Raw genomic sequence first — 144,179 nt, 5'->3', positions numbered from 1 at the left:
CACTCCAATCCAGTTTGGTTTGGTTTTTGGCAATATTTTGTGATGTTCAGGGTTACTTCTCACTCTGCACTTAAGAATGACTCTAGGCAGCACTTAGAGGACTGGGATGCTAGGGATCAAACCAGGTTTAGCTGCATGCTAGGCAACACTCCCCCCACCCACCCATTGTACATTCTCTCTGGCCCCAAACTGCTTCTTCCTCCCCCTCCTCCATACCAGCCTCCTTACTTTCCTGGGAAGCTGATCGTCCCTCAACTGAATTGCTGTCTGGTGCAGGTTGCCAAGTTCCTGGAAGAAGTCCCAAGAAAAGAGGACAGGGTAGGTCATGCCTATCACCTCTTTCCCTGATTGAAGTCTTGGCTTCAAGCTTTGCTTGAAGCATTACCTTTTACCTTTGAGGGAACTCAGTTTCCTCTTCCCCATGCATCAGCCCATGACTTATGGCTCCAACCATAGCTTGGCCTGCATCTCTTTTGCTCAGATAACAGGCATCCATCTCTTACTCACCTCTGGGTGCTTAACCCTTCCCCCTCAATTTTCTGGCTATCTCACCTGGAGAGAGAGACTCTCCCACAGTTGGGAGGGGTCTGGTAGGTAATTTAAGGGGTTACCTGGGGGAGGAGTGAAAGAAGAGATTCAGCCACAGAAGTCTCAACAGGAAGATGCAGGAGAAAGAGATGAGAGACAGGATGGTTGCAGAGGCTGCTTAGCTTAGAAGCCATGTAAGATATACACATGGTGGTTAGGACCTTATAATAAAGCTGCATTTCTCCAAAAACTTCATGACTGCTCTGGGTAATTTTCTCGCCGTTATCCAGAACCCTCAGACCCGTCAGGCTAAAGAAGCTGCAGGTGCCAGGTAGGCCGAAAAAGGCTCCCCCATCCTCTCCATGAACACAAAGGACTTTAATATTTCATTCAACCACCTCCCTCCATCTTCCGTTCAACTCCTTCACCTGCCCTGAGCTCCGTGAGATGCTGTCCTGCAAATATCTCCTGAGAAGAATCCCATCTTCTACCAGGGCCCGAAGTGTAAATCCTCCCTCTGCAAACACGTGTTGGTGAAATTATGACTTGCTTTAGGAAGAGTTTAACAGGATAGAGAAATGAGGGACTCACCCAAGTTACAGGCAACATTGGGAAGATAGGAAGGGGAACAAAAGCATGTGTTTGACCCAAAGGGGAAACTGAGAGAGTTGCTCAGCCATATATGCTCTCGGCTTGCTTATCAGCAAGCTGTGTGCACAGACCCTGTCCTCTGGCTGCCTGCAGATAAAGGTGCAGCTATTAAGTTCAGAGTCTTTGAAATACTGACCGGCAGCGACTCTGTGGAGTTGTAGCGTGTAGAGATGGGGGTTTCTGCAGCTTTCTCTGAGATATAATGAAACAAGATTGAAGCAGACAACACTCAAAAGAGAAGAGGGGGCTGGGACTGTTGGCCCCCAGTGTGCCAGGCTACCCTGCAAAAAACCTGGATGCCAGGCACTTGCAAAGGAGCTTTGTGGAAGCACTTGGCTGGCTCTGCACTCTGGTGCTTTGCCCTTAGTGTCTCTGAGCTGCAAGCAAGTGCACGTATCTTCGACTATTGGAAAGCAGCATTTCTATGCAATGAGAAAGAAGAGCATCCTTCTCCCTTCCAGAGCCCCAGGCTCATAAGCAATCATACCAAACCATGCCAATCATGCCAAATAGCACCTCTCACCTATACTAGCACTCCTCAGGTAGTGAAGACAGGAAAACTGTGCTGAAACATAGTCAGCAAGATAAATCTGTTCTAGGAAGAAACCTGCCACAACTTTACTCCTGTTCTACTGGGACAGTATTCCCTGGAGCAGCTGCTACAAAACCAAAGCTGTTGCTACTTCTGTGTTCTGCCTTTTGTCTTAAAAGCAAAAAATCTCTTTGGAGCTGTTGCAGTTATTGAAAGCAGGTACTCGTGTCTTTCTTTCACGGGGGTTAGGGGTTGGGGATTGGGCCATACCCAAATGTGCTCAGGGTTACTACTTGTTTTGCACTTACTCATAACTACTGGTAGTGCTCAGGAGATCCTATGTTGGGGATAGAGCCTGGGCCAGCTGCATGCAAGGTTTAATGTCTTTCTGGAAAGCAAAGGAATTCCAAAATAAAGGAATACCAGTCAGGGCTTCACTCTGCTTCTCTTGTGTCATTTAAGGGCTTTCTTCATGCCTTCATGGTTGTTGAGAGCCCAACAGACCCTGATTCCACAGGCATAGTGGTTTGCACATCACATCCATTTTGGTAGGGCCCCTGTTTTGCCTCATTGCTGTTTTTTTAGACAGATGTTTCTGTGGTTAATGAGTAACTTTTCCTTCCATCTTTCAATTCAAGTTCTCAGAGGGACCCTCTGAAGGGCTACTTACCCCTCCAGGGTCAAAGTATCCCCCATGTCTTTTTATAAAAAAAATTTTTGGGGAGCTATACTCAGCAGTGTCAGGGCTTATTCCTGGTTCTATATTTGGGGATCACTCCTGAAAGGGTTGGGTAGATCACTACCAGTTGCTCTTTGGGTAGATGTTCATGCCCAGTACTTCTGGGGGTGCCAGAGAGTCACATACTGAACATGCAAGCTAGGAGCAGTAGGTAGTCTGGGGTTTGCAGGTCAGTTTCACCTACAAGAGGACAGATAGCAGGCAAGGAAAACATGACAATGAATTTTGTCCCTGACAGTCCCCCATTGGTCATCATCTGTGAATTCAGGTTGCTTGAAGCTCCAGGAGTCCATCCTGTAAAGAATTTAAATGAAGCACTCAGCTTCCTGTGGACAGGATGCTGAGTAGAGGAAACATTGTTGGGGCACACAGCGTGGACATTTGAGCTTGGTGAGGTCACTGAGCCCCATGGTTACAGGAGAGCAAGCAGGAGGCTAGTATGATCTGGACACTGTCTCCAGCCGGGACAGAACAGGACCCTAGTCACCCCATATGGTTTTCCAAGTCTGTCCAGGAGTGTCCCTGGACACTCAGTGCAGAGCCTGAGTAAGTAAGCCCTGATCACCTTTTGGTGTAGCCCCCAAACAAAACAAAGCTAACCAGAGCATACAGAAGGGGAAGCTGTGGGTGGGAACCCTGACCATCTGGATGTACAGAGGAAGGCAAGCACTCTCCTTAGTCTGGACTGTATGTTCCTCTACTGTGTGAGTAGCCAGCAGAGAACATTCCCCAGAGACTATAACAATGGTCAGTGAGGACAAAAATAGATTCTAATTCTGCTACCACAAATGTCCCTGCCCAAGTGACTCCATTATCAAGGCAGCTTCTGCAAATTGGAAACACACATGGTCCTATCTAGCTCTTGGAGCTGAAGCTAGGAAAACAGCTCTCACAACTAAGGTCTCAAAGACAGATGATGATGTTTTAGAATTATTGGGGAACCACTGACCTCCTATTTTTGGGGAGGTCACACGCGGCAGCGCTCAGGCGTTACTCCTGGCTTTTTATGCTCAGAAATCGCTCCTGGCAGGCACGGGGGACCATATGGGATGCCAGGATTTGAACTACCATCCTTCTGCATGCAAGGCAAAAACACTACCTCCACGCTATATCACCAGCCTGTGACCTCCTATCTAATATTTGCTATGGAAAAAGGGATCCCAGTGGCTTGGGAGCAAAGGATTTTTCAGGACAGCACAAGCCTTATAGCTGCTAAGACAAGGTGACCACAGTATCCTGGAGGACAGGGCTAATCTGGGACTACGTGCAGCACAGTGGAATGTCAGTTGAACAATTTCTTGCCCTGACCTAGATTTGAAACTCAAAAGACCAAGTTTTGAAATAGACAGTAGTGGTATTGGAAGAGTTAAGAGTCATCCCCCCAGAGGTCTGGTGGGCTTGCACTTATTTTCTCACATGGAGATGCAGAGCTGCATTGCATGATCTAAAATGCAGGCAGCTGAAAGGGAAAGTGCAGGCAACCTTGACCTCAGATTCCAGCTGCCTTCACTGCCGACAGCCCTCCCTTCCTCACCCTCTCAGAGATCCTTTGTTCAAGTGTGAATATAAGCTATGAATCACTGATTTCCACCTGCAAGGTGGAAGGCGGGTAGCTGGGGGTTGACAGTTCTCCTCTTTGGCTTCCCTGGGGACGAAGATGCTTCCCCTCAGGCCAGCCTGGGGCCACTTCTCTAGCTGGAAGGGAGGGAGTCAGGCAGGCTAGACTGAGCTGCCAGCCACAGGCCAAATTATCTTGCAAGAGCAATTGAAGTGTCCCTTGGCTGAAGTCTTGAGGTTGTCAAATCGCTTTCCTGAGGCACTCCAGCACCCAATTTGGAGATGAGTGGGGATTTACATGATTCCACGGGAATGTTTCTTCCCAGTATCAGGGCTCAGTCAGTCGTGAAGGAGGAATTTGTGAACAGAGCTTAGGTGATGTGCCGTGAGCTTCATTCGTGGGGAGGGTGTATGTGCAAATAGAGATGGGGGGTGTGGAGTGGAGGCAGGAAGGTCACATGCTTGGGGGTGGTTTACTATAAATGATGCTCCAGATGGGGTGCATCTGATTCATTGGTGACACTTTGAAATTTTCTTATTGGGGGTCAGGAGGGAGGAAAGGGAGCAAACTCTAACACTAATCCCTCCCAGTCAGGGATGTCCCATGCGGACATGGATGTGGCTCTGAGCAGAGTCATTTACACCACATGTTCTCCTTTGCTACTCACAGCACCCCAGTGAGATGGCTGCTTCTATTTCCATCTTACAGAAGAGGACCCCGAGGAAGCTCAGGGATGTTAAGGGATGAACTTTAGTTTACAGCTGTAAAGTAGCTTTACTGACTCCAGGCCAGAAAAGGGATGACTCTGGAGAGGCCTGTGAGATTCAAACTAGTGTTTCTTGTTGCCTTTTACATACAGAGTTGGTGCATATGTGCTGCATTTACAATTCACAAAGGATCAGAATAAGTTTCTCAGGGCCTGAAGGTCTGGAGAGAGCTGTCATCTCTGTCTTTCTGCACTGAGATAGTGGACTGGGGTACTTGTCTAGAACGAATCCAAACCCATGTTGGTCTTTCATAGGCCTGGGACCTTCAACCAGTCCTGGGTCCTCTCTGAATCTGAGTCTTCCTCAGTGAGGGTGGACTGGAGAATCTCAGTATCACAGTCTATCAGAACCTTATGGTCTCAAAAAGCATAGAGGTCACCTGTCTTCCAATTATCACTGAGTGTGGACTAGGCACCCCCAGGCACAGACATGGAACATAATAATAATCACTGGTTTTGCTTCTGCATCTGCAGTTGGATAGGACTCTGGGGACACATCTTGTCCTGATGCCTTGCAGCCATGGCTGGTATGTTGTGTCTGTCTGGGGACCTTCTTCCCTGTTAGCCTCATTGGATCCTCTCCATGTGGCCTCTCCATGATGCAGCTGGGGTCTCTTCTCTTTGTTTTGTCTTGTTTTGCTTTTGGCCACATCTGGGTTCAGCACTCAGAAATCACTTCTGGCCAGCTCTAGGGGGCCACATGGCCAAGCATTGCACCCAAGCCAGCCATATGCAAATCTTTACCCATTGTACTATCACTCTGACCCCTGGCGCTTCCTTAGAGTCAGAGGTGAGGATGGAAGAGCAGGTATGTAAGAGATAGGAAGTGAGAGCTGACAGTGTGTTAGCTGGGACCTGGCAACTTCTATATTTATATTTATATTTTATATTATTATTATTATTATTATTATTATTATTATTATTAGATTTGGGGGCATTGAGAGCTTATTCTTGGCTCTGTGCTCAGGGATTAGTCCTGGCATTGCTCGATGGACCATATTTAGTGCCAGAGATCAAATTAGGGTTGGCTACATTGCATACAAGACATGTTACTTAACCCTTGTGCTATCTCTCCAGCACCCCCTTTTTTCGTAATCATTTTGCTCTAGACTATCCAGACTCATATCTCTATGGATCCTGGGTCCCCAGTATTCAGGTAAAGTGGACACAGACCCTACTCTTAAAGCGAAGAACATCAAGAGGACTGAGGCTCATGTTTAAGATGGCCATGCATGAATTGATACTACAGTGAGTAAGATGATCATCTTGCACACAGCCAACTGGACTTTGATCTCCAGCATCCTTTAAGGCTGGTCCTCAAACTACAGCCAGCGGGCCACATATTGTATTTGTTCCCATTTTGTTTCTTCACTTCAAAATAAGATATAGGGGCCGGGCGGTGGCGCTGGAGGTAAGGTGCCTGCCTTACCTGCGCTAGCCTAGGAGACGGACCGCGGTTCGATCCCCCGGCGTCCCATATGGTCCCCCAAGCCAGGAGCGACTTCTGAGCGCATAGCCAGGAGTAACCCCTGCGCGTTACCGGGTGTGGCCCAAAAACCAAAAAAAAAAAAAAAAAAAAAAAAAAAAAAAAAAAAAAAAAAAAAACAAAATAAGATATATGCAGTGTGCATAGGAATTTGTTCATAGTTTTTGTTTTTGCTATAGTTTAGCCCTCCAATGGTCTGAAGAACAGTGAACTGGAACCTTGTTTAAAAAGTTTGAGGATTACTGATTTAAGGTCTCCCAAGCCCACCAGGAGTGATTCCTGAGTGCAGAACCAGGACTTAGTCCTGAGCATTGCTGGGTGAGCCCCCTAAAAACAAATAAACAAATAAAATGGCTATGCAGATGGCTGGGGAGATAGTTCAAAAGACTGGTGTAGATGTTTCCTTAAGGGTTTGTTTCCCAGAACCTCAGGACCCTCCAAACAACAAGAGCGACCCCAAAATGAGGAATTGGAGAATAGCACCAAGCACTGTGAGAAAAGGGTACCTAAACCATAACCAAAATTTCCAGAAAAAAAATAGTAATGTGGGCCCGGAGAGATAGCACAGCGGTGTTTGCCTTGCAAGCAGCCGATCCAGGACCTAAGGTGGTTGGTTTGAATCCCGGTGTCCCATATGGTCCCCCGTGCCTGCCAGGAGCTATTTCTGAGCAGACAGCCAGGAGTAACCCCTGAGCAATGCTGGGTGTGGCCCCCCCAAAAAATAAACAAAAAAAAAAGTAATGCCAGAGTCCCCATGTTTCCAGCTCAAGTGTCCTGTCCTCTAAGCGGTCACAATGAGCAGGAGTTTCTCAGATGAGGCATATGGCTGAGGGAAGGAGCCTGCTGCCTTAACTGTGGAGGGACCACATTCGGCACCAGCCAGGCCATGTATTGGAGCTTGGGAGAACTTTTTTCTTCCATTTTGAACTTTTCATCTTATTTTAAATATCTCCCTTCTTCTGTTTCCTTTGTGAAGCCATTGTGTCCTCTAGGGGTCTCACATAGGCAGTGCTCACAATGACATTAGGGATCATCAAGGGGAAGAGCGAGGGGTCAAACAGGTGATGTGGGGTGAAACCAGGGGTTGAATTCACAGGTGCTTCTCTGCCATGGAGCCACATCCCTGAGCCTCTGGAGGAGATTTCTGGGAAGTAGTAAGTGCCATGGAATGAACATGGGTTTGATGACAGATGAACTGGGTTTAAATCTGACCCTATTGATTAGATGGATGGCAGCTACTATCCACTGCCTGGCTCATGTCCTCAATGCTTGACAGTTGTTTCTGCTTGTAGAGGCTTTGTGAGAGAGTTCCATGAGATGTCATACTGGAAATTGTCCACCAAAGTAGTTGAGAAAGGAGGGTAAAGAAGAGATAAAGGAAAGATGTATTTAAAACGTGAGACTTTCAGAAAAATTGGGCCTTGTACTATTTATTTTACAGAGTTGAGTGAATGCAAGCCTGCACATACATAAGGCATGAAGTCCTGAGAAATCACATGAGACAATCTGCGCGTTTGTTTCTTTCATTAATGTCCCTTGACTGCTCCCCTGTCAAAAGTCCATTCAAGCAGGTGGGGGAAGCTAGGCCCCAGGGATGGAGACAGTTTTCTCCCTGAGGAAGAAGCCAGAAAGGAAGCAGCTCTGTGAACAGCTGCCTTAGACTTTCCTTCGAAGCTTGCTTTTGCCCTGAAGCTTTTTAGCTACAGGATTTTCTCTGCAAATCAGATCACCCAGATTTTAATGCAAGGGGAGATGCTTGCTGCAAATGAACAGATCCAGCTGTACAGATCCAGTCCAGAAGTAACAGGAATAGGACTTGTTGTCTAGAATCACATTCCTTAGAGGCGATCAGAAAGCAAGAGTTCAGAAATGGGCCAAGCAGGGTTGGCATCCAGGCATACACACGTCCTGTCTATATCCTTGGGGCAGTCCCCTCATCCATGAGGCCAAGTGCCTGATACAGAGGTGGTAAACAGCCAAATAGCTGTACCTTGATTTCCACTGGAGGAATAAGCTACAACAGAATCTGTTTAGTCAGCTGGAGTGGGGACTCACTTGCTTGCCTACACAGAATCTCCACAGGTCTGGGCTCATAAAACTTTCCCTCCAAAATAGTGGATCCTGTTTGACTTAATGCAGCCACTAATGACTTAAATGTCAGCAATCTAGTGTGGCATATGTATTTATTCAAATATGTTTCACAAGTCCCCAGGTTTATATGATGCCTATACTCAAAAGTAATTTGGAAAGTCTTTCAGAAGCCAGACCTATAAGCACTATATTGGCAGAGAGTAAGACTATAAGTGGAAATGGTAAATAGAAAGAGATCCATATGGGGACTTATACTCTACTGCTCATAGCTTTGTTGTTATTGTTTGTTTGTTTGTTTTGTTTTGTTTTATTGGGTCACACCCAGCGGCACTCAGGGGTTACTCCTGGCTCTGGGCTCAGCACGGGAACCATATGGGATGCCAGGATTTGAACCACTGTCCGTCCTGAAAAAGCTGCATGCAAGTTACCACCCTACCACTGTGCTAATCTCTCTGCCCACCCCCCTTTTTGGTTACTGCTCATAGTTTCAACTGTGATGGTTGGTGGGGGCATGCACAGTGAAATTCTCTCTTTGAGGACAACAAAAAGTGTTTATTTAGGCAGAGAGAAACTTGGAGCAGAGAACAGGTATTGTGTGTGTTTGTTTTTGTTTTTAAATTGGAGATATAAACAAGATGTTCAAAGAAGGGAAACAACTTCTCCTGGGAGACCTTTTTCTTCCATGGAGGTTTATAGACTTCCTAAGAATGTATCCAGCAAATTATGAAGTAGGACTGGGACCTCTGACCATGTCCACACGATTCTTGGAAAAGAAGAAGGTGCATCAGAAGGGCTTTAGATAAATGCTTTTTGAGTGAATGAATTTTTTTCAGAAATAAGAAATTCTCCTTTGAGTTCCCACATCATTTATAACAACAAACAAAATAGATCTAAAGATTTAAGTCAATAAGCTGAGTACACTGCTTTGTATGCAGGACACACTAGTTTGATCCTCAGTGCCACATGGTCCCCCAAACACTGGTGAGAGTGATCCCTGAGCATAGAGCCAGGAGTACTCTAAGCACCACCAAGTGTGGCCCAACAAGCAGAAACATGAAAAATTATACTTAGGCTTAGAGTAACTACATACAAAAATCATGAATAGGTGACATGATAAAAAAATATCAAGACTTTTTATTGATTTAAGATAAATCAATAAAATATAAATATAAATCTTTATATTTTGCTGCAGATCTATCTTGTTGAATCAAATAATTAACGATGGGGCTGGATGGCGATGGATGGAGGCCTTTGTGCTTAGGCCCCAGCCACGTGGCTTCATTCCCCATCCAGCCAGCCGGGTCCCAAGCCCAGGAAAGCAACAGGTATAGAACTCACTCACAGGCAGGCATCAGGAAGCATTAACTTTATTCATGCCCTAACCTCCACAGGTGTGTGGCCTATCTCATAACCTTTCAAGCATTTGGTCATTCTTAGCCCTGCATCTTATAATTCAGCCATTTTCCTCAGCCCTATTCACCACATGTGTGTGGCCTATCTCATAACCTTTTAAGCATTCAGCTATTCTAGGCTACCCTGCGTCTTAACCCTTTCAGCCATCTTCCTGAGAGCCTCCATCCTGGTCCAAGACCAGAAACAGAGACCCCAAAGCCAGCGAGCTCAGCAGGGCCGAAAGGCCCCGAATTCCCTCGGTCCAAGGCTTATCTAACTTTTCCAAGACCCCTCCCAGGAATGGGCGGGGTCTTGCAGGTAAGGTAACACCTACTATTCAGTTCCCAAGACCCCTCCCAGAAATGGGTGGGTCTCAGGTAGCTACACCCAGATTCAGGGTCTCAGGTACACTACACTATCTATTCAAACTTAATCATATAATTTTGACAATAAAAAGGGTATTATGCTCAAAGTTGGGAGGATACACCCATGGGCTTCTCTAGTGTAGATAGTCTTATTTTGTATTCACCAAAATAAAGCTAGTTGCAGGAAGAACTTAATAATAATCAGAATGACACATAATTCAGTCACATAGCACCTAATATCATCAGCCACAGATACCAATAACAGTGTTCCCTGGGTTTAGTCTGTGTGTGCAATAGAACAGACCATCTAACCATCTAGCTTTGTGCAAGGACCCTTTCAGATATACAATTGGCATTCACATCTCGATGTTTTCTTTCTCTCACTCGGTACTGGGCTAGGTCTATTTATAAGAACTGCCTTTCTTTCTTTTTGGGGGGCTGGGGTCATACCTGGCTGTGCTCAGAGGTTACTCCTGGCTCTGTGTTCAGAAATCACTCCTGGCTGGCTCAGGGGACCATATGGGATGCCGGGAATCAAACACCACCAATAATGAATTGACTGCGTTCAAGGCTAACACCCTACCTGTTCTATCTCTCCAGCCGTGGGAGCTGCTTTTCTGGACAAACTAGCAAGTGTTCTTCCATAGGTAAATTCTCTCTTCATCAGTCAGTGCTCTGCTGGAAAGCAAACTGAGACCATACCACTGCGGATGAGAAGGCATGTGGAAAGAAGCTGAAAGAGGAGAGAGGCATCCTGCCCCTCACAGCCCCTGTTGAGCTGTTGGCTACATGCCACCCACGCTCGGCTGCATGCAGCCCATGAATGACCTTCTACAGAATCTCAAGAAATAAAAAATCAATGTCATTTCCAGCCACTGCGTTTTGGGGTAATTAGTTACACAGCAATAGAAGCAGAAACAATTGGGATAACAAATGCGTATGAATTTCTTGGACAATTTACACAAAGGACTGGCTTTTCTTTCCTTTGCTATTTGTGCTGCCAGAAAAACTAAGGAAATGACATGAGCTATTCAGGGTTCATGCATTCATTCAACAGATGCTAAGGCCTATAAGTAGTATAAATAGTCTGAGTCTACCGGAGTCTTTTCCTGCCTGGAATATTGCAAGGAACTCTTGCCCTCCTCATGCTTGCAGTTTATAGCAGGGATTCACCCTCTGAAAATATTTCTAGGGATACTCCGATATATCATGTGCTTCCTTCTTAGTTTTACTGCACATTCACCCCATCTAAATCTGATTTTAATTCATCTGCAGTTCTTGAGACACAGACGAGTAGGCTCGATGTTAGACAAACTGTGCCCCTAAACCACACCTCTTCTCCCTTTACCTCCTGCTTAGTTCACTCATTTTGGGAAGGTTATCTACCCCACTCCCTCTAAAGCCATCATAGAGACACCATGCAGAGCACACATGCTCACACACGCTGTATTCTTGGACCCTCGGGGGATAGAACGGTTGCTATAAGCGCCTGTCTTACAAGTGTGAAGACAAAAATGTAATCCGTGGCACCACTAGCATGTGCCAAACATAATCCCCTCACCTGCTGTTTGGGGCCTCCCCTCACACATCCACAGCCAGAATGTGTGAGCACCACCATTTGAGCTTGTGAGTACTGCAGCCAGCAGAATTATCCTGGTGACTATGTCTGTGAGCACCACAGCCAGGATGTGTATACCACAGTTCTATGATGGCGCCCACTCCCCCACCAGCCTTAGTGGCAACAGGCACAAAGGGAAGAGAAAGAGGGAAAAAGCTGTGTCCCTGGTTAGCTCCATAGATGAAAAAATTATGTGAGATCAGAGCAAGTTCACGCGGAAGGCTGTCCACAGGAAATCCGGTTCCCATGACTCTTTCTCAGAATTCTGCTGCCCAGGAGAATTTGGAACTAAGATCTCAGGGGAACCCTATATTCTGATCCTTCATATGGAAGAGCAAGAGCCAGTGATCCCCAAGCACTGGTCCTTTTCCCATCAAACTTTTCCAAAGCATACTGGACATCAGCATCTCAGTTACTCTTTACAACAGATTCATCAGGCAAGTGATTTTAGCCTCAATTTACAGTTGAGATACCTGACACTCAGAGTATTAAAGGATGTTTGCAAGGTCAGCAAAAATGAGTGGCTGAACTTTGCCCTGTCTTCTTGGTACCCCATATATCATCCCAGGATCTTCCAAGCTTCTTTGCACCATCTGGTTGCTACACTTCATCCGTGTCCCTGCCCCATGCTGCCTCCTAGAGATTCAGCAGTTTGGGATCGAGGGACTCACAAGGTAGATTTCTTAGCCTATATTCATAGGAGGTCTTAACATTCAACCAGGAGCTACTGGATTCTACTGGACTAGAACAAGTCAGAAAAGAAAGGACCAACCACATTTATTTACAGTAGTCTGATATACTCTGTCCTTCACTCTTTACAGCCTGTTTTTATGAGCAGGGAGATAATCTAATTTCAGACATACAGCCTCTATATATCATGGGAAGACATATCCTGAATAAAAATATATACTTTTTGGGTCACACCTGGCCGCACTCGGGGTTACTCCTGGCTCTATGCTCAGAAATCACTCCTGGCAGGCTCAGGGGACCACATGGGAAGCCAGGATTTGAACCACAGACCTTCTGCATGAAAGGCAAATGCCTTACCTCCATGCTATCTCTCTGGTCCCCTGAATAAAAATATTAAGAGAGACTTGATTGGTTTGAAGAAAGAGCTATGAAGCTATGAAGATAGGTCTCTTTCCCCTGGCAAGGGTCCTCAAACTTTTTAAACAGGGGGCCAGTTGACTGTTCCTCAGACCACTGGAGGGTCTGACTATAGTAAAAACAAAACTTATGAACGAATTCTTATGCACACTGCATATATCTTATTTTGCAATGAAGAAACAAAACAGATACAAATACAATATGTGGCCCGCGGGCCATAGTTTGAGGACCACTGTAAGGGATGTCTTAAATTGGTGTTAGAGAAGTACCAGACTTCGAATCAGCTCCTGTGTCAAGGATCTGAAGGTCTCATCCCTGAGATTTGAGCTCCAAACTGTCACTTCTACTTTTAGTTTTATTCTTCTCCCATCTGCCTCCCAATGTCCCCAAAGTACAGAGAATAGCCTGAATCAGGGATTCCTGCTTCCAGCCCCCAATGGACCATGGTTTAAGCATTTTGAAAGTTTTCCTCTGACTTTTCCTCCATCTAGATTCTAGAATGTAGTTTCTTCCCTTACTTGTCTCAAGAAATGCCAACTCTCTGCTAAACCCAGATTACACATGTAAGCTGCCACAAATGTGACCATGAATGCCCTTCCCTCATCATCAGTTCAAGTTGGTTCTGGGTGGTGGCAGGGACTGTCCTCCCCTCTCAGTGCTCCTTCACAGTCCTCCAGGGATGAGGAAAGGTTGGGCCTGTGCAGCTGCTTCCACTTACCTGGATACAGGTGGGCTGAGCCTGTTCTCCCAGGAGTACAGATTCTCTCTGATCTTTTCAGTCACTTTGACCAAGGCCTAAAAACCTTTGAGAAGCCTCATTCAAACTAAATGTCTGTGGCCGATAACTGTGATGTTGACTACACAGAAAACTGTCCAGGTGTAAATCTGCTGGTTCAGTCATTCTCACTAAGCTCAGACCCCTCAGACAATGGCCTAAGCACTAGATGGGAGTCAACCCCACATACTTTTGGCTGAATATGGCTGCAAGAGTGTTTTTCTGGAGTGGAAAGACAGGACAAAAAGGACAAAAGATGAACGAATGGATAAGAAAGAGCACCCATCATTATTTTGCTGGGAAATGTCCATTATTCAAGTCAATTCAAGAACCATTTATAAGGTGTTCTGTATGCACATGTATATCATCTAGGTGCCAGGGATGTGCAGACATATACCTTCAAACCCATTGTAAAGGCCAAAAATTGTCACATAAGACTCAGTGGTAAGTCTCAGTCAAATGTATGTGATTGGTCTTGGGTACTATTGAGATTTTAATCAGAACATACACACTCAGAAGCTTTAGCAACTTACAGCAACCCTCAAGCTCCCATGACATTGTGCCTACTCTATGCCATCAATTGGTATGTAAAGGTGATTAAAAACATCATCCCAGAATGTGGCTGAGAAGGCATGGGCATGAGAGAGAGTCCACCAATGATATTGTTTCCAATCACCAGAATGTGCGGATCAAATGAAGATGAAGAATTCTAAGAATTTCCTCTGGTTTCATTGTCTGGACACACACTGCAATACCTGATTGGCTCTTCACTAGGACATGTGAAGTTAGTTAGTGGGTGGAAGGCTAGTTCCATTAATTGACTCTCATATCTGCTTCACAAAACCCCTGGACTAGGTAGGATTTATTTCCACTGCTGAGAAGGACTTTGCAAAGGCAACTGTGTCCCGGGTGCAGAGGGCATAGAAAGAAGAAGGCACAGGAAGAAGCATTCTGCCTATATGGAGACAGAAAACAGCTATGAGAAGACATGATTGCCAAGAGAGCCACTACTTGCTCAGGTGTAAAATGGGCTGGTTTTTAGCACGGCCTAATTTTAATTGGAATTTCTCAGAGGACTTGCCCAAAGGTGCCAAGAGCTCCTTATAATGCTCCATACTTTCTTTGAGGAAAGGTCTTTAATTTCTAGACTAATGAGCAACACATTTATTTCCTCTTATTCTACCCTCTATATGCAAATATGGAGTTTCTAATGACGTGTAGAACCTCTGATGAGACCAATTACTTAAACCAGCCCCACTTCATTCCCAGTGAAACCCATTACTGATACCTGCATATTGATTATAAGGAATGAATGTAGCAATAGGGAGAAAAACCAGGTATATTGACCCACAACTTTAAAAACATGCCAGGGGACAGAGTATAGGGAAAGCAAAGTGATGCTCATTGACTGGCTACAGATATTTTGTGATGGATATTCAATCCCAACATACATAAATACACTCTTTTTTTAACTTTTATTTTGATCATAATGGCTTACATATCTTTCACAGTAGTATTTTAGGTACATATTAACATTGAATCAGGGGAATACCCATCACCAAATTTGTCCTCCCCCATCCCTGTTCTCTTTCTGCAACCCATATCCCCCACCATGACCCCCCGGGCTGCTAGAGTAGGTGGTCCCCTCTTTGTCTAGCTTACTATTAGTGATCATATATCTGTTTGGTCCTGGTACCCTCCCTTGTTTCTCCCTCTACTTGAGAGGATGAGCTAGATAAATCCAGTTATGTGGTCTTATTTGAAAGAAAGAACAGCAATAGAATGGGGTAAAAAAAAGAAGAAGAAAATAAATAAAATAAAAAATCAAATATGCTGAAAATGGGCGGAGTCCTTCTAGAGGCTTTCAACCTCAGTTTGAGAGAGGACATGAAAAAGGTAATTGAAACACCACAACAATACAGAAAGAAATATCAAATTAAATATCCAGTAAGCACTACAGCAAGCACCACACAATAGTCTCAGTTCTGAATTCAAATCATGCCAGAGTGCAAAAAGAAAGAGAAAGATAAGATAAAATAAAATAAAATAAAAATGGAGACATTAACTTCAATATCTACACCAAAATAAGGACGTCAAAAATTAATCAATCAATAAATATATGTGGAAAAATGATTATTTTGTGCTTTTATTTTATTTTTTCTTTTTCCCCCTGCATAGGCACAGTAACTATTGGGGATATTATAGAGGGACTTTCCTTGGCCCAGGAGATACAGGATTCTCCACCCCTGAAGGATACTGTCATGTCTACATATGTTCAACAAACAAGATCTCCAATTCTAGAGGTCTGACTGAGACAACCGCTACTGAACTGGTCTTCCAGAAACATAACGAAAGACTCTATCCCAGACTCCATCCTAGGAGCAACATAATGACCAAGACCACCAACTACAGAAGATGGATTAAAACAACACTGAAGAAGCAGAACTGCTAGAACCACAAAGAAAGACTTCATCATAAGCTCCATTCCTTGAGCTGCACAGTCACCAAGATCTCTAGATACAGAGGTCTGATTCTACCATCCATGACGAAGCAGAAGTCTTCCATACACCACAAAAGCACCGAGGGGAGAGTAAATGATCACACAAATACACTCTTACACTCATCACACCCATTGTTTGTTTCAAGGTCACATTCAGCGATGTTCAGTGGTCACTTTTAGCTTAGGACACACGCAAGGCTAGCACCTAACCCACTGTACTACCTTTCTGGTCCTCCCCAACCACATTCTTACACACACAATCACAAATTTATATACACACACTCTATTTTTTTGAGAGGGGTCACACCTTGCAGTGCTCAGGAATTACTACTGACTCTGCACTCAGGAATTACTCCTGGAGGTTTCAGGGGGACCATACGTGGTTCCACAAATTAAATCCACGTCACTCAGGTCAGTCATGTGTAAGTTCCGTACCCACTTTTCTATTGCACCTGCCCTACATATATACATTCCTTTACTCATATACACACTCAATGCACAGTCACACACATTATCACAATATACACATATGCAGACATTACTCTCACTTTTATGTTCATACATGTTCACACACATGTGGTGATTATTTTTGTTAAACTTCTTGTGATGCTCTGGGGTTCCTTGTAGCTTTGCACTTAGTAATCATCCTCAAATCATATGGTTTGAGGACCATATGAGATGCCAGGGATCAAAGCATGGTTGACTTACATACAAGGCAAGTACCTTACTCTCTGTACTATCTCTCTGGCCCCTCAAACACACTCTTAACTCAAATAAATACTCACAGAGGGAGAAGCTTTGTATTTACTCTGACCATTGTGGATTTCCCAAAACCATGCTGAAGTAGATACTTGGAACCAAGAGCTTCTGGTGGAGAAACCTGGGTAGAGTAGAAGCAGCAGGTCTTCTCCCACTGGCTCCTAGTGACAGGTCATTGTAACCTTACTCTCACACACTTAGTTTTCTTTCTGTTCCCTTAGCTCTTTACAGTACCACCTACAGATTGGGGACCAGGCCCCTTTCTGACCTATTTTGTTCCCAAAATCCCTATAGAAGGGAAGAAAAGATGAGGAGAGGGGAAAGGATCCACCTCTTATTGGGTATCTGGGAGTGCTCTGCCAGATACCACTTCTTTGGTTCCCCCCTCTTCTTTGGTTCTTCAGAACATTTCTTCAGGTCAAACCTGAAAAAAGACTACAGGTTTAGTGGAACAGAGAAAATAATTCCATCAGTCCAGAAGGCCGCAATATCAACACTTACCCGAGAACTCCTGCAGTCCATCTCCTCTGCTATTTTCTCCACCCTCCCTGTTGGACAGCAATATTCTTTAACAATTCTTGCATCACTATGGGAAAGATAGTTCAAGGGTTAAGGCACTTGCCCCAACATTAGTCCTGTTCCATTCAGAGACCATATACCTACAGACTAACTTAGATGTTCAAAGTGTTTCTTTGAGACAAGAAATATGTTCCCAAAATGAATTGCCATCTTGCTTTCCATACTAGGTGTCATTTCTTAACTATCTCTGAACACAGAATGCTGTGGTTAAGGTGAAATATGCATAGGCAAAACTAACCATGCTCTGGCATTTCCCACTTATGTCGGAAACTGATGAGTGTGTCTAGTGGCATTCCAATTCCAATTCTCTTTCTCTTAACTTATATAGATTCTTAGTTACATAGATATGGAATGATTCCATTTGACTTGGCTTCTCTCTTGACCCCAATGGAATCATCTCTCCATTCACTTGACTGTACACACTATAGTTGACTTTGAGCCCTATAACAACATTTATCCTCTGAGCTGAGGCATAGTGGATGGAGGGCTGAACTTGTCAGTAGAAGTGTCAGGTCCTATCTGGCAACTTAGGAATTGTACACGGCCCTTCAATTTTGAAGTGGGGGCACCTTTTACTCTCGTAGGCAGCATGACTGCAGGTAGATCATGCCACCACCCAGAAACCCAGTGTTTTCAATGCCTCTTGACTGTTGGCTTCATGAGCTTGTTAATAACATCTCTAAAAAGAATTCATTAGTTAAGGGGCCAGAGAGATAGCATGGAGGTAAGGCATTTGCCTTTCATGCAGAAGGCCGGTGGTTCGAATCCCGGCATCCCATATGGTCCTTGAGTATGCCAGGAGCGATTTCTGACCATAGAGCCAGGAATAAGCCCTGAGCGCTGCTGGGTATGACCCAAAAACACAACAAAACAAAACAAACAAACAAAAAACAATAAAAAGAAGATCTCTAGATCACCTGGAGAACAGTGGTCCAAGGACATGATTCTCCCTATATCTTTTTACTTAAAAAACAATTATTTTCTATTAATATTCCACATTTTAAAAGTTGTATATGAGATAGTTTTCTTTTTCAGGCATACAGTGTTCCAACATCATTACCATTACCTCAAATGTGATCTTTCCTCCACCAGTGTCTCCAGGTTCCCTCCCACCCTCCAGCCTTCCCCCTTAATGGGTACTTAACAAATACATTTTATCTTGCTTGCTCCAACAGAACTTAGAGGAATGATGTCCTCTTTCTACCTTAATCACTCTTTCCCAGATTCTTGTTTTTCCCCACAGGATAATGATATTTATCTCACAGGATGATGTTAAGGATTACACGAGAAAATATACCTGAAAGTATTATAAAATCATGAACTCTTTTTAATAGCTAATTTTCAATTTCCACCAACAAACAATTCTTATTAAAATTACAGTGCAGTGTGATAGAGGTGATTAGTAGAGTCAGACATAGGATTTAACCTAAAAAATGTTCATTTTTTCCAAGGGAGAGGAGACTCTCATATGCTGCTCATGAAGCACGTGGACCCTGTTAGCGATTCACAGACAATCAGGAAGGCCTATCAATGTAATGGCCTAAGGATGTGTTTCTGCTATAACCTGAGCTGCTTGGGATATACTGGTGGTGCTTAGGGGGCTCTCGAAAGTCATTTAGAGATGTTGAGTAGAAGTGAGAGTACAAAGTGGTGGTGGAAATAGCACCCAAATATGGTGCATGCAATGAGTGTGTTCACATTGCTATAATATATTCTGACCCTCTGGCTGCTCATATGACAGAAGGGAACACTTTTAGTAGGGAGGGGACATTGGCCCAGGATCTATGAGCGTACATCTGTTTGAGGAGAATCCAGAGATGATACAGAAAAGTGGTGCAGGATGGGAGTGCACTTAAAAAGAGAAGGAGGTTGTAAAGGGATTCTAGAGGGCCAGAGATATATAGTGATGCAGGGAAAGCACTTGCCTTGAATGCAATCAACCTGTAGTCAATCCTTGGCACTCCTTATGGTTCAGGAGCAAAGAGCCTGGGTATGTCCTGAGTTTGTGGTCTCAAATCAAAAAAGAAAATAAATAGGTAGCCAAATGGAAATGTAAAAATGTACTATGCCTTCAATGTTTAAGGAGTTACATAAGTTTTATGGCTTTAGATTGCTTTGTGTGCTGCTAAGAAATATTATGTATTACAATCTGCGGACTTGAGAGACAAAGTAATTGTATATGGGTTCTGTTTTATTTTTCTTAATGTTCTTTGGCTGAAAGTTCAAAGTTAAGATATCAGCAAGGGGACTTCTGAGGATTCTGTTTATGGGTGATTGTCCTTCCACTGTAACTTTACCTTGTCCTCTTTCTTTGCATCTTTGTTCTCATAATTAAAAATAAAAATTAAAAATAAATAAATAGGAAGCCAAATCAGTGTTTTTTTTTAATGATTTCCACTCATGACTCCTTTTTGCCTGAAAAAAATCTGCAACTCTGGGTTTCTAGGCACTTAAATGAGGTATAGTAATTGGACACTTAATGCTAAGAATGCATCAAAACAAATTTAAAGATGTGGGGCCAAGACCCACAGCTTATGACATGGGGATCTAGCCTTTTATATAAATTTTTTTTTCAAAGAAACAGCTTGCTAAGGCAGCCACGAGAATCTGACACTTATTTGTGGAAAAAGTGGAAATTCTAGTTTTGTAGAAAGAGGGCACTAAAGATATTTTGAGGAGGCTGAGGCTGTTAGTGTCCTGGAAGAAGAATGCAGCCTCAAGTGTGACTTGAATGGGTCCAAAGGGAAAGAAACTTGGAGGGCAAACAGATCAATAGATCTGAGCAAGTTGCCGAATTTAATGCATGCATTGTACAAGCTTCCAAGTTGTGATGACTGTAAATGTTTCTAGATCTTGCCCACTGTTTGTGAGGCTGCAACACTCTTCCTACCTTCATTTGTTGAAGATAGAATGGGAAGGAGAAGGTCTGTTTTCCGTGAGATAAAAAAGAAGTGATGTAGGAAAGTCCATCCTATATAGCAGGGGTCCTCAAACTTTTTAAACAGGGGGCCAGTTCACTGTCCTTCAGACTGTTGGAGGGCCAGATTATAGTAAAAACAAAAATTATGAACAAATTTCTATGCACACTGCATATATCTTATTTAGAAGTGAAGAAACAAAATGGGAATAAATACAATATGTGGCCCGCAGGCCGTAGTTTGAGGACCATTGCTATATAGGGTTGGGTGGGGGGGAGTGAGTCAAGATCTTGAACTATGGTTGGTTAGAGTGAGAAAAAGATGGCATGATGGAAGCATCGATGGAGAGAAAGGGGTTCCCAAGTGGCCTTCCTATGCTGTTCCCAAGCTGTTTGGACAGAATAGCTCATTCACACAATGACGTGCATATCTTTAGTACAAGCATTATGAAGTGCCAGTCCTGACTTGAGGATAAAGGTGAAAGAACAGAGTTTTTCTTAATGAGTCAAAAATAGGGTGGAATTGAAACCAGGTTGACTAAGGAACTGAAGAAGACAGAGAAACACAGAAATTAGGTATGTGAGAGGTGTCCTAGATCCAAGCTTAATGTTCATAACTGATTAACTTCTTATAATTTTGCGCCATACCCAATAGTTTTCAGAGACTACTCCTGGCTCTGTGCTTAGAAGGGATCGCTGGTGGTGTTTGGGGATGGGGATTGAACCAGGATTTATGGTATGTAGGGCCTTATTCCCTGTATTAAACTCACTGGTATGATTTTGCTAATTTAACCTAAATCTTTAAGGAACTAGAGAAATAACCAGCATCTGCCTTATTAAGTTCTTCATGTTAATATCAAAAGCTCACTTCTTAAGAATACAAGTTAGCTGTTCATTGTTTCCTATAGCACATTTTACATTTATAATGATATCCCAGACCCATCTTGCTAGTGAGAAAATAAAAATTTCCTCAAGATGTCAAGATTATTATACCTCTTTGGTAAACATAGTTAACTTCTCCAGACCTCCACTTCTTCAATTACAAAATACAAGCAGCCCTTTCTTTTTTTTTTTTTTTTTTTTTTTTTTTTGGTTTTTGGGTCACACCTGGCAGTGCTCAGGGGTTATTCCTGGCTCCAGGCTCAGAAATTGCTCCTGGCAGGCACAGGGGACCATATGGGGCACCGGGATTCGAACCGATGACCTCCTGCATGAAAGGCAAACGCCTTACCTCCATGCTATCTCTCCGGCCCCACAAGCAGTCCTTTCTATATCATAGATTTGTGAGAATTAAGTAAATTAAAACCTGTGAATTGCCTTAAATATTGGAGTTTTTAAATGATCTATCTCTTGAGAGCCAGAAGGACTGGCTCAAGATATGAAGCTACCCACAAAGAATGGTGAGTGTAGTTAGAAAAATAACTATGCTGAGAACTATCATAACAATGTCAGTGTGTGTGGGATATATGTCTCGAATACAGGTGGGGGGTGGTGGAGGGAGGAGATGGGGCATTGGTGATGGGAAGGTTGCACTGGTGAAGAGGGGTATTCATTTTATGACTAAAACCCAACTATGATCATGTTTGTAATCAAGGTGTTTAAATAAAGATATTAGGTAAATTATCTCAATTAATTTATTGTTACGGCTATGCCTTGAAAAGTAAGCACTCTAATCAATCTAAGTATTCATCTTTTTTGATTTTGGGGATGGGTAGGTTCACACCCAGTGGTGTTCAGGGGTTACTTTTGGCTTTGCTTTAAGGTATATATTCTTTGAGGTGTTCAAGGGATCATATGGAATGCTGAGGACCAAACCAGTTAGCCAGGTGCAAGTCAATTGTCTTACCCATAGTACTATTGCTTCAGACCCAGTGTGTGTCTTAAAAAAAAAAAACCATCATTTTATACAAAGCTTTGGAGGTATCCGTTTAAAATATTTGACCCTTTTAGACACAGATAAGTTGGATGCTAATGACATACAATGTGTGGATACAAAGTGGAAAGTCCATTCAATTGCCCAAATCTCAGACTCCAAATGTTTGGTACCATATTGTAAACATCTCTCCACAAAAGTTAGCATTTCCTACATCTTTCTTAAGGTGATATACTAGTACTAATTTTGTTTCATTCTTAAAAAACAAAAATTTCCACAAGGCACTTAAAAAATCACATATTCTGAAACTTTCCCTCTCCATGTATATTGTTCCCCTCTGAAAATAACATCCCATGACAATGGTGGTATTAATGAAGCATTCTTCCCTCAACCATATAGATATTGTTTCACAGAAGGTCTGAAGGACAGTGGCCTTTGGTGTCTGGCAATGCACAGTGTTTTATTAATCAATGCTTAGTAGCTCATTAACCACATCTGAATGGGAATTGAGTGAGTTCCCTTAGTTTTGAATAGTAGATAGATCTTAAGGGTCCTGGCTGGTGGATACCTTTTACTCCAGACCCTGGTTCATACCTTTTAATTCCTCCTAATATATATATTTATATATATCTATATATACACACATATATAGTGACTTCCTGAGGAGATGCTTGCTGTTACTTCCTTCATTTTGGCTCTGATGACTTGTCAGTTTGGGGTCAGCATACAGGAGAAGGGGAACCGGTGAGTCAGCCATAAGCCTGAAAAATTTGCACATGGTGTCCCTAGATGGGCAACTATAGCCCTTTTGCGTTTGAAATCATTGATTTATGGAAGAAGTATGACCTCTTTTATGTTGTTATTATTCACTGAATTCAGCTCAGTGAAAACTCAAACTTACAATCATGTGGAGCTTGTGTGCTAATCCTAGCTTGATTCTTAGCACTGGGTACTCTGGAATGGTTTCAGTCTCTTTTACCTTGTTTCCCTATCAGTTAAATGAGAATAATAATCCTGCCTAGTTTGATGAGTTAGTAAACATGAAACAAGGTCTTGAATGAAAAATATAAAGAAATTATACAATTTTGGATAATTTGCCCATATCAATCTTCTTGTAAATCAGAAGAAAGTCACCTCATCATGTTTGGGGAAGGATAGAATAGGACAATGTATATAAAATCATCTGGAAAAGGTTAGAGACTTTAGAGATGGGCTCATTTAATTTTAGTATCAAGTTTATCTTTTGTAGAGCTGTAATATTTTCATATATACATTGTAATTTTACCCATTACTTTCCTTGAATTATTCTAACTGTCTTAATGTTATTTTATATTATAATATCAAGTATTTTGTGGTGCTTAGATAGCCCTTTATTTTGTCTTGGGGATAGTTTTAAAGCAGTCTCTGAGACCCCTACTCCCCCAGGTAAAGTTTCAAGTAGAGTTATTTAATTCAAATCCTTGTTGGATGATTCAATTTTGAATCATTATTGCCTTTAAATGTTAGAGTACAAGAGATTTCTTTTTAAGTAACGGTTCATAAGGGGACCAACATTTTTATAAGCAATTAATTTGCAACATGTATTTAAAGCAAATACAATTCTGAAAAATCAGAATATTCATCTCTAATAATTAGAAGATAAAGGCAAGAGCACTGTGCTAGAAGATTCTCTGCTGAGATGCTCTTAATTATAAAAGCTTATCATTGTAATCCTTTTTGAAAATGAACAAAGAGGCTTGATGTTTGATGAACTTATCAAATAAGACAGACCAGTGAAGAGGCAAATTTGAAGCCAAGGCAAAAGAGAACCAATTAAAGACTTTACAAAGTGCTGAAGTAGGAAATCATGAGGTCTTTGTGTTTAAAGCTAGTGTATTTGACCCTGACTTTGAAAATGGCAATTGACATAGTGAAATAACTTTACTGGGTTCAAATTCCGGCATTGGCATTTACTATGTATGTATATGAAATTAGGCTGACCTATATAAAGGAAGGAAAGTAAGAGGAATTAAATGCAAGCAACGTACCTAGAACAAGTGCCTGAATTTAGTGAGAACCCAATATTGCAAGTGTTATTGGTCATTACGATCGCCATTGGAGATGTTATCTATGCTTTCTGAGTATTGAAAAAAAACTGGTAAAGTTAACATGGACTCTAGATCCCTCTAGTGAGGGATTTCAAATTTAAAAATAGATAAGAATTTTTATTTCATTGAAAATATAAAGGTATAGTTACTTTTTAACTGTATATTTTATTTTATGAGTTCTTGCTTATGCTTCTGTTTCTAGAAAGACTTTTTTGAGAAATGAACTTGATAAAGCTATTTAAAAACAATAGCAATGAAATAATCTAGTACTAGCCTCAAGGATCACTGGGCATCTATTATATGTCGTATATGAATAATATTTGAACAGATATTGCTTTAAAATTTAAAACTCAATTTAAGTCAACTTTCAAGTTAATTTTAAATAAAAATTCGTTTCTTGAGAACTGTCTTTTTTTTTTGAGAACTGTCTTATGATATAGAAAATGATTTATCATTGTGAACATTCTATGAGCATTCAATGTGTATCTTTTTTGAGGGGTTACTAATTCCTTCAGTCAAATTGGTTGTCAGGCTGCTCAAATTTTCACATCTCTGTACAGACTGGGATATTGCAATCTCCAACTGTATTTGGATTTGTCGATTTCTTTCAGTTTTATAATCAGTTTGAAGCTCTATTATTAAATAGCTATCTATATATCAATCAGCAAACAATTAGGAATGTTACATATTCTTGATGGTTTTACCTTTTATCTCTATGAAAGCCTCTCATTATCCCTGGCAATCATCTGATTCCTCAGTCTAGTGTGAATAAAACAAGGCTTGCTCTCATTTGATTAGTATTAGCATGGTAAATTTTCCAATCTTTTATTTTACCTAATTTGACTCTTCATTTTTTAAAGTAGGCTTCATGTAGAAAGAACTAAAATGAGTTCTGCAGTATTATCTAGTCTAATAATAATAATGTCTTTTAATCATAGTATTTATAACTTTATATAAAATTTAATGATTGATATGCTTGGGTTTAAACCTACCATTTTTGATCTATGCTTTTTACTCTTTCCATCTATTCTTTTTTATTATTTAATTTAAAATTTTATTAAAGCAACATGATTTACAAAGTTATTCACAGTGGAATTTTAACATACAATAATCTCACCAGCAATATCAACTTTCTTCAACCAGTGCTCCCAGATTCCCTCCCTAATCCTCCTGTCCCCTAGTCTTTCATCTTGACAGGATATTTTTAAGTTTGGTTTGGATCTCATTATATCAGTGTTGTTGAATCTGTGTTTTGGATATTTAGCTCTATCATTCTCTAGCACCACCAATATACCTGAATCATCTTGACCTTGCCCTCTATTGCCCCTAGTTGACTTTTCTTTTCCTTCCCTTCACTCTTTCTTTTCTTCTGCTCCCTATATATGGCCAAGGGAGATCTAGGCATCTCCCTTTAAGCTGTTGCATTCCTTCATGCAGTTATTCTAAATACTATATGCGAGGGATATCTTCACCTTCTGGTATCCCTATAACTGAGAAGCTATTCATCTTGTCTTTAATTATTAAGTGCCTACATTTTCTTCCACTTTTTAGTTTCTCTTTACTTTTTAGAGCTCCTTATCAATACTGGCTTGTATTTTGTTTATCTATACAGTTTGTCTATATTTAATTTAAACTTCAATTCAAAAAGATTGTCTTTATTGTTTGTCTATACAGTTCTCTGCCTGTGAAATTCTGCTAGTGTAGGGGCCGGCGAGGTGGTGCTAGAGGTAAGGTGTCTGCCTTGCAAGCACTAGCCAAGGAAAGATCGCGACTGTGGTTCGATCCCCCCGGGGTCCCATATGGTCCCCCCAAGCCAGGGGCAATTTCTGAGCGCTTAGCCAGGAATAACCCCTGAGCATCAAACGTGTGTGGCCCGAAAAGCCAAAAAAAAAAAAAAATTTTTAAAAAAAGAAGAAATTCTGCTAGTGTAGCTTGCTAGTGTATTCTTTAGTTTATTAAATTTCATTTTGTATGAAATTTCTCATCTTCTGAAAAAGTTCTTCTTTAGTTGTTTGAATTTCTCAACTAGGGATTGCTTAATTTTTCTGGCAAGTGTTTGCTTACTTTCTGCTGTAAAGTGTAAGTGTTGATTTTAGGTTCTTATTAACAGGCTCCAGCATCTTGATGGATTTGGGGACTTGACTAGATTTCTGTCTTTATCTGCAATTGCAGCTAGGTTTCTTAGTTTCCCCCTTGTTCTGCAAATTCTGTGGGTGTTAATAGTAGAGGTTTAGATTCCCATTAACTTGAAAACTGTTCTGTAGAGTTGTTTAAGCCATATGACCACTAAAGCAATGTAAATGCTGTTCAGGTTATTTTCCTTATCATGCCCCAGGAATTGTGTATGCCCAAGGAATTGTCAACTAGGCATTCCATCGAGTTAACTGGGAATTAAGGATGTAGACTGTCTGAGAAATAGGAATGCCACACCCCACATGCCCTAATAAGAAGAGATGTATGTTTTGTGCACATCTGCATGATTTTCTGTTTATAAATGGAGGAACCAATCTGGCATGGAGGCAGGATATGATGGTCAAGACAGAAAAATTATTTTCTTTAGGTTGCAAATATGTGTCTATGTTGGGTTTCAGGACAGAAAGGGGCTTTTCTTGTTTTTTTAACTTTTGGTCATTTTCTAGATCAACTTTTTTTAATTCCAAATTGATTTATTAGCTTTTCTACTGTGTCTATGTTGATTATGGTTATTATTACAAAGTTTATAACTTGAACATGAACTTATCAATCTACTTTTACATAATTTCACTTTAGATATAATTATATTTTGCTTGAATATCTTCTTGGACAACTTTTAAAGGTTAAAATTAACTTTGGTTATAAACTCTCCATTGTTTTGTTGCTATGAAAAAAGTATTTATTTTACCTTGAATTTGAAGGTTATCTTTGTAGACTCGTAAGTTCTAGGTGAATTATTTTTTATCCCTGCTTTTCATTGCTTTAAAGATGGCATCCCAACTATGTAGCTGTAAGGAATGATAAAATAATGCAATTTTCTGCAACTTGATGGAACATAAGGATATGTAAGTGAAATAATTTGGAAGAAGGACAGATACAGGATTATTTCATTTACCTGTGGTATATAAAATAACTGGGTGATGGAATGAAAGGCATTAAAGGGGAGACCATTTGAACAAGGAACTGAGTAGAGGTGTGTAGCATTGCACCATTATAAATATTTTCAGCACACAATTATAGGAGATATCCATACCTCTAATCACCAGGTAATAATGAATCATTAGAAATAATTAAAATTAAAATAAAGAGGATATTTCATTAGGTTTTATTTGCCTAATCTCTAAAGAGAAAACATTGGTATATCTATAATTTGTAATTAAAAAACTGATGGTACTTAATTTTTTTCTATTTTTATAGATTTTCAGCCATTTAATTATGAAAATTTTGGTATATGGCTATGTGGCTTATCACTAATTTGGGAAAAATTGCCCTTATCAACTCAAACATCTTTACGGACCTGTACTCTGTAAACTCTCCTGACAAAATGTCTTGAAAGGTTTAATTAACATATATGGACTCTGGTTTATTTATTTTGGCCTTTTCCAGTTCTTTATTATATTTTTCAAATCAAAGAACTATTTATTACAGTCACTTATCACTGCATAATAAAACAACTTACTTTATTATGTAGTGATAATGTTTCTATCACTATGTCTTTAGTTTACTAATCTTTTCTTTGGTGAAATTTAATGTTTTAAGCTCATCCAATTAATATTTTTGTTTTATATTGTTTTAAGCTTTAAAAGTTTTACGTTGGCCAGAGCAAAATAGTACAGTGGGGAAAGCATTTTCCTTGCATGTATTCAACCAGGTTTAATTTATGGTACCCCGTATTGTCCCTTGAGATCATCAGGAGTAATCCTTGAGTACATGAATAAAGCTCTGGGCACTGTCAAGTGTAGCCCAGAAGCAAAATTTTTTACTATGTATAGTTTGTTTTACTTTGTGGAGGCCATATCCCATAGTAATCAGAGGTTATTCTTGGGATCAGTCTTGGTACTTGGGGGACCAGGCTGGCCAGGGATCAAATCTAGACCTTGTACATGCACACAACAATTGCTTTATCTCCTAATCCCTTATTTGGTAATTTTCATCATCTACTAATAATCAATGTTCATGATTCTCAATTATTTTTATATATAATTTTTATTTTTCACAGTAGTATTTTAGGTACATATTAACATTGAATCAGGGGAATTCCCATCACCAAATTTGCCCTCCCTCCACCCCCATTCCCATCCTGCATCCCATATCCCCCACTCTCACTCCCCGGGCTGCTAGGATAAGTGGTCCCCTCTGTGTCGTATATCTGGTTGGTCCTGGTAGCCTCCCTTATTTCCCCCTCTGTTTGAGAGGCGGAACTAGATAGTTCAAGTTATGTGGTTTTGTTTGAAGAAAAAGCAATAAAGTGGGGTAAAAAATCAAATAAGCCAAAAATGGGTGTAGTTGTAGTCCTTCTGTTCACCATCCCTGCTCTTGAGCCGCATGTGGCTCCCAGGCCAAAATGAATGAGGTTCTTTGCCTCTTATCATTACTTTGTATACTTTGTATACTGTGGCTCTTTGCCAAGTTTGGATTTTGTTCTGCTGCTTCTGAGGAGGGACCTCTGAGGAGAGATCGCTGAGTGCGTAGTCCCTCCCCAGGCTGCGTCATCCCGTCTCCCATCCCTCGGGAACAACTGCATGGGAAAGCGAGCAGGGGGAGGGGGCGGGGGGGGGGGGAAACCAGTGTGTCACATGGTGTGTCATATCTTGCAGTTAGTTCTTAGTGTGGAGAACGCAGCACACTCTCACCATCACTGCAGGATTTTGACCCTCACTCGAAATGGCAAAATGCAATATGTGTTTCATAGATTATTGTTAAAATTAGATGCTTTTGTGTGAGTGCTTGTCTGTTTGGGCAGGTCAGTGCGTGGTGTGGCTCTCTGACTCTCACAGTTTAAAATTTTGGCTCTTTGTATTGAACTTGTTCTAGAGGCTCTCAACCTCAGTTTGAGAAAGGACAGGAAAAAAGGAATTGAAATACCACAGCAATACAAAAAGAATGATTTTTAACATGCTTATAGTAATGCATTTAAAATCTTTGTTTGCTAGTTCTATCATTTTTATTTCATGAACTTTTAGTATTTAAAAGAAATCTTAGATCTTATCTGAACTAATGAATCCATATTACACATAAACGGAGTCATGCAAAGAGAAGTAGAGTATTAAACAAAACCCACACACATAACTAGACTTTTTATTTTTACAATCACTGGTCAACTTAATCCTCATTATATATCTCTTTAAGATTTTTGTTGCTATTATCCTAACTAAGGAAGAAACAAAAGCAATTTGTCATGAAGCTATCTAGTGAGTTCCCAGCTCAGTGTTATTACTACCAGTCTAATTCTTGCTCACCAGAAAACAAAGTCTTTAACCAATAAGCATCAGGGCCAGAGAAAAAGTGCAGAGGGTAAGGTGCTTGCCTTGTATGTGAACAGGTTCAATCCCTAGCATTGTGAATGGTCCCCTGAGCATTGCCCTTAGCACAGAATCAGGAATAATCATTGAACATGGCCAGTTGTAACTAACAGACAAAGTAACGACTAAGAAATATTATTTTGATCATAAAGATTAGTATCTAATTTGCAGTGTTTTCGGGTAACATTCCCATGGGTGAAGAAGGAACAAATTCCATAGGGGAAGAGAAGAAATGTGAATTCACACTGAGTTCACCACAAGCATTTGTTTGTTTAAATAGGACAAACAGTCAATGATCCCCAAAGAAACTTCTATCCTGCTCTGCTTTTGAATTATAGACATCAAAATGTTTACTAAGGCATCATGGGGCTGGGTCATATACATATTTTCAATAGTGTACAGATGACTGGAGATCAATAGCTATCCACGCAGTGTGACTTGTTAACTGATATTGACACTTGAAATAGTGGCTGTGACTCAAAAGTGAGCCAAGTTGATGGAGCGAGCATTTAGTTCAGGGAAACTAATTTTTTTAACTTATTCTTCCAAGGACAGTGGTTATAAACTCAGGGCTGAGATCCATCTGGGGTTAAGTCCTACTTTATCACTAATCTGCAAGCTACTTAAATCTCCAAGTTTTAACTTTCTTCTCTATAACACAGGTAATACTATTTGCTAGAATGCTCATCAGGAGTTAAATGAATATAAAATATTTTGTTCTGAATCTACATGTGGCTAGCTTTGAGAAAAAGATTTTTATAACTCTGTATCTCTCTTGTCTGAAATCCTCTTACATCATGGAACTTTAAAAGAATGCAAGTGTTTTTCAATTAAATAGCCCTGGCTTGAATCCTTGCCTCGCTACTTACAATCGAGATGATGTTAAGTAAGTTATTTCATCTATCTATAAATCTGTTTTACTTGCCTATGAGGTGGGTATAAAAATTTATATCCTACAACTTTCTTGTTAAATTTATGTGAGATTGCATAAAATTAAATGAGATAATATAGATAGGCAGGGGTGGGGCAGGAGGGAATTTGGGAATATGGTGATGGGAAATGAACACTAGCAAAGGGATGGGAGTTGAAATATTGCATGAAACTCAAATATCAACAACATTGCTTTCTATATTGCAACTATTTAATTAAAAAATGAGATGACATATTATCCATACAATATTCATCGCAAGTTCAAGTATTGTGTTCAGCAGAGTGCTGAGCAATATAGTCCTAATCCCTGTGTTCAGAACCTGTACACTAGGGATGGGAATGAAGTGTGAGAAGCTCTACATACATGGACTTATGTGTGCATAAGGCAGGCAGACCAAGAAAAATTTCTTGGAGAGAATGAGACTTAAGTACAATGGGAAAACTCAGTCAGATGAATGAGGTATGAGCATTCCATGGAGAGGAAATAACTATGAAAGTACTGTAGAACTTGACATGGGTTTGAAATTATGTGAAGGCTGTGCAGAATTCTGAATACGCAGTCAACACTTTTTATGCATGTCCTTGTTCACTCCTATGTTCACTCATTCAATAAATGGTCCACATATGCTAGTGCTTAGTGGCAAAATAAACAATTTATATTCTTACCTCATGGAATTTACAGTGAAATGACAGAATCATTTAATTTTTCTGTAGCAATGATGGGGAACTTAGATTTTAGTGTAAGTCTGGTTAAAATAAAACAAAGAAAACATGGAGGGGCTTATAAAGGAGGTATATTATCTGTTTTCTAATGATAAAATGTTTTTATGATAAATAAATATTGTAATGTTAAGAAGGGATTGACAGAAGTGGAATGAATATATTGGTCTTCAGTTTTAACATTGATCTAGGTGAGAGATTGTGGTACCTTATAGCAGGGTAGGGCTAATGGAGACATGCAAAAGGGATGTTATTTGAGATTTGTCTTGAAGAACAATGACATAAATTAAAAAAAATCTGGAGAGGGAGATGAGAAAGAAAAGTTAAGATCACTGTTTGGTAACCTTGATTATACGGATATTTCCACTTATTTCTAAAATCAAGAGAGAGGAAGAAATGAAAAGTGTATATTTAGTTAATATTGCGAATATTGCTATGCCTTCAAGGCACCTATCAGAGAAATTAAATAGGACAGTTGAAGAAACAAAACAGGATTTTTAGAAGCATGGTATAGAAGGCAGAGATAAGTTTAGGAGACATTGACAAAGATGTATGTGAAAGCCAATGTAACAGATCAAAACTGCTTAAGGGTAAGAAAAACAGAGAAAAGCAGAAAGGCAAGACTGCCCCCAGAGGAATACCAGTTTTTTAGTGGAATCAAAGAGAACAGACTATGGAGGAGGGGAAGAGATGTCCAAGAAAAGAAATATTTCAAGAAGGAACTAGTGATTAATCATGGGAAGACCAAGCAGAATATCTACCACTGGATTTAGTAACATGGAGTTACTGGAGACCTAGCACATGCAAAGGCAAAAAAAAAAAAAAAAGTACTTCTGTATCTTGATGTAATTTTCATGTCACTTAATGGACTGGTTCAAGAAAAGATAATTAGTGGCAATCAGCCTTGAATATATGCAGAGCCAATTTATTAGATTTGTCCCCCTGGCAATAAGGAAACTTAGGCCTTCTGACCTCTAGCCTAGGATTGGAAGCTAATTAATTATTTTGTGCTATAAACTGCTGAGGTGCCCACATTCAGGGATCAAACCTCTGACCTGCAGGTTACATGCTCAATTCCAGGTTTTTTGAGCCTTTTCCCAATATGCCACTCTATTTAAAAAGGCAGATGGGAAATAAATAGCTCACTGATGCAAAGCTCTATATAAAGCAGGCATTCAATAATTTTTTTTTGGTCAGAATACAGAGGTTTGATGACATGTCTGAGGTTACAAAGTTTCAAGAGAAGAAACCAAAGCATATGGCAAGCTTAGATTCAGTCTTAACATACATGATCTTTTCTATATTTCAAACAGTATCACAAGTTGTTATTATTCATGTTTTTCAGCTACAAGTTCAGTAAGTATCATAAACTGATCCAAATGCACATTTGGTGGATTTTGAATATAATGCTATGAGTCAGAAATGATTAAAAAAACATAGTTTTTAGTTACCTGATAATAATTAAATGATCTGTGCTCAAAATATTGGGGAAATTCTGGGAAAAGCAAACTAAATTTTGCCTGAAACTTGTGGAAGTTGAGTGTGATTTGCCTAAATAATTTTGGGTATGGAAGTTTGTTGCTCATCTTTCTCTACTTCTGTGCTTGTCTGACATACTCTTACCCTACAGAGTGTACTTTGAAAAACTGCAGTAATATCCTGTTTTACTTGCAGTGACAATTCTCCAACTTAAAGTCAGATCATTAAAGAAACAGCTCAGAGTAACAAACTCAAACAGCTTAGAGATGCAAACTAAACAGTAAGATCAAAGATTCTGACTCTCTATTAAAAGTCTTTATACTAGTGCAGATTTTTCAGAGCTGGGAGATTATTTAAAACTATTTTCCTTGATTTACTAGACTATAGGTTTATCAATGCTTCCTTACGTGATTGATGCAGTTTACTTGGAAAGTCAATTGACTATATTGACATAAGCTTTAGGATCACTTGTATCCTTGTATCAGTAACTCCACTCTATAGCATATATTTTGAGCAAAAATATTAGAATATAAAAATCTGTGCACTCAATAATTTAGTGAGCAAAAGAAAAGAACAAATTTCAGTCACTAGAAATAGTTTTCTGAGAAGGAAGCCTCAGGCTCTAAAACCAGGACACTGTAGAGACACTGGTCTAGAAGTAAACAGTGATACAGGAAATAATCAACACAGTGAAAGGGGGTAAAAACTGTTTCAGGAACTCCAACATGCAAGCCAGGAACTCCTATAAAACAAAGGACTTCCACTCCTAAAAGGCAGGTAGTGGAGGAAGAATGGAGAATGCAAGAGCGAGTTTTCCTGAGACCTGTGTTTTTTATTAGCAAGAACCAGAAGACACCCTAGGGTGGAGAATATATACTGAGTAGAGTGGAACCCAATAATCCAACACCAGATCACACCCTAGGGAGGAGAACATATACAGAGTAGAGTAGGATCCAGTTAATTCAACAATTTACCATTTTGCTCTCTTAGGTAGAACAGACTAAATAAAATAAAATAAAATTAAATTAAATTAAACCTATGGGGCCGGAGAGATAGCATGGAGGTAAAGCATTTGCTTTTCATGCAGAAGGTCATTGGTTTGAATCCCGGTGCCCCATCTGGTCCCCCTCACATACCAGGAGCTATTTCTGAGCATGGAGCCAGGAGTAACCCCTGAGCACTGCTGGGTGTGACCCAAAAACCAAAAAAAAAAAAAAAATCAATCTATCTTCAACTATGCTATAAAAGTATAGAGTTAAAAGAAAACATAAGAAAATATTAAGTGTTAATATGTAGGAAAAACTTAATTCAATGTTCTTTTTAATGATAATGTACTGATTTTTAAATAAAAGCAAGTTATATAAATATGCATTAGTTGATAGAAGAAAAATTTGATCCTATTGATATTGGCTAAAGGTTGGAGCCTTGTAATGCCTGATTAAATGATCCTTGTATACCTGCTTACTCTTGCTTCAGTGATAGAATTACTGTGTATGTTTCTGTCTAGACATCATGTCACAAGGCTTTTAAAACTACAGCCACACAACACTGTTCTGTCTAAGCTTTTGCTTCCAGCCATTAATAGTGTTTTCTTCTATTTGACATCCTAATGTAGCCTCCCTGAGCTTACAATGACATTATCTTGACAACTCTATAGTAAGATGTAGTAATGCTCTATAGTAATACTGCAGTCATTTTCTGTTCCCTAACCTTCACCCTGTATTTGCCCACCTATATTTTGATCACTACAACCCATATTTTCTCTATGTTCCCATGATTCAGCAGATTATTAAGATATCTAAAAAATAAGTACACATTGAACATTTCTTTTTTTTTGGTTTTTGGGCCACACCCTGTGACGCTCAGGGGTTACTCCTGGCTATGCACTCAGAAGTTGCTCCTGGCTTCTTGGGGGACCATATGGGACACCGGGGGATCGAACCGCGGTCTGTCCTAGGCTAGTGCAGGCAAGGCAGGCACCTTACCTCCAGCGCCACCGCCCGGCCCCTGTGAACATTTGTATAAATAGTTATAAAATCATTAATTCTAACTGGAAATTTGGTTCAAATAAATCTCTAAATAATTTACTGTAGTAAAGTAACCATATGTTGATTTCATTGTATTTACTTATTTTCTTTGTTCCTGCCTTTTTAACCTCTTTACATTCTTCTTTGACACTTTCATTCCATCATTTTCTTCTCTTCCTTCTTTTCTTTAATTTCGTAAATATTTACCGAGCAACTTTCTTAAGTCTGATACCATGATAGGTACTGGGACTTCACTAAAATGCATACAAACAACATATTGCCTGTCTTCATAGAGCTACAATCTGAAGAATATAGGAATCATATATGTTATGCCACGGCCATAGTTGTTGAGATAAAAGCTTATAAATTGACCAAATTACATGAAAGGAAGCATCTAAAGACACTGAGGATTAAGAAATATTTTGATAAGACACTGATGTTTAATGATGAAAGAGAAAGACATCAGAGTTAACCAAGTAAAGAGGTCAGTAGTTAGATTCATTCCAGATTTAAGTTTTAGTGATAGGTGTAATCAAGGAAACAGTGAAGTTGAGAAATTTAAAATATAGTTAACATAGTCGTTCATGAAACTTAAACTAATTATCACAAACAGTTAATTTAAGAGGGAGTAGGTCTCAGTATTTGAAAGGAAACTTAGGTGACAGTGAAAAGTTCAGTAAGGTCCAACAGAAATGCAATAGGAATCTTTGAGTGTCTAAAGCAGGGGCCTCAAACTCGCTGCCCGCGGGCCATTTGCAGCCCTCTGTACAACATTATGTGGCCCACGGCCAGCCTTCAAATATCACAGTATTCGCAATTATTCACTTACCGAATAATCGCAATAAAATCGCATTAGTAAGAAAAAAAATCGCATTAAACATTCAAATACCCCGAGCAGTTCTGTTCGGGGTATGCAAATGTTTAATGCGATTTTTTGCGATTTTTTTCTTACTAATGTGAATTTTTATTGCGAATATTCGGTAAGAGAATAATTGTGAATACTTTGTGTCTAGCGCAGATGTCATTTCCGCTGCTCCTGCCGCTGTCCCTTGCACTATCCGAGGCCTAAGGGAGAGAAGAAAGATAAGTTTATTACAGAATTAGATTTTGTCATACCTTCATCATGACTTTATCAAAGCCTGCAGTGAAGACAAAGATTGATGACGAGCACAGACAATTTCAGGAAAAGTGGGAAACACAGTATTTCTTTGTTGAGCACAGGGGCATCCCCACATGTCTTATTTGCTCAGAGAAAGTTGCAGTGCACAAGGAATACAACTTGAAATGCCATGATTCAACTAAACATGCTGAGGAATGTGCAAAATATCAAGGAAATGAGAGTGCCAAGCGGGTTGCCAGTTTTAAAGCATGTCTAATGAGTCAACAAGGTTTCTTCGAGAAAGCAACCAAAGAGAATGTTGCATCAGTCGAAGCTAGTTATATGGTTACTGAGATGATTGCTAAGGCATGGAAACCATTCACAGAAGGAAAGATTGTTAAAAGAAAATGCATTTTACAGGCTGCAAGTATTATCTGTCCAGAAAAGAAAGGTCAGTTTAGCAAAATCAGCCTTTCTGCCAACACCGTGGCAGAGCGCATTTCTGACATGTAAAGTGACATTTATCATCAACTGTGTGAGAAAGCCAAATGTTTTGATGCATACTCAGTTGCTCTTGACGAGGGCACAGATATAACAGACACTGCGCAGCTCACAATTTATGTCCGTGGTGTTGCTTGCAATTTTGAATTGACAGAGGAGCTGCTCACAATAATTCCAATGGCCAGACCACAGCTAATGAGATATTTCGGCATCTGTGTGATGCCATTGAGAATGCAGGTTTGCCATGGAAGAGGTTTGTTGGAATAATAACCAATGAAGCGCCATCAATGACAGTGAGGAAAAATGGACTGGTGGCACTTGTTCAAAAAAAACTTGAAGGGGAGGGTGTAGAGAAGGCCATTGCTCTTCACTGCATTATCCATCAACAGGCCCTTTGCAGTAAATGCCTGCCATGTGACAATGTGATGTCTGTTGTTGTGAAATGCATCAACCAAATCAGATCCAGTGGCTTAAAGCACAGGAGGTTCCATGCTTTTTTAGAGGAAATGGAGTCAAAATATAGAGATGTGCTCTATTTCACTGAGGTACATTGGCTCAGCAGGGAAAATATTCTGTAAAGATTTTTTGAGTTGATAGAAGAAATGAAAGCCTTCATGGAGAAGGATGGGAATGCTGTTTCTGAGTTGAGTGATCACAAATGGTTCATGAACTTAGCTTTTCTTGTTGACATCACACATAAGCAAGATGTTACAAGGCCCGGGACAGCTTATCAGTGCTGCCTATGACAATATGAGAGCATTCTCCACAAAACTTGTGTTATGGAAATCCCAGCTCTCTCAGACAAACCTTTGCCATTTCCCAGCATGCAAGGAACTTGTGGATGCAGGCATACCATTCAGTGGTGAGAAATATGTTAATGCTATTTTTAAGCTAGAGAAGAAATTTGATCACAGATTTGCAGACTTCAAAAAACACAGAGCCACTTTCCAAATTTTTGTGGACCCCTTTTCCTTTGATGTGCAAGATGCCCCTCCTGTGCTTCAAATGGAGCTCATTGACCTGCAATGCAACTCTGATCTCAAAGCCAAGTTCAGGGAGATTAGTGGAAAAGTAGACATGCATGGGCAATTTTTGAGAGAATTGCCCCCCAGCTTCCCTGAGCTTTCCCGAATGTTCAAGTGCACCATGTTCTTTTTTGGGAACACATATTTGTGTGAAAAGTTATTCTCCACATTGAACTTCAATAAGTCAAAGTACAGGTCTAGACTTAATGATGATCATCTTCAAGCCATACTGAGGGTCCCAACTGCTTCCTCTCTAAAGCCAAATGTGGTTCAGATTTGTGAGAAGAAGCGCTGTCAAGTCTCTGGCAGCAAGAAATAGGCAAAAGATGCCATGTTCAGAAGAACTGTTCATGATCTTCACTTAATGTTCTATTCATGTTCAGAAGAAATAATTAAAACTGTTAATAATGATTTTTGAGGACTTTTTTTGTGCAATCCCTTATGCGGCCCTGCCTCACCCCGACTTTGCCTCCTGCGGCCCCCAGGTAAATTGAGTTTGAGACCCCTGGTTTAGAATGTTCATTTCTAATAGATCAATTGTTAGGAAAAGTGGCAAAAGTTAGGAACTTCAGTTCCTTCAGTTCCTGGCTTCAGTTCCAGCCAAAAAGCCCTGGCCTTCCACAGACCCTTGTTTTTATTCCCCAGAATCAGGTACCACCCAATGGTGGGATCAGATACCAACCAATGGTGGAAGCAGAATCAGGTACTACCCTAGGGTGGGGGGCAGAATGCCAGGTCACACCCTAGGGGTAGGGCACAATCACCAATCAGTTTAGGTGAGTAACATAGTAATCCTCTAAAATATTTACATACACACAACACAATATATTGCATAAAATTGAATCTCCACAAAATTGAAAAAGCGTTATATAAATAATGTATGCCTACATAACAGAGTAGTAAAGAATTGAGTTTGAGACCCCTGGTCTAAAGAAAAAAGAGGCTATGAAGTGTCTACAAATACTATTCACCAATGTCTCATCATTCAGCAATTTGGATGAAGAGCTGATTCAGAGACTAAGAAGGTCCAACATGTGATATGGAAAATAGGCTGAAAAAATAGTACATCTGAGTTGAAGAAATGTTGAAATGAAGAGAGCAGAGTGTTGGATGGCTTGGAATTTTCCCATGGAAAGAAAGGGATTGAATAGAAAGATTGATTTGAGTACTGGAATTCCTCAAGGGAGAAAAGTGTTAGTGTTATCTTCTAGCTTAATTTTACAGATTAAAGTTTGCAGGTCCTAAGGGAGTCCCCATGATCCTTTCAGGCAGAAAGATCAATTGATTCAATAACCAATTTCACAATAATACTAGACATTAGTTGCCCTTCCTACTGGGCTTACATTTGTACTGATAGTGCTAAAGTATGGTGGATGAAGCTACTTCTGTAACTGTAGTACAAATCAAGGAAGCAACACCAAACTTAGAGGAAGGAAACAAAATTATACTGAAGGAAGTCCTTCCTGACAGAGTAAACATGGTTAATTTTATTAAAACTCAACCTTTTAATACCTGCTATTTAAATGATCTCTCTGACAGAATGAGAAGGATATGTGAAGAGCTGCTGTCACTCTGAAGAATGGTGGCTGCCTTGAGAAAAAGCAATCACTCTCATTTTAAGTCAAGAAATCACATTTTACTCAACGGAATTACTGCCAGAGAAACTACTATTATTTGGCAGACATTGCCTCAGAAATGAACAGAGGGTGTTTCACTTCAAGGAAAATGAATAGTATTACTTGTTATCAATGACAAAAACATGAGATTTCAAGTAAAAAAAAAACAAACAAAATTTTGGAAAACACATTCACTAGCAGAAGTATGATTAGATCATGGGTGACATTAATAAGTTTGATTTTATAATGTCATGGGATAGAATGTGTTGACATTTTTAAGATGGCTATATTCAATGAATCATTCTATTCCCAATATCTGATGTTAAAAAATTATGTATGGGTACCAGAAGCCTTCAAATTCTCCATAGATCAAGGGTTGAATTTTATTCTTAATCTTCAAGCCAAAGCAACCTAAATCAACAGATTGAAGAGGCTGAAATAGGAACCTAGCCACCTTCTACAGAAGCAAACATAAAAAAGCTTTTTAAAACAAAATACTCTTTCCACTAATTGCTTTCTTAGAAGTATATTTCTAATAAAATTAATATTTTCATTAAGTAATATTTTAGTTTTGCTACTGCAGTTTAAAATACTCATTAGAATTTTGTTTTGAATTTTCTTTCTTTTTCTCTCTTTTTTTTGTATTTTTTTGTTTGTTTTGTTTTTGTTTTTTGGGCCACACCTGGTGATGCTTAGAGGTTACTTCTGGCTATGCTCTCAGAAATCACTCCTGGTTTGGGGGACCATATGGGATGTTGGGGGATTGAACCACACTGTCCTTGGCTAGCATGGGCAAGGCAGACAGACAGACGCCTTACCACTTGTGCCACTGCTCCAGCCCCTTGTTTTGATTTTTAAGTATGTGAATATAGACAGAGTTATCCCACTTCCTTAAGGGGTCATGGAAATTTCAATAACACATCCTCTTCTAGGACGATTCTGGAGCAAATGATTTGAAGTCAATTAAACATGATCACTCTTTTCTTTACTATCCCATAACTCCCAAGTTTCAGTCTAGATGTCATTATCCATCACAAGGAACAGCTCATTGCAGAATTAGCATGAGGTTGGAGGCTCTTTTAGGGAGATAATTGTGCTATTTATCACAGCAAAGACTGTCTGGCTTTCAGTGGTTGTAGTAATTGTGTGGCAATAGACATTCAATCTATCTCCAAAAGGATGTCCAGATTTTGGCATGGCAGCATGCTATGAGGGAGAGGTTCAGGCTCTAGCCAGGTAAGTAGTTGTCCACCTCATTCCAAGACCCCAGTCAAGCTCCTGAGCCTCTGAAGAGGCTGCATAGAGATCAGCCAGTTACTACTTTCCACTTACTTTGGCCAGGTTCCCACTCTTGGGTCTGTGAGATGATCTGTAAGGTGAGGACTGCAGCCAATGATAAGGGACTGGACATAGACTTTGCCATCTATCTGATGAGTTCAAATTCTGCCTCTGTCATTCTTGGAGTGAGACATTAGGGGTTACTTAGATTTTACAAAGCTCAGCTGTCTTTCTTTTGGTTTTTTGTTTGTTTGATTGATTGATTGTTTTGGTCACACCGGCAGCGCTCAGGGATTACTCCTGGCTCTACACTCAGAAATTGCTCCTGGTAGGCTCAGGGGACCATATGGGATGCCGGGGTTCAAACCACTGTCCTGCATGCAAGGCAAACGCCCTACCTCCATGCTATCTATCCAGCCCCTAGCTTTCTTATATATTAAATAGGACTAATACTATTTATCTCTTACTATAATTATAGAGATTATATAAGATAATCCATGTCATGTTCCAGCATGTAATCATCAAAGTCAGGCTTCAATGAGTACTTCACAAGAATCTTAATAGGTTTCCAATAATACCACTAGGTAATTTATTTTTAATGTATATTTATTGATGGGAAGACTGTAGCTTACACATAATAAGAACTTGATTAAGCTTTTAAAGAAAGAAGTGTCTAAGATTCAGACTCCATCATCTCACCCCAAACATGTGTTTTTAAACACAAAAGTTTTCTATTTCCCTCAAACTTTGAACATGTTAGACTTCCATATATATATATATGTATATGAATATATATACATGTATAAGTATATATAAGTATACATGTCTGTCACGTTAGAATAATTTAATTCATAAGGGTATTTACAAGATTAAAAGCAAGATATTCTATAAAAAATTCTCTATTATCACACTGGCATACAGTAGGAACATAATAAATGTGGTTCCATTTCTGAAGGCTGATTTATTACAAGGAAAATGTGCAACCTATCCATTTGCTTACATTTTGGCTTTTAAATAGGCACAGGGAGAGGAAAAGATAGAATGGAGGTATGGCCTAATGTTATGAGTGTGCTTGAATAAACTAATACAAATCTATAAAATTCTACACTTAAGCTGGGTGATAAAGCATATTTTGAGTATATGTATGTCATCACAATGAAAATTTCAAAATGAAATACAGGGCACTGGGCCTTCTATCTTTGCTTATAAAACATCACATACAGTTCTTAAAAAGGAAGACAAAAGCATTCAATCATTGAAATGACTCAGATTCCACTCTCTGAGTAAGATTAACTCCTTAGTAGTCTTCTCCTTCCTGATCAACCTCACTCATAGATAACTTGAAGGTGAAGGAACTATATTAGTATACTCTCTTATATTCTGCAGAAACAATACAAAGATGCCCAAATAGTAAGCAGACTTGACAAAGGGAAAAAAAAAGTCAGCATCTGTTGAAGCAGAAAAAAGTAGAAATTGTGCCATTTTTTAACAATGTGGATAAAGCTGGAGGACATTCTGCTAACTGCACAAAACCAGATAGACCTGTCTGAGCTCTTGTACATGTAGAATCTATAAAAGTCCAAACATTAAATAAGAGGTATTATATACATACAATGAATGTTTCATTACTTTGAGAAGAGGAACTCTTACTATTAAAAGAAAAGTAGAAGGAGCTTGAGGGGATGATGAGAAGTGAAATGTCAGGGAGAAAAAGACAAATTTTGGATAATTTTACCTCTATGTGCTTCATAGCACTATAAAATGTATTTTAAAAATAAGCCTGTAGACAGTGATAAGAGAATCAAGGTTACCTGCAGGGTAAAAGTCAAGGTTGAGGGTCTTAAAAAAGTGGTAGACTTTTTTTTGTAATCACGTTTAAAATTTAAAAACAAATGAGAAGTAAAGGACCCAAAAAAGTAGAATTATTGTTACCAGGGATAAGATGTAGGGAGACCAGGAAGGAGCAAGATAGAGGGTAACAACTTTAGTTTCTAGAAACTAGAGGCTTGTACTCTGGGGGTCCTGTGTACCATAATAATCTTAATTAAGAACACTACATAATATTCCTAGAATTATCTCAGGTATTGGATACTAAATGTTCTTACCACACCATAAAAATTAATGTTAACTATGAGGATGACATATGTTCAATACATGCATAAAAACAAGCCATCATACTCTATATGAAACTTACAACATTTTTGTCAGTGATGCATCAATACAATGCAGGAAAGTTAGCTTCTATTCTACAATGATAACACCTCCCCTTTGAAAGACCATTTTGAAGTTATCATTGTGAAGTGAAAATGAGCACATAAAATGGCTCACCATTGTTTTTCTTTCTTTTAGGAGAGTGAGTCGAGATGCACAGAGCTACACCTTCAGTCCAGTCACCTGCCAACTGGGCAGCTGGGCAGAGTGGACAGACTGCTTCCCATGCCAGGACCAAAAGGTAAGCTATTTGCATTGGGAAGCATTTCCTATTTAAAGTGTGTGAAAGGCATTCTTTACATAGACACAAGGAGGAGGTTGTATAAATGTTGTGGGTAGGGAAGATAAAGAATTTGGAAGCCTTGGCCCCAGGGACAGGGAAACTGTTTTTGTCTCTCCTGATTTTGTCTGTGAGGCATCATTGGGTGAAGCTGTATATTACAGCTCATCTGCAGACCAGAGGCCATCTGGATATAGGCTGCTAAGCCCCAATGGGCTCTCTGGGTCCTAGCCAATCTACTGTCCCCTAATGAGGACCATCTGGAAGGACTAATGGCTTAGGAACCAAGTGCCAGTCTGCCTGTGACCTCCTTCGAGTGGAGATGACCCAGAACATGTCACAGATGTGTTTCCTAAGAACCTAATATTCCTTGTATGCACAAGCTGACTTGCTCAGGAAGAGATAGGTGATGCCTTGTCCGTGTGAGTAGTTTTGGTGCAAAATGGTCATCAAACTCAGTGGCTTACGAACTGAAGGTGGTGCTAGGAGCATGTCTCAACTCCCTCTGACCAAGAAGAACTCTACAATTTCTGCTGGTCAGAATCACCAACTCTGGGGCTAAATAGAAGCAGACTGATTTTGGTTCTGTTAAATCACTATTTTAGAACTCTACATCAGCATATGCCTTTACTGGAAGCACCCAGGAATGGGTTGTAACTAGCATCTCAGCTCCTTCTTTGGTATGTCCCTGCCCAAATTTTATCTATCCTTACATTATTGTTGAGTTTAAACTGTAATTCTGCAGTTTAGATTCAGGCACTGTAACTTTTTTACTTTGGACATTTGGGAGTTCTTGTTTATTTTTTCCGGGGGGGGGGGGGTGACATTCTCAGTAATGGTCAGGGCTTATTCCTGGCTCTATACTCAGAGATCACTCCTATTGGGCTCTGGGAGTGTTGGGGGATTGAACTCAGGTTGAACCCAGGTTGGTAGCTTGTAAGGCAAGTGCTGTACCAGTTATACTATTGCTCCAGCCTCTTTTTTGGATGTTTTTAAATCCCTCTGTAACTCTGAATTCTTATATACAAGTGAGAGAAGTAACTGCATTTATATCATCAGCAGCATCATCATCACAATTAGTATTATTTTTCTTGTGGACCTCTGTTGGCCATACTCATGACTTCCTTCTGGCTTTATGATAAGCATTCACTGTGATGATACTCAAAGGACCATTTGTGATACCAGAGATTGAATTTAGGCAGCTGCATGCAAGGCTAGTATCTTTCCAACCCTATTGTTACAATGCTTTATAATAAAAGCATTTATTTTCTACTCTCATTTTTATTAATGTTTTGCTTTTACTTGAAGAATCATTAACGACAGTTGTGTTGCAACACTCAAGACCACATGCACCACCAAATGTCAGCATCCTTCCATCAATGTCTTAGGGACATCATCACTGCTATAAGCACGACATGAGAAAAGCATGCAAAGTATTCTTTATGGCATCTGGCACATACTAAGTGATCAATAAAAGTAAGAGTCTACTTCTGTCCCTCTTCAATCCCAGGACCTAGCATCATAGATGTTCTTTTACTTTTAAATTCCAACTTTCCCAAGTTTTTTTTTTTGAGTTAGATTACCTACTTGGTAAAGGCTAATGAATTATTTAAACCAAATATGGGTGTGCCATTCAGAGCAGTAAGTAAAGCACTACTCAACATCAAAAAAAAAAAAAAAGCTTGTTCTGCCTTTATACCTCTGCAATATGACCAAAGTGACTAGACTCATTCTTATTTAAAAGGACCTGGCTCCAAAGTTATTTTTCTTTGCTATTCTTTATTAGATATGAGTCTGCTATAACTAATGGGCATGAATTAGATGTCTTTCAAACAATAGAAATGTATTACCTCAAAGTTCTGGTCATTTGAAATGAAGTGGCCAGCAGATTCTCTTCATGTCTCTAAGACTTTTTATTCTTTGCCTATTCCAGACATGGTGTTAGCTGGCAATTCTTTACCTATCTTCTCATTGAAATTAAATATTATCTAATTATACCTGGCAGTGCTCAGCAGCAATGTACTTTTGGGATTAGAATTTAGGGTTTAGGGGCCAGAATGGTGGCGCAAGTAGTAAGGTGTCTGCCTTGCCGCACTAGCCTAGGACTGACCTTGGTTCAATCCTCTGGGGTCTCATATGATCCCCCAAACCAGGTGCAATTTCTGAGCACATAACCAGGAGTAAACCCTGAGCATCACTGGGTATGGCCCAAAAATTAAAAAAAAAAAATTAGGGTTTAGGTGATATGCCTGTGAGCCACGTTCTGGCTTTGGCAATTCTTGTCTTGGTGCCTCAATGTTGCAGCCCCTGTTGTCACATTCTCTCCTTATTCATGCATATTTACTCTGTGTATCTATGTGACAAACTCTTCTGTCCTCTTGTAAGGTTCCTTAGATGATACTGAGGGCCCATGGGAATATTTAAGAGCAATTTTCTGATCTCAGAAACATTAACATCTGTCAAAAATCATTCTCCCAAATAAGATCACCTTTTAATTGTTCTAGGATTATGATTTGACTTCATTGCCTCGCTGTTATTCAATCTACTAGTCAGCCCTCACCTATGTCTGTTCTCCTGGGTTGCAGTTGTGATAGCAGATAGCACAAGTGAATGATTTACTGTTGAAAACAACAGTTAAATCACTTACTCCCTTAGCACTTAGAAAGATGTATCTGTCTTTAACACAATCTTTAAAATAATTAGATACTGTTAATTGTGTTAATGAAAGATACCCCCATCCTCCCCCAACTTGCCTCTTTTAATTGGTATGTTTCTTTCTCTCAAAACTCACACCAAGATGTGTTTCTGGATAGAAATGTTATCTACTAGCTAGAAAAGAAAATTATGTCTTGATGATTCCAAGCACAGGCAATGGCACGGAAACATCCCTATGGGAGAGGCTGCACCAACCTTTCTGCCGAGCAATGTCTTCATTATTTGATAACAACGGAGAAATTAGGGAGCCAGTGGGAATGAACCTCTTTTCTGTGGCATCATGCCAGATATGGGCACCACAGGAAGGATGATACCGGCATTAATAGTTACCACTCATTAACTACTCTCTATATACCATGTGCTGTGCAATGCTTTAAGTAAATTGTCACATTCTACTTTCACAGCCAACTAACTGTACATGAAAGATTCTGCTATCGTCTTTGCTGAAGGTACCCATTAAGAAAGTGGCAGAGCCACACTGAAAGCTTAGTCTATTCCAAAATGCCCATGTACACTTCACTCAGCTACCTCCTTTTGAACTTTATAGAAAATGTTAAGTAACATGGATGGATGGTCACCAATCCAATCTAAGTAAAACAACTGAGGTTGTACTTCTGGCTGGAGGAGTTCAGCCACTGGATGCAGGATGGTAAGGATGCCAGGAGCTATCATGCCTAAAGCGTGCCAAGTAGCAGATGACAAAGTGATTCCTCTATGTATAATTTTCTTTTTGTTGTTGTTGTTTTTGTTTTTTCTTGTTTGGGGTTTGGATGGCAAGGAAGGGAGGGAGGAGGGGAGGTAGAGAAGGAAGGGAGGGAAGGAAGGAAGGAAGGAAGGAAGGAAGGAAGGAAGGAAGGAAGGAAGGAAGGAAGGAAGGAAGGAAGGGAGGGAGGGAAGAAAAGGGAGGGAGGGAGGGAAAGAAGAAAGGGAGAGAGAGAAGGGATGGATGGAGGGAGCAAAGGAAGGAGGGAAGGGCAGAGGAAGGGAAGGAATGGAGGATAGGAGGAGAAAGAGGGAGGGAGGGAGAGTGAAGGCAGGAAGGAGGGAGCCCTCTATGTATAATTTTCATAGCTCTTAGAGAGCTTCTCTTTTACAAATGAGAAAACCAATGTTTAAAAATAACAAGCACCGGGGGGCCAGAGGGATAGCATGGAGGTAAGGTATTTGCTTTTCATACAGAAGGTCGGTGGTTTGAATCTCGGCATCCCATATGATCCCCTGAAATCAGGGGATCAGGAGTGATTTCTGAGCATAGAGCCAGGAGTAACCTCTGATCACTGCCGGGTGTGACCCAAAAACAAAAACAAAAAAAAAAAGGAAAGAAAGGAAGGAAGGAAGGAAGGAAGGAAGGAAGGAAGGAAGGAAGGAAGGAAGGAAGGAAGGAAGGAAGGAAGGAAGGAAGGAAGGAAGGAAGGAAGGAAGGAAGGAAGGAAGGAAGGAAGGAAGGAAGGATGGAAGGAAGGAAGAAAGAAAGAAAGAAAGAAAGAAAGAAAGAAAGAAAGAAAGAAAGAAAGAAAGAAAGAAAGAAAGAAAGAAAGAAAGAAAGAAAAAAGAAAAAGAAAGAAAGAAAGAAAGAAAGAAAGAAAGAAAGAAAGAAAGAAAGAAAGAAAGAAAGAAAGAAAGAAAGAAAGAAAGAAAGAAAGAAAAGAAAAGAAATGGCAAGCGCCGGCACAGTGGCACTAGAGATAAGGCATCTGCCTTGCAAGTGCTAGCCTGGCACAGACCACAGATCCCCCGGCGTCCCATATGGTCTCCTCCAAGTCAGGAGCGATTTCTGAGCTCATAGCCAGGAGTAACCCCTGAGCGTCAAATGGGTGTGGCCCAAAAAACAAAAACAAACAAACAAAAAAGAAATAGCAAGCAATTCACCCAGTGACACAGGGGAAGTAGCAGAACTGGAATTCCAGTCCAGCTTAAAAAATGAGATTTGTTGTAAGGATGAGGTGCATTCTCATCCAGATAGACCAGGCCATCAGCCCAAGTCCCAGTTTCTGTTGGGCTTCATGGCTCAAAGAGGTGAAGGAGCAGGCATCCACAAAAAAATAAAAATAAATTTAAAAAATGAGCTTTGTAAACTTCATAACTCATCATCTTTCCAAGAAGAAGGATTCCATTATTACAAACAATCCTGAGAAGGAAAAGTCACAGGCCTAAAAGTGCTTATTTACTTGACCACAGATCAATGCTATGGCGATGTGTGTGGAAACAAATAAGACAGGGTCTTTCCCCCACTACTGCAGCCTCTTAGAAAAAGTGTTCCTACAGTAGTGATAAAAGTTGATAAATAAAAAGAATGGATCACCATCTGAGAAGTGCAAGGAGAGAGCACATTGCAGAATTATAGCTTAGGGACAACTTCTTGGAGTGCTAAACCCTGAGTCTTGAAAGATGACTAGGCAAAAAGTGATGAGAGAAGTTGTCAGCAAGTATAGCCTTGCCCGGCAAGTAGGAAGACCCTAGGTATATATTATCATATTAGCAAAGTTCTTCCTTTGTTGCTGGGAGATTTTACTTAAACATTGCAGCTGGTAACTGTGCCATCTCTAGTTGTGAATACTCATCCCTCAAATGACAGATTTTTAGGCAGTTCTTAATCAGAAGACTCTTCTTCCTTATGCTGAACTGTGATCTGTCTGTAGAAATCTTGGGTGATTGATAGACAATGAACATATCTGATTCAAACCCCCCAATGTAGTACCGATACCGGAGCCTCCTGCAGCCAAACAAGTTTGGGGGCACCATCTGCAGCGGCAGTGTCTGGGATCAAGCCAGCTGTCACAGTCCCACAGCTTGTTTGAAGCCAGCTCAGTGTGGCCAGGAATTCCAGTGCAAGGAAACAGGTGAGTGGGTTTCTGGGAATGAACAGCTGGGCTTCTGCATTAACATGTACAATGCCTCTTTGGGGAACTTGTTAAAATACAACCCTGTGAGCCCTTCCACTGTCACTTCAGGTGGGGCCCCAAAATAGAAAAATTTACGTCAAGTCAGCAGCTTCGGTGATTTTGATGCAAGTTGGTTGGAACATCTGTTGATTCATTTAGAGAAGATGCAATTCACTCATTCATCTTTACATTTAATAACTAGTGTCTGAGAACTGATTCAGTATAACGAACCACTCCCTGGGAGAGATCTGGAGAAGAAAACCAATGGACCTCACCTCAAGGCTATCATAGTCTTAGAGAGAGTGAGATTTGCAAGGAGCCAGTGATAGTTTCCTGAGATGAGTTGGTGCAATTGGCATAAGTATGTGGTTCCAGGAGAACTTCTATCAGAAAGTTCCCATAACTGCCCTCAGGATCCAAGTAGCCTTTAATTGGCTCTGGAGTGAAAACTTAGAAAATAAAAAATGTTTTCCAGGAAAGAGGCTATGCACAAACACAAGGCTGGGGAATCAAAGGCAGTGAGGGAATTGTAGCCAGATGGCAGTGGTAGGAGGTGGGGCAGGGAAGATGTTGGCATTTAAAGGAAGAAGAAGGAGTTTTCTGGAAAATTGAGTAGGGGTTGGCCTGGCCAAACTGTCATTTCAGAAGGCTGTCGTGTGGCTGTGGGTTAAAGAAAGGATCTGGGGACAGCTTGAGCAGGAAGCTCAAAGGAAGTGTGGAATAAAACAAGTAGTGAGAATAGAGAAAGGAAGAAAAAGAAAGAAAAGTCTGAAGGCTATTTCAAAGGAAGAACAGTTATAGTGGCTACCTTAGCAAACAGGAGAGAGAGGGAGGAGTTCAGAAGGTTCAACAAGCATTTACAGCTTTTCATCTCATAGGACGATGCCTGAAACGCCACCTGGTGTGTAATGGAGACATAGATTGCCTTGATGGCTCCGACGAGAATGACTGTGATGATGTCAGGGTCCCCGAGGATGACTGCAGTTGGTATGAGCCCATTCCAGGCTCAGAGAAGGCGGCTTGGGGGTAAGTCCTGCCACTGTGTGCGCAGAGGCTGGGTATGGGTTCTCTTTCTTCTCCTAGGACATCAAGGCAGGTAGGACTCAGCATGGAGTGTCTTTGGAGAATTCCTGTGCCTCTGCGCATCTTTGGAGGAGGAAATTTTCCCCAACTTCAAGGTGGTGTACACAGTCCTCTTGACTTTTTTTTTTGTAAAACATCCACTCTAGGGGTTTGGAAGGGCAGGTATTTCTCTCTTTTAGCTCTGGGGTGACACCTATGTCAGGGTTCAAACCTATTGTATTCCCAGAGGAGGGGAAAGAACTGGGCCCGTATATGAGTACTCATTCATTTCTGAAAGATCTCCCTTTGTTCATTTTAAGATCGTCATTCTGGGAGGCTAGAATTAAACTTATAAGTTTAGAGAGGGGCACAGATATTCAGTCCATAGCTGGTAGTGTGCCTCATCATGCCCACATGACAGAGCTCATCTGGATGCTGGCTAGTGGTTCCCATTATCTCTTAACCCTGCCCTATTTCTCTGATCAGCCTCATCATCCCAATGCCATTTCCAAGGACTTTTAGAGAGGCCACCATTTCCACATATCCTTCCACCAAGTCCCAAGAAGATAACTCTTCTTGACTATGCACATGTTCCAGTGTATAAAAGTCCCATTTATTTTCTTCTTTGCACCCCAGTTACTGGATTGGCCAAAGTTAACAGTATGAGACAATGAAAACAAAACATGCTTCTTGGTAAGGAGTCATAGAGGAGATGAAGTAGACCCTTAAGTTTCTCTTACTTCTCATCCTCAGTTTCTTCCTCTGTGGAGGTACCATCAACCTTGATCCTCATTTGTTCTCACTGTGCAGATTATGTTCAGTTTCTGGAAGGCATCACACTTCTTTCTTATACGCCTCAGTAGAGAAACCTGCTTCTATCTGAAATGATCTTCCCTGTATTCCTAACCCAAATCATTTCTTCCTCAGTGGAAAGATTTCTTGTGATAATGGCGTCCTTCTACTTGGGAAGAAGATGAGTCATGAAGAGTTATGAAGCTCATTTTTAAAGCTGAATTGGAATTCCAGTTTCTCATAATCACATCTGAATAAAATTCCCAAGTACAGGTTCCAACCCATTCTATTATCATATTTGGAGATGGAGCTCTTTGGAGACAATTAGGTGCACATAGTCATAAACTAGGGGACCCTAATATGAGAGGAATAGTTTGCCTATGGAAAGTGGAAGGGATAAAGAGAGTACCTTTGCACCGTGTGCAAATAAGAGGTTATGTGTAAACAAGTTAAAAAGGCATTGTCTGCAACTCATGAAGAGTTGTCTCTCCAGAAACCAAAAGGCAGCACTTTGACTTTGAACTCATGAGAACTAGGAGGAGGTACATATCTGCTCTTTGAAATTCCCCAGAATAAAGCCTTCCAGAAACAGCTCACCCTCAGAGGCTGTTCCTGATGATTTGGGTTGTTGGTTTTTAATTTAACTGTTCCCAGTTTAATATTTTTATTTAGTGCAGCAAAAGCAATACATTCTTAAGGTAAAATTGAAAACTCACTCTCTCCTTCCTATACTCCATATATCACCCTTCTTCACATTCCTTCCTAGAGCTGATTCTTGTTAACAGCTTGTTGTTGGTTCTTCAAGACTGTAAATATGCATCTGTGATGTGCATTTTATATAAATCTGACTCTGTATTGCATACTATAAACATAAGTATGTTTTAGATAATGTAATTATACCATACATATACACATATTTTTTACTTAATAGCAGTTGTGAGGATTTCATCCCATAGCCTCTACTACTGCCTTTTCCCCAGAAGCATAGTATGCTCAAGGGCCAACAAACTATGGCCTAACGGTCAAATTCAGTTTTCTATAAATAAAATTTCATTGAAAATCAATTTTCACTCTAAAATGAGCAGTTGCAACAGATATCTGTGACCTGCAAAACTTAAATTATTTACTGTTAGGATCTTTACATATTTTTTCTAACTCCTCTCAGGTATTATTATACATGATAATTTATTTGACTGTTTCTATTTTAAATATGATCGGAGTGTTTTCTGATGCTTCCCTCTTATAAACAATTCTGCAGTGGACATCCCTGAATATATTTTTAAGTACATTTGTGAATATTTTTGCATAAATTTCTAAAGAGAGAAATTTTTCTGTCTTTTCAGATTCTCTAGGGTACTATAACCAGTTATTCCAAATATCTATAAGCTTAGTAGTCTTTTATGTTTAAAGGTGATCATGTAATCTGAGGCTTATTATTACATTGAATGTTTGACCCATCAGAGAACCTGTATTTAAAAGTGACAGATAGAAACATGCTCAATGAGAGGAAAGACAGAAACTGTAGGATATAGTGGGGGGAAATCCAGATTTCAGTGTCAAAAACATCTAGGATATAAATCCAGCTGTGCCTATAAGCAAGCTACTTAATTTTTCTGAGCTTCAATTTCTGCATTTGCAGAATTGTCATGAGGTTGAAAGCTAATGCATGCTAAATGTCTTGTAGAGTGTGCGCTCAATTCATCAAAGCTATTATTACATCACTTTCACTAATGAGAAGAAAGAGATGGAGAAAGGAAGAGAAGAAGGAAGTTAACTTACATTGAATTTCTGCTATCTGCCAGGTGCTCTGTAATTATCCATTTATCCCTTTGAAGTAGGATGGATTCAGGATTTTCTCTGCTCATCTTCTGCTTTTGTGCCTTTTCTGCAGAGGGCATAAATAAACATGACTGATATTATGCAATATACATAATCCAAATGCCTAAAGGGACACAGGAGGAGGAAGGACTGTCCAAGGTATCAACAATTGTATAGAGGCAAAGTTTCACTTGAATCTCAAGGATCAAATAGTCGTTTGAGAAAAGACAATCATTATTTTATTGCTTGTAACGTAACATATGTCACTTTGATTGTCAGGTCCTTGGACTCAACCAATTCTAAAGGTTTTTATTCAGCTATCTGGTTTTAGGAAACTAAATTTGTATGTTATCTATTTAATATATTTTCTTTACCTAAATATAGTTAAAATAATAGTACATGTGGCCTAAATATGGCATTTGGGAAGAAAGTTAAAAAATATGAGAAATGTATGAGAAAATGTGTCTCTCTGTGTAGATATAGTCATATATATGTATCAGTGTTAGGGACATCACACATAAAAATTAAGTGCCCTTGGAACCCAAGCGGTAGTGCAGCGGTAGGGTGTTTGCCTTGCACACAACTAACACAAGAATGGACCTCAGTTCTATCCCATATAGTCCCCCAAGCCAGGAGCAATTTCTGAGCTCATAGCCAGGAGTGGACTCTGAGTGTCACCTGGTCTGGCCCAGAAACAAAAACAAAACAAACAAAGGAAGTGCCCTACCACTGTGCTACATCCCTCTTTCACTGGGTCTATAGGAAAAACATTTCTAGAAGATTCTTAGATTAGGGGACAGGAAGAAACATGTATTCAGTATCTAGCAAATTTACTTCTAGTTTACTTTTACTAAGTTTATTTCAAGTTTACTTCTGTTTTCCTTTAATTCCAAAATTCAGACCACAAAAAATGTAGAAACCTACTAATCAAATGAGGAAAACAAAGGTCAGGATGCATCTAGAATGGTTAAAAATCATCCTATTAGTAAACATCTGAGGTGGAAACTAAAAAGCAGTCTTCGTGACTTAAGGAGTTAATGCTCAGATATTCTGTGATGCAAGAGAAACATTCTGAGGAATAGACTCTCAATAGAGTACCACAGGTTACTCTATTACAAAGCAACTGATTTTTATTTTAGCGAAAGTCCTTTTCTGAAGCAATGCAAATAAAAATAACAACAATTTATTCAGTACTTAATATGAAGGTTTCCTCTCCAAGTTTTGGATTCATATTCAGCTTGGACAAGACCAAGGGAATACTGTTCACAAATGACTGAAACTCAAGAGGAATTACATGGTTTGTCTCAAGTCACACAGCTTGAGGAGTCATAACAGGAAAATAAAGTCAGGACTCTAGATAAGTATACGTAACTTAGTCCAAACACACTTAGAGCTATCTCCTATGTAGGAGCTTCTTTTGAGATGCTGCATGGAGCTATCTGGCTACTCTGGTTAAAAATAGCCCAAAGGTTCGGGTTCAGCCCACTTTGCCTCCCATTGTTCCACTAAGTGAGGTACTTTTTGAGCTACTTCTACTTCAAAACACTCTAAAGAACACAATTCTAGAAACCACAGCTTAATCTACTAGAGATCCCATTTTCTAAAGGTTATTTTATGTCGCTTTGCCAGTCCAGTGAATGCTACCAGAAGTTGCCTGCCCTTTCCATGTAGGTACAATATCCTGACACAGGAAGAAGTGCAAAGTGTGTATGATCCCACATACTACGGGGGCCAGTGCGAGACAGTGTACAATGGCGAGTGGAGGGAGCTGCGCTATGACCCTGCCTGTGAGCGCCTCTACTATGGGGAGGATGAGAAGTACTTCCGGAAACCCTACAACTTTCTGAAGTACCACTTTGAGGTAGGCCTGCACATGAAGATGCTCACAGATAGTGAGAGAGAGTGAGAGAGAGAGAGAGAGAGAGAGAGAGAGAGAGGGAGAGAGAGAGAGAGAGAGAGAGAGAGAGAGAGAGAGAGGGAGGGAGAGAGAGAGAGAGAGAGAGAGAGAGAGAGAGAGAGAGAGAGGGAGAGAGAGAGAGAGAGAGAGAGAGAGAGAGAGAGAGAGAGAGAGAGAGAGAGAGAGAGATATGCCTGGTTCTGGGAGTTATTCCTACTTGTTATGTAATGATCCGTTGCAAAACTAACAGGACATATGTGGGTTTGATTATCTGAAATACGAGTCAGAAGACTGGTTTCCAGGCCGAGGGTTTGGGAGAAAATAAGTAAGATGGGATCTTCGGCAGTGTATTGCCACCTGATTTTAGGAAATGAAACCAGTCTTCTGACTCTTAATTCAGATAATCAAACTCACATATGTCCTGTTAGTTTTAAAACCAAAGACAAAATGGCTGGCTGGGAATCTGAGATCCAAGCTTCAGTCTCACCAACAGCAGTAGCCCTCGACTCATCACCTGTGTGCCTTGGTTTCCAGAGTGGGACTATAGAAAGGATTCTGAGATTGAAAGTGCTGGTGAATTGCTGAACATCCCAGAGATTATCTCCATCTCTCAAACTGGCTTCTGGCCACTCAAGTACCACATAACTCATGATCAACTTTAAGCCATTGATTTCTTCAGCCTTCACCCTCTGGGTGAAATTTATATCCTGCCAAGTTATAGTAGATGTTTCCTCTGTGTCCAGTACTTTTACTTCCATATAACCCCCTCCATTTAACCTTCATAACAACACAAAGACAGAGAATTATCATTTTAAAATCAGTATTTTGGGGATTAAACCCAATAGTGTTCAGGGGTCCATTTGTGGTGTCTGGGATCAAATTGGGGCTGGACTCATGCAAGGCACATTCCTTGACTTCAGTAATTTGGTGTCTACTTTAGTGTTTTAATTTTGAAGGCTTAGAAAATAAATAATATATAAGTATATTTAAATATAGAAACTTAGGGGGACTCAAGTTTCAAACTGAAAGCTGCACTGTACAAAGACACAGACACAAGTTTTATGCTAACGTCTTTCTGCACTAAACCCAGCAAACATGTCATTTAGAAGGCACTGGGGAGTTTATACACATCAAATCTATGTACTCACGCACATTCCAACTATACAGAGTGCATAGAGAAAGATGGTAGAACTCCAGGATTACTAACAATGATCCTGACTTCAAATATCTAAAGAGAAAATATGGACAAAGGATAAGACCTGTATTGTGAAACCTTATGAAACATTTATGAAGCTGGCATCCCTAATCACTTTGACATCTACTGCCATCATGCTTACAGCAAACTAATCTGGAAAATATACACAGAATCATTCCCTAAGTTCAAGGATTTCCAAAGTGGTATATTTTTACTTGGGAAGGTTATTGAGATGATTGGGAGAGGGTAACAATAGCATAAGATATAATTAGGATTTGGGAATTTGGAAACAAATCGAGGAACAGAATCACGGTGTGTTCACTTAAGAAAGGTACATTTCCATGGGGATATTGAGTTGTTTTTTTTTTTTTTTTTTTGGTTTTTGGGCCACACCCGGCGGTGCTCAGGGGTTACTCCTGGCTATCTGCTCAGAAATAGCTCCTGGCAGGCATGGGGGACCATATGGGACACCGGGATTCGAACCAACCACCTTAGGTTCTGGATCGGCTGCTTGCAAGGCAAACACCGCTGTGCTATTTCTCCGGGCCCGAGTTGTTTGTTTTTTAAGGGTGGTATGTTTAATAAGTTTCAGAACCTTTGTTTAATGTCTAAATAGTTGTCAAAATTGACTAGTCTATGTGGCATCAACAGTGATTCCAAAATCTCAGTATTTAAAGCTGACATGCCCCAATTATATGACATGTCCAGCTCCAAGTAGAAAGAAATATCTAATTATATCAGATGCTCAGGACCCCCCCAAATGGAGGCATCATATACACAACATATTTTCTTGACAGCAGAGCCAGCCCCTCATGGACTCTGAACCCTTCTTTCCTTGGTTTAAGAAAAGCCAAGACCGTGCTCATTTTTAATTGGCAAAGAAATGCATCCTCACCATGTGCTGAAATAAAATAATCAGACATTTGCAAGCAGCATGATAGACCACTACCTAAAATATCTGCACATTTCATAAACTCCTTTCCTCCAAGGTCTATGGAGATGATATGGGTTTATGTAACTTACCACTGCAGAGCCAAGCAATGTTTTCCTCCATCATGGAAAAGCTATTTGGAAAGAAAGTCTGGATCAGACCAATATAGTACTTTATCTGAATCATTTGTATGTGTGTGTCTACCTGCATATTGACTAAAATAAGCATTTTAGGAGTAACACTACTAAATTAACACTGTCTCCTATATTTTATTAAATATCAATTTGATGCCTGGGTCCTTTTTTGTTTATTTGTTTGTTTTTTGGGTCACACTCAGCAACGCTCAGGGGTTACTCCTGGCTCTACACTCAGATATTGCTCATTGCATGCTCGGGGGACTATATCAGATGCTGGGACTCAAACCACAGTCCTTCTGCATGCAAGATAGGATGTTTACCCTATCTCCATGCTATCTCTCAGCCTGGGCCCCTTTTTTTTTCTTTGGTTTTTGGTTTTTGGGCCACACCCGGTGGTGCTCAGGTGCTCCTGGCTATCTGGTCAGGAATAGCTCCTGGCAGGCACGGGGGACCATATGGGATGCAAGGATTTGAACCAGCCACCTTTGGTCCTGGGACGGCTGCTTGCAAGGCAAACGCCACTGTGCTATCTCTCTGGCCCCCGGGTCCTTTTATTTAAATAAAGAATTATTTGTGAAGAGGGAGTGGGCATGTCCCACCAAGAGCTCCTGAGTGCTCCCCCATCAATAAAGGTGTCAGTGATCAAAAAAAATAATTATTTGTAATGATCAAAACCAGATGTTGCAAACCAAGCATACTAATATGAAATTGGAAAGAATGCCGTGTAGGGGCCGGGCGGTGGCACTGGAGGTAAGGTGCCTGCCTTGCCTGCACTAGCCTAGGACGGACCGCGGTTCGATCCCCCGGCGTCCCACATGGTCCCCCAAGAAGCCAGGAGCAACTTCTGAGCGCATAGCCAGGAGTAACCCCTGAGCGTCACAGGGTGTGGCCCAAAAACCAAAAAAAAAAAAAAAAAAAGAATGCCGTGTACATGAAGCTCACACCTATTTGGTTGTTTTTTTTTTTTTGTTTGTTTGTTTGTTTTTTTGCAGGCACGGGCAGATACAACCATCTCTTCAGAGGTGTATTATAATGCCAATGATCTTCTTTCTAATATAAGAAATTCCAAATCTGTATCAGCTGGAGTAACCGTTGGGATTGGCCTTGCGAAAACTCCTTTGATAGGAGAAGTGGGTTTATCTGGGTCACGAGACTCTTCCCTCTTGAATAAATTAAGCGAGTACCAAAATAAGGTATTAAAACATAATGCAATGTCACACAGTATTCCATAATCTACGCTGAACACGTCTTACCTTAATTGCATTAAAAAGTACAGTAGTAATTGAACCTTAATTTGCTTGTGTAATTGGAAATGTCTGATCAGTGGTAATCATGTTTGTTTTTCTTATTACGCTTTGGCACACAGAATCATCACAAAGGGAATAAATTGAAAGACAGGACTAGAACTTTATCACTTCACCCCATCCTTTCTCATGGTTACCTGAAGCCTTCAGGGAAATATTTAGAGTGGTAATCTTAAAGAGAAACAACCAGGCCCACTACACTAGCCTAGAGGAATTCTAAACTATGCTTTGCTTTCCTACATTGATCAGACAGCACTATGTATAATATTTCACTAGTTCATCAGACATTTACCATTTATTCCTGTCCCCTGATTTCTGAAAGCTCAAGCACTGCTTCCTGAAGGAAAGTAGGAATATCAGGCACCATGTTGTCCAGGTAAATGGAAGTCAAACTTAACAGAAAGGTTTTCTAGGTATGTGAAACAACAGGTTTAAAGGCCCTAAGATGAGAAAATAGCTTGTACTCTTAGGAACTGAAAGAATGCTGTTCTCTACAGCCCCTTTTCTTCCACCTCCCTTTAATGTGGACTGTTGCTCACTATCAGTTTTGGCTCTTGAGAGACCCTCAGCTCGAGGACATTACTTGATCCCTGACTTTTGTGAACTGTTTTCCAGACTCCATAAAGACCATGTCACAGGTTGAAACTATGCTTTGGATTTTATCTCCCCTGTTCCCAATTATTTAAAAAGACTTAAAAGGATATGTATATTTTCTTTGTATATTTCTTTAGATGTATTTACTTAATAGGTATAATTCTTAGTGTGTATTTCCTTATGTAGAGAAAGCTTTTCCCATTCCTTTTTTGGATTTGCCTAGTAGAAAATTCTAGTAGATAAGTTTCTCTTAGGGTCTTAATTCAGTCAGAACCAGGTTATGGGGATTGTTTAGCTTATTATTTTTATCCCCATGTGTATCAGTAATATCACGTGGCATTGTTCCTTTTTGCATAGGCACATTAAAATGGGAAACTCTTACATATAGAAAGAAGTTCTTAATTAAAATGAATAGGAATTCATACATTTTATAGTGCAGGGGCAACTTTCACCCTGAACAATTGTCATAATGACTTGACTTAGGCCTCACTCAATCAAACATCGAGCATCCACCCCCAACCTTGGATTTCATCTTTGGAACCGGCACCATTCTCTGCAACAGCACCAGGAATCAAACTTCCACTAGGGGAGGCTCTAATGATGCCCTGGCACCGACTTTCTCCACAGTGGGTTCATATGACAACCTGATGATTAGGAAACAGCAACAACTTACTTTCAGGGCAGGTTTTCCTGCCTTGCCACCTAATGGTGAGATGACACTCTGTGGCACCTGGCTTCAGCATAGAATATGTGCAAAAATCAAGATCTCTAATTATAGAAGCCTGGCTGTGGCTGAGATCTTTTCCTGGGAACATGAAGAAAGACCTTTGGTTTAGACAATTAGTATGTCCAGAGCCTGTAGTTGGTCTTATGACAGTATGGTTCATGGGTAGGGGCACCCTGTATTTTAGTCCAATGGTTTTCCTTTTTAATCTCCCCAAACATTTGCTGTGCCTATGCAGAAGAAAATAAAACAAAACCTAAAAAAACTGCCATCCCCTTTTTGAATTTTAATTTTTTAGATAGGGGCTTCTGTCTTTTTCATAAAACCTTGGGACATGAATTATTTTGTTTTACCTCATATTTTTGCATTTTCTATAAAATGAAAATCAGAAGAAAAAAGAGGATAGGGACCAAGTGGTCTCAGGTACATTGGTGGAGATTAAAAAAGGATAGAACTAAATATCCAACCCAAAGTCAACAACAATAGAATCAGGAGACCCAAATTATAACAATCTAAACTTAAAATGTGCCTATTACATTGGACACGCCAGGGAGGTAAGAATGGTGGTTATAGGATGCATGCTGGGAACATTGGTTGAGGTAGGTCAACACTGGTGGTGGGAAAGGCCCTATCTCACTGTCACTGTATGCCTGAAATCCAACTAAGAAGGACTTTATAAACCATAATGGTTTCAATAAAAGTAATTTTAAAAAAGAATGCTCTATCACAGAGTGAACAGAAAAGGAGAAAGAGAGAAGAATGTGGAATGTACTAGGAGCCAGAAAAATACTTTTTAATTAATTGGCCAATTAATCCCAGTACTATAAATTTTGTTGGGGTTCCAACAATAATTTTGCATGATAACAATACAGTCCTCAAAAGGAACTTGTTTAACAAATATGAATTACTTTCTAGAACTTTACCACAAATTAGCTATTGATCTGAAGGGGCATTTATCTGGGATACGACTCTTGTATTATAATATATGTGCACTTCTCAAAACATAGGTGTACTTTTCACACTTTCAACAACACTTTGGATTAAGTTTTCAAAACCTAGAAAAAATATGAACTGTACATACCTCTCTTCCTTGTACAGCAATCTAACACCATTCTGGTTCTACTTCTTTTCATTGTATCAGCAGTTTACTGTTCTTCATAACTCAACAGTACAAGCTTTCCTTTATAATGCAAGCTGATTCCCTGAGGATAAGTTCTAATTTCCTTTGCATTTTATCTTCAGCATCATGAGTTATAGTATCAAGAAATTATAAACTCTTATTGGTATTTGTTCAAATATTAACTCAAATAATATTGGCAATTCAGCATACCATAAAAAATACTACTGAGCATGATTTTTAACAGAAACTACTTGTGAGGGGGTTATGATGCAGTGGTTCAACTTCTTAGAGGAAAATGTGGAGGTGAGAATGAACTGGGGGTAGAAGACAGGATGGGAGTAGAATGACAGTCCACTCTAGTAATTAAAACAAGTGACAGTTAAAACAGAGATGAAGACTAAAAGATGTAAGTCAGGCAAACTCTCATCTGATATATATATGTGTTTGAAAAATATAATAATATCTCTTGCCTGAGTATTTATATGTAAACATCTATACCTACTCCAGGTACCAATTTTGCCATTTTGTACAATGTTGACATATCATCTAGTACAATGTAAGCATCTTTTTTTCCCTCATTGAAAAGTGGTTGTTTGTTGTTGTTGTTGTTGTCAGAAATATACCTTCATGAGAATTTTCACCAAGGTGCAAACTGCTAGTTTTAAGATGAGGAGGAACAATATTATGCTGGATGAAGGAATGCTGCTGTCATTAATGGAGCTTCCAGATCAGTATAATTATGGCATGTACAGCAAGTTCATCAATGACTATGGCACCCATTATATAACATCTGGATCAATGGGTGGAATTTATGAGTACATCCTGGTATTTGATGAAGAAAAAATGGAATCAGAAGGTAAGTACAATGTATGTTTTCTGCGTGGTGGTGAGTACATGCAGCAGGATATAGCTTGATATGAGCACTTTGACTTCATGCCAGACCTATAAGGTAGCTTTGGTTTATTATTTCCAGGAAACAGCTCCCAACAGAGAAATGACTTGCTAATAAGCACCCCAAACAGAATTTTAGCTCCCAAATACCCCATAACATCATCAAGTGCAGCCTCCAAGCAAAAACAATTCTACAAGTATATTTTCCTTATTTAGATTGTAAGATCTTTGACAGTAAAGGTAAGTCATATAAATATAAATATATGTATAAATGTATACATATATAACATATAAATATATGTATATACACAATAAATATATGAATATGTATGAAATTATATACCAAGCTAAAGAGTTTGGCTTCATATAAAAAATTTAGAAACCTTATTCCAAGGTGTCATTTGTAAATGATGAAAATATAGAAGGAAGGAAAAGGAGCTGACATTTATTGAAGACCCACAAGTTCTAGGTGCTTTTCTATTGCCACTTAGCATTCTCAACAGAACCTGGAGGTTAGATCCCAGCTCTTTCTTCAGAAACACAAATGCTGGCTTCTTGGGAGGTGAGTTGCTTTGTCCAGGCTGCAGGGAGCTGTCATCAGAAGCCTGGACTGTGGTTGTTCCACCATGTGATCCTGTAAGGTCTTTCATTTGGGCTCCCCTCTTCCATGTTGGATTACTAATTAATTGCCCGGGGTGTCTCGTGGCCCCTCCTCTTTAAAATCTGTGAGGCAGAAATGGGCTTCCAATGTGGTTAATATTCAAAAAGAGCCCACCAACAAATTGTCCCAGGGATAATTACCTCAGCTCTGTTTATAGAAAACCATATGTCGATAATAGCACAATTTGCTATTTGTGAAGAGCTGATTTTCTATAAATCTGGAAAGTTAGTGTTGCTTTTCTATAAATATGGAAATGTGCTAATCATCACCTCATCTGCTGGAGACCGCTAATAAATCAGAAAGTCATTTACATATTAACCTACAAAGAACAAAAACATCTACCTTATTTCCTTTTGACAAACAGAATCATGAACATCCTCTCTCCATGTTTGATGTTTGCTGAATTTCCTTTGTCTCTTTGATGCCTCCTTTTTCTAGGTCAGTCTCTCTTTTGTCTCTCTCTTCAGTGATTTTTACCTGCTCTCTTCTTATAACTCTATTTCACTCTCTACTACTCTCTTTTTCTCTCTCTGTTTGATTAATTATGACTTTAAAAATATTTAAATTCTATTAAGTGATTTTTTTTCTAATAAATACCCCCATGTAGTAGATATTTATGTCCTCAAAGAGCTGAGAGTGGTGTGAAGTGATTTAAGTGAGCCCACACTGGCTTGTTTGCTCTGGGGGATTTTTTGTCCTTGGGTTTGCTTCAGATCCTTTCTGGGGTCATTCCAGAGGATGCACAAGCCTGTGTCCTTTAGTTGAAACTCTTCTCTTCTATCGAATGCTAAGGGCATGTAACAGACTCAAGGGAGGTCTTGGATGTTGGTAGGGTGATGTCAGACCAGTAGGAACCTTGGATTTTCTCATAGGCTTTGCTCAACAGCTTTCTACCTTCAGTAGAAATCAGGAATGCATTCTGATTTGAATCTATGAATCTGAACTTTTTTCTCCATCAGTCCTTTGAAGCTCTTATTTGTTCTTGTATCAAGGTCTGACAAAGCATGTATTCACTGCTCTGATTTATTTGGCGTCTGGCCCCATTACAGAGCTGACAATTAAATTGGCTGGTCAAGAACTTCAGTAACATGGTTCTATCATGAGTGTTTCCTTTGACACACTGAGCTATAGGCCTCTCATATGCTTCCTTGTATTGCCAACTCCATTTCATTTGTGTGAAACCAGTACCAACATGGTCACCTCTGTAAGGCTGGTCTGCCCATCTTCTGAGGCTCTGCATAATGTGTATAACCTTTAGCACCTCTTCCAATTCTTCCTACCTTTTAAGCCTTAGAAATCACTTTCCAATTCTCTGTCTCTATGGATTTTTCTCATGCAGGAATAGCACGTACTCAACCATTGAGCTATATCCCCCTCCCTACACACATACTATTTGTTCTGACTTATTTTACTTGGCATATTGCCTCTCTAATTCATGTTGCTGTTAAAAAACAGGATTTCATTTTTTTTGAGTGGAATAATATTTCATTGTAAGCAATATACCACAAGGTTTTTTTTTATTCATTAATCCACTGATGGACGTATGTCATCATGAGCTTGGCTACTGTGAACACTGTTGTCAAGAACATAGGTCTATAGATATCTCTTTGAGATTTATTTTCCTTTGGGTAAGTATGAGGAAGTGTATTTTTGAATTAGATGGTAATTCTATATTTAATTTCTTAGGAAACCTTCATAATGTTTTTTTTTCCATAGTGGCTTCCCCATTTTATATGCCCATCAACGGTGCATTAAAATTTTCCTTTTCACATTCCTCATAGTAACTGTGTTATCTCTCTTTTTGGGGGGTAGGGCACACCTGACAGTGCTCAGAGCTTACTCTCATCTGCATTTTTTTTTTGTGTTTTTGGGTAACTCCCAGCTGTGCTCAAGGGTTACTCCTGGCTTTGTGCTCAGAAATCGTTCCTGGCAGGCACAGAGAACTTATATGGGATGCTGGGATTCAAACCACTGTCTGTCCTGGGTCAGCTGCAAGCAAGGCAAACGTCTTACCACTGTGCTATCTCTTCAGCCCCCTTAGAGCTTACTGCATTAAGGATTCACTCCTGGCAAGGCTTGGAAATCTATCTAAGCTGGGTATTGAACATGGGTTGGCCACATGCATGCCCCTTACATTATGTACTATCCTTTCGGCCTGCAACTATTATCTACTTTTTATAGTAGATATTTTCACAGGTGTCAGGTGAAACCAGTGTGGTTTTGATTTTCATTTCCTTGATCATTTGTGTTGTTAAAACCATTTCATATATCTATTGACCCCTTTTATAACTTTATACTGATTGAGAATCTTTGGGGGGGCAGGTTTAAAATCAATGATAGAACTGGTGTTGCAAAGATTTTTCATTATTTAGTGGGAAGTACATAAGGCAATTTTTAGTGAAAACCCAGCCTTTTGTTTGTTTGTTTGTTTTTGTTTTGATTTTTTGGTTTTGGGGGGCCCACACATAGCAGTGATCAGGGCTTATTCCTAACTGTTCTTAGGATTCAATCCTGGTGGTTCTTAGAGGATCATATGCAGTCCCAAGGATCAAACCTAGGTCAACTACCTATAAGAAAAGCATACCCCATAGTCTGTCTCCCCAATCCCTAAAATTCTAGAGATTTTTTTCTTTTCATTCCCATTGCTTTTGTTGGGTTGTATAACCTGTGGAAGTTTTGACTTTTCTTCCTCTTTTCCCATATCTTGTTAGTCATCTCTGTGCCACTCCCAAGATGTCCCTTCCCCTCTATTCCCATGACTACAACTCACTAGACTGAGACTGAGAGAATGAGAAATGCATCTGAGGTTGGGTGGACATCCCATCCATGAATTTGGGACAAAGGTGCCAACAGTCTGCTTCTTTTCTGTGACTGACATAGGTAGCATACTGTGGTTGGCATGCTTGTTTCAGCCTCTGAGCCTTTGGTCTTTCAAATGCTAATTGAAATAGTTTCCTACCAGCTAAATAATTTAAGTTAGTTGATAAGGCACCTGATTTAGGGATGCTATGAAAAATTATGCAAAGAACAGAAAGTAATTTTCAAGACACCACATGTTCAAGATTTTTTGACTTTTTGTTCTAGCGAGAGAGCTCTGAAAAGACTATAGGAAATCACTTCTATTTATATTTGGTCTGTGAATGAAGTAAGTTCAATTCTGTGACTTTCTAAAATCCAGCAGAGAGTGGCAGTAGAAACAATAACTTCAGTAAGATATCTTAGCTTTTTTTTTTAATCTGTCACTTTATTTATTTATTTGGTCTTTTGGCCACATTTAGTTACAATTGGGGCTTATTTCTGGCTCTAAGGGTTCACTCCTGGAGGTACTTGAGGGACCATATCTAGTAGTGGATTACAAAACTTAGATTGGCTGCTTGAGAGGCAAGTAGTGCTCATATCCACTATACTCTTTAAGGACACATTTTTTTGCCATTTAAAATCAAATATTTCACATTTATGAGCCTCAGTTTTACCTTAATTGTGTGTGGATAACAGAGTTATTCAAGCATACTGTGAAATTTAACTGAGATTTTATATGTGTGTGTGTTTGGTTTTATGTCACACCTGATGGCACTCAGGGGTTACTCCTGGTTCTGATCTCAGAAATTACTCCTGATAGGTTTAGGGGACCATATGGGATATGGGGGGATTGAACACAGGTCAGCTGCATGCAAGGCAAATGCCCTACCTCCTGTGCTATTGTTATGAAATCAAGAGAATATATTTTAAGAAGCAGTGTGAAAAGTAAAATACTGTTTAGTCAGTAGCTAGTTACTAACATGAGTTACAGCTTTAGGTTGGTTAGTAGGTAGTAGGGTCATTTGATCAAGGGGAGGGCAAGAAATATGCTAATGATGTGGTTGTGAGGAGCCCAGACTTTTGAGTCAAATTCAGCTGGAAAGTAGGGGTGGGTAGTGGTGGGTTCTTGGCTTTACCATTGAGTAGCTGCTTCCCTTGAACAAGAATGCTAGTTTTCTAAGTCTCAGATTTTTCAAGACCCATGCAGGAGTGACAACAGAGCTTGTTGGTGGAAAAATACATTCATGTTGATCGTTCCCATTTTAATGTTGACGATGACACAGAAAAGCATCAATACAGCCACTTACGAGTTCTGTTGAACATGGGCAGACTAATTCACCATTTTAAGTGTCAATTTTCTCATCTGTTAAGCTGATATATATTCATGGTACTGACCTCATAGTGTTTGTTAAGAATAAATTTACACAAAATTATTTAGTACATTTCTAAGTCTAATAAGTGTTCACAAAATACCAACTCCTGAAAAAGATTTTGAATCAAATTGTCTGACTTCAAACTTAATTTCCATCGATTTTGACTAATTACCAAATTATTTAATCTCTCCATGACTCAATTTTTTTGTCTTCTCTACATGACAATGATAATACATACTTCCTATGACTGCTGGGGAAATGAAATGTAACCACCTATCTGGTTCTCCCTCATGCTTGACATATATTAAGTGTTATAAAAAGTTACCTATTATTTTTGTACTGTGCTGGTATTATGTTTACCAAATATTTATTATTCCTGGAACTCGAGTTATTAACAAGCTTTAGTTATTAACTTTGTAATAAAAATGTTCTCTCACATGAAAACTGGGATAATAAGAAAACCTATATCACAGGGGCTCTGCTACTGGTCAACCCTGAAATGGTGTTGCAGTGAAGGGAAATCATTATCATGATGTCCAGCCTGCAGAAGCCAATGCTTTTGCTGCAGACTTGGAACCTCAGCAATCATGCCTCCTCCCCTACCTGCCCATGTTTGTGATCAAGGTCATTCATTTCAGTCTTCATAGCTTCTTCATCCCGTCTTGGAGGAACAGTTCTTTTCATTTATCAAAGTCACTATGAATTCTCATCACTATCTTTCAAAGTGTTAACAACTCTGCCCAAATCAGTGCCTAGGTCCCATTATTCCTGCCTTTGATTATGGCTAGATTATAGTGACCCTGGGAAAGATCCTTCTAGAGAGAAGGATCCTATCTGTTGTTATTGATGATCTGTTATTGATCATCAACTTTCAGCTATGGGCCTGGGACCAACTGGCGTACTACTTCATACAATGGCTAGATCAAGTTATAGGAACTTGATCCTTATGACATTTGATGTCATTATAATTATATATCTTCATTCTTCTTTCCCTTTCTTAGTTACTCATTTCTTCAGCTTTTCATTCATCAAACATTTTATAAGCACACATAACATGAACATTATTGTTTAGATATCAAAATGATTCTATCCATTGAGGGTTCATAGAAGTAATAAGATTATTTTTTGGACTAATCTAATTATGATTAGGAATTATTTATTTTGTGGCTAGCCAAATTGCTTACTACCCAAATTTAAAGAACAATTTATTCCTTTACTCACTGTACTTAAAGTCAATGGAAGTATTTGATTTTAATAAAATATACTTACATAAAATAACATAATATTTGTAAAACATAAATCACATTCTGTATTCAAGGTGATCTTCATAATAGATTTATGAGTTGGATTATCATTTCCTCTAATTTTATTCAGAGAAATCAGAAGTACACAAAGTGTAAGTAAATGGCTTGAAGTGACTCACTGATTACTGAATCAGACTTTCTGTCTTATTATATTTTATTTATTTTTTGTGGAGCAAGATAGTTCTTATAGAAATTTAGAAATATGGAAGGAGAAAGAGAATGAAAGAGAGGGAAATATGTTTGAGAGATAACACGGGCTTCTCCACAGAGGAACTAAACAAAGGAACATCAAGACAAGCAAAACAAAACAAAACAAAACAAAACAAAACAAAACAAAACAAAACAAAGTAAAACATGTACAAGGGAGTACATAGGCTTGAAGAGAAATCCCATTTCTATTTTAGTTTGTGTACCCTTCAAGTATTTTTCTCTTTCCTTAGACATTATTTTACTTACTGTAATATGATACATCAGGGGCTTAAACTCTAGCAATAGTCTAGTTACTAAACAGCTAATGTCAGAGTCAGAGTGATAGCACAGTGGTAGGGCATTTGCCTTGCATTTAGCCAACCCAGGACAAATGATGGTTCAAAAATGGCATTCCATATGGTCTGTCATGCCTGCCGGGGCAATTTCTGAGCACAGAGCCAGGAGTAACTCCTGAGCACCTCCAGGTGTGACCCAGAAACCAAATAAACTAAAACCTAAAAAATTAAAAAAAAAAAAACAGCAGCTAATGTCTGTGGAGCATTTTTGCTAGGTAACATACACTGGGTTAAGTACTTTAAATATTCTATATCATTTAATCATCAGGAAAGACCTAAACGGAAGATGTTAAAGTGACTAATTTACTAATGAAGACCTGAAGTGAGCAATATTGACTAACATGGCCAAGATAAGATTGCAATTAATTGGTTGAACCAGGAGCCAAACTTGGGAACCTTTGATCTTTACTAGCCCATTCCAATGAATCAGAAGCTTTACCTATATATTTTGAAACATTCATTAGTTGATTGCAAAAGAAATCGAATGGGTCATGATCAGCATTCAACAAAGTAAGCAGACTACAATGGGGTGTAAAATTACAGAGTTCATTAGGATTAAATTTAAATATTTTACTGGGCTGGCATAGTGGCGCTAGAGGTAAGGTGTCTGCCTTGCCAGTGTTAGCCTAGGACAGACCACGGTTCGATCCCCCTGCGTCCCATGTGGTCCCCCAAGCCAGGAGTGACTTCTGAGTGCATAGCCAGGAGTAACCCCTGAGCATTACTGGGTGTGGTCCAAAAACCAAAAAGATTTAAATATTTTAGCTGAACGTATATTGACTGTATCATGATGTCACATGTATTGTTACTTTTTGGAGGTCATCCAAAAATATAAAGACTACTGTTTTTGTCAATGTGTTAAATGGACTACAAATATACATATTTAATCATTGTAAGGAAAAATTATCAATAGTTATAGTGAGAAATTAATTGAATATTTTGAAATTGAATTTTGAAATTGAGTATTTTGAAATATTATATTTAGAAATAATAATTGAAAATATTAATTGAAATTCTTGAAGAAGTAATATGTGTGTATATTTGTAAAGAGTTTCATTATAAAGATTTGACTTACAATTATGAAGAATACTAAGTCCCAAGAATAATAATCAGTGAATTGGAGACCCAGGAGAACTGATAACAAAGTCCAGTCTGAATCCAAAAACTTGAGAATGAGAAGAGCAAATAGTTTAAGTTCTAGCGTATAATCTGGCAGTTTTGAAACCTAGTAAGAGCTGAAATTTCAGGAGAAAATTTGATGTTTTAAGGTTGGAGAATTAGAATAATGGTTAAGACATTTACTTGCCTTGCACATTGGTAACTCAAATTCAATTTCTATTTACCTCATAGTTTCTCCCAAGTATCACTAGGAATGATCCCAGAATGCAGAATCTGGAATAAGTCCTGAACAAAGTTGGGTATGGCTCACAAAACAAACAAATATAACACCTACAACAAACTAATGTCTCAGTTTGAAGGTAGGATGAATCTTATCTGATTCAGGGTATCACTGACATTTTTGTCTCTTTGGGACTTCTAATGATTGGATCAGTCCCATCCACATCAGCAAAGACAATCTGATTTACTCAGCATCCTGATTTACATTTTGCTGTTACCCCATGTCAGCTTTTGACCCCTAAACATCCTCTCTATGTCACCCAGAATAATTCTCTATTGAATTGGACACTGTGGTCCAGTCAAATTGATACATAACATTAATGGTGTCAGGAAGATAGTCATTATGGAAATTACATGAGAGTACAGTTCTACCTCTTATGAATGTTCTACCAACAATGTATTGCATACATGATGGTGGTCACATGCCTCATACATATAGTCTAGGTGGGTAGTAAGCTATACCAATCAGGCTTCTGTAATTACACCTTTGACATTTTCATAAGGACAAAATGATACCTCTTTTCAGAATACATCCCCATCATTAAGCAACAGTTTACTGTAATAACTGCCAAGTCTGGTGAAGGTAGTAAGATTTGATGAAATGGTTTATTCCAATAACAATGGAAGAGCACACATTCTGTGGTGAGCAGAATGCTGAGTCCTCTTATGCATTATACGCCATTTGAGCATTTGCCAATATTTTAAAAATATTATGATTGTTACCTTGTAACAACGAGGAGGACCAGATTGAAAGTAAACAAGGAAAACAACAACATGTAAATGTGACACTGAAGGTTAGAAACCAAACAAGACTTGAAACAAGAATTTCTAACTCTTAGTGAAATATCCAGAAAAACTGGATATTTTATTTCACTTCTATTTTTTCCCTTTTTTTTATTTTGGTTTTTGGGCCACACCTGGTGACGCTCAGGGGTTACTCCTGGCTACGTGCTCAGAACTCGCTTCTGGCTGGGGAGACCATATGGGACACTAGGGGTTTGAACCACGGTCCATCCTAGGTCAGCTGCATGCAAGGCATTCCCTACTGTTGCGCCACTACTTGGGCTCCTCTAGTTTTTTATTTTTAATTAAACAATGTGGGACATTAAAAAATTTTTTTAGGCCACACACAACAGTATTTAGGTCTTGCCCCAGGTTTTGCCCTCAGGGATCACTCATGGCAGACAGAAACCATATTGGGGGCTGGCAATCAAGACCCAGGTTAGCTGCATACAAAGGCAAACAACCTACTTACTGTACAATCACTCTGACCCTGGTTTAGCACAATGCTTGAATAGTTAAATTGAGTTTAAAAATTACTAGAAGGATTAAACTTAATAATTATCTATCAATATATAAATAGATCAATTGGACTCACTGGCTGGAATCATATTTAGAAGAATTGTTCAATTTATTAATTGACTAACTTATAATTGTCTGTACTAAAGTAAATCAGATCTAGGAGCAACTGTGGTATTTTGGTTTCCAAGGAATTTAAAGATATGAATCCATGATACTTATAGGCTATACAAAGTGTTTAATAAAGTGATGGCAGGATATTTTAATGGAAATACACTCAGACTGCTGAGCTGAAGATTGTAACACCAGGTATAAATAGATGTGGTCCAAAATTTCCAGAAATAATTAGTTATTCTGTTACAGTTTGCATGTCATTGGCATCTAGAAATCTAGGATGAGGACCTGTGGCTTGTGGATTTCCTATTTCTTTATTAGGATGGGACAAAGACAGATGCATAAGGTAGCTCCATAATTTAAATCTCTCAAGTTTCTTGTATTTTTCATCACATGTATAGTTTATTGCTACTATTCAAAATTCCCTTTTCAGGAAGGTTCTGAGTAGGAGAATTCCCCTTGCTCTCCATTGTAGGGGACAGGAATACCCAATATACCATCTTCTGTTTGCCCCTCTCTCCATTTATCCAGTCATCAAAGGTGATGAATACCATTTGGGGGTGACAAGAGGCTGAACTCATATAGTTGCAATATAATATATGCTTGAATATAAATAAATTCAGTAGAAGCTCAAATGAAGGAACTACCACCTTTGAGACTCTTCCATTTTTTAGATGCCAATGACATGCAAACTTCATTGTTCAAAATTAGCAAGGATGAGGACTTGCATGATAGAAGGAGCTGGCATTTTTAATCAGTTATTTTCTGGGAACAACTGGTGGGTGAGGATCAGTTCTGGAAGCCAAGAATTCAGTTTCACACAAAGTTTGACTCTGCTTAGAGCACTTTCCCCAGGGTCAGTGTACAAATAAGAGAAATCCATGGCTGGGTATGGCAGAAGGAGTGATGATATTAGTGACCTGGAATGGGGGAGAGTTTAGCATTAGCTTCCAAGGACCTTAGAGATGAGCCAAGTTGCAGAATGACAAGCTCCTGGATCCAGGCAAGAGCAAACATGGCTAAGAAGAGGGTCACAAGTTGGCCAGCATTCATGTGAGTGTACCTTCAGCCATCTTAACACATGACTCACTATTAGGCTAGGTTATACTAACTTCCATATTGGTCCTTTTCACTTTTTCCCAGTATCTGGGCTGTTTCTTTTGTCTGGAAGTGTGATTCCTTGCCCTCTCTGTGTCTCTTGCATATGCCTCCTCATTCTTGGTTTCTGCTTAGATCAGACCCTACCTTGCAGTCTCTTCATGTATCTGCACTGGACTTGGATTCCATCTCAGGTGATTTTGCACTCAGGCTTTAGCTCTGAGCGCACCACTAGGGCAATGGCCTGTTTGCAGCACATATCTTTTTAATAGCCTGTCCCCAGAGCCTACCCAACAGCTGAATGTCTTTCTAGTAGAGTTTGAAGTTTGTAGGGGAGTGTAGAATATAAGTATATATAGGCTGGATATCACCTGGAATTTTCCTTCCAATTGGCAAGATTTGGGGTTGATTTTTAAAGGGTATGGGCTAGATTGGACAGTGCACAGGGCCCTCTAATCATAACTAAGCAGTCTGAGCTGGCCTAGAAGGTCTTTGCCCTGCTTGCTAGCCAACCAGTCACCCCGAACAGACAGGCACTGGATTCTAACAAGCTCTAGGCTTTATCCCCAGTTACTATGACAACTAGGCTTCACGGTGATGGATGGTATTGATTGACTGACAGACTCCTGGTGTCTCAGCAATACTCCCCCCAAAATCATTTACATACATACGAAACCAAGAGACTGCTCCATTCTGATTTGTTCTGATGGTAAAATTTCTCTGGTCATTGAAAATGGCTTCAGCCTTACAGGAGGAAAAAATTAATGAGCTGACTCCCATGGTATACTTAGCTGTCTCCTATAGGTGACAGAATGTGGGGTGGAGAAAAGGGGGCATTGTCTACATCTCTTACACATACACATAGAGCTTTGATATTCCTCTTAGCTCTATCTACTGTCTAATTTTGGGCACAGGACTTAAACTGTACATAAATATGTTTTCTCTAAAATAGGAAAAAATGGGCCTGGTGAGGAGCATTGTAGGAATATTAAAAGTAATAATAGATGGAAAAATCTTAACTCAACACCTCATTGACATGTGTTATGTATTGGAGGTTGGTCCTTCATTTTTATCCTAAGACTGAACAGCTTATATAAACTAAAGAAATTCATCTTCCAACTCTCATCTGCCTCCCTCTCTCTCTAACTTTTTAATTTGAAATCAGGGATCAAGAGGTCCATGAACACCTGCTGCAATGTTTCTGGCACAGCAACTTGACCACAGTTGCTAGTGCAGAGACAGAAGAGGGCCCAAGTACTATATGAGGCACAGATCTGCTCACTCAGCCCTGGCAAACAATCCTATGAGGCAGAGACCATAAAAATCCCTTTTCTCAGAGGAACGAACCAGAGAGGCTAATTATGCTCAGACATGAAGCAGCAGGGAAAGAATTTCAACTCACGCTGACTCTCCAAGTTGGAGTCTGGCACAAAGCATTAAGCTTCTTGGCATGTTCAACAGCATTAGAACACCCCATCCCTGCAGAGAGCTCCTTATCAGGGAGACAAGAGACCTAGGACTATCCTCCCAATATCACGACTGGTAGAATAGCTTCCTCTTTCTGAGCCATGCTGAAGAAAGGTGTGGTCTTGAGATCAGGAGCACGGTAAGCCAAATGAGATATTCATTTATGGGAGGACATGGAGTAGACTACTTGGTCTCAAACCTTGATTCTTGGACTTGATAGTAATAGAAATCTGGGCAAATCACCTAATGTGAGGCAATATGAGTTTAACACTCAGTGGTACCAGACACTCCTTTAGAGACTCATCTAGAAATGCTTACCCTTTTCACTTCACAAATGGGGAAAACAAAGTTAAGTCACTTACTCAAAATCTTACTACAAGTAAGGGGTGGATCTGACTACAGAGTTGATTCAATGCCACAAAATTGCAGTCTTTCCCCATCCTAATGAGCCTATAAAACTGGAAAGTTCATTGGCCCCATCAATTCATTGATTACTGACAATGAGACCATAGGTCATAGTGCTTTATAAATATCAATTTAATCAAATGTGAGCTATTCTAAATAGACAAGTTGTAATATCCACCAAATTATAATGCATGACTCCCCAAACGTCTAGAAATAAAATGAAATCAACTAATTCTTGAGTCCTCCTAGGGGCTCATCACATGCCAGACTTGGTGCTGAGCCTTGTAAAACCCAAGTGATGACTTTGTAAGTGTGCAATATAATTGGAAAAGCAGGCCAAGAAATTGACAATTACTAAGGCATGTTAAATACCACTCTGGTGGGAAGCAGAGGGCTACCATGGGGATGCTTGGGGATATGATGGAGACACAATAAAAGGTCTATTGGGAATTAAAAAAAAAAAGGCTTTCCAGAGCTGAATGGTGTAAATCAGTGAAAAGGGGACAATGTCCCTGGAGAATCTCCTGCAGATATGTAGAGGTAATAGATAAATACAAGCACAAAGGAGGAAAGGCAAGTTCAGTTCTTCCCAATAACCCAGTCAGAGCCACTGTTAAACAATTGTCTTTTCCACTATACTGATACAACACAGGCAGTATGATTCTTCTACCATTCCATTATTTGGGGGAAATCAAGGTAGAAAAGCAACATAGCAGATAAATCATTGCAACCCAAGTGGCATTTGTTTGCTGCAAAAAGATAAATAATGCACGCTGCCTGCTGTTTTCCACCTGATGCTTTTAATCGTAGGAACAGCAGTGCCTTATTGCATTCAGGCCCTTGGAGGTCAGGCTGCATGGTTCTGCCTCTGAGCTACACAGGGGGAATGTCTCATAGGAGGTAGCTCACACCTGCTCTACAGCCAAGACTTGAAGTTTGGCACATTGCAGTAGACACAAGATCCAGTTATTGGCTCTGGAGCCCTTCCTTGCCAAGTGGACACAAAAACAGGTTCTTTATGGAGCAGACTAGAGTAGGAATGAACTCTGGGGTTTTTTAGGTGTTTCTGGACTCAATGGCACCCTTTTCTCTCTTGAATATGGGTCATGGTGGCCCTTTTAAGTGTGGTTTGCTACCAGGGACATGATTTGGGGTCTCTCTCTGACCCTAGTGTGCACTTTGCACACTGCACCATCCACAGCGCTATCACCAATGTCCCCTCTATCTGTATGTCATTTCTAGCCTGCTTTTTTTTCTCCCTGTTTCCCATTACTGTGAGGTTATTTCAATTTTGTAATAAAAAATTAATGCTTTGTCATCATTTAATACTCTCTATTACTTTGTTGTGCTTCTGTATTTCCCTCAAATGAATGAGATCATCTGGTAGTTGTCCTTCTCCTCTGATATTTTTTATAGGTTTTTGGGCTACACCCAGTGACGCTTGGAGCTTACTCCTAAATCTGCACTCAGAAATTGCTCTTGGCAGGCTCAGGGGACTATATGGGTTGCCAGGGATTGAACCCAGGTCTTTCCTGGGTAGTCTGCATGCAAGGCAAACACCTACCACTGTGCTATTACTCTGGCCCACTCTCCTCTGATTTATTTTGCTTAAAGTGATGTTCTCTTTCCAGTTCCATCCAAGTTGCAGCAACCCGTATGATCTCATCACTTCTTACAGTTACATAGTAGTCCACTGTACATATACCACAATGTCTTCATTCATTTATATGTCATTGAACAATATGGTTGTTTCTATATCCTGGCTATTTTACAATAGGCATGCATATATATTTCAAGTTAATTCACATTTTGTGTTTGTGGGGTAGATGTCAAGAAGCAGAATCTTTATTAAGTCATATTGCTTTTCAAACTAAACACCTTACTTGAGGGTCCTAGAAAAGAATTTTCTGTATTCAATCCTGCTGCTGAAGTCAGGTTGGAATTCTTCACTTTCAGGAGTATGTGGCAGCTGTATTCAGGCCTTTCATGAGTAACATCACTCCCAGGCACCCTCCAGTCCCCATTTATCAGTTAGTCCTTTGGCTTCTGCAGTATCCCACTACTCACCTAAGTAATCACACTGCCTCCTGCCCATGAGTTCTTTTCATCCACTCTTGTTTATCACCGTTGATGCATTTTAAATCAAAACAACTAAATCTGCTAAGTCTTTCACAATCAGTAGTGCATAAAAAATTAAAAAGGGCTTGTACACAAATGGCAGAAGTCCTTGACCTGGTGCTGAGTGCAGTGCTAAGAAAGTCACTGCTTGTTAGCACTTCTAGCTCAGGAGATACCAGACACCAAGAGGACAAGTGATAAGTAGAAGTGGTCTCAAAAAACCTAAATGTGCTAGTCCAACCCCTTCTCTTCAGAAATGAGAAACTAAGTGGCCTCAGTGACTTTTTTTTCTAGACTCATACAGGATGTCAATATCGGGACTTGTTTAGCTTTCCTTTTCTCATTCTTGTGTGTGTGTGTGTGTGTGTGTGTGTGCGTGTGTGTGTGTGTGTGTGTGTGTGTCACACCCAGTAATGCTCAGACCTTACTCTTGGCTCTGTGCTAAGGGATCATTCTTAGTAGTTTGGGGCATCCTTCCAGCAGTACTATTGCTCTGGTCCTATTTTATTTTTAAACATACTTAAAATGATTTTATAGAAGAAAACTAAATATTAAAGTCATGAAATTCTTATTTGAGGTGGGGGACAGAAAAGGTATTTTGGACAAAAGTACCCAAATTTATCATTTTTGTAAATTTCCAGTATCCCAGACTATACTACAGATCTTTGTGTAGTGATTGTTAGATATCTGGATCTATTTATCCTATAAAATGGCAACTCCGCTACTTTTTTGACATCTTCTCCCCAGTTCTCCAACCTCTGCACCCTGGCAACCAATTTTTCTCTTATCTACTTCACAGAATTGACATATTTTATTCCACATATAAATGAGATCAGGAAATTTTGTGGTTCTGTGCCGGCTTGTTTCACTTAGTATAATGTTCTGCAGGTTAATTCTTATTGGTACAATTGGTAGAATTTCTTTATAATTTTTCTGCATATAAAATTTGCATAGATAACAGGATATTTTTGTTGTGTCTATTTCTTTATGCACTGAGTCATTTAAATTTCAATTCAGGATTCCTAGTTTCCTAGGTTATTTCAACTAAGAGCCCTTCCAAAGGATTCATGATATTCATTTCTTCACTCAATCCTCTTTTCTTCATCCATTATTTATCCTGAAATCATTACTGAACCACTCCCACATAACAGACATTATGGCTATACTGATGATTGAATGTCTTGCATGAAGACAGTCATATAAAAGAGAATAAAACCAGTTGTCTAGTAACTGAACTACTATTTTACACAACACAACAGCTGATATAGGTTAAGGGTTTGCATGTAAATCTTGAAACCAGAATATGCATAGAAGAAAACAGGCAATATTCTCCCTGACACTAACCTAGAGAAGTCTTGTGTATTCACTCCAAGGGGAAGGGAAAGAAAAGGTAAACAATGAAACTATGTCAAATTAAAGAGCATTTGTACAACAAAATAAAGTATAATAAAGTGAAAGGTATCTTTTTTTTTTTTTTTTGCTTTTTTGTGGGGGGGCCACACCCAATGACATTTAGGGGTTACTTTTAGCTATGTGCTCAGAAATCATTCCTGGCTTTGGGACCATATGGGATGTCAGAGGATTGAACTGTGGTCTGTTCTAGTTTAGTATGTGCAAGGCAAATGCCCTACTGTTTGCACCACTGCTCCAGCCTCTGAATGGTATCTTTTTTTGTGTGGGCAAAGTGAATTACAAATCTTTCACAGTAATATTCAATGCACATCATAGTAATGAATGAAGGACATTCCCACTACCAGTGTTGTCCTCCCTCCACTCCTGTTCCCAGCATGCATCCCTCTTCCCCCTTCTCTATCCCCCATAATGCTAATGCAACTGTTCCCCCCATATACAGCTTGATGTACATTGGGTATCATTTCTGTTGGCGTTGACTTTGGATTTTGTGTTCAAGTCTGATCATTTTTTATTTCCACCAAATGGACATACGACTGTCTGTCTGGTCTTGGTACCAGACATTTTTCTCCCTCCAGTTATGATGCTGATCAAGGTGATTCCAGTTATGTGGCTCTATTGGAGATATAAGAAGGGTATCCTGGGCCGGGGAGATAGCATGGAGGTAAGGCATTTGCCTTTCATGCAGAAGGACAGTGGTTCAAATCCAGGCATCTCATATGGTCCTCAGAGCCTGCCAGGAGCGATTTCTGAACATAGAGCTAGGAGAAACCCCTGAGCAGTGTTGGGTGTGACCCAAAAACAAAAGAGAGAGAGAGAGAGAAGGATATCTTAATAAAGAAAAGAAAATATTTGCAAATAATTATACCCATATATAGCTGTGGGTTAATATCCAAAATACCTAAAGAATGAAATGCAACAATAAAACTAAAAACTAAACAATACCAGTTTAAAAATATGTAACAGAGGGGCATGAGCAATGGCAGAGTGGGTAGGAAGTTTGCTTTGCATTCAGATGATTCAGATTTGGTTTCCAGCATTTCATATAGTTCTTAAAGCACTGCCAGGAGTAATTCCTGAATTTAGATCCAGGAGTAATCCAGAGCATTTCTGGGTGGCCAATCTCTCCAAAATACACCCCAAATGGGTAAAGGATTTGAGAAGCTCTTTTCCAAAGAAAACATATAAATGGCCAACAGACACAAGAAATAATGTCCATCACCTGCTATTAGAACAATGCAAATTGGAACAATAATAAGATATTACCTCATACCTGTGAGAATAAACATTATTTCAAAATATAAGAAAAATGTTGGAGAGAAGAGAGCCTTTATATTGGTGGAGATGTAAACTGGTAGAGCGAATATGAAAAGCAATAGAGAGAATCCTCAAATTATTTCAAGGTATCCTTAAAAAACAGAAGTTCCACAGACCTGGTTAACCAATTTATTATTTTTCTTGTTAACCAATTTTTGAGTATTTACCTGAAGAAAACAAAAATACTATTTTGAACAGTTATATGCACCCCATATATATTGTAGTATGATACCAGAGTGAGAAGTAATATAAATTTTAATCAACCAAAAACTGAATAAGGAAGATAAACTATATATACAAAATAGGGAAAAACAAAAAGACCAACTTATTGCATTTTCACTAATATGGCAGAACTACAAGATATTATTCTTCTTTAAATAAGCCAGGCAGAGAAAGACAAACATCATTTCACTTGTATGAGGGTACCTAAAGAAATAAAACAAGTGAATCAATTAAATAAAAGAAATATAAACATCTAGACTTTAAGACTAAATCAGTGGTTACCATAAGGGAAGAGAGGAGGGAAATTGGACAAAACAGGTCCTTAAGATGGTGAAGATCAGAATTGGGCTTTTAGTAGTAAATTTAATATAGTTTATACAGATTTACATTTATAATGATACACAGGATCTATATAATATTATAATGCAACATTACTTTGACCAAAATACTACAAAATTAAAATTATAAAAATATAAAGAATATAGAGTATTTACTTCTTAGGGTTTGCAGTTTAATAGAGATATAGAAAAGCAAATTTTTCCAAACACTACCATTAAAAAGGTGAATCTGTGGGTCCGGAGAGATAGAATGGAGGTAAGGAATTTGCCTTTTATGTAGAAGGACATTGGTTCCAATTCTGGCATCCCATATAGTCCCCTGAGCCTGCCAGGAGCGATTTCTGAGCATAGAGCCAAGAGTAACCCCTGATCGCTGCAGGGTGTGACCCGACCCCCCCCCCAAAAAAAATGCTGAATCTGGAGTCAGAGCAATAGCCAGTAAGGAGTTTGTCTTGCATGTGGCTGACCTAGGTTTGATCCCAGCATATGGTTTCCCCAAGCCTACCAGGAGTGATCACTGAGCACCACTGGAAATAACCCCAAAATTAAAAAATAAAATGCTTATCCTTAGCTCAACTAGGGGGGATAGTATTAAGTGGGATGGGGAACACTAGAACATGATGAAGGAAAGCTAACACTCTGGTGGAAGGGGTGGTATTGGAATGTTTTTTGCACAAAACTCTTCTATTATCAGTATTGTAAGTCATGGTGCCACAAACAAAATTTACAACATTTTTTAAAAGCTCAATTGAATTATAAGCCCAAATTACATTTATTTCGTGGTTGTGTCAAATCATGCCATGATTCTTAATAACATTTATTTTAATGAAGTAAATAGCTTTATTTAGGAAATAAGAGGAGAGAGAAGGAAGGAGGGAGAGGAGAGGAAGTCAGAGAGAGAGAGAAAGAGAGAGAGGTATGAGTTACCTGAGTACATGGTACCTGAGCATATGTTACATACATCTCCCCTCTTGAGATATGCACTTTAATACATTCATTATTTAATACTAGCATTAAGTATTGAAGTAGTATTGAAGCTCTTTCCAGCATTAAAGAAGTCCAAGTCCACATTCTCTCCTGAGCATGTATCTCTTTCATTCTTTATATCCTTTCTTCTTCCTTAGAACTTCTAAATTAAACCAGTTTATTTCCAAAACTACATTTACAAAGTAAAGGACGAGAAAGGAAGCACCTCCATGTTAAGATGTGATGACTCTAGAATAGTAATAATTATTACACATTTATAACTAAAATTTATGATATTTCAAACATGAAAAATCCAGTGTACAACCTCCAGAAGACTTTAATATGGACAAAATTAAACTCTGTAGCCCTATCAATATCTTGCTCTGGTCTAGGTGTCTAGTCTTAGTATGCCAGATAGACCAAGAGTTGGAAACCCCTTTCTGTTTTTGTTTGTTTGTTTGTTTGTTGTTCATTTAAAGTGTGGGAGGTCAAAGCAGCTTTGGTTTTATAGTTTTGGAAATTATGTGCTTTATCTGCAAAATACATGTGCCTCAGCAGGCTATTAGGTATAAGTAGATAAAATGGTGATGTGGTCTTTCTGTTTTCTTCCTTGTTATGTTCTTGTTTTTGTAGGGTTAGAAGATAGGAAACTCTCAAAAAAGTTCTTTAGTTGGACTTTTGGGGAGGGAATAAGAGGAAAAAGAGAATGATAGTGAAAAATAAGATCAGAAGGTACTAAAAACAAAACATTGATAACTCTGAAGAAAAAAGCAATTATTTAGATACAAAAATGCTTTATTGAGAAAATACTAGTTTTATCGATCTGGAGTGAAAAGGGAGAGAGAGAGGACACTTTCATGAAGTCACATGTTATGGACTGAAGATTGACAAAGTGCTAGGAACTGAGTACATAGAAATATATTAGGTCCTAATCTAGGTGTAGGGCATATAGAAATGAATGAGATTTGCAACTAAGAGGTTCAATACTGAATATGTTGAGGAAGGGAAACAGCAAGTATGTATGCTAATTTTTCTAATTTTAAGAATTATTAGGATTGTTGGGCTGGAGCGATTCTATAGTAGGTAAAGTACATGCTTTGCACGCTGATCCAGGTTTGATCTCCAGCATCCTATTTGGCCCCCTGAGCACTTCCAGGGGTAATCTGTGAGACTGAGTGACTTGCCTAAAAAGCAAAATAAAAAGGAAATTATTTGGGTTTTAACCATCCAGAGAAAGTCCTAAAATTGGATTAGAGAACTAGTATTTCCAACCCAGAGCAGTTGTATTTAAAATGGAAACTAATTTTGCTGATGTGAATTGGTTGTAATCTATAAGATTTATTTCAGTATCTTAGAACTTGCTTTGTTCTCTCACCACTGCAGGTGTTACAAGCGAAGATATCAAAAAATGCTTTGGAGGCTCATTGGGTATCAGCTATACCTTCACTAAGATACAGACGGAGACTGAAGGAAAATTATCAGGACAACGTTGTACCTATGATGGAGAGATAAATAGTGGCAAGTATTTAATGAATTTTATTTATTACTTATTAGAGTTTAAAAATCTCTGTGCTGGGAGAGGAGACGATGGTTTCCAAACTCCAACTCAAAGAAAGATTATTAGATAATGAGTTTACAAGGGAAAATTTCAACATTTCCTAAGTAAGTGAATATGAAGAGTCATGCATTAATTCATCCATTTATTTCACCCACTCATTCAACGAGTTCTGAGTATTTCCTCTTCATATTGGAGCCACAGAAAATACAGGGATAGACAACTTACAGTGGAGAGGATGAAGTCCATATGAAACAGGTTAAAGTTACTCTCATTGTACTAGTGTCCTGTTCTCTCTGAAACCCTTCCCACTTCCTGCAAACACACATTCACTTGTATATGTCCCTCACCTTTGTTCTCCGCACCCCACATCTTATGGTAATAAACATCTTTATGGTAATAAATTATTATAAATTTCTCATGTTCTATTTAGCCCCCTTGAAATAACCAGCAGAGGACCTATTTCATTGAGCACAGCAAGTTCTGAGTAAACATTTGATGCACAGAAGAATAAATCAACAAATGGGTTGTCTCTTTTCCCAATCTCTCCATCGTTTGTTTGGAAAGGTGCTACCCTTTTGACCTCTTATTTAGATCTGGTCCCTCTATGCCACTTAGGCTGCTTGCAGAGCCAAGCAAAGTAGAAACCTGGGAGACAACCTTAAGAGAGCACCACCTTAGCCTCTAAGCTCAGAAGTGGGGTTTGTCAAATGGTTCTCTGGCTGCTGTTGGGAAAACAGTCTGATGCAGAGCCGTTCTCTGATCACAGATGGTGACAGGAGCAATTCTGTGATAAAGGACATCATTTCCCGCGTGCGTGGTGGCAGTGTTGGCTGGAGTGGTGGCTTGGCACATAACAGCAGCACCATTGCCTACCATTCCTGGGGGAGATCATTAAAGTACAATCCTATTGTTATTGATTTTGAGGTAAGTCTTTTTTGCAGTTGAAAAAGCTCTATGTCCACATGGAATGAAAGTGAAGCAGAGCAGATCATTTCATATTTCTTCTTACGAGCCCATCAAAAAACAAGATTAAATGTAACAGCACCGTAACCTGGTGACTTTCCCCATGCCTGACCATGGGTTTTCATGTCTGCATGACCAAGGCACTGTGTTCAGGGAGCAGAAATTTCCTACCTGTTCTTCCCCTGGAAATGTATTAGGAGTTCCAGACTTTTTTTTTAGGGTTAGATCTCATCCAAATGAGAATAATTCATATTTTTACTTTAAAATGGCCTCTGTACAATGAGAGGCAACGGGAAGGTGACATACTCTTTTGGTAAGAAACCATGTGATAAATGTCAGAATTTGTGGGCAAAAAATATTCTCCACCAGGTTAAGTTGTCTCTAGTCTATCATCATCATCATCTTTCTTTTCTTCCCCTCTACTTTTACTTCTTTTTTGAATCCTCCATGTCCATCTTTTTCTTTTTCTTCTCTCCCTCCTCTTATTTTTTCTCTTTCTTTATTTCCTTCCTTTTTTCCTCCTCTATTTCTCTTCATATTTTGTTTTTAGAACTTTTCAAATAGGCATAAAACGAGTCCTATCTCCAAGCACATAGGAAAACAAGTTGTGGACTAAATAAGGTCATACACTATATATAGTCAGTGGTCCCCTGCTCTAAATTATCGAATCTCCTTCACAAAAGTCTCTGGCTTCAATGATTCTTTTCTAATGAAAAGATTAGAAAACTAAAGCTCTAAACAACCAAGTAAGTTTTTAAGATCACAGAGTTTCTTGTGTGGCAGCACCAGGACTCCAGGCCTTGAACTTTGTTCCAGTTCCCACTTTCCTCTCTTCTACCCTCTTTCTGAAAGCCATGGTTGGCAATCACAATGGGCTCTTTTGCCATATATATCTGAAAATATCTGGGGGTATTTTTGATTTTTTTTCCAGTAGAACATTATTGGTATCTAAGTACTAAGAGGTCAGGATGTTGCCAGACATACTATTATGCACTGGATAGTCCCACAGCAAAGAAATATGGGGTTCCACATGTCAATAGTCAATGTTGAAAAACTCTAAATGGGAGTGTTGTTGATCAATCTTTACTCTCACAAAGATCAACACTGTACTCAAGCTGCAATGAAGTAAATTGTTCTGTCAGTTGTCTACTTCTCTTAATACACTGGAAGGTCCATTAAAACAAGTTATTTGGAGGCCAGTGAAGCAAACTGTGTGTTCTTCTCCATTGTCTCCTGCCCCAGGTCATTTTTATACTCAGATTTAAAATTCCAGGTATGGAGACATTTCTCCTCTTAATCTATATTATCAAGAGCTAAACTAAAAGTCTATTACAATATGTTTTTTTTTCTCTGAAGAAAGAGATCAGCTGGATTATCTGTGATTTCACTTTTTTCCTTCAATAAGTAAGGGACCATTTTCATGCACCTGTAATTCAGTGTCTGAAAACTGCTGTCATCAAGCTACTAGTGAGTTGGGCAAAAACTGTAAAATTTCCATCAAGAGTAATATAAAAAACTTTTCATGGGCAATGGGTAAAACTTTGTGTTTGCCTTCCAAGGTTAAGACAGAGGGACAGTCAGTCATAATTTGGAGAAGACTAAATATTGTCCTTAGGGAAAAAGAGTTTGTGCTGTAGGGTGAGAAAAGCAGACAATTGTTCATTGCTCAAGAACATTTTTATTATGTGGTCTTGAACTAATGAGTTCATTTTTCTAGGTCTGTATTTCCTTGTATGTAAAATAGGTATTATAAAATGTTTTGTCCCAGGCATAGGTATGAGAAGGAGGTAGATAGTCAATCAGTATCAGTTGAGAGAACTAGCTCCTAGATGTAAGACACCTGTTCAACTATTATTAATACAGGGCAGGGCTCCACTTGAACCCTATCTGACTGAAATGCAGTGTCACTTTCCAAGAGGTTGAGTGCTAACCCCAGGAAAAGGAGGTCGCTCTTTGTTCTTGGTCTTTGCCAAGACTGGTACATAGCCAGTCAGGGAACAGCCCTTTCTGTACTGTATCTGATGACAGAGCAAAGTTCCTTGTACTTCCAGGAAGGGGGATGATTCCTGGGGTTGGGACCAGGTGAGTTGAGCCACAGCCCCTGGCCAGTGGCCGAGGTCAGTTTGCACCATTATTTTGTACAGTTTTCGGGGAAGCCATCCATGGAGATGACCAGTGCCCTTCACTGACTTTTGACTAGCTCACACTGTACTGTGACCATTACTCTCTTCTGGGGCCTCCTTTTACTGTCCTATGAAATGTGAGCCCCAGGACAGAACTTTATGAGTGTGTATTAAAGTAGATTGTGTGATAGATGTGCAGAGAAGAGCCATATGGACATGCAATTTGAAAAATACAGACATTTTTACAGTCACCACATCTCACTGATAAAATGGTGCTTGATTTTACATTGTTCTTCCCTTCGTGCAATTTATTTTATATCCTCTACTTCTTTAGACCCCCCCCAAATAATTCTAGGAAGCATGTTGTTTTCCCCAATTTCCAGATAAGAAGGCCCAGACATTGGAAATAGATCAAGGCCACAGAGAAAAGGGGTGAACAGCTTTGATTTAGTTATGACCAGGTGTCAGGCCTCTCCCATCAATCATCTTTCCCCCCCCCCCCCTGCTCAATACACTGGGAGAAAGGCACTGGAACCCTTTCTTCCATGAAGAGGACCTTCTCCTATTCCACTTTGGACACATATATGTCAATCCACCCCCTCAAAGGTCCAGCCAGCTGCACAAGCCAAGATGTCAAGACGAAGAAGCCCAGATAACAGGCATAACTGTAGTGAACCACCTCAGATGCATATGATCAACTCAATGTGGACACACACACACACACATACACACATTGTCCACAGTAACACCAATTCTGTCCATCAAAGACTGCATATTTCTGCATTGAAGGCAGACAATCAGAATTATCCCACCCCATCTCACCCCAAGAACTTGACCCCCATATATTTCTCTCCACATGGCAGACGGGGCAGATAAGTTGGCACAGACAACTCCTAAACACCCTTCTACTTCAGGATTGGGAGCAGCAATCCCTACAGTGGAGAGACTCATATTTAGAGTGTCTCTGTTCTTAACCATAAATCCTGAGCTGATCTCCCTAACCCTTCAAGGGCTGCTGCCCCTGTGAACTGAGTTTGAGTGGCAACAGGCTCTTACTGTGTAACCAGGTCACTTCACCCCAGCAAGATGGAGCAATGTTGATTGTCTGATTCTGGGCTTGTTACAGAACAAAACTTCCAGATGTTGGAAGGGACTGTACTGGGGTTTTGGGAAAGTGGACACAGCTCTGGGAGGAGAGTTCTCTCTTCTTTCTGTGCCCACAGATGCAGCCCATATATGAGCTGCTACGACATACAACCCTGGGACCACTAGAAGTCAAAAGGAAGAACCTGCACCGTGCCTGGGACCAGTATCTAATGGAGTTCAATGCCTGTCGCTGCGGGCCCTGTCTCAACAATGGGGAGCCCATACTTGATGGCACCAGCTGCCGATGCCAGTGTCCACAAGGCTACCAGGGTCTGGCCTGTGAGCAGACAGAACTGACAAGTAAGGAATAATTTGCAGGCTTATTGTTGGCTTGGTTTGGGGTGCTTCATAGTGAGGACTTGGGGATCCCAGTCTCTCGTCTGTTCTAGAAGGCCATACTTGGAGATTTATGGCCAATTTGATACCTCACACTTAGTGGTATTTTTGTTTCTCAATGTTGTGAAAACTTATTCTCAGATGAAAACTCCACTTATCAAGGTATGTAAGACAGTCAGATTCATTCCTGGAATCTTAGTTTCTTGGGGCTGTCACCTAAAATAAACACAAGCTGATTGGCTCTAAGGCATCAAGGGTATTCTGTATCCATATCCAGAAGTTAAAAAGTAAAATTTCATGTGTGGGAAATACTGATTTCTTTTGAGATTCTCAAGAGAAGCTGTTCAAGCCTTTCTTAGTTTTGCTATGTGTGGAGGCCCCTGGTGCTCCTTGGATCAGTGATAGACATTCCCATCTCTACCTCTCTCTTTGAGAGCCTTTACCACTATTTTCTCTTCTATAAACACATCCCTAGAAATAGAACCTAACCTAGATCAACTGGATCTCATGTGCACTTGACTAAATTCCCAAAGTCTTTAATTCTAATTAAGGCCATAACAGGTAACAGATGGAGATGGTTCTGAGAACATGTGTGTGTGTATGTGTATGTGTGTGGTGTGTGTCTGTCTGTCTGTGTGTTCAATCCTCTATAAGTGCAAAAGGTTATGGCTACAAATCAAAAAGTTTAGCTTGCAGCAAATAAAATTTAAACTTACATAGCTACAACATGAACCAACTAATACCTAAGGTTTTTAAACAAGGAGAGAAACAGCCATATTTCTTTTTTGTTTTGTTTTGTTTTTGGGCCACACCCGGTGATGCTCAGGGGTTACTCCTGGCTATGCGCTCAGAAGTCGCTCCTAGCTTGGGGGACCATATGGGACACCGGGGGATCGAACTGCGGTCTATCCTAGGCTAACGCAGGCAAGGCAGGCACCTTACCTCTAGCGCCACCACGCCAGCCCCTCCATATTTCTTTAATGATGAAGAGCCATAGAAACTGGGATGTGTTCCAGTTCCATCACTAACTTACAGTGAGACATTGATGAATTGCTTTTTGTGTATGTGTATGTGAGTAAGAGACAGGTACATATCTTTTCCATCTAAGCTTTTTTTGAACTCCAAAAATCTCTTTATATGCCCCAATCCCTGGCTTCTCATTTTCTATGCAGACTAAAGTGGTGAAATGATGGCCAAAACACATCAGTGAGCAAATCAACTAGGAATGGTTCTCAGTCAGTTATTAAAGGGACAGAAGTATGAGAAACATTTACAAAGAAGTCTGGTTGGGTAAAACTCCAGGTTATAACATTTGAGTTGATAAGATTGTTTAAAGATCAAGAAAGATGAGAGAGATGCTGGTGATAGGCGTGAAACAGAGAAAGTGACTCAGGGGCCTGGATGCAGTGGTAGGGGATTTGCCTTGCACATGTCTGACCTACGATGGACTGAAGTTCGATTCCCCAGCCTCCCATATGGTCCCCATGCCAGGAGCGATTTCTAAGCACATAGCCAGGAGTAACCCCTGAGCGTCACTGGGTATGACTCTAAAACAAAAAAATGAAAAAGTGTCTCAGTTCACTCGAGGAGGAGCCAACGGCATGATACAGATGATATAGATGTTGCCTCTGACCTTTATGAAGTGCTAGGGGAATTAGAAGTAAAGAATCTTAGGCTGGGAGACTCAAAACCAAGATCTAAGATGAAGAGCTAGGAATTTGTGTTTCGAGTCACACACAGTGTTGTTCAGGGATTATTCTTGGCAATGCTTGGGGGACCGTTTGTGGTGCTACAAGTTGAATCATGCTCAGCTGGAAGCAAGGAAGTCATCTTATCCCCTACACTCCCTCTATAATCCTGAAAGCTAGGGATTTTTAGCATTTAGTGGACTCAAGAGGGACAAGTTCAGCCAGAAATGTTGTGTGGAAAGTGATAAAACCATGGTGCTTAAATGTAGCATTTAGACAGGAGGAGAGAAATGATAGCAAAGATAGTTCAGTGAGAAAGGACTGATGTTTGTGGGATGCGGGGAGGGAGGAATATTCACTAATATAGAAATTGTGGAAAAAATTTATAATCTGATGGATGGTGGGATAAAATAGCTTCCAGGTCCCTTTCTTCTGTTTCAGGAATGAGTCTTTAAACTAAAAGAAAACAGCATGATGAACCTAAAATTCACTTACATTTGAAAGAAATCATAGATATTAATTTCTTTAGAATTTTAGGCAGATAGTCAACCAGTAAACCTGGCATGTAAATGAAATAGTGTTGGGGTATCATTTCCTTACTAGGAGGGCAGCTTTAACAGGAGCCTCTGGTATTGATGAGTGATTGAATGCCAGAGTATCCCAGTTCCATGTTGGCATCTTCAGTTGACATAAAGACTAAGTCTCTCCTGTGCTAGCCAAAGAGAGTGCAATTTGGGTAGGTCCTACAAGCTCCCTGGTTTGTATGTGGGACTGATAGCCCAGAGATTTCTTGATTTTTTTCCAAGAAGAATGTGGACTGGGTTTCAACCTCATTTCCCCTACTTGTTAGGCAACTGACCAAAGTTGGTGGGGTTGGGGGCGCAAAGTTCAAAGCACTGAAAAGAAAACAAACCCTTAACTCTCCATGTGCATGAACTCAGTTGTTTCTCCATGAACCTGATGAGAAAGATAAACACCATTATCAGCTTCAATTTGCAGATGATGAAACAGCGAGAGGGTAAATGATTGCAAAAAGTCCCTGTCTTGAGTGTGTCACTTCCTGGGTATGGATCCATGTGGCCTGATGTTAGATCCAAGTGCTGAACTATTATGTTCCTTAAACAATGTTCTAAGAATAAGGAAACTGAGAGAATAGGATCACAGGGTCTGAAATAATGGTAGTGCTAGTCATTTTTGAGAATGAAAATTATATTAATGATTTTTTCCCATCCTGGATTACAGTGACAGATATGTGTCCTGTGTGGGTAACTGTACCCCTCCTAGAGTCCTCAGGGCCAAAGACTGGCTTAGATACCAGTCTACAAATAAGAGACAGAAAGAACAGGAGTTCAGACTTCTGAGGTCTGCCAGGCCTAGTACTGGTCTCTGAAATAGTTGTGCTGAGTGGAATATATATAATAGGCATTGAGAAGGGGAAACTCTGTACATATTTGGGGAGCTGTGGATTAGGACAGAGGGTGGGGTCCTTCCCACAAAACTTCATTACTTGTGAAAACTACATTATATCCAGCTGGTTGCAAGGAGCTTATGTGTGCTCTATTAACCATGTTCCAAGTGGAGTGTGGCCTTCGGGTGGCTTTGGGGCTATCAGATTGAACTTTCAGGGTGACAGATTGATCTGGCAAGAACATCTAAGTAGGGAGTCTGCCACTTCACAGAAACTCAGTTGTAGGTCCTTAGCGATTTTCTCAGCAGTACTTTTCGGGAGACCCAGTCACAGAAAAGGGATATTGGGACAGACATCCCCACTGTGACACTCCACCAGGGAGTATAATTACAGAGCTCAAAGAGACCTATAGATTATCTAATCAATGACACAAATACTGGGATCTTGGGGTCTTGAAAGATGCCCAAAGGGAGGTGGGTGAGCCTGATAAAACACCCCAGCTTTAAACAGAATGACTCTGGTTCTATCAGACTTCTAAGGCAGGGTTCATGTAAGATTTCATTTAGGAATAAAAGCATTTGTGGGAAAATGATGATGGAGTAGCCCTTGGCACTGTCTGGATTAGCCCATCTTTCTCATTTTATAGAAGGGTCAACTCAGACAGAGAGGAGATCAACTTGTCCAGAGGCAGTAGCGGGCTGCAGCCCTCTGATTGTGGAATGGAAGAGAGCTAGGCTATGGGAAATGTTCAGTGTCAAGTATATGCAGAATATCTGCCCCTTTCCTGTGGTCCTTAGTCTATGGATCTGAGTGTCTGGACCCACCTCCTACAAACCCAGGCAGTGATACCCATCAGTTTGTTGGGTCATAGTGGTGTTGATCTCTCCCTATCTCTGCATGCCCAGCTGTGCTGTGCTCCCTGCTTGTCTCACCCTCCAGTGGCTACGTGTCATTCTTGCAGAGCTGTGGTCTGCCTGCTTTTCTCCGCTATCCATCTTCCATGGAACCATGGATTCCAATTTCATCAGATGGGCTCCCAGTGGCCTCATCCTACTCCATTCAGAGTTTCAAATTAAGTGTAAGGTGGCAAGCAGAGAGGTCTTGGTTGACTAGTCTAAAGCATTTTTCCAAGGAGGGGTTGCTGGCCATTGAAGGGCAATGGCAGGAGTGTGTGGGGTTGGAGGAAATCCCTCCTGCTTTTTAGATACTAAATTCCCCTCCCTGTGGTATTTTCTATACAGAATCCAAGGCAGATGGTCACTGGAGCTGCTGGAGCTCCTGGTCAACTTGCAGATCAGGCACCCAGGAAAGGAGGAGAGAGTGCAACAACCCAGCACCCCAGAATGGAGGAAATTCTTGTCCAGGGCGGGGAGTGCAGACACAAGCCTGCTGATGACCTCTACAGAGTCAGCAACACTCACCAACTACACTGGCAACTGGATTAAAGACTTCTGCTGTGGAGGAAAAGGAAAATCAGCAAGGACTTAATTCTGCCACTCGTGGGCCCGAGTTCAGACTATTTCAATCATGGTTCTCTTACACATAAAGTTCAGTCATTCGACACCCAGGAATTAAGTGCTCTCTGGAGACTTATCCATGCTTACAACACTTAGGGTCATTCACAAAAGAGAAAGAATGAAAACTTCAGTCCTAGATGAACTTCCAAGATATTCAAAGAATAAGGCAGGCAGATGTTCTTGAAACAATCAATGACTAATCAAAGTAGGATGAGAATCCTTGATATTGGCATCTGTACCTCCATAGAACTATTGCTGACTGGGAGGATAAGCAGACACACCGGAATAATGAGGGAAAAAATGAAGATTGACTTGAGTTTTTTCTATGTACTTTATTTGAGGCCAGCATGTTCTCAGATTCAATCAATCATCCTTGTTTGCATGAATTCTTACCACAAGCATCATGAGCCTATCAATAGCTTTCTTACAGTCACATCTTTTCCCTCACGCTTAATAATGATTAGACTACCTATTGTGACTAGAACCTGTCTGTTGCCTCTCTACAGATGCTCATTCTGAGGCCATAAATTAGTTTTGCTGGGAATAAGCACAACAGTCCCAGAGAGCAGGAAAGCTTTAAATGGAGAGAAAACAAATGCCATTTGTGGATGCAGTGAGGGTCAGAATTCAAGAATCAGTTCACCACTTATGTAGACCTGCATGTAGTATGCACAATTCATAATCATAAGGTTCCCTGATTTATCTTGGTGACAGTTGCTTATATATCCCCCACAAGATCAGCTCTTATTCCCACATTCTTCCAATCATGCCTCACAGAGAACAGATACTATGCTATATGGAATGTCATGTATAAGTAGAAACCTAGTATCTATTCTCCAGATTGTGTGCTTGGTGTTTAAATCTGCATTTTCAGTGCATAATCTCTAGAAACTATGTCTTCCTACTTGTGAATCCACTCATATAGATACTCCCATATTTCCTGAATCTTCAATCCTCTTAGACAAACAATAAGACTTACTCTTATTCATTCAATAAAATCTAAGTGAAATATTTAGAAGGAGAATTAGGGCCACAGAAAATTAATTACTAAGTTAATGTCAAAATGTGTTACATGAAGAATTTTTGACAGAAGCCAGGAAGTTTTCAATTCTACAACTGTGTTATGTTGAGTAAAAATACATAGACATATGGAACCTGACCATATCTAGAAGGACTTTTGAACTGACAAAGACTAGTAGGGTTGAAAGGGTGTATAGCTTTAAGACAGCACAGGAATTCATCATTAAATGATGTTTGAAGGTGAAAAAAAATAAGGGTAATGTTTATGTGTGTAGGGAGTGGGAAGATAGTCAATATAAACAAAATGTTTATATATATTTTAAACAAAAATATAAATAAAATAAATATAGCATTCTGGCTAATATATGATGAATGGTTGGTATTTTTGCTAATCATTAAAGCTTATAATTAGAAATGTATTTCTTATTTGTTTGCTTTGGTTTTGGGGACACACCCAGAAATGCTCAAGGATTATTTCTATCTCTGCACTCAGATATCACTCCTGGTGGGCTTAGGGGTCTATTTGAAATGCTCAAAGTTGGCTGACTGGAAGGCAAGCATCCTACTTGCTACTATCACTCTGGCCTCTAGAATTTGATTTATGAACTCTTTAGATCTTCTACTGGAAAGAAGAAATAAACTTTTTTGGAATAGTATCTTAATTTAAGCACCATGATTGCAAACATGTTTGTAGTTAGGTTTCAGTCATAAAAAGAACACCCCCTTTCACCAGTGCAACATTCCCATCACCAATGCCCCTCAATTTCCTCCTCCCCCACCCCCTGACTGTCCTCAAGACAGAAATTTTATTTCTCTCACTCATTACCATTGTCATGAGAGTCTTTAGTGTAATTATTTCTCTAACTGCACTCACCACTCTTTATGGTAAGCTTCATATCATGAGCCGGTCCTTCCGGCCCTCATCTCTGGACATTATTACAATAATGTCTTTTATTTTTCTTAAAACCCATAGATGAGTAAGCTTCTCTCTGACTTAAGAAATAAAAATTTTAATGCTCCTCATGCTGTCTTTAATTTACTTTTAAGTTAATTTATATTAGCAATTATATTTGTAATTTATATTTTATTAGTAATTTACATTAGTGATTGATCTAATTTCTTAGTTATATGCTAGAAAGAGATGTAAGTTAGAGCAGTTGGGCCAAGTAGTCAATTTACAGAGAATACTAAAGTTTGATATAAAAACAGCAGTTCTGTCCCTGACTGCACATTACAGTTACTTGGGAAATATTTAAAACTCTGATGTGTGGAGGCTGCACCTCATGTCAATTATATTTGAATTTCTGGAAAGTGGGAGAGAGATATTAATAATTTCCAAAGTTTCACTGGTTCATAAGGCATCAATCTCAAACCCTAAACCATGGGTGTCCCCTGAGTACCACCTGCTATGGCCCTCGATGCTCATAGCATCACTGGGTCTGAACAACACAGCTTCATGTGGCACAAGACACTTACTATCAGGCAAAATTACTGGACTGAACATTGCTGGGTGTGGCCTTGAGGTCTCCAATCTCTACCTGCCCACCTCACTGGGTTCAATGAAATAATATAGAAAGTTCCTTGGATTTTCAGGCAATGATGATGAAAAAGCTCAAGGTCCTGTTCCCTGGCCCAGTGGAAGCCTAAGCCTCAGGGAAGCTTTTCTGTATTGTTGCAACTAGTTCACCAAGGGTCTGTTCTTGGAGCCCCATTCCACAGCTAAGGAAACTGAGTATCAAGGAGCCTAGTGAGTCACATGGCTGGGGGAACAGAGTAGGATTTGAATCCCCACCCAGACAGAGCAGAGACCTGTAGAATGGTGTGTGTGTGTGTGTGTGTGTGTGTGTGTGTGTGTGTGTGTGTGTGTGTGTGTGTGTGTGTGTGAAGAAACTAGAAACCAGGGGGACTTCTTAAGAGGTAATGGGGATTCAGGGCTTGTCTGGATCCCCTGAGAACTGACAGCACCTCCCCAAAGCTGGATTCTTGCCATCTGGTGAGCACAGCAGCCCCGTTTCTGCTCAGTTTCCAAAATGAACATACAGCAGCGGTGGCAGCAAGAACCACAGCCTCCCCTCAACCCCCGCAGAGCAGTGCCTCCCTCCTCCCCAGTGACCAGGGCTCACAAAGCAGAGGCGGACGCCTCGCTGAGCTTTCTCCCGGAGGTCCCTGCCCAGGCAGATTCATCATCGCAGGTTTTATAGAGAGTGGGTGTAAAACACGCTTTACAGATACCATCTTCAGCCTGACAAGGTGTCTTTTGAAAAGTAAATTAATGACAGAATGGAAAGCATTAAGGAGAGGCTGGCTTTTATGCTTCTTTGAGATAGGGGACAATCTGCGGAGGTCAGAACACCCCATGAATCTCTGCAGAAATATCAGCCTTTAGGGCAGAGCAAATGGACAGAGAGGAAGGGGATCGCTTCCCAGACCCTGCAGCAGACAGGACAGATGGGGGCAGAGGGGCAGCAACTAGAGGAGGCCCCTCTTCTACAGACAGGATCCAAGGTTGCAGCCTTTTTTCTTGGAAAATGAGGGACACACACACACACACACACACACACACACACACACACACACACACGGGAGGGCTTGTGTCAGACTCTGTGCTAAGTGTTGGGCTACAAAAAAAAGAAAGAGACGTATTCTAGCCTTGAAGGAAGCAGAGTCTGGGATCTTGAGAGATAGTACAGAAGATAAGGTACGTACAGTTGCAAGTCAGCCCTTGATAGGGTTGACTGATGGAGGGATTGGAGGATGAGGTTTTTCCCCTCCAGCTCGGAGCACGGGTCTGCCACCCTGTTCAGCTGGCGGTTCTCAGGTGAAGCGGCGGGTAAAAGGCTAACAGACAGTCAGGCTTGTGAAAATATCAGCTTTATTCGGAGGACAAGACTGAAGCCAAAAGTCTCAGCATCAGTTCCAGCCAAAAAGCCCCTCGCCTTCCACAGACTCTTGCTTTTATCCCCCAGGATCAGGTACTACCCAACGGTGGGATCAGGTACCACCCAATGGTGGGAGCAGAATCAGGTACCACCCTAGGGTGGGAGCAGAATGACAGGTCACACCCTAGGGTAGGGCACAATCACTGATAGGATAGGGTCAGTAACATAATAATCCCACTGAAATGTTTATATACACAACATTTACCTTACCTGTAACCAAGCCCAGCAAAAATCCCAGCCCTGAAAGGTCCCTGAGCAGAGTCAGGAGTAAGCCCCTATGCACTTCCAGGTATGATCCAAATCAGTCCTACCCCCAGGAAAAAAAGAAAAGAAAGTTGAGTCTAGTGAGTCTAGTGTCTTGTTGAGTCTAGGCTGAGAATATTGTGAATGATTCCTTCCTGGCAGAAAATCCCTGAGGCCAGATGGTAAACCCCGATAAGGGAATCAAGGAAAGCCAGCCTGAAGGAGGAGAGCAAGAAAAGAGGATGGGGGACTGGATATCTCTTAGAGGAACAGGCACATTTAGAGTCATTGAGATGTGGGGCTGGAAGGTACATCTGGTCAGTTATTGCTCATGAGCTTTGGTGGATGAGATGGTCTTCCTCCAGCTGGAAAGGAGGAGTGCTGAATCTAGATTTTTCATTTGGTCTCTGGGGCTTTCCAGGGAGCCAATTGCCTTTATTCCTGCTTAACTCATGTGCTCCCTGGTTGCCCGAAAGCTCCCCATGATAAAGCCCAGTTGTGTTTGGTTTTTGAGTTATACCAAATGGTGCTCAGGGACCACTCTCAACATTGATCAGTGGTGCCAGGGATTGAACCTGCATTCAAAGCATACACTCAGTCTTCTGAGATCCAACATTTCACTTCATTTCATTTCTCGTCTTCTCTTCCTTCTTCTATTTCATTTTTTCTTTTTTCTCTTTCTTTTTCTTTCTTTCTTTCTTTCTTTCTTTCTTTCTTTCTTTCTTTCTTTCTTTCTTTCTTCCTTCTTTCTTTCTTTCTTCTTTCTTTCTTTCTTTCTTTCTTTCTTTCTTTCTTTCTTCTTTCTTCTTTCTTCTTTCTTCCTTCTTTCCTTCTTTCTTCCTTCCTTCTTTCTCTTCCTTTCTTTCTTTTTTCCTTTCTTCCTTCTTTCTCTCTCTCTCTCTCTTTCTTTCTTTCTTTCTTTCTTTCATTTTAATTTTGGGGATACACCAACATTGCTCAGGGACTACTCCTGGCTCTGCACTCAGGAATCACTCCTGGCAGGCACTGGAACCATTTGGAATGCCAGCGATCCAACTTGAGTTAGACACAATCAAGGTAAATCCCCTACTTGCTGTGCCCTATTGCTTGGGCCCCTGAGTTCCAACATTTTAAATTGTATTCACAAATTCCCTTTGATCTGAACCAATGTCTCACTGCATCTTCATCTCTTTTATCAGACTCTATGAATAAATGAAGCTAAAAATTTACTAATATGATCTACAAAGGTCCAACCTCTGACATCATTCATTTCTTTTCACTCATTTTTCCCAGTCTTGCTACCCTAACTACTAGGCCTTCTGGATGCCCCTCTTGTCATTGAATTTCCTAATGCCACATGATCTTTGCACTGGCGATTGACCCTGTCTGAGATGCTCCTTTCCCAAATGATCACATGCAAGATTCAATTTGTTGCTCAAACACTACCCCTTGACTTATTTATCTGTTCTGACATGTATCACTACCAGAGAAGGCAGAGTTTGCTCTTTTTTCCCCCTCCCTCCTCATTAAAAATGCAAGTATCTTCATAGCTAAATGTCAGTACCTGGGACTCTGGGGATGCTATTTCATGCAAGATAGAAACAAATCTGAGCATTCCTAGGTTCTCCCAAAATAGCCGACTAAATTTTACCCAATGGAAAGATTCTGCTTTCTGAAAGTGGAAGTTAGACTGATGCCGTTCTCATGTTCCTCTGTGTTACAAGGGAAGGTTGTGAATCGGTGAGAGGGCACTTCAGGACAAGCATCCATACAGGATTCTTGCAACTTGAATTGCTAGGGAGAGCCCTACCTCATATTAGAGGCCATATACATTCCAGAGAAAACCTGCCCTTTCCACCTTAGTGAAGGATGAGCTATCACAGCAGGTTAAAAGTCCTGTACCACAGGGTCAGAGAGATGGTACAGCATGTAAGGCACTTGCCTTGCAAACAGCTGACCCAGATTCCATTCATGGTACCACATATAGTCTCTTAAGTGCCATTAGAAGTAAGCCCTGAGTACTGTTGGATATATTTCTTCCCCCCAAAATCCTATTTCATGACCGTGGGGCTCTTCCCCACCTTACAGAAAAATAAAGAAAAATGTTTTCCTTCTATATTAACAGCTTTAAAATGTGAGATAAATTCTGCTATCCGAACTGTCTTTTTTTTGTTTTGTTTTGTTTTGTTTTGTTTTTTTTTTTTACAAATGGACTTTGCTTTCTGGTGGCATGATACATGTGTGACGGATCTATTTATCCATTCTATTTCTTTAGAGATAGCCATGAAGAAGTGTTATCTATTATTTGTCTCTCACCCCCATTCCCATTTTCCTAACCAAGCATGTGGAGCAAGCTGCTGATGGATGGAGAGTGGCTGGGATAAAAGAGGCCCGAATCAGATAGTTTTCAGGATAGGAAGGAACTGGCTTATTAACAAGGAGGCCCGCCTCAAAAGATGCTGCAGGGAAAGGCGGATGGAGCAGCAGACAATGGCCAGTGATGGATGAAGGAACACCTAGGGTTGCCAGGTGTAAAGGCGAGATAACCAGTGGGCTGCAGCCACTGATAATGGGAGTGCCCAGCTTTGCAGAGGCCTCCTGCTTGGAGGTGAAAGTCAGAGCAGCGCTCAGTTCCCTCTGATGATCCTCTAAGAGTCCCCCTTTGCACTCATGCTTCCTAAACCCTTCTTTTCTTTGCTGGAAAATGCAATTTACCTGCTCACAGGGAGGCAGAGGCTAGGCAGGGTTTTGCAAATGGCCCGAAGACAGGTTGACATGTCCAGCCTCTAAGTCAGAGATGGCAATTTGGTCTTCCCCATTAGCCAGGATCTTTGGGGTGATTGGTAGTGTTTTCGCATGTTCCAGCACTCTGTTTTCACACTCCCCCCCCCCATGTTCTAATAAAAACAATAAGGCACAGAGCTGAAAAGGGACTTGATCCAGGCCACTTAGCCAAGGAAGTCATGGCATCAAGTCTTGCCCTTCTGTAGACCCACAAGATCCTCAAAACAGTTCTTTGCTATAGGCAAGCCAGGTTTTTTTTTTTGTTTTGTTTTGTTTCATTTTGTTTTGGGAGGGGAGTGCTCTCTGTGACTCCGGTATGCATATGACAGGTGGCAGGCACTCACAGGTTAGTGAAACTGGGATTGGGTCTGCTGCGGCAGAAGTTAGGGAGCACCAAGGTGACAGCTTCAGACAGGGGTGATTCTGCCACTTCTAAACTCTGCATTCTTGGGCAAATGGCTCAATCTCTCTAAGGCTCTGTCTTGTCCCCTGTCAAAGGCAGATAATAAACCCTTCCTCTTGCAGACATTGAGAGGATTAAGCTGGATTAGATGTATGAAAGTTCTTTGTAACCGGTAATGCCCTCTGCAAATATTAGTTATTATGCTGTTACATTTTCCCTTAATAACCTAGAGCAGGGGAGAGAAAAAGCCCTCCACGTCCTTTATTAAGACATCTCCTAGGGGCTAAGCCATGTGGTGTGTTTCTTGTTCTCATGGGGTAACAGTAGTGATGGGTTTTGCCCTGAAATGTCTTGAAAGCAATTTTCAATGATTACAGAACAATGTAAACAAGCAATGTAGGTGTTTAGAGTACTCCCAGAAATGATGGTGACAGTGGCAGCTAACAGCAGAGTGCTGATTTGTCCAAGGTAGAGTTAAAGTACAATTCATACAAGGCCCACGCACCCCAAGAGGTACCACCACGCACCTGCTCCTTTAACAGCTAAGGAAGCAGGATAGATAGGCACATCACATACATCAGGTCACAAAAATACCATGTTACAGAGCTAGGCACTGTCTTCAGTGCAGGCAGAAAGACCAGAGAATATGCTAACAGACTCTCTTCCTCTGTACACTGTTCTTCCTCTGGTGCTCTGGACATTTCCTCTGGTGCTCCTGACTTCTGAAAGCCTCAGTAGTAGAATGAGGTTGATTATGCAAGAAATAAGATGCAAAGGTTAACTTAATATACAGAGAAATCTGATTTCGTGGAAATATTTTAAAAACACAAGATTTCTGCAGCTTCAAGTACACTATGCCAGGCTGTCATACTTAGGGTTTGGTGGGCATTGGAGATTCAATCAACTCATAGTGGTCAGGAGATGGCTCACAGGGCTGAAACATGCACCTTGCATTCAGTGTAGCTTTAAGGCCAGAAATGAGTTCCAGGTTCTGAGCACAGCGGGGTGTGTGTGTGGGCTCCAGATTTTTAAAAATCCATAGATAAAAATGAGGTGGGTCTGCTACTGGGAGATCTTTTGTTTTGTTCATCTAAATTACTTGCTCATGAAGTTGGAGATATAGTAGAGCAAGTAGAACCTTGCACATTGTTGACTTGAAGTTGATCCTGCCACCACTTATGGTCATTGAGTTTAGCCAGCAGTAAGCCCTATGCACAAATGAATATGGCCCCAAACAAAAACAACTGAAAAATAAAAGAAATAAGCTTCTCAATAATGTGTCCCACTTTTGCAACTGACTGAGCAGGACTGACCTTGGTTTCCTCACCACATGTCTGTGTGCTTCTCCAGCTGGTCCTGTCTGCAATCACAGATTTTTTGCTGCCTTCCTCTGTTCAAGCTTTCCTGTTGACTTTTGGCAGTCCCCGAGGGCCAATATCAAGATCCCCCAAAGTGTTCTCAACCCCAATCTGACATCAGCTATTATTCTTGCCTCTTCATTTCACCTTTCTTAGGTAATCATTCCCGACAGAGCCTTAGGGTTCTGTAAAAGACCTTCCCAGACATTGCTTCTGTGAGGTGCCCCCATTTTACTGGTTTCTGTGCCCCAAACCTCATGAGATCACTCATCTCTGAACGTTTCTCACCCATCAGGGATATTCCTACCCTCAGGCCCACTCATCTCCCTTTTATGAGTTCGCAACTCAGATGTCTCTGCCTGCTCCTAGTCCTGACCAGGGAACCCAGACTACATCTATTCAGCCACAGACCCCCATTTCTGCCTTTGCAGAATTAGGGGATGATAAATGAATCCATTATTGTACGTTGTCTACAAAGCTTGGAAACATTGGCAAGTACACAGAATGTCATTAAGGACCTCTTCAATCTGTAAAACAAAATATTTCTCCATCAATATGCTACTCACAAAAGTCCCCACGGAGACCTGGCCTGGGTCCCATGGTCTTCCTAGGCCAGATCCACCCCCAAACTCTCTTGGGATAATTTCTGAAGTGGTGAGGAATAGGCCAGTGTGTTCATTTATCTGTAAAACATAGGTGACATTTCCCACCTCAACTCCAGGTAGCTCTTAGAGGGTTCTACCAAGAGGGCGAGGTGCTCTCTCCCAGCCTTAGAATTTGAGCTGGCCTCTCAGACACAGCTCCATCATTGTGAACATCACTTCCTACAAGTCAGCTGATGATTGCATTAATATCCACACAGGCAGAGCAAGATTAAATGAGATAATGCAGGTTAAAAGACTTCATAAACTGAGCCACAGTCTATAATTGGCAGCTATTATTATTATTTCTATTGTTAAAATAATGATGCTAGTTAGTATTCCCATAGAAGGTGATTAGCCCAAGGTCATGTAGGGAGGAAGTGTGGGTGAGGAGTTCACAATTTTAGACTTTCCTGCTTTTGGAGGTGAGATTTTTCCACCAGCCCCATGAACCACTCTGTGTTTGAGCTGCCAGGACCATTGCCAAGTGACACTGCTAGACAGTTAGCCCCCTACCTGGTGTCCTGGGGACACCAATGCACTTCAAATTGCCAAGGTTTTCAAACACCACACTTTGCATTTATTTTTGTTTAATTCTTCCAGTATGTTTCAGTCTCCTCCAAAATGCATTTGTTTGCAAAAAGAGCCACGAGGGGAAATTCAGCCCACAAATAAGAATATAATTATTGCACAGTTTAGCAGTGGCTGGGCGTCACCCGGGTATTCACGGGCACACTGCAATTCAATTGTCTCTCCTTCCAGACCGTATTTAATAGGATAAACAATTTCTGCTAAATGCAATAAATGTGAACCTGGGCTGTCATCTCCATAATCAACTCAAATTTCCCATTAGAAGTGGTGGCTGTGATTGAGATTCAGAATTTAATTTGGTGGTGCCTGCTTCCACGTGCTCCTGTCGTCTTCCTGGACTTTCCCATCAACCAAAGACAGAACCACTCTCTGCCCGTCTCTGGGGAATCTTAAAAGAAGATAGATTATAACTCAAGAAAATTATACAGCCCTAGTTTAATGAAAGAGATAAAACATTATTGGATTAGCCTGTTGGAATAACGGTGGACGGCAAAGCAATAATACCCAGCCAAACAAGGGCCCAGAATCATAGGCTTGATTGCAGGGATGCAGGAAAGCAGACAGGATGGCTAGGTTTGCTGTAACATGAATAGGTGGGAGAATCAGCTCCTTCCGGTGATGGCTTTATACTCACTACCAGAGCTGACTGAGTTTAAGCAGTAGAGGACAGTGATAGTAGCTTTGATTCATGGGCTAGGTTCTTAGGTCCCGTATGGAGCTCAGAGGCAAACTCAAAGCAGATGAGATGTTGGAAAACAAATAGGTTTAAAATGAAGAAGATGTACCAATTCACCTTCCAATCATTGTTTTCCCCACTGACTTGATTTCAACAAATTTCCATAAAGTCTGAATTGAAGATGGGAACAGTGGTCACACTAAGTACCATGACTGGCTCATGGTAATTGTTCAATAAATACCAAGTACTAGCATTGACCAAGGCAATGTACTCAAGAGAGGAACACTTTACTGTTGATTCATTATTGGGTACTTGTTATGTGCAGGTCATTGCTAGGAGAATGACTTCCAGCATTGTTCTGGCAAATGTGAGCAACACAAAATGTTCTAGATGAGCAAAGTGAGAGTCATCAAGAGGATTCAGTCCTTAAGGAACTTTGCATTTTCAAATCATGATTTGTTCAAATGAATTCACAATTTTCAAATTAGATTTTATTCCAAACATTCTGAAAACAAAGTCCTCTGCCCTTGGGCCAGTTCCCAGGTGGTTGTTAGCATTAAGGGACTTGGCCTGAGTTCCTAAGGGCTCACACTATTGTGATGAATATAGCTGACAGCCCCTCATATGCTAGAACCTTTACTTTCCGACACAGGCCTGAGTTTCTGAATTGGGTCCCAGGCATGGACTGCCCTCAGGCTGAGGAGATGGGTTGCTGCATTGCCTTTGTCTTGTTTTCTGTCCTTGTGAACAAGGTGACCAGTTTGACCAGCAATTCCACCTCCCATCAACAGGGACATCTGAGAGAAAGGAGACAATGAACCATAATCAGTCCTTAGTTTAGTTAAGGGAAGGTAGTGTTGAACCCAAAGGCTTTGGAAGTCTGATCTCTGGCTCCATTTACAGTTGTTCTTTTTTCAGACCATTGGTTTTGTTGTTGTTGCTGTTGTTGTTGTTGTTTAATTACATTTTATGGCCACACCTGGGTGTGCTCACCTGGCCTGGCTCTTGGCCCTGGTGGAGCTCAGGGGACCTTATGGGAGGCTGGGGCTCAAATCCCAGACAGTCATATGCAGGGCAAGAACACTACCAGCTGTACCATTTTTCTATCAAGCTGTTGTTCTCCCCGTGCTTCCTTCTACCCAGGCTTTGGCACAAGGAAACCCCTGAACAGAGCACTGTTCCATCCTCTGTTCATCTGGTGAATCAGATCTATCCAGAATACTTCAGTTTTTTCTCTTACCCTAAGAGCTCCATGAACTTTCTATATTTTGAATTTCAAAAGCATTCTGGAGCTGTTGTTTCAAGTTTTAAGTGAAACTTGAAATGTATTTCTGGGACAATTCAAAATGATATTGTTCTTATCCCCTAAAGAGCTACAAATCTCTGCCATGACTGGAAACACATGGAATGATCTTACCCCTGAACCTCACATATAAGCTGACACATGAGTAACCTTGGTAAATACTTGTTGAGTGAAGAAATCATTTCCAGTAAGGAAACCTCCCAGCTACAGGGGGCTGGGACATGTACTCCTTCTCAGAATTTAAATAGGAGCTTCCCTATCTGCTTTAAACATTGAGTATTTTAAGTAAGATCCTAAGGCACACTGTGCCCCCATCTGATTGATACTCACCTTTCTCCAGAGCATTTGTTTTGTTAGCGATGAGATTAGCAAATAATTGATTATATTTGCCATGACAGAATGGGTGTCTGGCTAGGCCATTGGAATACAGTGCAGTTAATGGCACATGGCATCTCCCTCCGGATGTCCTGGGCCTCATGAGTTCTCTATAATTTAAACTACAAAAGCACTCTGGAGCTACTCTTACAAGTGTTGTTACTTCCTCCCTCCCCTAGTTATAAAATGAGAGTGGAAAATGTTGATGTCTATTTCTCACCACCAGTTGGGTCCCAGAGCTGTCTCTGCACTCATCTGGGGCACAGAGCTGTGTGGAGCAGGGTTCAGATGTGGGAGCAGAGGCCCAAAGACAACTCTTAATCTCTTGCTTGGGGAGAAAGACTACAGGCTAGAGAAAGGTGCAAAGGCTTCTGGACCCAGACTCTGAGCCTGGATTCCTTCTCTCATTCACTGAAGCAAGTGAATAAATAACCTCTCACCCCAAACCTGTCTCCTCTTCTATAAAGTAGGGGGTACTGGTCATAAAGCTTTCATGAGGTTGTTTGTGGGGATGTCAAAGTTGAACCCATGTAATATACCAAGAAAATTTTTCTCAGCATTTTGCTCTTAAACAAGCCAATGTCTTTTGCCAATGCAATGTGTTAGCTATAATTTTAAGGTTTCTTATGTCTCGGGAGAAACTACTAGCAGGTGATTAAAATAATCTTATATGTTTTGAGAGATCACACCTTTGGGGACCATATGCAGTGCCAGGGATCAAAACTAGGTCAACCACAGGCAAAAATTAATCATCCTCATTTAACAGGCTAAAAAAATTGCAGGCACAAAGAGGTAATGTCAGCTACTCAAGGTCATAGTTATTAAGTGATGGAGTTAGAATTTAAGAATTTAAGGTTAGGTAAAAATAATGAACAAGATACTTGGCAGTCAAATACCTGGAGGTATTTGTTTCTTTTGAAAATGCCATTTCCTTTTTTCATGGTATCACCAACAAATCACAGATAGGAAAAGAAGAGGGAGAAATAGGGAGTGAACTTTTAGATTCTCAACAGGCCATTGAATTTGAGAACTGGAAGGAATATTAATAATAGTGTGATCTCTAAACCTTTATTTGTTGGTGCTGGGAAATTTTCTTAAAAGGTTGGAGTGCATGCTTTACATGTGTGATGCCTTGAACTTAATCCCAAGCACCATATGTCCCCCTGGGTATACTGGGCTTAGCCTCACAGTGGTTTCTTAACATCATCTCCCAGTACTGCTGGACCTGAATATCAAAATGTCAAGTTTATACCCCTGGGTCAAGTATTACCAGGAATAGTTCATCTCTATTAATAGTTCTTCTATCTCTCCACAAAAGTAAAGTTCCATGTGTTCAAATAAGACATATATAACTAAATAAGTCACAAAAAACATAGGTTAATGGAACAACATTATCCCTACTCACAGACATAGGGAAAAAATATATATGTAAAAATACATCTGTGTTCAAAGTCCTGTAGGAGCCCACAGAAGGAATAAACCTATTCTATTTGGAGGTGTTTTTTTTTTTTTTAGTAGAAGAAACATTTGTTTTGGGTTTTTAGGGCAGAATAGGAATTCATAAAATAAATAATAAAATAAATCTTTCAGATTGAACCAAGAGACCATTTAGTCTTCATAGTTCTGTTATACAAAAAACTACCAGTGGTGAAAGCAATGATATCAGTTATATCATCATTCTCTCTAATAAGAGAATCAATATTTTTATATATCACTAAAGTTAGGATTCAGGGTAGATAGATCTCAAGTTTTGTTCTCCCCAGGTTCCTTCACCAAGCATCTACTGGGCCTTTCAAATTTCACTCTGGACCACTCCAGAGTTTCCTTTCCCAACCAACTCCCCAACACTCCTTACTTTTTCGGTTGGTGATCTCACAGGCAGTGCCCTGGGTCCCAGCAGGACAGATGCAATCACAGCGGGATTCTGAGAAGACAATGCAGACAGTGTAAATCAAATAACTGAAGCTCATAATGCTGGAAATTTGGTCTTCCACATCACCATGATTCCCTCAGGCTAGCACCTTCTTGAATAGCTCAAAACAAGATTCAAAACCAAGAACAATCAACCTATTCCACCCTTGTATGACCTTCACTCATGGAAGAGGGTATTTGTTGACTTGATAGGGAACAGCATAAAGTTTAAGAAAAAAAAGGATTCATTAGCTGACATTTGAACTCTAAGTTTTATCTGTTATCAGAATCAGAAGTTAGACCCGTGTTCCCTCTCACCAAGTTATAGCTCTAGCCTTTGTTTGATTGCCTTCAGTGATAGAGAGCACACCACATTTTAAATATCTCATTTTACAATTGACTGGTGCTGACAGTATATAAAGGATTCCTTAGGCTTATCATGGGGAAGGGTCTGCAAACACTCCAGTCTCTACTACTATTTTTTTAACTTTATGAACAGCATTAGGCAGGTTTGTAGGTCAAAATTTCACATGTTACAGTGACTTTTAGCTCCCACTAGATTAACACCTTGAGCTGATGATTCCACACCTGGCTGAACTGGCTCTCATTTAGGTGTCTTTGGCCTGTTCACAGAACCTCCCAGATGTAAGGATCACACTTAGATCTGCTTTTCTAAATAATATTCACCATGTCCAAAAATATGGATGCTTTCCAGCTGAGTAGCTGAAACCCTTCTCCCTGAAAACTGCTCTTTCCTCAAGGTCCTTCTGCTGAGCTTGCTGCATCCTGTGGGGTTCTCTTCTGAATCAGCCAACGTCCCTTGGAAGCATATGCTATTCTGGCTGCTGGACTGGCCTCTTCATCAGAGCTCAGCTTAGGCCTCTCAACAGAAGCTCCCAGGTCCTTGTAAAGAATCAGCAGCCCAACTTTGGGGCTCATCCTCAATGCCCTCCAATCTGCTCACCAGAAATTGCTGAGGACCTGCACAAAGAATTTCCCCTGCTAGGAGAAGATACACTCTAAATCTAGCCACTATCTGTAGTCAAGAATACCATCTCAATGTGCTTCTGTTTCACCCCGTCATCAGTCACTGGGTCAGCTAGGGCCTGGACTGAAGTAACACAAGAGCCAGAGGAGCAGTTACCTATCTTCTGGCCTATAACTCACTCAGGAAACAGACTAAAGTTCATGGTCACTTGTGGTACTTTACAATGTGCCATTGTCAGCCTCCCAGGAGTCTTTGGGTTCAGCAAAATCAAAACCCACCTGTCTATGACTTTGACTTATAATGGACAATATAATGAAATCACCTGGGAGGATTATACAAAGGCCAGTCCAATGATTCACTTCAATTATTTTGGACTAGGCTCAGGCATTCAGATCTGTACACATCTCCTTGGGGGGGAATCAGCCACATGGGCTGGGTCTGCTATCTTAGAGGAAGACATGGGGCACTTTACTAGAGGCTGATCTAGTGATGGAGTGAGGTAGTGCTCCTGGCTTAGGCATCTCTGTAATACACATCCATGGTGCAGATATGAATTCCCTGGAGGGGGCTAACCAGCCGGTGATGAGTGAGGGCTACTGCAGAAACCCTTACATAAGGATCCATGCTGGCGCCTCAGCATAGGTATAAAGTGACTCGAAATGTGGATACAAGATGGAGAAAGCTTGACCTTCTAGAGGTCCATGTGGCCAGGGTGTTTCCCCTTGGAGAAAAGAACTTTATAAGAATTCCAGGAAATCTCCACCATATGGTAAAGCTAACTCTGTCTTCTGACCTCAGAACCAGTCCTCCCACAAGCCCAGTGCACAGAGAGGTACCTTTCAGGACCGGAACCCCATTTCCTTGACAGGGAGCACAGTGGCAGGAGCTGAATTCCCTCTGGAACTCCTCCAGGGCTTGCTTCATATTCTGTCTCAAGGTACTAGAGTAGGAGAAGTCTGTGGCTGTTATCAGTTCATACAGAGGCTCTGCCTGGCAGGTAGAAAAGTATTCGTTTCAATAGAGTATTTACCATGGAAGCCTCCACAGAAAAGACAAAGGCCAGCTGGTCCTGGATAACACAGCTACAACCATGCATCCAGATTCCCTTGTATTATTTGATACCTATTGAGTCCCAGGCATCAAGTGTAAGAAATGAGTAAACTATGGTTATACCACTCCTGAAAAGCACGAGATTCCAAATTACAACAACCAAACTTACAAAAAAGTGCCTGTTAAGGAGGCAGGCTTGGGAAAAAGAGGGGTAACTAAGGGACACAAGTGAAGGGAAATTGACACTGATGGTGGAATTGGTGCTGGACTATGGCAAGCCTAAAACTCAGCATTAAATAACTTTGTAACTCAAGGTGCCTTAACAAAGGGGTAAAAAGAATAAAATAAAATCCCTACTCTCAAGAAACTTAGGCTAGAAACATAGTCATGGATACTTAGATGCTTGGTTACCTGTAACAGAAGAAACCTGTAACAGAGTGTGAGAAGTCCATGTAATCTGCCTGATGGGTAAAGCGGACTATGTGTGTATGTTTTGTTTTGTTTATCCTTACCTTATTTTTGGTATCTGGGCTACATCTGGAAGCTCTTGGGGTTTACTCCTGGCTCTGTGCTCAGGGATCACTTCTGATGGGCTCTGGGGACCCTATGAGATGCTGGGGATTGAATCTAGGCCAGCCACATATAAGGCAAATTCCCTACCTGTTATATTATGGCTCTGGTACCTTCCTTAGCACTTTGTTGAGCTACTGGGTTTTATAACACTGGTAACTCATGCTTTTAATGCATACATCACTATAACACTACACTTATCAACCAGAGTGCCTGCTTCCTTCTACCAATGCCGTAAGGGGTCTTCTAGTTACCCCGCTGTATTGGTAAGCTCAGTTCTATGAACAAACCTTCAGTTATGATGCCGTTGGACATTTGTTCTTCCATAACTAATTATCTATCTATTTACAATATATTCAACGTGTGCCTGTGCACATGTGTACACATGTGTGTGCATGTATTTGGTGACACCTACACATTCAGTCAGCTCTTTTTTTGTTTTTGTTTTTGTAACATCTGATAGTCCTCAAGGGTTACTCCTGGCTATGCATTCAGAAATTACTCCTGGCAGGCTCAGGGGACCATATGGGATTTGGAGGATCAAACCTGGATAGGCCATATACAAGGCAAATGCCCTACTCACTGTGCTATAGCTTTGACCCCAAGTCAACTCTTTTAAAAACAATATAGTGTTGTTACAAATTCTAATCCATATAAATCATCTCAGTGATGTAAGAACTGTTACCAGGGAGCGATTCCCAGGCTGCAAAGCTCACACAAGATCTTTTTACTATTCAATGCTGAGAAGTTCTTCTTGGCCCATCTTCTCTCACAAATTCTCTTTTCTCCTTTATATTTGCATCATTTTCCATGTTGAGGTTTCTTTCTCCAAGTCTCTAATTGAACTATAAGCTCCTGACTAGTGTTGTCTACTGCTCAGATCTTTCTGCACTGGGGTAGGGGGCAGTCAGGTTCCAACTCTGAATTTGGGAAAACAGATAATGGCAGATGATGGAAGAATGAAATGGATGGAAAGCTTCATGAGTCAGATGAGCCAGCTTATGGCAATGGATGTGCATGGCAGAAACATAGTCCAAGAGTGATGTGGACTGCTCAGTGCTCAGGACAGAGTGGCATGTAAGAAGAAGCCAGGTAGGGTTGTGGCAGTGTTTGTGGGTTAGGGTTAGGAAAAAATTAGAGGCCAAGTCTCAAGAGAAAATCAAAGAGGCTGAGCACTTCTGGACTCTAGTTCTTTTTCTGAGGCCAATTTCCCCTCCAGAGTTTGTTAGCGATTCTGTCATGATCCAACCCATGAGAGTTGGGGGTCTGTCTGAATGCTGACAATTATACATTATCATGCCTCTGATGGGAAAATATTATTTACTTTTTAAATACATCTCAAGCTAACCTCTCTAGTGGGCACAGCCTAGGCTCCATGGTGGGCCCACTGTTCATGTCAATGAGTTAATCCAGATGTTATTTGCAGAATGCTTCAGCCTGCTGGCCATGCACAAGGGAGGAAAGGGGGTCACTCTCTATTTACCAACAGTGAGCCCCTCCAATAATATGCTTTCCTGAGGGAGCATGTGAAGTCTCCCTTTGGCCACCAGGCACATTCTTATCTGAAGTAATAGGTGCTTCCAGGAGCTAGAGCCTTTTGGGGCAAAACCAGAACAGGCCTTCCTGGCATATTTGCTATGTGCCAGGCACTATGCTGGGAGTTTACACATAAATCGAAGCCCTCAGCATCCAAACAGCAAATCAATCCCATCTATATAGAAGGCTAAGGAACACAGAGGCAAAAATCTGAAAACAACACTGCTCTAGAGATAGCTTATAGGGCTGAAGAGTGTGCTTGGCATATCAGGTCAGTGCATTGCACTGCAAGAGTCCCCAGAACTCTCAAGATGTCATCCTCAGCAGCTTTGAGCACCATCATACCTGTAGGACTTAGCATGGAAGCCATCTGGCTCATACTGCTGTATCGGTATTGCTGGGCCTGGCTTCCAAGGACCTCTTGTACCACTGGGAAGAAATCCTTCTCCCTTCCCACACTAGAATTCTACACCAAAGCCTGATTCAAATGGCCTAAGTATTCCAATTTTCACTCTCTTCATTCTGTTTTATTCCCCTTCCTTTCCTCATACCCTAATTTCTCTCCACCCCCCAATACACAGGTTTTGCTACTCACCTTGATCGGTGGATCCTTAGAACAGTTACCTCTGTGAACATTTTACATAAGTAAAATTTACAAAGAAATGGAGGCCATTTATGAGACCACGTTTTTTGTTTTTTTTTTTTTTTAGTTTTGGTTTTGAGCCACATCCAGTGGTACTCAGGGGTTATTCCTGACTCTGCACTCAGAAATCACTCCTGGCAGACTCAGGGGACCATAGAGGATGCTGAGAATTGAACCCAGATCTGAATCAGCCTGGTACAAGGCAAATGCCCTACAGTTCTGTTATCTCTCTGATACCACCACTGGTTTTCAACTGTTTCACATCTCTGAGTCAGTGTCAAGATGGGGATCAGTGTCTGGGAAATTTTGTATTAAGTCCCATGCAATTCTCTACAGTGAATGCTGGAGATCATCTCTCTTAATGATCACAAATTATTGCAATGATGTGTTGATTTTCTCAAAATGTTTCGCATAACCAACTGACTTAATATCATCTTTGGTCTTAGTATTCAGGTTGTCTTCTTTTTTTCCATTTTACAAGTGGAAAATTATTACCCAGACAAGTTCAGCAGATAAACCAGAGTTATGGGGTCACCAGGGGATGGAGAAGATTGTGGCCAGTTGTCTTTCAATATATTTCTGTATAGGTAGATGGACAAATATTTACACCAAATGAATGGCACAAGAAAACTATAGTTTGGAGAGGTGAGAGAGATAACAGGGTTTAAAACACTCGCCTTGCATATGGCCACCCCAATTTAATGCCAGTACCATAAATGGTTGTCCGAGCAAGAGTAGTTTCTGAGAACAGAGTCAGGGGTAAGCCCTGAGCACTGTGAGGTATGACCCAATTCTCTCTTCAGTGCAGTTTTATCATCTGTTTTTTACTTAATATCAAACTTTGGTCATTTCACACTGTCATTCAATAGTCTTTGACAAAATACATTTTATGGCCTCCTAGCATCCAGCAGTATAGATGAACTATAATGTATTCACTGCTTCCTCTTTTATTGAGTCTTTTGGTTGTTTCCTTTCTTCTTTTCCCTTTTGCTACTACAAATAACATAAAACAAGGTACCTTTTTCTACATACATCTTCACCAGCTTTTGAAGATTTTTCTTTGGTAGATTATTGCAATTGGGGTTACTGGATCAAAAGCTTTAAACATTTTAAATCTTTCAGTTATATGTGGTTATAGTCTTTCTGAAGGATGGTATATTCTCTTATTTTACAAAAGTGTTCATCTCATCGTTCTCGATGACATTGAGTATTATGGATGTTTAATCATTACCAATTTGGTTGGTAAAACATAATATTGCACTTCTACTTTCATTTTCATTCTTATTCCGAGAGAAGTTAAAAGTTTCGCATATTTATTAGTCCTCTGAGTTCTTTAGGGAGTTGTCTATTTCCTCTGAGATGTGTCTTTCTTATAAATTGTTTCATTCCTCCCACATTAAGGATTTCATTTTAGCAAAAGAAAATTTGGTGTGTTAGCTGCCATTTAATTATATTCATGGTTTTCTTATTTGAAATTCAGAATTTATTTTTAGGAACAAGATCCAGCTGTTCAAGTCTAACATTTTCCTATCAGGCAATGCTTCCTCATCCTCTGTATCTTAAATCCTGCTCTTGGTCAGAAGAATAATTTGTTTTATTACACAAATAATATATATAAAGATATCATATATGTTTTATAATTATATATAAAAATACATATAATAGTTTTCTTTATCCTGAGCAAATTCAAGGTATGATGGTCATTCTCACCATTTACCAAGGAACTTGACTTGTCTTTTGGGGTAGGGCTGGGTTGTAAAACCTTGTTGCTCATCAAGAGAACTTAATAGTGATTTATTTTGAGCAGTAAAAACTTAGTGATGTAAGTAAAGTCTTCAGAGTAGTAAGATGTGACTTAGTCCATTTCTGGACTACAGTGTACTGATCTTGGAATCAAGGGAAAGCCTCAGTGCCTGGATTCTTGAGTGATGATAAGTTAACCCACTCCCTTAGTCATAACCTTTTGACATGCTATGTAATAGAGAATAAACTCAGAAGAAGTCTCAGGACTATCATGTTGGCCTATTCAGGCTCTCCTGACCTCTATATGGTCACCAGTGCATTTTTCTTCCTTCTCCAGGCAGTGCCAACACTCTGTCCAATGGTATCACCAATAGCCTTGGGTCACAGGCTGCAGCTTAGCTGTTCTTATCATTAAAAACCAATGCAGGGGTAACAAGAGACTTTGCCAAGGGCTCCCACTTAATACTGGATAACTTGCATTTCATGTATACAACAAATGACACAGAAGGGAGATGATTACACTAAAAATCATTGCTTTTTTAACTGCTTAGAATTTGTATTTTATCAGCCATCTTATATTTGCTGAATCTGGGACCCTTTACATAATCTTCCCCCAAATCCTTCAAAATGCCTTTGGTATTTCTCCTCCATGAATAAGCATTTTACCAAGTCCCAGGATGCTTCCTCTATCGGTGACTCTCAATATTATCTCCAGGTAGTTTGATGTAAAGAATTCAAAGCCCAAGTGGTTGCACTGGTGAAGGTTAGTGTTCCTTTTATGACTTAAACCCAACTACAAGCTATGTAATCATGGTCCTCAAATAAAGATATTATTTTAAAAAAAGAATTGAAAGCCCAGTTTGTTTTATTATGAGGGATACATTGTTCCTAAAAGTAAAACAATGCCAGAATGTGTTTAGTGAGGGCCTGAGCGATAGCACAGCGGTAAGGCATTTGCCTTGCACACAGCCAACATAGGATGGACCTTGTTAAAAAACCTGGCACCCCATATGATCCTCTGAGCCTGCCAGGAGTGACTTCTGAGCACAGAGCCAGGAGTAACCTCTGAACACCGCCAGGTGTGATGAAAAACAAAACAAAACAAAACAAAACAAAAAAGAATATGTTTAGTGTTGTCTGGTTTTTAGTCCTTTTGCCTGCTTTGAAACAGGGTGTTTTTCTGTACTACCTGTACAGACATGTTTATAATATTAGGTGCCTAATTAAAGTGCCATCAGATTTCATCTTGCTGTTCTGTACTGAAAAAGTCTCTAAATTTTACATTTCTACACCAGTATGTTCTACCCTCCATACTTCTTCCATGTTATTGTTTTAATCCCTTTATCTTCTACTTCTACATTTGTCTTCTACTTCTGCATGTTTATAGTACCTTCCACATCTCTGACTCCATTTTCTACAGTGTCAGTCCTGTTCTTTATGGCTTCCAACATATTTTCATTTTTTCACCCTGTTGTATTTCCTATCTTTAGCTATATCTCATTTTACTGGAGCAGTGTCTAAGTATCTCAGCTTCTAATTTTTTAATTTTATGAATTTCTTATCTTCTTTGATTTTATTATAATCACAAAATAAATGCATTCTAAATTGTCTTTTATTTTCTACTTCTTTGATACAGATACTTGTCATTTGTATCTTGAATATAATTATAATCTTTTGACTTTAACATTCTTTATACCTCCTTGGCATTGCTTTTCTTTCCCTTGAGCCTAGAGCCATTTCAATTTAAAATTTATTGGAAAATAATGTGAGAGGGCTTTGTTAACTCTGCTCACAGCCTCCAGAGCCATACCCAGCAGTGCCCAGAGCCTCCACAACTATACACAGATTGCTTTGAAGATCATGTAGTGGTCATAATTTAATCAGAGCTGGCTTCATGTGAGGCATGTGTCTAAATATACTCTACTATCTCTCTGACCACATCTTATATTCTTGAGTTTAAGACTAGTTTTGACAAAAAAATTCTGGGTCTATTGATTGCTTTTCTTTAAGAGAGTCTTGTTTTGTGGGAAAATACCTAGTAAGCTAATTCTGCAGAGAAGAGTTATTCTGATATAATGTGAAGCCAGTTTCCGTTTTTATTTTGCCATAAAGACTGTGTGGAATAGGAGACTACACAAAATATTCATTTTTCACAGGAAGCACAACTAGAGAAAGCATGCAAGAACCTGCTACAATCTGGTCTTTCCCACTCCTGGAAATAGCTCTCTCCCTTTCCACCCACAATGCCCTTTGCAGTATCACATTGTGGTGGGTGTGAAGCACTGTAGGCATTTAGGATGCTACAAAAACCTTTTGGGCTTTCAGGAAAGTAAACACCTCCAAAATCTTTTGCAGGTCTGGCAGAGACATTGGAAACTGAGACTATTATAACTAACACATTCAATTTATTTGTCCATCTCTCCCTTCCTCCTCCCTCTCTCACATGCATTCACACATACATGCTCCACATACATCCCACACTACATGTTTAGTTCTTAACATCCCCAGTGCTGAGACTGGCTTGCCCAACCTGTTTAGATAGGTAACTAGGTCAATTCATTAATTCTCAGTTAAGAAAAATATATTCAGGTAAGATATATGAGTAATAAGTGAAGACCAGGGATATATTTTCCTTTAACTCTGTTCCCTTCCATGCCCATCAATGATAGCAACGAAGGTCATCATGGCATAAGCCAATCCTGGGTATCTCTGAACCTTCACCATTTTGATCCTTCTCTCTATTTTCCAGTAGCCTAGAGTGTCATCAGTGCACAAGTAATAGGATAGGAGTGGAATGGCAGATTTCTCAATGAATTTGACACATAATTAAAACACTGCAAAAAATAGCCAGTGTTTGGGACTGCAGAGCTTCCCTCAAGATTGTTAGCCCCTCAGCTCAATATCGTGACTGCAAAAGTAAGAATTAGAGTGGCTGCTGGACCATGTATGTATATGGAGGATGGCAAGAAAGATGGTGTCAAATGTGACATGAACACAGGGCTCAAGTCACCACAGGCAAGTATCTACCAAGGCTGATATGACAGTCTTGTTGGAGCAAATGCCTTTTTAGTTTAAGTTTATCAAAACAGTTCTTACTTAGGTGGTTGATGTTTTTGCAGTTTATTCACCCAAACTCAAGGGAATATCTGTAGAGACTGAGAGAGGTCAGAGATTCAGGTTCTAACCTAACAAAGACTCTTAAGCAGCAAGATGGCTACAGTCTCTGTGACCTTGATTTTTATCAGCAATGAAGTTGAGAGGAGAATACTGAATTTTCAAATGAGTGAGGATTAGATGAAATAACATTCCACAAGCCCTTGGCAGAGTGTCATGAATATCTAGGTGTCCCAGCCGTGTTGGTGATTATCATGATGTATTATCCTGTCCTGTATGATAGCTGTGCATGTTACCATCTCACTGTTCAGTAGAGACTGTCTCTCTCTTCCAGTACCTAATTCCTCTCTCATTACAGGAACTTAGAAAGCACTTGTTGGATGGAGAAGTATTTAAATAAAGATATGAATGATTCTCTGAAGAACTAGAAAGATGATTAAATTAGAGAAGAATGGAATATAAATCTAGTGATTCATTTCCTTTAGTAGCTTGTAGACCACTGAAAGGATTGAAGATTGTCCATCCAGTGCTTAGGAGTATACTGTCCACTCATTCCAGATCTATTTTATAGGCTGGGGATGTGTCTTGCTTAGAGGAGGCTCCTGTTCAATTCTGTGTACTATGCAGCCCACTGGCAATCTACCAGTATGTCTCTGCCAGCTCTCCAGAGTCCCTAAAAGTGGCCTTCCTCAACAATTATAAAAGATAATTAATTGATATATTTTCTACTGTCACACATGTACCTTAAGATTAAGATGGGAATGTTGCACTGGTGATGGGTGGTGTTCTTTACATTGCTGAAACCTAAATACAATCATGTATGTAATCAAGTTGTTTAAATAAAATATATATTAAAAAAAAAGATTAAGGCTTAGGTCTTCCCGAGGCTAGATTCCAAACCCAATTCACACTAGACTTCTCTCTTGGTAAGGAAAGAATAGGCCCCTGCATGTACCTGAATTTTGATAATCTCTGGGTTGTACTGCACGGCTTCTCCCCATTTCTGCATCAGCTCTGCTGTGGGCAGCTCCCGGTATGCCAGGGCAGTAATGTCCGCACTAGCACCTCCTCGGACAAGGACAATCAGGTCCTTTACCATGGTGTCGCGTTGGTTTCTTTCTGGAAATCAAATGAAGACTAGTATAGGGCAACCCCAACCACGGCTTGGAATTGACTGAAACCTGGATACTATTAATATCCCTGATCTCAATCTAAAGATGAGAGAGGACAGGCATATTCTTGCCTTCTGTAGAGACACAGTATAGGAACCCAGGTCAATAGGATGCAAGTGGGATATGGGATAAGAAAGAAGGAACTATTTGAATATCTATTAATACTAGTCACTGATAGAGCCCATGGAGGACACCCAATTGGTAGATGACACATACACATATAGGGAGTGATGAAGAGGTCATAAAAAAATGAAGGGATCATTAGATGTATGCACATGTATGGGTAAACAAACATAAACATAAATAGAGTGAGAGACCATGGCAGATAAACAAAATCAATTCAGGTACATACCTATGCACAGCTATAACAATAGATAATAGATATGTTTTGAGATTGGCAGATAGGCTGATGGATATATCCATCAATTATACATGGAACAGACATATGGGCATACAGATCGACCACAGATAGGTAAGTACCTGGGTAAGTAGGTAGATTATCGACATTTCTGTGTCAGTTACAAATCTAAGGCTGTACACCAATTGACTCTGTTTATTTTCATTGTGTAATCTTTGCTCTAAGATAAGATAGCTCTGAGCTAGAGAAAATTATCCCATGTATCCCTGTTTTGGGTCTACACACCAGCACTTCCTTGTAGGGAACATTTGGGAAGGCAGGGAGGGCCTCATGTGTCACAGATGTGCCTGCAGCAGTGGATGCTATGAAGTAGCTATTAGTCTGACTTCTCAGGAGGTTTTTCAGAAACTCTAGCCACATCAGGAACTCATTCTAAGGAACCATTGTCCAGAGCCCAAAGCCATTAACCTGCATAAAGTGATGACTCAGCTTTGTATTTACAACACCTTTTAAAAACAACATATAAAGGGGGTCACTCACAAGGACAGAGGTAGATGGTTGGGTCACTTTAGTGGCCATGAAAGTGCAGTAACTGTATACATATAAGTCATAAACTTTATCATTATTGTAACCAGATTACCAAAATCACAATAAATAAAGTTATAAAAATAAAGGGAGTCTCATTCACTGTTGCTACTGTAAATGGGTATAAATATTTTTAGAAAACAAATAACTTTGCATTATTTCACACTCTCCAACACAACAACCCATTCCCAAGTGATTCCCTGAGTGAAGTGCTTTCAAGAACAAATAATTATGAAGCATATTAATAGCAATCAGAAATAGCAATTACAGTAGTATGGACAAGAAAAGCACATGATAACTTCACAGTGCATTATACAGGATGAAAACCATAGTCATTCAAAGAACAACAAGCAAATAAACAAAACAGGGTCTTGAGAGCTGGGAACATGGATCAAATAGGAGATATATTCTTGGCCATGTGAGGCCTTAGATTTCATCCCAGGGAATATATGGTCCCTTGAGTCTGGCCATATACACCTTCCCCTAACTATAGTGATGCTGAATAAATTAAACAAGAAGATTGCCTTCAAAGAACGTCTATTGTTTAATGTAACTAATGGTGAAAATACTGAGGAAGATATGACATGCTGAACACAGTAAGTATTGAAGGTGAGGACTCTGGGTTGGGGGAGCTGGTCATAACTCTCATCAGTGATTGTGATGTGGAATGATTCTGCATGTCTTTAAAAAGCATATCTGGGGGATGAGGAAAAAGTACAGTGGGCCAATCCCTGGCACCACCACATATGATCCCCTGAGCCTACCAGGAGTGATCCCTGAGGACAGAGTCAGAATAAATCTTGAGCACAGCTGTGTGCCCCCCAAACAAAAATAAATAAAAAACATATCTTGGGGCTAGAGAGTTATAACAGTTGGTAAGTTATTTGCCTTGCATGTGAATGACCAGATTCTATCCTCAGTACCCATTATGGTACTGTCCCTCCAGAAGTGGTACCTGAATACAGAACCAGAAGTAAGCCCTGATCACTGTAAAGTGTGTCCCAAGAAGGAAAAAAAAAAGCGAAAGCACATCTGATTTATGGATACCTGCCTCTGTGCAGCAGTGCATCTTCCAAACCAGCTCCATTGCAGTGAACAAACAAACAGACAAATAAACACTGGCATCAAACAGTCAGGAGATTGTTCCACAGCAGCAGTTAACTGATGGAATTGTTTTGCACAAGTTAGAGAGAGCAGATAAGGAAGACTGGAGCCATGCTGAGAAGTGATCTTTCCTGTGTTGACTGGACAGCTTCTCAGGACTAAGGTCCCTTCCATATTATATCCCTGTTCTCAGGTACCTGGCTCTGGCCAGATGACTTTCTTGTCATCTCCAGTCAGGTCTTTCCTAATTTGTGGGCTCCGAGAAACATGATCTATAGCTCAGCTGGATCCTCTGGTCTCCATAGCTAGATATGGACAAGTCACTTCCCTGTCCTCTTCATTGGGAGCCCTAGTGCAGAGCCTCATTCTATCAAACTAACTACTAGCCTTAAATATGTTGCCATTCTTATATTTTGCCCTTATGTCTATAAAGCAAATCTCAACTTTAAATTACACTAAATAAACCTTAAGTTTCCACAAATGATTCTGCCCCATGAGAGGAAGCAGGCTCTGCCCTGGGATGGCATTTATACCCACTTGGTTAACTGCTTCTTCGGTGGTTTGTATGTTCCATGTAACACAACAATTCATTCTCTTTTTATTTTTTTCTGCAAACTCAGCACATAGGTAAGTTTTTATTTAAATTATTTCTGTTGAAATGGTTTTAGAACTTCCTTGCATATGAAAAGAGACTAGGACCATGGTGGTCTTCAAAGGGGACAGATAGGCATGGTGGAGATAATGTGTTGGCACTTACCTTTGATTTCCTTCAGAATACCCTGGCATTTGCCTACTGAAACTCCAAGACTGACATAGACAGCCTTAATGGCTGCACCGATCTTAAAGTCATGTTGGGCGCAGGCCTGGACATCCTTTAGAGAATAATCTGCAAGAAGCAAGGAAAGATCCATGTGATCTAAAGGGACATTTATCCTCTTTCTTTGACCTCATGCCCACCATTAGTAGTAGTACTTCACAGATTCAAATTAATGAATGATCAATCTGATGGAGAAAAATTGCAAAGGGTAGTTTTTCATTTGCCTATAAGACAAATCATGCAAATTGTCACTATGAGGATGGATTTGGAGAATATCATACTCAATGAAGTCAACCAGAAGGAGTGGAAGTAAGAGAGAGTGGTCTCTCGTGGGCAGGTTATAAAGAAATAAAGTAAGGGAATAACAAATGACCAAAGGCAATAAAATGAAAACTAGTCTAAATAGCTGTACTTATCATGGTGGGGGAGAAGGGGATATTGGGGTGATCCTGATACAGTAATAGAGGGAGGTGGACACTTCTGGAGGGTGTGGTACTGGAACACTCTAAGCATGACACCCTACCATCAATAGTATTATAAATACGGATCATCAAATTAAAAGCAAAGCATACAAGCAATTTATAAAAGAGGTAAAATTTCTTACACATGACAGGCTCTGCTCTCAATACTTCATCTCCCTAGCTTAGTACCAAATGGCACAGCCCCAGTCAGACCCAAGCATCCTAACCATCCAGACTGAGATTTGCTGGGAAAAGTTCCATCAAAAGTGCAGGTGACACTGGGTTTAGCAGAGACTCTTAATTAATCAAAATCTATATTCCCCAGAGCTTCTTTGTTCAAAGATGCTTCAAGGAGGGTTTTGTTGCCCTGGTGGAGTTTGTGCTCTAAGTTTTTTATGAAAGGTGATTCTTTCCTGAGGCTACAGAAATCTTCCCACCTCCCATCACACACCTTCCAGAAGAGTGTTTTAACCAGTGAGCAGAGGAAAGGGACTAAAAGTGTGAGATGGAGTCCCTGACATAAAGAAGTTACTTCCCATTTTTCTTCCCATTACTGGAGCTTCTCCCTTCCATTCCTATTTTCAGACCTGGTCCATGACTTGTGTGAACCTGGCAATAGATCTCTAAGGCTGTTGCATTGCAGATGGGTCAGACTGTGGGGATCAGTGGTCTGGAACCTGTCACTGTTCTCCAAAACAATTTTCTTTGGGACCTGGATATCACAATAAGGTTACATAAACCTTGCAGCAACAAATTATCCAACTGGTCAATTAAGGATGACACTTGCTGAAAAAAATCTGAAAAATTCTTATAAAAGGGTCTATGTTTCCCCTTCTTCTACCTCTACTGCTTCAATGGATTCATCAGGAATGAAGCATGGTGTTAGGGACTAGCTGATTGCCCAAATTCATACATTCATGTGCCAACCTCCCAAGGGCAGTCCAAGAGAGATGGAGTATTTAAGAAGAAATTATGGTGGCACAGAGATCTATGGGATTCAATTAGTTTGAGGGATCCCAAAAAAAGATCTTGCAGGTGAGAGCCTGCCCCAGGAAAAGATGGGTAATAACACAGTAGGAGAGCATAGTGGGTGAGCAAGGAACAGGCTGGAAGAGATGCCACCACAGACCCCTGCTCTCATATTTCAGAATTCCGAGCACAGTCATCTGGGTTCTCATCATTCCAAAGATGAGTGTGCAGGCAGGTAGATTTTATAGCTCCTGGTAAATTCTACAGTGTCAGATAGAGAGACTCAAGGTGGATCGAAGCTATACCTCTATTTTGGGGTACAAAATCAAGATAAAGTCCTCAGTAACAGTCAGAATAGCAGCCCATAACCTAAAGAACTCTAGAAAGAGTTTAGCTGTTCCTCTACAATTCATTGGTCGCACTGTTTACTGTTTTCTTTTTTTCTTTTTAGAAATATTTATTTATATTATTAGAGTCTTTCCCAGTACAGATTGCTCTGCATGAATCAAGGATATGTTCAAAGGTCATTAGGGTTTCACCCAGCAGGACTTGGAGGTGTATCTGATGGGACTTGGAGTCTGTGTATAGCTGGGAATGAAACTCAGGGCCTTGTACATGGGAGACATATGCACTACAATTTAAGTCATTTTTCCAAGCCCCTCATTTTCTTTTATGTATATTCAACCCCAGAGCTCAAAATAAATATTTTCTTTTTTTTTCTATAGTTAATTAAGCATTTTCCTCAGGGTCCTGGGGCCACTTCTAGAACAATCAGGGCAGATGGTTCAATGATCTAGCCCTGCCATGTAGTATTGCTATGACCCAGCTAAGGTCACTAGGTCACTAAGATCATTGTGGGTGAGTTTAGAGACTTTCAGGGCTCCATGCAGTAGTACTAGAGTGGGCTAGCCACATGCAGGGGATCAAGCTCAGAGTCTTGATGTTCAAGGCACTTTAGTACTTTGAGCTCTCTCCAAGTCACCTATTTATTACTTAAAAAATCAAAAGATGTGAAGGGGCCAGAGAATACAACAGGCATGTAGCTTATCCCCAGGAGTGATCCCTGAATATAGAGCCAGGAGTAAGCTCTGAACACAGCTAGGTGTGGCTCAGAAACAGATAAACAAACAACAAAAAGAGGTGGAGAGGTCAGAGAGATAGTATAAAGTAGAAGGAAAGAAACATCATCAACGGAGATTTCTCATTTCTTGACTTTGGTCTGTGTTTGGATGATGAAATGAGTTTGAGATGAAGAAAGCCAGGGGACAAACATGTTTGGAAAAAAATTAAGGGCTCCCATGATGGCCTGGTTCATCTGTGATGGCTAGTTTGATAGCTCAGATGGTTAGATCTGAAATCTGGGACCTCAACTTGTGGTTGCAGATAATATAAATAAGGAATCTCACAGGATTTTATGTCATCCTCTAGAGTGGAAATCCCAAACTTCCCTGCCCTATTTCATAATGGGGGGTTTTCTTTAAGAGAACAAAAAGAAATCATCCATGCCTTATCCCCACAGCACCCGAAGCTATTACCACCCACTCATCATTCCAGTATTCCCCACAGGGTAGCCCTATTACTTTGGGAAACACTAGGTTCTAGAGAGAACAAAGAGTAGAGAAAACTGGACATGTGAGGATGGGGTGAGGCCCAGGCTCAACAAGGCTGGCAAGAAGTGAGTTTTGTGGTAACTCTCGAGAGTAGAGGCATGGATAGAGCAGATCCAGAAGGACAAATGACAACCCTCCTCCTGAGCCTTCAGACAATGAAGACAAGTCTCCCCTAGAGCTCTCTGTTCCCAGGTGACAAGAGAGCAATGGATGCCTCCCTTAGGAGGGCTACATACCTCCTTTCTCCATGGCCTCCTTGTTCATGACAAGAGTGTATTCATAGATGCCCCCCAGCACGGCCTCTGTGATGTAGTGGGTGCCAAAGTCACGGAAGAGGTCCCTGTACTCGCCGTAGCTGTACTCCAGGGGCAGCCCTCTCACCCTCTGGAGGAACTCATGGTGCAGCATGAGGCCCCGAGATTTCAGCTTGTATCTCGCAACTTCCAGATCGGAGCGTGCATGCAGAAACTTGCTGTTCTAAGGGAAGGACCAACACGGGGAAAGCAAATCTTTAAAGTCACGAATCTGAAAAGGAGGAGATGAACTTGAGTTGAGCAAATGTCATGTGCTGGGCTGCTTTCGTCAGGAGACCCGAGGGAAGATAGGCGTTCCTTGCTCATAAAGATTCCCGTGTCCTTTTCAGCTCAAAAGCACTTGCTCTTAACTCACCACCTTCGGGGGCCAGTAAAGGATATGGAGGGTAGAGAAAGGGCCCAGCATGGCATGTGGGTGGCCCTGATGGAAGGGAGGTTGACTAGCCTAGATGGCAGATGACCTGTTTCTGTATGTGCTCAAATCTCTCTGAAGAGAAGCTTCTATTTTATTTTTTGCAATTGCAATGATCTATTTAATACAAATTTAAATTGCTATATTTAAGCACCGTGGTTATAAAATTGTTCATTGTTGGGTTTCAGTCATATAATGTACCCCATCCTTCCCCAGAGAAGCTTCTTAAAAAAGAGTAGTGTGTGGGGGAGGTGTGACTGAAGAATTTATGGCATCTGGGCTAGTCAACCTCATGCAGTCAGCTCTGCAAATCCAGCATCTGATTTGTGAATCATATTTCATTGGAACATGCTCATCTGAGTGGGTCACCATAGCTACCATATATCCCAAGGACAGTGTTGGATGAGTGTTGGACAGTGTTGGACCTACAAAGCCTAGAATATGGGATATAAGGGTACATGGCTTTCTGGCAAGATCAGACCAATGAGGATGGTTGAAGTTTGTTCAAATTCCTTAAAGACTCTGCAGTGAAGGAATAGTAGTGACATCTGAACCCAGGTAGGGAAATGCCATGGAGCATAAAGAAAGTAGAAATATAGGTGGGCTTCTGGTGTGATCAGTGCCAGCTGCCACCCTAAGACCTGAGATAAGACGTTTTGGGTGAGATTCTTTAGAGTGGCTCAGCTGAAATGCATGGGGAGGGCCTGTGATTCCTGGGGTCTGTCTCCCAGAGGTCTTGGTTGACTCAGCTACAATCTTAAACTTAATAAAACCCCCAGGGAAATGCTTAGGAGGGAAGGAAAGAAATAGTTATTAAAGGCTGAGCAGACTGGCCTTTCTGAAAAAGTACCCAAGACTAAGCTATTATTAGTGGAAACATTTTCAAACAACAGAAATTTAATCGGTTGATAGAACTGAATAGGAGTAACACAGAATTCAGACACAAAGGTGAGGCTGACCTTTCCATAGAATACACAGAAATTTAAGATCAGCAAGAGGGTACTTACGGTATGAGAAAATCGTTTGATTCTGCTGATAAAATGTCTGCTATTAGCAGTGGCCTCACTAATGCCAAATTCAAATATTCCAGGTATTTTAAAACCAAATTTGAAGCTAGAAGCATCAGCGGTTTTCATTGAGGCATTATGTTCGAAATCTGAATATGATTCATATTCTGTCAACACAAACTCATATTTGCCTTGAGTCTAAAGAGAGGAAAAAGAAAGAAACCTTATTTCCTTAGACTCAGAACTTTGTATAAGTTGGTAGACAGGCACAGTGTTCTAACTACAGGCTGGGTGATGGAGATATAGTACAGCAGGTAAGGTGCTTGCCCTGCACACAGTTGACCTGTATTCTATCCCTAGTACCATATATGGTCTTCTGAGCCCACCAGGCATGATTCCTGAGCACTAAGTTTAGAGTAACCTCTGAGTACTACAGTGGCCAGAAAAAAATGTGAACTCTGTCATCAAGGCCATCTTTACTATCCATGCACTTTAACAAAGAAGGATACAGAGACTCAAAATGGAAAAGGATCTTTACCTCAAGTCTAACCTATCTGGAGCTGAAGACTAACACGGTCATGTTTGTTCCCAGTGGATCTTGGTGACGGTGTTGTGTACTAATATTCTTTTTTTTTTTTTTTTTTTTTTGGTTTTTGGGCCACACCCGTTTGACGCTCAGGGGTTACTCCTGGCTATGTGCTCAGAAATCGCCCCTGGCTTGGGGGGACCATATGGGACGCCGGGGGATTGAACCGCGGTCCTTCCTTGGCTAGCGCTTGCAAGGCAGACACCTTACCTCCAGCGCCACCTACCCGGCCCCGTGTACTAATATTCTATGTCATTCCCCAACTCCTGGGGTGCCAGTCATTGAACTCAGGTCCTCACCCATGCGAGACATGTGCTTTGCCCTGAATCACATCTCTGGCCAACATAGTCTATTCTAAACCTCCTTCTCTGTGATATGTGCTTTTAAGGCTATTTGCCAATCCTAACAACTATATATATATATATATATATATATATATATATATATATATATAATATATATATATATAATATATATATATATATATATAACAATATGGCAACTATAATTTAAAATGTTAAGAACTAAAATGCCCCATTCTAGAGGCAAACAGTCATAAGACTTGATATTTCCTTTTAATTTGGGGGGTGGTCATTTGTGCTCTAACCCAGCATTGCTCTGGAATTCTGAGTCTTTGCTCAAAGATCACTGTTGGTAATGCTTGAAGGACCGTATATTGTACCAGGGATCAAAGTGGGGTCAGCTGCATACATGGCAAGTGCTTAACTACTTTACTATCTTTCTGACCCAAGTCTTGATTTTTTTCTGACCATTGAGAATCATCCACGTTAATGTTACAGGAGCCATCAAGACTGTCCTAATTGTATGTAGCTCTCCTAGTAGCTTTGATATTATTTATATTATATATTATTTATATCCAGTGGTGTTGGAGACTACTTCTGTCTCAGTACTCAGGAATGGTCCTTGGACAGACCATATTGCTTGAACCTGGCCTCCTATATGTGGATATGCATCCCAGTCCTTTGAGCTTTTTCTCTGGCCCCATTTTTGATATATTGGTGTCATAATGACTGCTCTATGATAAAACTGCTTATACTCTACAGAAAATTTCAACTTCACTGACACAAGGAAAGAGGACCAACCACACCCATTTTGAACATCAACAATTGAAGTGCAGAAGGAAAGGGGGCTCCCTATAAGCTTGCAGAGTTAGTAGGTGGCTGGTGGAGTCATGCCCACTGGCTGTTTAGTAATGCTCATACATTGCTCTGCAGGACTTTATAGCTGTCACATACCTGTGCATTATAACTCTCCACATTGTATGGCTTCCTAAATCTTGTGTTGAGTATGTAATGTGGGGAGCAACCACCGGCATAATACTTGTGATCAAGAACTGGGCCCTCCAAAGTGTTGGTGAATAGATTTACCCTGTACAGAACACAAAGAGAAGGAGAGGACTTAGGGTGTCATATAGTGTAATCTTGGCTCTAGAACTACTAAACTAAACATAATTCTTGGGCATAGCCCTTGAAGCCATGCATATCTAAATCAAACCAGCCTTCCAACACCATTGCTGGCTATTAACAGGCAAAAAGTACAATCTCCAGCCACTAGAGTTTCCTGATTTTCCTCCAGTCTCCTGGGTAGTGCTGATCCCTTTTCCTGAGTGCCCTGCTAGTCCTTCACTATTTTATCTCCTTGTATTTCCAGAATGAGCTTTCACATTGTTCCCCTGATGCTTGCCCTACCAAACTGGGCTCTAGAATCCCTCCCCAGGTTCAGTTCCGGCACTATCATACACTATTTGAACTGACATTACTGCCTTATGGGAGTGTTTGAGCTATTAGTAAGAGCATGGAATTCAGAGATTCTTGTACTCTACACCATTCTGACATTTAAGCATTATGTGGGCTTGGGAAGACACTGACTCTGAACTTCTCTCTGAACCAGGGTCTCCTTGTCTGTGAAATGGGGACAAGAAAAAGTAACTCTTCCCCAGGCTGCTATAAGGACCTGGTATGTCCATGTTGTTGAGTGTTTGGTGCCTGGCATACACCTATCACTTATTTGTCTGCTGTCCTCACAAAACTGCATGTTCCTGATGTTCCTAATCTTGCATGACTCCATATGAGACACTAAAATAATGGCTCTTTCTAAGGGCCTGTGGTAAAGACCCAGAAAAAGGTACTTCTGTAACACACCTTGTTTAGGGTCTGGAAACCTTAGGTGGTAGTGTCTTGTCTGTATGGAACAGAAGAAAGCCCAAAGACTTGATTCATGTTTTCCCCAACAGTCTAGGGCAGGCATTTTGGACATACTCTGACTCTATCAGAAAATTCTTTTGAGGTAGAAAAGTACTATTTACCACTGGTTAATCCTACCCTGATAGGACTACCTCACCTCCTGTCTGGGACAGTTTCAAAAATGTGATTTAGTCTTATGTGGTTTAAGGATACATAGGTTGGTAATAGGCTACGTGTGTGATATGGAGTTGATGGCCAATGCCATGGTCTGGGCTGCTGCTGGCTGGGTCATCAAGGTGAACATAAGTCCACAGTAACACTGCTTGCTGTGTATCTCTAACCATTTCCCCATCACCCAGCAAAGCTTGACTGGAAGCATGCTTATGTTTAACCTCACATCTTACTTTGTGCCACCTTGGCAGTGTCATAGATCTTACCAATCACCCACTAGTTCTTTAGTCCTTATGAGTAGGAATACAGTGGCAGAATGATACCCTTGGTACAGACGCAGGAAATGAGGCTAAAGGAGGGTCTTAGCTGAAGTCTATGGCCACTCCCAGGAAGTAGAAGTACCCCACAGTGTCGCAGAGCAGTCATGAATGGAACATCTCTCCTATCCTCCTGTGGAAACCAAATGGGGTCTCTATCTTCACCTCTATCCATGCTTTCCTTATGGCCCATGTTTGTCTGTGCGCTGTGTTTCTGGAGTGTTCTGGGAGAAATTCCAAACACCCTTTTGCTTCAGAAAACGAAAAGGCAGAAACTCCCTACTACTACCTTCAGAATCACTATTGGCTGGCCTCTCCCCCTCCAAAGAACAACAATATTACTTACCCACTGGCCAGATTGTCAATTGCCCAGTATTGGTCCACTTCATGCCGACATTTTTTAGAGATCCTTTTACAATTGGCCTCATCAGATCTGTCTCCACAGTCATTGTCCCCATTGCAAAGGAGCCTTCGATTGACACACCTCCCTGGGATGAAGACAGAAAAGGGGAGGGAGCCCACTGGTACCTCCAGGCACCTACCATGCACCAGGCCCCAAATGAGCCTTCATTACACAACTCTGAGGAGCCCTTGTGAGTCAGACAGAAGCCCCAAGAGTTTCTTTCTCCCAAAGATAAAGGAGTAGTAAGAAGTAGTAAGAAGGCACTTTTGGGGGAAATTATTGAAAGTGGGGGTGTGGCTCGGTGTGAGCGCACATTCCTGCTTAATGTTAAAACCTCTGAATGTGATCTCTGGTACCATGTGGTCGCCATCACCATCACCACCACAAAGCATAAGGAATATACAGGAAGCTCCTGTTGAGCTAACAGAAAGGGCATCTGCCCTTTGCTCTCTGGGCCTGGTGAACCTGAGTGGTGTATGTAACTTAACCTTTGCCCCCTATTTCCTCATCAGACCTGCCCTCACTAGATACAAGGGACTTATAGAAGTAAATGAAACTGTACCTCATACTCAGAGGAGGCTGGGGTCCTAAGAACCCTTAAAGGATGTTGCTGTTAAACATTTGCATCAGGATCAGAACCAATAACTGTTTAAACACAGTTTTCCCATGCAATCTCACCCCCTCAGACACCCAGACTCATTTGAAATCTTTTCAGACCATGAAGATATTTGCATATAGTGTCAATATGTTTCTAGAGTCAATATGTTTCAAGAGTATTTCTGCTGCTTTTTCTCTCTCATTTCTTCTCTTTTCATTTGACCTCCTCTCTTTATTGTTTTTTCCTGGGGGTTAAGGCCCCTCAGCAGGTGAACCTCTTTCCAGAACTTATCAGGCCTCTTCTAACCAATGTTCTTGGGTGTTCCTGGCAGAAGAGCAGTCTGGTCTTTAAATGTTTCTTACAAGGCATAAAAACTCATGTCTGCCTGAGTAACTGTTATGGGTTTGATCAGAATCATGGAACGCTGGCCATAATGAGTCCATGGACACACTGTAAAACAGTCTCTTCGATTTATTGAAGGGAATTTTGCTTTTGCAACAAGCCTTGGAAATGAGCTCTAAGAATCCCTAACTCTTTCTTGAAAGATCCCAAAGCATAGTTCATATGGGTCCAATAAATGTAGAGAGTTGCAACTCTCTTCTAGATTATCTGGATAAAATTATTCTATTATTCTCTTGGAAAAAGAGAGATAAATGTTTGCCTGACTTAGTGAGACAAATGAGATGAAAAGACAAGTTTTTATTATTTCTGTAGTTGGTGAGTCATTTATGTGTTCTTTTCTATCTGCTCTGTCCTGTCTGTGTCTTGCTAACTTCTCCCTTTATACAAGTATTTCTTAATGACTGTTTCATATGTTAGGGATTATGCTGGTCTTGGTGAGAGGAAATTGCAGAAGCCAGAACAATTCCTCTCCAAATTTCCCCCAGGGAAATGATGTTCATTGCCCTATTTGACTGCCATGGTGTCCAGATCTCTGGGAGAACCAACAAGGTTTCATCTGCAAGAAGTACTCTTTCTCATGGCCTTGAGTGCTTATAATGCATTTCAAAGGGATGCTTGGAATATGTCCCTTCTTCCATTCTCTTGAGGCAAACAACTCACAATAAGGTTAAATGATATCTCCTAATGTCAAAATATAATCTGTACTAATCCTCAAACCAATGTTTCTAATGTCCTTGATGTCAAGGAATGCAATTGGAATCCCTAGGTTCCTAAATGCAGCCTAATCTATACACCTGCAGTATGTCCTTGGACAAGTAACTTTTCTAAGTCTCCACACTTTTTGATTTTATCTTTTTCTCTTCTTTTTTCTTTTTTTCTGTTTCTTTTTCTGTTTTTATTTTATTTTATTTATTTCTTTTTTTTAACCAAACACACCTGAGAGTGTTCAAAGCTTACTCCTCGTTCTGCACTCAGAGATCACTCTTCATATGTTTGGGGGACCATCTGGAGTTCTGGGGATTGATACTAGGAGCAATATAAGGAGATAAGTACTAACCAGGTAGGTTTTAAATTTTAAAAAATGAGATAATGCATGTGAAATGAGTTCAAATACTTGAGGACCTATGGCCCCAAGAAGCCTTGAAGCCTATTGGCCTTACACATGATTGTGATTTTGAGGATAAAACTATGGTGAATTTCCCCATACTTAGGCACTGACATCTTATGTGCTAGCTACCCAGTCCTCACCCCTGCAGCCCTCTGTACCTGTCTGGGCACACACAAAGCCTTCACACCGCACTTGGCTATGGCATGGTCTGTTGGTAACACAGTCTTGGACTTCCTTGTCAAAGAATCTGCATGGCTCTCCGTAGAACTGAGCAGGCTGGAGCAAGGTGGCATGTCTGTACTATAGCAGAGAAAGAAATGAGGGAAGAGCCTCAGGGCTCAGGAAACGGAGGGATCCTCTATGGCAGATATTCTCCAAGTGGGCAATCCCATTCCCTAAAGGGCACTGGAACAATCAGGGATGGTGGTACTAACCCCAGTGTAATTGGGAAGCACTTACTTATTGGTGACTTATAAAATGTAGATTTCTAAGGGAGCAGTCACTGTGATCTTTTTTCTGAAATGGGGTTGGTAGACAAGATAATTATAGCACCTCTACTCTATGGGAGTGGAGGTCTAGGCTAGGTTTGGAATCAGCAGAAGCATCTGACTACTGGGGGATGCTTGCTTTGTGTCTTGTGCTTCCCTCATTAAAGACTGGTATGGAAATATATCACAGTGGGCTGTGTGCCTATGAGTAGACTGTGAGCCCCATGAGGGGAGAGACCTTGGCTTTGATTTCTGTGTCTACAGTGATGGGAAAGATTTGCTGACTGTGAGAAAAGCCTGGGCTTGAGGGTCAAGGGTTACAATTGATTGCAGATGGAGTAGTTCAATAATACAACACCCACAATCTCTCAGCTGGATAAATTCAAGGGGTCAATTCAAGTGTTCTCATAGACTTAGTAGCTTCTAAATGGAAAAAAAGAGAAAAATGCTTTGAAACTACAATGGACTATGCACTTTTCTAATTATATGATGTAGAGCAAGTTATTTAACTGCTGTGATCTCAATTTACTGATCTTTAAAACGGAAATAATGAATCACTCAGTTGTATAGGTAAAGATTTTTAATAAAAAATATTCCATATAGTATGTCTAATATATTCTATATAAGTGAAATCTTACATTTTGGTAGGTCTAGTTTCTTGCACTTATATTTATTTTAATATTTTATTCATTTATTTTGGTTTTGGGGCCACACTGGTAATGCTCAGGGTTGATTCCTAGCTGTGAACTAAGGGAAATCTCCTGATGGTACTCAGGGGACCATATGTCATATTGGTGATCAAACCAATATTGGTTAGCTGTGTGGCAGACAAGCAATCTGACCACTATGCTATGCCCCTGACCCCTTATTGTTATTAATTTCCATCATTTAGTAATTTCCAGCTCTATCTCATACTTCCTATTGCTATGCTAAAGTATGAAATGAATTGCCAAAATTTAAATCTCTCATTGTTGGAAAAATGAGGGAGTATTTATGTTGGCTTATTTGGTTATAACCATAGCCGTGCCCTCTGCTGTGCCCTCTAGAAAATCCCAAAGGAGGTGGTAGTGGTAGGCACCAGGCTATGAGCATAAAGAGCCAGGCTTCTATAAATGTATAAGCAATTTCCAGCACAAACTTAGGAGATGGCTGAAGACTTCTAGAGAACTTGACATCTAACCTGAGACCCGAGGGAGAAAGGAAATGACAGAGAAATGGGTAGGATGCAAGCAGAGATTTTGTTGGAAGGAGAAACTTACTGCACCCACCCGAGACACTAGGGAGTATATACCTTGATCTAGAAAACAAAAAGAAATCCATTAGGACTAAATAGAAGAGGGAGAATGGCAGGTGCTTAAGGAATGGGAAATAAACCCAGGAGCCAGGCATCAAAGCCGTGGGATTGGCTTAGATTGGATTTAGTATTTTAGTATGCTACAAGGAAAAACTACCACAGAGAGGAAAATGATTATATTTCCAAGTGATAGTTGCCCTCAAGAATTGGTGCAACCACAGAGAGGAAGGCGTGTTAAATCCCTTTTACAGAATTGCATGTTAAACAGGATAGTTGATCATTTGTATAACATTGAAAATAAAATATAACTATGCAACTATAAAATGCAACTATTAATTCATAAACACACACTCTCTCTTTTTTTTTTCTCTCTCTCTCTCTCTTTTTTTCTCCCACTTCCGAGGGGTATTTCTTCCTGAATGCAGAGACTAGGCAGGACAAGAATAAGTCAACAAAGATGGCTAGGAGGCTAGCCCCAGGCACTAAAGACAAATTGGGTTTGAGGAGTGCATAAAAGAAAGTGAAAATATTTCCCAGTTCCAGCTGAAAGGTGGGGATGAGCTCCTACGCAGTGACCCTGCAGTGCTGCTGACACAAAGGAGTGGATGGCAAATTCCAATGTTGAGCTCTAACTGACTGACTGACTGACTGGCTGATTCATGCTGGGTTGATGGCGTAGATAAAGCAATTATGCAGATAATTGGATCGATGCTGATAACTTCAGCAATACAGGGCCTACTGTAGGAACTGAATGATCTTGAGTGGCCTGCACATTGATCCAATTAACCATGCGATTGTTCTGGGTCTACTTCCACAGTCCCTCAGGTCCTCACCCACAACTAGTTTGGTTACCCAAGGAGCAGGGAAATAACCTTTTTCTCTAGCACATGGGTATTCTCAGAGCTGAGATTCTGGGTCCTCCCAGGAGAAGGAAGACTGAAGAGCAGCTACTGCAGAAATGTGTAGGTTTTGATCAGGAATACATTAGCCAGCATGGTAAGCATCTTGGTTTAAGATCTGTACTAGATCCTAGATGAATTGGAGACTTTGAGAAGTCACCAGCTGTTTCTGAGTCTGTTTACCTCTCTTCCTAATAGAAAGTATAACAACCTCTCTCTCTCTCTCTCTTTGGCTCTCTCTTTCCCTCATGTCAGTAAGTATAATGAGCTCAAACAGCGCCTATTTATGGAGTACTTATCAATGTGCAGAAATTGGCCTACCTCTGAAGTTGTAGAAATAAATAAGCTTTCAAGCGCTCACCACTTAATGGAACAGAAGATAATAAAGGAAAAGTAGGTGGTAAATCCTAAGACAAGAGGACTAGGGAGCTATTGCAGCTCATAAATGGGTGTCTCTTTAGCTGCTAAGGGGGCTGAGAAGTCAAAAAGCAGAGTTTTGAAAGACTCTGAGAGTGCTTGCTAGTGAAGGACACTGGAAAGGGCATGTCTACTGAGAGAATAGCAAGACTAGAGGCCGGGGAGAATTGGGAGACAGTCAGAGAAATACACAGCTTCAGTGGAGTGAGGCTGGTAGAGATAGATTCTAGGCAAATTTACTATGAGTTTTTGCTGCAAGTATTTTTGGTGCATAATTTGGCCATAAAAGAGAAAGAACAACAAAACAAGACTGAGAACATTCAATTAAGAGGATGCAACAAAACACATGTACTTCTCTGCAGGTGCACTTCTGTTCTCTCCATTAAGAGAAAACCCCGCTTCCCAATTTCAAATCTAGAGGATCTTGTTTGTATGAAGCTTTTCATACAGTTAGTGAACCCCTGGGATGGGAATGCTGATCAATGGGCTGTTTCACCTGTCGTTATGGTAAAGATGTATACGATCTATCCTCTGTATCCATGCCAGTGTTCCAGCACATGCCCAGTTCTTATGTATCAAAGACTTCCTAGCCATTCTATAAAATACTAAAAGTCTGTATACACTATATTCTCTACTAACAACTAGCAAATTACTGAATAGGTTTTAATCATTGTAAGTACATTTATATTTATAATAAATTATATAGCCATTTTTGTAAGGAGGGACTATACAGGAAGCTTGACTTTTGCTAGCTTCTAATTGCTAATAAAGCCTGATGCATTTGGTAGAGATGGCACCAGAGAACCATTTATTGCATATGAATTAGATACAGAGCTGATTATCAATGCTCAGAAGCCATTTTTATATTTGTCAGTGCTTGGAAGACTTCTTGCTTTGAAAGATGAGAAGAATGACTGCTCACCAAGGGTCTTGCAAACTCATACTGATGTTTATCTTCCGCTATTTAAGATTTTCAAATGGATTCATCATTAAATCTTGGACCCAAACTGTCAATTATTTTCTTCTTTCTTTCTTTCTTTCTCTCTTTCTCTCTCTTCTTTCTCTTTCTTTCTTCCTTCCATCTTTTTTCTTTCTTTTTTCTTCTTCCTTCCCTTCCGTCTTCCTTCCTTCCTTCTTTCTCTCTCTTTCTCTCTTTCTTTCTTTCTTTCTTTCTTTCTTTCTTTCTTTCTTTCTTTCTTTCTTTCTTTCTTTCTTTCTTTCTTTCTTTCTTTCTTTTTATATCTGTCTTTCTGCTTTTTTTGTCTTTTGGGAAATACCCAATGATGCTTCTGGTTCTGTGCTCAAGGGACCATATAGGGTGCTCAGGATAGAACCCAGTTCAAAGCAAATATTCTACCTGTTGTATTATTGTTACAGTCATTTATTTATTTTTTACAGAAAAATGCCTCCACTCAATTTTTGGGGGCTAAATACTCACTGAAAAAAACAACAACATAATCCATAGGCCAGATTTTATAGAGGAGTTAACCAGTTCAGGGTCAGAGGTGGTCTTGTCCCCTGAACAAGGGGCTTAAACCCAAAGGACCTGGGAAGACCTAGATTACTTATAGCTGGAGAAAGTCCATATCTACATTTCTTAAAGCTGCACTTGCTTACATAATGAAAGAAAAATGGAAAGAGCAAGGTTGCAAGTCAAAATTCCAGTGCAAGTAAAAATATAAATGCTTAGGAATGAAGTAAAAGATTAAGGAATGGAAAAAAAGATTAAGGAATAGATTCAAATGCATGGTGGGACAGAATTCATGCTCGAATCAGCCAACACATTCAAGTTTTCTTTGGTGCCTGGCATGGCTACAAGCATCCCAGCTGGCCTTGCTAAAGACCAAGGCTTCTGGAAGCTCAGAGCACCCTTGAGGCTTGAATACTTACCCTTTTTTTCCGACAGGGGTCACATGCAGTCCATGAGGACCAGCTGGACAATTCACAATCGATAGGTAGTGGTGCAGCATCCGCACTCCGTGTATGCCTGCTCTTGACAACGCTATTGTTGACTGGATATGACTCAAGAGAAGGTGACCTTTCAGCTCTGCAAAGGATGTCACGAGAAAGGGTATCAAGTAGCAGAAGGAAAATAAGGGAGTTTAAGCAATCACTTGCCCTTCCACTCAATAAATATACATTTGCTCACCTGGGCATGCCTATTTGTTTCTCATTCAAGCATAGGTTAATTTATCCTACAAATATTTGTTGAATACCTGGTGAGTGTCTGACATGAGGAACCACTGTGGTTGAGAGAGTATTGAACTCAGATTAGTGGTCTGTAAGCAAAAGCTAGCTGGGTGAACTTGGTCTGAGTATTCAACCTTTATGAGCATCACTTTTCTTGCTGAACTTAATGGGAGAATCCTGCTTGCCACAGAGGGGAGGATATCTCTAAGCTCAAAGAAGAAAGAATACATAAAGGCACTTCACTGTAAAGTGAAATGGATATGTGGGAAATATTACCACAGCTTAAGAATGTAGGATCTTAAGCAACCCTCTCCTTACTTTGGAGCTTCTTTTATATCTTGGGAAATGAGAGGTTTTTGACTGGCTGAGCTTTAAGGTGCTCTCTCACTTGTTAAGAGTCTATAAAACACAAGCTGAGAACAAACCATATATAGGGTACTGTGCTCCAGGGATACAGAGAAAAATATCATTGAGGTTTTGCCTTTGAGGATTCAGTTTGTCTTAGAATGGAAAAAAAGGAGTATTAGCTTAGTTTTTCCAGATATTTCTCCAGCAGGCAAAGTTTTAAAACCTGCATGTTCTAAGGTGGCTTTAGGACATGGTCAAGCACTGCTGGGTGTGGCCCAAAAAAACCAAAAACCAAAAACAAACGAACAGAAAAAACCACAAGAGCAAATGAGTTTTCTGGGAAGGAATGATTGGGGAATATAACTTCTGGGGGTGCAGAGACAACTTACTAGTGTTGGTAACTCAGTAATGATTTCTAGATGGGACTTGGACTCAGGAGAGAAATCTGCCTTGGACAGATAGGTTTGATCATGAAAGGCAACGGGGCTTACCAGAGGATCCAGCTGTTTCATATCTGAATATATGTATAGAATATAAAGGATATAAAAACACTAATATGAAGATAGCTATATCCCGAGGTTCACAGCAGCATATCATAGTAGCCAATAACTGAAAACAGCCTATGCTTCCATCAATAGCTAAATGGGTAAAGATATGGTTTACAATTTCCATGTTAGTAACTGTATTAGTGGTTTGCAGTCCCTAGTTAGCTATAAAAAATGATGGAATCCCACCATTCATGACAACATCGATGAACCTTCAGGGCATTACATTAAGTGAAACAGCTAGACAGCAAATAATAAATTCTCGTTGATTTCACTCATATGTGGAATATAAAGAAACAAAGCAAATGAAGAAGCAAGCAGTTACAGTGAGCAATTGAGAGGTGCCAGAGGAAATGGGTGGGTAAAATGTAGAAAGGGGGTCAATTCTATGTTGATGGATGGAAAGCAGATTTTTGGTGGTGATCAGGACTTAGTGTACACAGATGTTGAATGATAATGCTGTACATGATAATCCAGACTGTGGAGACTGTGCTGAAACAGAACACATGTCACCATGTACCATTATATTGTTAATGTGACATACGCTATTACAGCATTCTATTGTGAACATTACATGCTTCTGTGCATAAACATCCCATTATACATTATATATATTTAGACATTCCATTATACATTACGCATCTATATTTTGAAAAGATATGTGAGAAAAACTGTTCTTACTATTCTTTTTTTGGGAGGGAGGCTTTGCAAGAGGTACTTGGAGGACCTGGGGTCACTTCTAGAAACACTTGGCTTATGTGGATTGACTGGTAGCTTAGAATGCAATGCTGCTCAGGTAAGTAATTTTAAGGACAACTAAGAACCATCTCAGCAGTATTTGGGGCCCTCATGGCTATATCAAGGAGTGCTTTAGAGGCCTCCAAGGTGGCTCCAGTGATGCACTGGAGACCATGTGATTCTGTGTATTGAACTGAGGTCAAATGTATGTGTCATAAGCACTGCACTATCTCATGGTCCCAGAGAGGATGCATCTGAAGAGGAGAACCAGGTTAAGGTCAAAGCTTTGAGAAATGTCACAGAGTAGAAGAAACTGTAGCCAAAGTGGGAAGAATTTATAGGAGTGTATAAGAGTAAGGTTAGGTTGACTGAGGAGTCCTGAAATATGAGAACTGAAGCATGCTTGAAAAATAAGACAAAGTTTTCTGTTGAATTCTTTGTGAGTGGAAGGATGCTATATAAAAAGGTATGAGTGAATGAGTGGACATGCTCCCTCTGGGCTTCTAGTTTCCATTAAAAATATGATCTAGTGGAATGGGAGTGATAGCACAGTGGGTAGAGTGCTTGTCTTGCATGTGACTGATCTAGTTTGAACCCTGTTCTCCCACATGGCTCCCCAGTGGCAGAGCAACAAGGGTAATCTTTTAATGCAGAGACAAGAGAAAGCCCTGAGCATTGCCAGATGTGGCCACCCAGTGTAACATTTTATGTCATTGGTCTACCTTTCCAAGACTAAATTATAAAAAAGGTGCAGTGAGATTTGCTGGAGACCTAGGGATGCCAACCCCATGCCAGAGGTTCCCCTTGTAAGTTGGTGAGTCCTCACAGAAGCACCAGTGCAGCTGTGGACACTGTTGCCATGGGTGGGTAAGGGTACCAGGCCATATGGTTAACTTAATGGTCCCTTTTTAAGTTTCACCTGCTGAAAAAGCAGCCAGTCAAAATAATAGAATGACTTATGTGGGAATAAGAAGAAATAAAATGGAAACTCTAGTTAGATGACCTCCTCTTTGACTTCTCACTTCTGCCAGAGAATGGTAGAAATACAGCAGTTTTCATCCACATGTCCCAAGGACAAAAAAAAAAAAAAAAGCTGATGGGACAGGCAGCACACAGAGACACAATGACAGATGACAGTTCAGTAGGTCCTAGTAAGGGAGACAAGTTCTGGGACCTTGCTGTAGACCTCAGATTTGGAAGCAACATCAGATCAAATACAACATGGGGCAGAATAGGTCTTTTATGCACTGGGGGCAAATAAAAAGCAAGGGACAAGACCAGGTCACCATGCCCTGGACTGAGGGCAGTGCAGGGATAAAATGAACCTAAAACCATCCACTTATAAAGCACAAGAAATTCCATCTTCATAAACATCTGGAGTTTCATATGCAAATATTTTACACATCACTCAAGGACCCAGGTACTCAGAAATAACAAGGAATAAAGCATTTTGGTGCTGAAAATCAGATAGATGGACAACCTCAGATAGACTGAGGTTTCTGCGACTAGTATGAGTTGACCTTGGGGGAGTCAGACTGTCCAGCCTGTGTTATGTCCACTATCCCATATTACCAGGTCTGCACCAACCTCTCCAGTGCTTCCCCATCTCTTTCTTAGTGTTTCTTCCCCAAACCCAAGATTGAGTCATTAGGGAGCGCACCACATGGTTCCACTGTCTGAAAGACATAGTATATCACACCAGACAAGGTCATTAACAATACATTCTCACTCGGCAAAAGTCCTAAAAGGAGGATAATATTAACTACAGTGAAATCTATCTCCATGACCACCCCAGAGACCTGCAAAAATCAATGGCCTAGTCAAGTTGGATCTTTAACGAAAGGTCAAAGACTCTCCTGGAAACCGCAGGTGGATACTTTAAAGTGGTTGCAAAGTGTGTGTGTGTGTGTGTGTGTGTGTGTGTGTGTGTATGTGTGTGTGTGTTTGTGTTTTATTTAAGAATTCACCCAGATTTGACAAGACAATAGTGTCTGTGATTTTTGCTTCTCTTAAGCATGTATTTGACAGCTCTGCAGGACATCCTCTTTCTGTTTCTACAAACAAACAAACAAACAAACAAAAAACACAGTAATATTGTGTTTTTAGTAACTATCAAGTCAATTCGCTGCTCTGCAGTTGAGACCAAGCTGCTAACTAGTGCACAAACACACTATTAAGAGTCACAATTATTTTCCTGTCCAAGATTTGAAAGCCTATTAGTGGGCGAGATGATGGGTTAGAGAAGAAATTTGGTAAAAAGTAGTTATAACCACCGGATCTCTCATTTTTGCACCCAATTTTCATTATGAAGGTGGCAATGTAATGAAGTAATCAACTGAATAAATAGCATGTTTGTAAATTACACTGGATATGATGCGCGTGGCTTATTAGGACTGCAGAATGCAGAACAAAGAGAAAAAGCAGCATTAAGTGACATCTTTAACTCCTCAAACTAGCAACAGGCCAGTGGACACAAAAAACTGGCTCCTGTCCTGTCTAGGAATTTTCTGCAGAAATAAATTAGTCAGGAAGTGATTTTCTTTCCATATCCTTTGTAGGCCTCACTTTCAAAATATTAAACATGCCCTAGAAATGTAGCCAAAAAAAAAAAAATCAACACCCAAGGCCTCTCAACCCAGGAGGAGCAGTTGTTACCAGTTCAGATTTAATAACTTTAGGCTTGATTATGATCTCTTTTACAATCTCTGTTCTCTGCTGCTTTCAGGCCACTGACATCCCATGTAGTTACTGACTTAGCTGGATTAGTGGTGACCAGATTCATTACTGTTTCCTTTTTACTGTCTGTTTTTGTTGTTGTTGTTGTTGTTTCCATGCTGTCTTCCATTTGTTTCCTATCATTTGTGGTTCTAATTGAGTATTTTCTAGAGATCATATTTTCTCCTCAAAATAACCAGCTATTATTTCTATTTTGTTTGTTGGTTGGTTTTTGTTTTGGGGCCACACCTGGTGACTCTTAGGGGTTACTAGTGGCTATGTGCTTAGAAATTGCTCCTGGCTTGAGGGACCATATGGGACATTAGGGGACTGAACCATGGTCCGTCCTAGGTCAGCTGCATGCAAGGCAAACGCCCTATCGTTGTGCCACCTCTCTGGCCCCACCAGTTATTATTTCTTGTACCCCTCTGTCAAGTCGGTGTGTGTGTGTGTGTGTGTGTGTGTGTGTGTGTGTGTTTTCTCTGAGGCTGGAGATCTAATCCAGGGCTTCTCATGTGGAAGGCATGGGATCTACTCCCAAGTGACATCATAGTCCTAGCAAAAAAAAAAAAAGTTTCCGCATTTTTGCATTTCACATTTGCATTGTATAAAGTTGCTGTTTCTCTCTGCTCTACATCAGAAGTGAATTTCATCAGGAATTTTGTGGGTATCCTGCCAGTCCTTTTTGTTTGTGTGTTGTTATTGTTGTATATATGTACATGACACACTGCTGCCTCTATGGGTCTTCCTCATACTTACATGTGCCCCCTTGACTATTCTCTGGCCCTTACCATTATACTCCTGAGAATTCTATGCTGATTCCCTTTTTTAGGGGGGGGCAACACTCAGAAGTGCAGTGCTCAAGGGTTATTCTTGGGGGGCCCTATGGGATACTGGGAATTGAACCTAGGTTGGTATATATATATACATATATATAATCTTTATTTAAGCACCATAATTACAAGCATGATTGTTCTGTTTATGACTGAAACCTAGATTGGTTTTGTACAAGATAAGCATTCTACTTGCTGCTGTTGCTCTGGCCCCCTCCATGTGGATTTCTACTGAGATCTATTTCCTTCCTTTTGTCTAGATGTTACCTCACACAACATAAAGAACATTTACTTTCTTCCTTTTGAAAAACAATTTATGTTCAATTGCCTTGCAAAATTTGCTGGAAAAAAAACAACAACCCTTCAACAAATCCTGGGAAATTGTAAGGACTGACAAAGATATGCCTTTCCCTGAGGGACAAGGGACACTGCTGCTAGCATGAGGACTTACTCCACTGGGTTTCTAGCTCCCACCATCTTTCTAGAAGGCATCTCTGATCAAAATAAAGATGGATTCCTTGGGTCCAGGCGGGATTAGGTCAGCAGTAAATTGCTAGCCATCAGCTTATATAGATGGGGTGCGTCAATATATTTTGGCTTTCTGTAGAAATGCCCTGACACAACAACTTTCTTGTCACACACAATTTGTCAGGCAGCTGCACCCCTTGGCAAATAGCATCCTTCCTCTTTGCTAGAAGGAGCAACTTCTGGGTGTCAGAAATCCAATTTCTTTTCCCCATGTCGTTTGCAATTGGAAACACAAAATTTCAAGCAACATCTCGTGGCAACAAACAATGTGGCCTAGAGAAAGAAATAGCCAGGAGTTGGGCAAACTGGGGACTGGAAGCAGTAAAAAAGGGAACAGGAAGATGCAAAAATATGCAAGCTCTCAGCAACCAGAAATACTGGCTGAATCTGTTTTTTCTGCCTCTTGAGTGAGTAACATTTGTGAAGGTAGATTGTTTTTCAGGCCTCAGTTACTCTCAAAGACTCGACTCTATATCTGTGAAGATGATAACTAATGAACAAAGACATAGAGGAAGTAAGTAAAGGCAGGTCATAGGACAATCGTACTTTTATTTATCTGGCTTGATTACAAAATAAATGACAATGAAAATCTTAGCTAATAGAGGAAAGCCTTGATATTCTTTACTATAAATAAGGATTGTTTCTCAGCTTCACTTCTGTTTAGATAGGTTCTATCTAGATAGGACTATTCCAGGGGCTCCATGGGGAGAAGTCAGAGTAGAAATCCTGCCTCAGGGATATTGGACACACAGGAAATAGAAAATATGAGCAAAGTTGTCTCTATTGTGGAAGATCAGCTTGTCCTTCCTCCAAGCTCAAGACCCCATTGTAAGATTGAAAAAGATGTCCTATAACTCAGCCATTTGTAAGCCAGATGAAGCCTGGAGAGAACCTCCTCCTATATGTATATGTTTGTGTTGCTGCTTTGCTTAATATCCTTCTGGGGCTGGAGAGATAGCATGGTGGTAAGGCATTTGCCTTGCATACAGAAGGTCAGTGGTTTGAATCCCGGCATCCCATATGGTCCCCTGAGCTTTCCAGGAGCAATTTCTGATCATAGAGCCAGGAGTGACCCCTGAGCACTGCCGGGTGTGACGCCCCCCCCCCCAAAATATCCTTCTATCTTCCCCAGAGTTGAGAGCAATAGTAGGAAAAGTTTCATTTTTCCCTTCCTATTTGAATCATTATAATACTTTTATAATTTTTTAAATTTTTTTTGGTTTTTGGGCCACACCCAGTAACACTTAGAGGTTACTCTTGGCTAAGTACTCAGAAATCACTCCTGGCTTGGGGCTAGGGTTCAAATCCAAGTATGACATGGGTCATTCGTGTGCAAGGCAAATGCCCTATGGCTGTGGCCCCTATAATATATTTTGAAGGCCATAAAATATAGGCAGATGAGCTTCCAGTAATCCTGATGAGAAGCATGTGTTTGTCCTATCATGCATGAGGTCCAGATCATATGCTTTAGCAGATCTTGATAGTCCCTTTTGATGACCTGTAGTAGAAAGGCCAAGCTCCTTGGCCAATGTTTGCTGACCTCCCATCTGCAGCCATTGTCTGAGCCAAGCACCCCCTCTATCTCCTTTCTTCTTGCTTCCACCTTGGCCTGTGTCCTAGGCTTACCCAAAATAGACTATAACCTTGGGGATAAGCCCAGTCCTCAAATTTCTTTTTTGTTTTATTTTTGGGCCACACCCGGTGAATCTCAAGGATTATTTCTGGCTATGTGCTCAGATATCGCTCCTGGCTTGGGGGACCATATGGGATGCTGGAGGATCAAACAGTGGTCAGTCCTAGGTTAGTGCGTGCAAGGCAACCTCCTACCACTTGCACCATTGCTCAGGCCCCAGTCCTCAAATTTCTATGCCTTTCCCTAGACTGCTCTGTGAAAACAATTCTCACCATTTTGTCCTTTGGTCAAACACCAATTGTTGAAGTCAAGATGCAGCAAAAGTCAAAAACCTTCCCAGGCTTATTCATCATGGCATCCTGACCAGGCCCTTTGCCCAAGCAGCAAGTAGTGGAAAGGTTCTATTCTATTATCTATTATTCTATTTAATCTTCGGTTCTAGACACATAATGTTTGTCTAAGTGTGCACAGAACACACAAGAAAGGCCTACAAAACTTAAATCTTGGCTAAACTAAGATCCTTTTTTCGTAATTTTTATTTTATGGACTATACCCAGTGATGTTCAGGGCTTACTTCTGGCTCAGGGGCCATTCCTGGTTGAGCTTGAGTGGTCATATGGGATACCAAGGATCAAACCCAGGTCAACAATGTACAAGCAAGTGCCTTACCTGCTGTACTATGTCTTTGGTCTCCAAGCCAAGATTCCTAACAATCATAAGAATGTATCATCTTGAGTGTACAACAAGCAGTCGATTCTCATTGTCCTGAAGACTGAGCATTCAGCAGAGCTGTCCTGGGGCTAGAGGCAGGGTGTGGATATTGTGAAATGGGCACTAGAGATCCTTCATATTGAGAAGTTAAGACCAGAGAATGTGATGGACTAACAGAGTGAATGACATCTGTCTTCCCTTGCTAGGTGCACAAGAAAGTCTGAGATATCCAGGCTTCAACTCTGTTGGATATTTTTTCCTTTTTTTCTCTTTTTTTTTGGTTTTTGGGTCACACCCGGCAGCACCCAGGGGTTACTCCTGTGCTCAGAAATTGCCTTTGGCAAGGTTGGAGGACCGTATGGGATGCTGGGAATTGAACCAGGGTCCGTTCTGGGTTGGCCGCATGCATGGTAAACACCCTACCATGTGCTATCTCTCTGGCCCTCTGCTAGATCTTTAGGCACCAGAATCAGCCCTAAACTTCCAAGACCCAAAGCTCTTTTTCTGGCACTTTCTTTCTTATCTTTAGTCTGTTCTGAATATTATGCTGAGGTACAAAAAATGCTAACCAAGCAAACCAAAAAACGAAACAAAACAACATTTAGCTGTAATTCCAATTAATATATTTAATGTGTGTGAGAGATAGAGAATAGGCTCTCATAGACAGAGTGAGAGCATGTGTGCCCATGTGAGAAAGAGACAGAGACAGAGCCCACTTGAGAACACAAAGGATTGGGTTGATGAGCAGACAGAGGAGGTCAGCCTCGCAGATTAAAGTCACTGATATGAATTGCCTCTTTCCCCCGTTCTTAACAAATCCTCCTTCGAATAAGTAATCGTACCAAGGCTTTGTTCCGAATACAGAACAAGAACGCTATTCTTCTCTGCATGACAAAACACACTTAAAACATGTCAGTTTGTTGCAAGAACTTATGTAGAAGCCAGCCGCTTGGATCCGCAAGCCTTCAAAGACAGTTGTTGATATTACTGTATCACATTGTGTAAGAACTGCTTCAAGAGTTAAGCCTTATTCAAGAGGTACATGGGAAGCAAGTGAGCTGTGCCTTTTTCCTTGTGGTTAGAGCCATGATTAGGGAATCATTTGTAACTGCCACTTACCTGGAGCTGGACACCCTGAGCAACCCCAGGGCAGCACCGAGAAGAATCAGCTCTGTCACTTGCACCCTCCAAGCATTCATTCTGTAGGCTCTCATTTTCTCTACGTGACCTGAGGTTTAGCAAAGACGCTTAGGTCCATGGGAAAAAAAAAAAAAACAGCACAGGGCATTCTCCAGTCAGCTTTTGACCTCACAAACAGCTCTGCAAAATAAACAGAGAATCTCCAGTGGCTGGGGAGCTCACAGACTTTGCACAGACAGGAAATGCAGATGCATTACTGGAACTACAGTCATTAGCTTTATTCACTCATTTACAGCAGGAACATTTGGGGGAAAGCTGCTGCTAGACTAGCCATGAGGCCTGCAAGTTCCAGGTATTGATAGTTTGGGTTCAGATCCTTTCTCTGTCCTACCCAAAGGGAAACCTTTGAGTTTTGCAACCTTCAGTAAATGACTTTGCCTCTGTTCCCCTCCTTTGCAAGTGTGTGTGGGGGGAATTAAATAGGTTAATGCATTCAGAATGCTTAGAACTGTCCCACCTTGAACATTGAGATGTATGAGCTATTTAGAGCAAACGCAGTGTGGAGTTAGATGAGTAGGATTTTGACTTGCTGTGAGGCCTCTTAGTTGTGTGATTT

The 144,179-nt window shown here is 40.4% G+C and overlaps 2 protein-coding genes across 2 annotated transcripts; one reads left to right on the top strand and one right to left on the bottom strand.

Moving 5' to 3' along the window:
• Positions 1-22,785: 22,785 nt before the first annotated feature.
• Positions 22,786-90,755, top strand: C8A (complement C8 alpha chain). Its single transcript, XM_049774605.1, has 11 exons — positions 22,786-22,980; positions 42,843-42,945; positions 48,395-48,539; positions 49,460-49,607; positions 53,925-54,114; positions 57,406-57,606; positions 60,771-61,011; positions 81,264-81,398; positions 82,205-82,362; positions 85,748-85,970; positions 90,344-90,755. The coding sequence occupies exons 1-11, from the start codon at positions 22,904-22,906 to the stop codon at positions 90,493-90,495; spliced, it is 1,773 nt and encodes a 590-aa protein (XP_049630562.1). The 5' UTR covers positions 22,786-22,903; the 3' UTR covers positions 90,496-90,755.
• Positions 90,756-101,722: 10,967 nt separating this feature from the next.
• On the bottom strand, positions 101,723-143,786 carry C8B (complement C8 beta chain). Its single transcript, XM_049774602.1, has 12 exons — positions 143,543-143,786; positions 134,073-134,229; positions 129,243-129,384; positions 126,920-127,061; positions 125,138-125,270; positions 123,296-123,493; positions 121,799-122,039; positions 118,463-118,591; positions 115,442-115,605; positions 106,667-106,820; positions 104,787-104,855; positions 101,723-102,050 (listed from the first exon to the last, which is right to left on the bottom strand). The coding sequence occupies exons 1-12, from the start codon at positions 143,635-143,637 to the stop codon at positions 101,890-101,892; spliced, it is 1,785 nt and encodes a 594-aa protein (XP_049630559.1). The 5' UTR covers positions 143,638-143,786; the 3' UTR covers positions 101,723-101,889.
• Between the last annotated feature and the right edge of the window lie 393 nt (positions 143,787-144,179).

Source organism: Suncus etruscus, chromosome 6, assembly GCF_024139225.1.
Source record: "Suncus etruscus isolate mSunEtr1 chromosome 6, mSunEtr1.pri.cur, whole genome shotgun sequence".
In the NCBI taxonomy this organism is placed as follows: Eukaryota; Metazoa; Chordata; class Mammalia; order Eulipotyphla; family Soricidae; genus Suncus; species Suncus etruscus.
The sequence above is the reverse complement of the archived record's forward strand: the minus strand, read 5'-3'. Positions and strand labels throughout refer to the sequence as shown.

What these genes read in the sequence shown, in the direction of transcription:
- C8A (XM_049774605.1), top strand. Translation starts at nt 22,904, where the DNA reads ATGCTTGCTGTTACTTCCTTCATTTTGGCTCTGATGACTTGTCAGTTT. An exon ending in AGAAAAAATGGAATCAGAAG is followed by an intron (nt 61,012 to 81,263) that starts GTAAGTACAATG and finishes TCACCACTGCAG; the next exon opens with GTGTTACAAGCGAAGATATC. An exon ending in TGAGCAGACAGAACTGACAA is followed by an intron (nt 85,971 to 90,343) that starts GTAAGGAATAAT and finishes TTTTCTATACAG; the next exon opens with AATCCAAGGCAGATGGTCAC.
- C8B (XM_049774602.1), bottom strand. Translation starts at nt 143,637, where the DNA reads ATGAGAGCCTACAGAATGAATGCTTGGAGGGTGCAAGTGACAGAGCTG. An exon ending in CTTTGTGTGTGCCCAGACAG is followed by an intron (nt 127,062 to 129,242) that starts GTACAGAGGGCT and finishes TCTTCATCCCAG; the next exon opens with GGAGGTGTGTCAATCGAAGG. An exon ending in CAGAGATTATCAAAATTCAG is followed by an intron (nt 106,821 to 115,441) that starts GTACATGCAGGG and finishes TCTACCTGCCAG; the next exon opens with GCAGAGCCTCTGTATGAACT.